This window comes from Talaromyces atroroseus (genome assembly GCF_001907595.1).
Source record: "Talaromyces atroroseus strain IBT 11181 chromosome Unknown scaffold_2, whole genome shotgun sequence".
Lineage (NCBI taxonomy): Eukaryota > Fungi > Ascomycota > Eurotiomycetes > Eurotiales > Trichocomaceae > Talaromyces > Talaromyces atroroseus.
In genome coordinates, this window is record NW_017971434.1 from 2116 (window position 1) to 123893 (window position 121778).

Genomic DNA, 121778 nt, shown 5'->3' on the forward strand with positions numbered 1-121778 from the left:
ATAAAAAAGGGAGAGTTTAAAAGAAATAAAATAAATTCTTATTAAAAATAAACTAAAGACAAGGATAAAGATATAATAATATAGTTAAATGTAATCTTATCTAAAGAAGAAAAAGATAAACTAAAAAAGAATAAAGCTTATTTTAATTATAAAAGATTAGATTATTTTGTAAATTAATACTGAAAGTTAAGAAAGAACTAGAAATCAGTTATTTTAGATTTAAAAAAATAAATTATAATAATAATTTTACTAGTTCTAGTTAATAATAGCAAAGCTAATAGAATAGTTAATAACAAAATCAATTCTAATAAAGATTTAAAGTAATCAGTTGAAGATAAAAAATAATAATTAGAATAGATAAAGAACTATAAATAAATCTAAACAGAATAGATATAATAAATTAAAAAGCAGAAAGCTCTAAAACAACTAAAAAAAATACTTAATAATCTAAATAAAAAAGATAAAGAATAAAGATAAAGAAGATTTAGTCTTAAAAAGAGTATTAAATAAGTAAAATAAATTAACACTAATATAAGAAAAAAATACTAATCTTATAATTTAGAGGAAAAATTAATTAGCTAAATATTTCTTACATATTACCTTAAAAATAAGAAAAACTTATTAAAAAGATATAGTAAAGATGCTAATTTAAAAGAAATTAATATAAAAGACTTTAATATAAGAGATACTTAAGCAAAATCCTTATTAGAAGAGTCATTTTATACTTAACTAATATTATAGGATAATAGGCTAATAATAATAACTTATAAAAATCTATATTAAGAACCAGATAAAAACCTTACTAAGAAAAAACTAAAAGAAATATAGAATAATATTATTTAGTCTTAAGAGAATAATTAATATAATTACATATTAGTAAATATAACTTGCTAGAAGAAGTCTTAAAAGAAATAAAAAGATTATATTAAAGAATATAAATATTATAAAGGATAAATATATTATATATATTAATAATATAAATGAATATATATACCTCTAGCAAATATATACAAACATATATTATATGAATGAGGATAACACTTTTATAATAGAATGACTAAACATATAAGGAATTACTCTTATTATCACTATTTAGCACTAGAAGGAAATTTATATTAGAAAATATATTAAATAATATATTATAATTTATTATATAAAATGCATCTTATGAAGAAAGAACAAACAAAATAGTTTCTAAGAATCTTAGAAGTGATTAAAGAATTAAGACTTAAATATTTATAGGAATAGATAGAATATTAGTATACTTATCAAGAACCCATATATCCTTATTATAATAATATTATAATTACTAAATGCAAAACAGAAAGACCATATAAATAGTATTACCACAATATTAAGGAATATTTCGAATATTAATAGAGATACTAAAAAAGACATATAATTATAATCAAACTTATTATAATCACTACAGAACAGAAAGCAGTCAGTTAAATAGTGATGATACTGGTAAAAATTAATAGAAAAAATACAAAAATCTTACTAGATTCAGAAACAGCCTATAACTATATTAGAGAAGAATTTATAAAGGAAGTAGAACTATCTATAATCTAAACTAATAAATAAATAATAATTATCTCTATTAGTAGAGAAACAATTAGTTAAGACTATAAAAGACAGGCACTAAATATTATTATAAAGTTAGGATAATATACCACAATAGTCACACTTAATATCGCACCAGTATCAAGAGAATACTATAATATCATATTTAGAATGACATGGTTACAAACATAGAACCTGATAATTGACTAGATAAATAGAATAGTAGTAGTCAATAATACAGTATTATAAATAAGGATTATTAAGAAAAGGATTAAAGAAATTACTTAGCTATATAAGAAATCAAAGTAAAACCTTAATATATTACTAGTTATTAAAGAATTAGAATAAAAAGCAAACAAGCAGAAATAGAAGATAATATTTACTAAAGATATTATATACATTAATAATAGAAATAAAATATAAAAAAAAAAGCTATAAAATAGTTAAAAGAATCTAAATAATAAAAGCAAGATAAGAATTAAAGATAATAAAATAAAAGAAATTAAGATAATCTAATAAGCATAAACAATCAAAAAATAAGAATTATAGAAAAAATATAGAAAATAAAACTAAAACTAAAAGAATTATATAAAAAGGAACTTATAAAAGTTTTAATAAAATTGTCTAAGAAATACTATAAATTTATTAAACTATTTATAAAGAAAGAATAGTAATTATTAATATATAATAAAGAATTTAAAGTATGAATTAAACTAAAAGAAGAATTTATATTATCTTTAGTCAAGTAATACTATAAATCAAGAGATAAGTTAAAATTTAAGAATAAATTTATTAATAAATTTTACAAAGTAATATATATACAACTAAGATATAGAAAAGCATCAGTATAATTAATATTTATTAATAAAAAAGATATAACTAAATAAATAATTATTAATTATAGAGTATTAAATAATAAAATAATAGATAATATAAATAAAATATCTTATCAAAAATAGAAAAGAGATCTCTTATAGAAAGTAAAAATTATAATAGTTTTTAATATTTAATAAGATTATTATAATCTATAAATAGCTAAAGATAATATTTAGAAAATAGTTTTTTTTATAAATAAGGGACTGTTTAAATAAATAGTTATATCTATAGATTTAAAGAATCTATTAGTATAATTTATATAATATATAATACACATTTTATGGAAATACTTAAATAAATTTGTTATAGTTTATTTTAATAATATTATTATATACTTATAATATCTAGAAGAATATAAAGAATATATATAACTAGTTATAATAATACTTATAAATAAAAGATTAATACTTAAGATTAAAAAATATAAATTTAATATTATAATTATTAATTACTTAGGAATAATTTATACACTAGAAGAATTAAAGATCTAATTAAAAAAGAAAAATGTAATACTTAACTGGTCTATCTTAATAAACGTTAACAAAATATAGTAGTTTTTAGGTGTAATAGGATATATTAGAAGATATTTAAAAAATTATATAGAAATAATATAATTAATTATAAAACTATTAAGAAAAGATTAAGAATTTAATTAGATAGAATGATAATAATAAGTATTTAAGAAAGTTAAGAAATTAATTAGAGAAGCACTAATTCTTATACTTTATAATTAAGAAAAACTAAATATAATTTAATTAGATATATTAGAATATATATTAGGAATTATTTTAAAATAATTAGAAGATAATAAAAAATTAAGATCTATCATCTTCTATTTTAGATAATTTATTATTATAGAAAGAAACTATAATATTTATAATAGAGAACTACTCATAGTAATTAAAATATTTAAGTAATAAAGACATTACTTATAAGAAGTTAAAGAAGAAATAGTTATAAAAAGTAATCACTATAATCTAAAATACTTTATGATAATAAAAGAGCTTATTAGTAGATAAGTTAGATGATTAGAGTATTTATTAAGATTCAAATTTCAGATTGAACACATCAAAGGAAAAGAAAATATTATTATTGATATATTAAGTAAAAGAGCTAATTATATAATTAAAATACAATAGCTATAAACAAATATATTAATAGAAAATAAAGATGGAATTCACTATAACAATAAGGCAATACTAGTGACAACAATTATAATAGAAAGTAAAGATTTTTATAAAAAAATGATAGAAGCTACTAGAAATAATAAAATATTATAGACAGCACTATATAACAACAAAGCAATAATTAAAAACAGATTAGCTATTTAGAGAGAATTAATATTAGTATTATTTTTAATAATTATAGAAGTCATTTAAATAAATTATGATTTATTAATTAAAAAATATTACAGAATCAATTAAATAATAAAAAAAATATAATAAACATATTACTTTCTAAGAATGAGGAAATTAGTTAAAGATTATATTAAGAAATATAACAATTATAATTATAATAAACCAATTAACTATTAATTATATGGAAAAATGTAAATTCTAGAAATACCAATAAAAATATAGTAGAAGATTATAATAGATTTTATATAAGACTTACTAGAGTTAAAAGATTCTATTTTAGGAATTATATATACTAAAGTTATTATTATTATAGATAAGCTTACAAAATATACTATCCTAAAACTAATATTAAAGAATTTAATAGCACAATAATATATAATACTGATATTATAAGAAATATTTATAATATTTAGATTACTAAGTAAAATTATATCTAATTAAGACAAGTTATTTACATTTAAATTTTAATAGATAATTATAAAGAATTATAAAATAGAATATAATCTATTAATTATATATTATTAATAGACTGATGGCCAGACTGAATAAATAATTTAAATAATTAAATAATATCTAAGACATTACTTGGATTAGAATTAAGATAATTAAATAGAGTTATTATTAATTGCTTAATTTATAATAAATAATATAATAAATATATTAATAAAATAAGTACTGCATTTTACTAATCTAGAAAAAATTCTAAGGATAAGTTAGGAAAATATCAAATAAGAAAAAGCATCAAATAAAGCAAATATCTAAGTAATATATATACAATTAATACATAATAATCTATTAAAAGATATTAAATAGACAGAAATAAGAATAAAGAAATATTATAATAAAAAGCATGAGGACATGTTAATATTTAAAAAAAAAGAAAGAATTTACCTTCTATAATAAATACTAGAATTAAAAAATTTTAATATTAAAAATATAAGACTAAATAATAAATTTAATATAGTTAAATTTAAGTTGTTTATTATTAAAGAAAAATTTATAAATAATAATTATAAATTCTAATTATTAGTAAAAATATGAATATATCTAGTATTTTATATCTTATTATTAAAACTAATAATTAATCTAATAAATAAAGATAAAGTAGTAGATAATAAAGAATATAAAGTTAAAAGAATATTATAGTATAAATTAGAAAAAAAATATATCTATTATCTTATAAGATAGAAAGAATATAGATCTAAAGAAGATATATAAGAACTTATTAGATATTTGAATTGTCCTAAGAAGATTTAGGAATAGAGATAGAAGTATAATTAAAAAAGATAGAAGGATTAAAGTTAGTATTAAGAATAAGATTATTATTTTATAAAATAATAGCTAGAAGCTCTTTAGCCTTTTATTATTTTTTTACTTATTTTATTTTTATCTTTTTTTCTATTTTCTCTAATCTTTCTAATTCTTTAACATCTTTAATATTAGATTAAATAAATTAACTAGTATACTTTTATAATAACTTTTATTATTTATTAAAATAAGTATATTTTACTAGAAGGATCTTAATTTTAGTATTTACTTTATTACTATTTTTTTCTAAATATTCTTAAGCATAAAGAAGCTTTTTCTATATAAGATCTAATAAAATTATTAAAATATACTTATAATAATTATTTTATATATATTTACTATAACGCAATAATATTTCTAATTTTATATAAATCTTATTTAATAAAAAATAATAAAAATAAGATAAAGATAGTTTTATGCTAGATTACTTAATTTATAATGTAAAATTATTCTTATTAATATTTTGCTTTAAAGATATAATTAGTGTGAAATTATAAGACTATATATTTAAAATATTTAGAAAGTTAGAATTAGTTATTTATATTTTAAGAAATATAAGCTATTTATTGAGCTATTAAGATGCCAGTCTTTAGAGAAAAAGATTATCAGAGAATTAAAATATTATAGTTAATAGATTAGATTAGTTAATATAAGACTAATACATACTAGAATAAAAGATTACCTATAAAGTCTTAGAGTTAGGATAATAAAACTAGCAGAGCTATTATTATATTGATTATATTAATTAGAATAAAGTAAATAGAGCTATTACTATATTGGCTATAATAGAGGAAAGCTATATAAGGATGTTTATTTATTATATATTTAGTTTTCTTCTATTATCTTGAATTAATTATAATAATTTAAATATATAATCTTTTATTAATCAGGATATTCATAGCCTTATTCTTATTTCTTTTATCTATCGAGATCTTTTAACCTTAGAAGCTTATTAACTTCGCCTATTAATAGCTATCCTAGCTATACTTGACGGTAATCTAACCGAAGTTTCTGACAAAGCACCAATTCTTATGCTTTATAATTTAGAGAAACTAAATATAATTTAATTAGATATATCAGGATATGCATTAGGGATTGTTTTAGAATAATTAAGAAATAATAGAAAATTAAGATTTATTGCTTTCTACTCCAGACAATTTACTACTATAGAAAGGAACTATAATATTTATAATAAAGAACTACTTATAATAATTAAAATATTTAAGCAATAAAGACATTATTTATAAGAAGTTAAAGAAGAAATAATTATAAAAAACAATCACTATAATCTGAAATACTTTATAATAATAAAAAAGTTTACTAGCAGATAAGTTAAATAGTTAGAATACCTATTAAAATTTAAGTTTCAAATTAAATATATTAAAGAAAAAGAAAATATTATTATTAATATATTAAACAGAAGAGTAGATTATATAATTAAAATATAATAGTTATAAATAAATATATTAATAGAAGATAAAGATAGAATTTATTATAATAATAAGATAATACTAGTAATAACAATTATAATAAAAAGTAAAGGTTTTTATAAAAAAATAATAGAAGCTATTAGAAATAGTAAAATATTATAAATAGCACTACATAATAATAAAGCAGTAATTGAGAATAGATTAACTATTTAAAAAAGATCAATATTAGTATTATTTTTAATAATTATAAAAGTCATTTAAATAAACTATGATTTATCAATTGAAGAATATCATAGAATTAATTAAATAGTAGAAAAGATATAATAAGCATATTACTTTCTAAAGATAAGAAAATTGATTAAAGATTATATTAAGAAATATAATAATTATAATTGTAATAAATCAATTAACTATTAATCATATAGAAAAATATAGATTCTAGAAATGCTAATAAAAGTATAGTAGAAGATTATAATAGATTTTATATAAGACTTACCAGAGTTAAAAGATTCTATTTTAAGAATTATATATACTAAAGCTATTATTATTATAAATAAGCTTATAAAATATATTATTCTAAAGCTAATATTAAAAAATTTAACAGTATAATAATTGTGACGGCCTAGTACAATTTGGCTTGGCGGCACGCGGTTACTGCAGAAGTACCCGCAGGCCGCCTCCTGTGGACGAATCACATGTAGGGAAGATGTAGGGTTAGATATGCCTTATAGAGATTATCTCATGTTTTAATTTACACTGTAGATTGCTAGAGGATCTTTATAATATTAAAAAGAGTAAATAACTTTTACTAACTAGTATTCTATATTATTAGAATCTTCTAGAAATCTAGATTACTAAGCACTAGCATATAATAGAGATAGTTTATAGATATCTAGAATAAAAGGAAGTATAAGTAGAAGAAAGATAGTTAATAGTTATTCTTTTTTTTTCTTCTTCTCTCTAATTTAGTCTCTTTATGTTTAGTAATCAAATAGATTTAATATTATATTATTATATTAGACTAAACTCCATTTACTTATTAATATTAATCCTTATAAATCTATAAATAGATTAATACTCTAACTCTAAATAACTTAATATACTTAATTTAAGATCATCCTTTTTCTTATCTTATTATTCTTAAACCAAGATCTAGATTCTAAATTCAAAAACTAAGATTATTTAATCACTTAAGCTAGCACTAAAGAAGTTAAATAAATACTATTTATTATATCTTTCTTTAGAAATGAAAGATAATAAAGAATAAAAATTTTAGAATATTAAATATAAAATATTTAAAAAATATATAAATAAGAATCTAGTTATACTATTTAATTAATTAATATAAGAACAGTATAAAAACCTATACTAAATTAATATATTAGAGAAGTAATAAAACACTTATAAAAAGACTATTACAAATTAGCATAAAATAATAAAGAAATTAATAAAAAAATAAGATCTTTTATAATACTAATTTATTAAACTAAGCCTTAAAGAACCTTCTTCTATTATTAGAGATAATAGTAAAAAAACTATCAAATTTTTTAATAAACTAGCTCTAATTAATAAAAAAAATTCCTTTTTAAATCCTAGCTTATTAGAGTTAAAGACAAACTAAAAGCTAATATTAACTACTATTTAGACTTTTTAATCTATATGGCATATATATAATATATATACTATAGAGAAATAATAAATTATATTTTTCTCTAATTCTAAGATAATGCTGCTAAATTATATAAAGATATTAAGAATATTTTTAAATATCTCAAGATTATCTATTATAATATAAACTAAATTATTAATATAAAGATTATATTTTGCTATCTAGTTATAAAGCTAAGTAACTAATTTTAGATCTTCCTATTAATATTTATATATTATACTTAAGAATTAGAGATTCTATATATATAATAAAAAAATAAATTATATAATAAACTAAGCTTTAAATTAATAAAGTTAATAATTAAAGAGATAAATAATAATAATATCTCTTACTCTAAATTTATAACTTAATATACTTAAACAGCTAATTACTTAAAGCAGATTTAGAAAATTAAAAAGTATATTTATTTATATAATAATAAAGGAGGTTAAACTGCAGGAATATTATATAATTAATTTAATACTAATATTGGTAATAGCTCTAATAATAATAGCAAGAGAGTGCAATAGAATTATTTAAGTAAAAAAGAATGTATTAAACTCTTTAAAGAAAGAAGATACTATTATTATAAGATTTAAGAATACTAAACTAGTAATTACCCTTTTAAGAATAGCTAATCTAGAAATAATATTATTAGATAACTTAAGATAATAGATAAAGATAAATAGACTACTATCTAGGAAGAAGATTTTAATTTAGAAAATAATAATACCTAGAAAAAATCTTTATTCTAAGTAAAGTTTATGCTGATCTATATAAATTAGATATTAGATAGTTAATAAGATTTAATAAAGAAAGTTTTATTATACTTATATAACTTATTTAAGGAATATACTTAATATCTATTAAAATATTAATTAATACTAAAGTAAATAGATTAACATTTATTAATACTTATTTAGCTATATTATTAATAAGATTTTTTAATCTTAAGATAATATCTTTGAAAGAGCTAGTAAGAGTGAAAGAATATAATAAAAAGAAATAAAATAAAATCTTTTATGCACTTAAGTTAATATTAATTATTAATAAGAGATATTATATTAAAATGCTATTTCTAATTCTTAATATTAGAACACACAATATAATACTAGGTAAGATATGGCTTGCTAAATATAATATCTTAGTAGATTACTAGAACTAATGATTAATTTAGCCTAAAGATATCTCCTTAAAAGATTAGGCCATAAAAACTAATTACTATATAATTTCTAGGGCTATTTTGCAATAGCTAAGAAATATTAATCTATAGTATTAAAAAAATATGATATACTATAATTATTTTATAGAAATAGAGAACTAAATAATAAAAAAACCTAATCTAAGCTACTCTTAGGCCTAGAACCCAGAAGCAAAGAATTTTATTAACTAATTAAAAGAGAAAGAAACCTAATTAGATATTCTTCTATCTCCACTCAGAAAGACTACTTCAATTATATAGGACTATATATATCAGCAAAATTATTAGAAATTATTTAGAAAAATAAGAAAAATCTTAATTAAAACTCTAAAAGAAAAAATAGAAGATAAGTTAAAGAAAGAATTTCTAGATATAAAGTAAGAATAAACATGTTAAGAGAAAGCCTAAGAAATATTGAAGAGAATAAATATAGTATTTATTAATATAATAAGATTTAATATAAGTGCTAGAATAAAGAATTTAATTTTATTAATAATAAGTCTTTATAAAATTAATAGTGCTATTAAAGTAAGGAAGAATCTACTAGAATTTATAATACTTAATATTAAAGAAATTTAGAAATAATTATCAAAAATATACAAAAATTATACAGATATATTCTTAAAGAATCTATTAGATTAGTTATTAATACTTAAATCTTATAACCATAAGATTAAACTAACTAAAAAGAATATATTAAAATATAATCCTTTCTATAAGATAATCTTAAAAGAATTGAAAGTAGTATATAAATATATCCTTAATAATCTTTATAAAAAATTTATTAAACCAAGCAATGCTCTCTTTACATCACTAATCTTAATAATTAATAAATCTAGAGAAAAAATACAATTCTATATTAACTACTAAAAATTAAATACTATAACTAAAAAGAACTAATATTCTCTGCTCTTAATTAATAAAGTCTTTAATCAAATTAATAAAGCATAGATTTTTATTAAACTAGACATTTAGCAAGATTTCTATTAAATAAAGATATATTCTAACTTAAAAAATTTAATTACCTTCTATATATAATATAATATATACAAATACAAAGTAATACCCTTTAGAGTGATAAATAAACCAATAATATTTTAATATATAATTAATAATATCTTTATAAATATACTTAATAGATTTATAATAACCTTTATAAATAACTTATTAATTTATAATAAAAATAAACTTAAGCATCAAGCATATATTAAGAAGATACTTTAATATCTCTAAAAAACAGGATTACAAGCAGCACTCTATAAGTGCAAATTCCATATTAAGTGAACCAAATTTCTTAGATTTATTATCACATTAAATAGCATTAAAGTTAACCCTAAAAAGATTAAAGCTATTTAAAGATAAAAATCTCTAATAAATATAAAAAGAGTATAATCATTTCTAAAATTTTATAATTTTTATTATATCTTTATTAAATACTATAGTAAGATATTATAACCACTTAATTAACTAACTTAAAAAGAAATAAACTTTATATAAAATAATACTTATAACACAGCGTTCTAGAAACTTAAGAAAAAATTAATATTAATTTTAATTCTTAAGTATTACTAGTATAATTTAGAAATATAATTAGAAACTAATATCTTAAGGAAAATTATTATAGCAGTATTATCCTAATAACATATTAATAACAAGTAGCACCTAATAGCCTATTTTTCTAAAATAATAGACTCTATATAAGCCAAATATAATATTTATAACCAAAAAATGCTAGTAATAATATAAGTCTTAAAGACATAACAAGCTGAGCTTTAAAGATTAATCAGAAATAAACCTATTTAGATTCTTACCAATCACCAAGCCTTAGAATATTTTATAACAACAAAAAAGTTTAATAATAGACAAGTATAATAATTAGAAATCCTTTTTAGATACAATTTTTATATTAAATATTAACCCAGACCCTTAAATAAAAGAGCTAATACTCTAATCTAATATATAGAAAATAACTAACAATCTAAAAAAAAGAACCCCCCATTATTACTCTCTAACTAACTTAACTTTTAGATTATAAAAGAACTCTAAGAATAAGATTATATATAAAAAGTAGAACCTAAATCAAAAATCTTAATTATTATAGATAACATGCTATATATTATTGCTAGAATTCTAAAGAGTAATTAAAAGAGTTAAAAGGCTATAGATTATTATAAGATAGCTAGAGATCCTAAATCTAATTAAGATTTAACTAATAATTAATTAATATTTAAAGAGAGACTTTATATACCAGATAAGAGAGATCTTAGAATATAATTACTAGACAAGATACACTAATAACCTACTACCACTCACCCTAGAAAGAATAAAATAAAAAAGCTATTAAGAGAATAATATTACTAAAAGATATAAAACTAGAATATTAAGTAATATATTAATAACTATTTTATATACAAAAGGATAAATATATATAAAGATTTACTACTAGGATTACTAAAGCTACTACTTATACCTGTTTAACCATAATAACATATATTAATAGACTTTATATCTTATCTAGAGGACAAATACAGTTTTAATATAGTCTTTATAATAATAGACCAACTAAATAAAAGATTAAGATCAATTTCTTATATTAAGAATATCATGGCCAGGGAGATAACTAGACTATAGATTAAATATATATTCCCTAAGACTAGCCTACTAGATTTAATAGTATCAGATTAAGAGGAATAATTTATATTAAAATTCTAGATAAAGATATACTATATTCTAAAGATCAAGCTAAAGCTATTAATAGTGCATCATATATCTATAAATAGATAAACCAAAATTACAAATTAATATCTTTTAGTCTATCTATAATCTTATATTAGTTTCTATTAAAATAATTAATCTAAATAATTACTAATAATAAACTTTACTACAGCATTTTTACCCTAAGAATTGACTAGACTATTACTATTTAAGATTAAGAGAGATTTTATATCAAGAATATCTTTTAATTAGTTATCACTAAATAACAAAAATCCTATATAAAATTAGGAATAAGCCTAAACCTAGATAAAACACTTATAATAAATATAAGATTATGTGAGACAGAATATAATATAAGCACAAGAATAACAGAAAATATAGATAAATAAGTATTGATGAGAAATAAATTTTGATATTAGAGATAAGATTATATTAATAACTGAGCACCTTAATAATAGATAATCTAGCCAGAAGCTTTCTTATTAGAACTTAGACCTATTTAAGATTATTATAAAAAAAGGAAATATATTTGAATTAAAGCTTTCTAAATATTTTTAAATATATCTAGTCTTCTTACTAGATAAATTTTAAAAGACATACTTAATAGAACTACTACTAAAATAGGTTGAGGACCCTCTATTATTAGTTAAGATTAATAATTATGATGAATAGAAAATCAAATAGATTCTTAATATATAAATATATTACCAGAAATTATAGTATTATATTCAATAGTAAGGCCATAATAATAATATAACATAGTATCCAGTAGAAAATTTTAAGAATGCATTAAATATTATAAAGGCATTCCACAATTCTTACCCAGAAAAATCTAGACCACCATTATATTTAAAAAATTAGCTATAAGCGGCTAAGAAGAATAAATTCTTATCTAACTATAATAAATATAATATACTATTATTAACTTAATATTCAAAGCAAATATTATTTAGAATAGGAGATAATATAATAGCCTAATATAATTTAGCTTAATAATATATAGTTATTATAAAAATACCTATAGACCGCTTTTTATAGATAAATTGTATATAGGGAAGATATAGAGCTAGATATACCTTATAGGAATTACTTTATATTTTAATTCACACTACAGATTACTAGAGGATCTTTATAATATTAAGAAAAGCAAATAGCCTTTACTAGCCAGTATTCTATATTATTAAAACCTTTTAGAAATCTAGATTACTAGACATCAATATATAATAAAGATAGCCCACAGATATCCAGAGTAGAAGGAAGTATAAGTAGAAGAAAGATAGCCGGTAGTTATTCTTTTCTCTTCTTCTTCTCTCCAGTTTAGTCTCTTCGTGTTTAGCGACCAAATAGATTTGGTATTGCATCGTCACAATAATACGTAATATTAATATTATAAGAAATATTTATAATATTTAGATTACCAAATAAAATTATATCTAATTAAGATAAATTATTTATATCTAAATTTTGGTAGACAATTATAAAAAATTGTGGAATAGAATATAATTTATTAACAGCATATTATTAATAGACTGATAGCTAGACTAAATAAATAATTTAAGTAGTTGAATAATATCTAAGATATTATTTAGATTGGAACTAAGATAATTAGATAGAGTTATTATTAATTACTTAGTTTATAATAAATAATATAATAAATATATTAATAGGATAAGTATTGTATTTTATTAATCTAGAAAGAATTCTAAGGATAAGTTAAAAAAATATTAAATGTAAAAAAGTATTAAATAAAATAAATATTTAAGCAATATATATATAATTAATATATAATAACCTATTAAAAGATATTGAATAGATAGAAATAAGAATAAAAAAATATTATAATAAAAAACGTAAGGATATATTAGCACTTAAAAAAGAAAAAAAAGTTTATCTTCTATAATAAATACTAAGATTAAAAAATTTTAATATTAAAGGCATAAGATTAAGTAATAAATTTAATATAATTAAATTTAAGTTATTTACTATTAAAGAAAAACTTATAAATAATAATTATAAACTTTAGCTATTAATAAGAATATAAATATATTTAATATTTTATATCTTATTATTAAAACTAATAATTAATTTAATAAATAAAGATAAAGTAATAGATAATAAAAAATATAAAATTAAGAAGATACTATAGTGCAAATTAGAAAAAAAATATATCTATTATCTTATAAGATAAAAAGAATATAGATCTAAAAAAAATATATAAGAATTTATTAGATATTTGAATTGCTCTAAGAAGATTTAGGAATAGAGATAGAAATATAATTAAGAAAAATAAAAGGATTAAAGTTGATATTAAAAATAAAATTATTATTTTATAAAATAATAATTAGAAATTTTTTAGTCTTTTATTATTTTTTTACTTATTTTATTTTTATTTTTTTTTTTTATTTTCTCTAATCTTTTTAATTCTTTAATATCTTTAATATTAGACTAAATAAATTAATTAGTATATTTTTATAATAATTTTTATTATTTATTAAGATGAGTATACTTTGCTAAGAGAGTTTTAATTTTAGTATTTACTTTATTACTATTCTTTTCTAAATACTCTTAAGCATAAAGAAGTTTTTTCTATATAAGATCTAATAAAACTATTAAAATATACTTATAATAATTATTCTATATATATTTATTATAATATAATAATATTTCTAATTTTATATAAATCTTATTTAATAAAAAGTAATAAAAATAAGATAAAGATAATTTTATATTAAATTGCTCAATTTATAGTGTAAGATTATATTTATTAATATTTTGTTTTAAAAATATAATTAATATAAAATTATAAGATTATATATTTAGAATATTTAAAAAGTTAAAATTAGTTATCTATATTTTAGAAAATATAGGTTATTTATTAAGCTATTAAGATGTCAGTCTTTAGAAAAAAAGATTATTAAAAAATTAGAATATTATAGTTAATAGATTAGATTAATTATTATAAGACTAATATATATTAAAATAAAAGATTATCCATAAAGTCTTAGGATTAGGGTAATAAAGCTAGTAGAGCTATTACTATATTAATTATATTAATTAGAATAGAGCAAACAGAGTTATTACTATATTAATTATAATAAAAAAAGGTTATAAAAAAACACTTATTTATTATATATTTAGTTTTCTTCTATCATCTTAAATTAATTATAATAACTTAAGTATATAATCTTCTATTAATTAGAATATTTATAGCCTTATTCTTATTTTTTTTGTCTACTGAGACCTTTTAATCTTAGAAGCCTATTAACTTTGCCCGTTAATAGCTATCCTAGCTATACTCGACGGTAATCCAACTGAAGTTTCCGATAAGTTATTATTCTAAGATAAATAGATTATTATTATTTATTATTTTAAATATTTAGGTAAAGACTTTATCTTTTGTATTAAAGATCTTAAATTATTAAAAACTTTAGTTTAATTACTATTAAGTATAGCTAAAATAACTATTAATAGATAAAGTTAATAGACTTTTAGTATATAAAAATTATAAAGAAATAAATAAAGTCTTAAAATAAAATAGAATATTCTAATTAATAGAAGATTATATATTTAAATTATCTTAGTTAATTTAAGATAATAAAAGAAAACTAAATATAGAATAAATAAGTATTCTTATATAATTTCTCTTTATTATAACTATTATAAAAATCCTTTAATTTCTCTAATCTATAGATTATAATTATTATAAAAATCCTCTGATTTCTCTGATCCATAGATTATAATTATTATAGAAATCCTCTAATTTTTCTGATGCCTTAACCCTAAGGCTTTATGGGTAATCCTTTGTTCCAATATACATTAGTCCCATAGTGACTAACCTGATCCATTGGCTGTGATGTTCTGATTCTCTGACAAATAGCTATAATAGAGGAAAGTTATATAAGGATACTCATTTACCCTATATTTAGTTTTTTTCTATTATCTTGAATTAACTAAGATAATTTGAATATACAATCTTCTATTAATCAGGATATTCTATCTTATTTAAAGACTTTATTTATTTCTTTACAACTTTTATATACTAGAAGCCTATTAACTTCGCCCATTAATAGCTATCCTAGCTATACTCGACGGTAATCCAACCGAAGTTTCCGACAATTAGAATATTAGAATTTAATATAAAAGACTAGTAGAAGTTGTTAGTATTAATAAAGATAATAATAAAGATTATTATAGAGTCCCTTATTATAATAATAATAATAATAATGATAGAGTTAATAATAATTAGACTATTAATTTACTCTTTTATTTAGATAAATATAACACTATTTAAGACTAAGATTATATTAATTAGAGTATTCTTAATTAAGAATACTATAGATATTATAAAAAAAATAATAATTATAATTATTAATATAATAACTATACTATTCTTTATAAAGACTATCTTAATAACTATTTAAATTATTATAATAGAAAAAAGAAGATCTATAATAAAAAAAGTTTCTCTACTATTTAATATAATAGTACTACTAAAGATAGTATATAATAAACTATTAATAATACCTACCTATAGTATATAGGAAGACTTAATAGATAGTAAATATAGAATAATAGGAAATATATCACTAAATAGAATAAGTATCACTAATAAAAGACTAAAGCTGTTAACTAGATTAAATATAGTAATTAGAATACTTAAGAAAAAGACTTTCCACTAAAAAAAACTAATCTATAAAATTATAGAGAATAGAATTACTATTTAACTTATAACTAAAATACCTCCCTTATAACTAATTAGTAGATATAGAGAAAAGTTAATAACTATAAGAGTAGTAAGAGAAGAGATAAGCTATATTATAATAAAAGAAGGGTAGCTGGCCACAGTTAAACTAGGCTTATTAAAGATAATTAAGTTAATATAGATAATATCTAAACTGTTATAGTTCTTATTACTATCCTCAGACTACAGGTCAACAGCCTAGTCTATCAAGCCAAGAAATATGAATAGCTTATATAGGGCGACATGCACCGTCTTATTCATATTATTCATATATCTAGCCCATTAGGTCTCATTAAAGACCAAGATGTTTCTGTACGAGTCGTCATCCCAATAAAGCTCCGCAGTAGGGTTCTCCGACATCACCAGCTCCAGCTCGTAGTTCGCAATATACCCGGCAGTATCTGGTAATTCAGAAGCATGGCAAGGAAGACGCACAGAAGAAGATTGATATATTAGTACAGCATGGAAAAACACTGGATTTTACGCCTGGAATGTGGGCATACATTGAGGAGCAATCCCAGCTTCTACCGGGGGTTGGATTTAAGGAGATGTTCTTACAGCTAGAAAAGAAGGATTGAGAGGTTATTATGCATGATTGATGGTCTATGGGCCATAATTGTGATGATATAAGATATACCAAGGTGTATATAATTGCAGCAAAACGAGTAAAAGAAAATACTCAGCTCTATGAAGAGAACGGGGACTAGAATCACATGGGCTTTCAAACCCTAAACAAACGCCAGCACAAACCAGGCATCCCCATTTGACAGCATTTATTGTTCCCTTTGTATAGCTATGTTAAATAACTTCCACCTCAATCCCATAAGGAGAAGACAAAACAGGAACCCTTAGGAGTAAATGAACACAATGTACTTTCTTATTGAAGAGAGAAAGTCGCCATATTCACAATTCAGAGACGTACCAGAGAAAGCACCTATAAACAGGAAAAGCAGAAATTTCAACAAATTATGTACAGGGATGCTTACAAAAGAGCTCAACTTCTGCAAGCCCAGAGACTTTTAGACCAGGAAACCCATACATCTGCTTCGCTTACAAGAGAGAATTTACACGACATATCTGGAGGTTGTGCGATAAAAATACCTACATAGGAGAGTAAATTAGAGCATACTATCAATTCTGCCAACATGGATGAGAGAGAGCCTCCCATACCACCAGGTCATCAGCGCATTCGATGGAAAAATGTAAGTGTCACTACCGTATTGCGCGATCTTTCGTTCCTGGAACCAACTTATGAGTTACGAAGGCACGCGGCAAATTGTTGCACGATGATTACACCGAGAGGAAGCCTGGTGCACTACAAGAACTTCAGGACTATTTGAATTCCACCAGTAAGTAATACTCATGAGCAGTGAATGGGAGAGATGGTCAAAGCCATGCATCTTCTCGTTTCTATGGACAGCTCTGAATGCCCTTATATGAACCAGTCAGCTATATAGGCAGAACTAATCAAAATTGTATGAAAGAAGAAGAAAACGAGGATGATCTTCCATTTCATAAGTTTTGTCTTTTGTGTATCTTATGAATCGGCAGACAAGAGGTGAAAGTCCACCAAGAGGATGATGCCACACGCAGAACAAAAATCACGAATGACCGGGAGCTTTTTTACACATTGCGGCGCTTCTATTACGACCAAAAAGGAATGTTTATGCATTAGTGGTCTCAAAACCAAAGCCTGCGATATTGAAATCCGGAAGGTATGGCTTTTCAGTATCTGTTGTCAATGAGGAAGAAAGAACCACTCTATCCGGGTAGAATACCACCGGAATCGACATTGGTACTAGACCAGCTTGTGAAGACAGACCGTAGAGAGGTCGAGTCGAAACCTTCAGAGGCCTCAGTAGTGGTAGAATTGCTCGGAGTTTATTACCAGGAGGAATGGAGCTCGATATTCAGTGGCTTACTATCATGAGGTTAAGTGTTCGTGGCTTGCTGTTCAAAAAACATATCCCGGATACATTCTAGTAGTGGACGGCGTCGGCCACACTTCTTGTGATCATGTTCGGTAAATTCTAGCACATAGATGATCGAGGTGAAATAGATTTCAGTCCATAGCATGGAAGTTGCATATTGTTGAACCCAAGGAGATGCAGTAGTTAAGAATGTTACGTTACTAAGGCTAAGCGGGGAGGCCGATAAGGCTTATCGCACACACACCGCCACACGGCAGAAAAAAAAATATGCGGCACCGAGATTGAAAATATACAAACTGCAACAGAACCTTTAAAATTCGACCTCAGAAACGAATAATGGGCAGGTGAAGTGAAAAATCGGCATACTACGAAAACACTTACAATATTCACCAAAATGCCCAAGGCTGCCACATCATCTCGCACTGCCGCGCGCAGACACAACCCCCTCGCAGACGATATCCTTTCCGCCGGCCATTTGCGAACAACATCCAAGTCCGGAAAGAGAAAGTCGCACAACGACGACGATGATGAAATAGACGGCCGGAAAGGCGGTAATGGCGAGGGATTTATCGATGCAAAGGCCTCGCGCAAGATCTTGCAGATTGGACAAGATCTTGCCGAGGAAGAGGCGGCAGAGCAGCGGGCAGCGCAAATTGCAAGCGGCGTGCAGCACAATAAGGCATTCGACTTTTCAACACGGTTCGGTGAAGATGATGAATATATCTCGGAAGATGAAGACAAATATGGAGAGGAGGAATGGGATGATGAGGATATCGACAAAGGGGTATGTTACTGCATTCGGTAAACATGCAATTCTGCTTCCATGCTGACAATTCGCGTAGGAGGTTGATCCGAATGATCTTGATATGTTCAATAAATTTATCCCTGCTGGCGAACAAGATCCGATTTTTGATCCCCGTCCAGCCGATGGAGCCCAAGAGGGCTCTGGAGTCAATCTTGCAGATCTCATTCTTGAAAAGATTGCCGCATATGAAGCGAAACAATCCGGTGACGGCCAACCGGTTATCCAGGGAGGAGGTATGCCGGAGGACGCTGTTCAGATACCAGCAAAGGCATTGGAAGTATATGAAAAGTATGCATCACTTGGTTCCTTTCTCTCAATGTCTTTTCGCATGCTAATATACAACAGAGTTGGCATGATTCTCTCCCGGTATAAATCAGGACCCCTCCCGAAGCCTTTCAAAATCCTACCTACGCTACCACAATGGCCTACGCTGCTTGATATCACGCGCCCTGAATCATGGACTCCGAACGCTGTCTATGCCGGAACTCGCATTTTCATATCCTCGAAACCCGCCATCGCGCAAGAATTCATTAATATTGTGTTGCTCGAACGAGTACGCGACGAAATCCGTGAGACCCGCAAACTCAACGTTCACGTTTACAACGCGATGAAAAAGGCGCTTTACAAGCCAGCATGTTTTTTCAAGGGCCTACTGTTTCCCCTGATTGCTTCAGGCACATGCACCCTACGAGAGGCGCACATTGTGTCCTCCGTTATCGCTCGCGTCTCGATTCCTGTGCTCCACTCAGCTGCAGCATTACTGCGCCTGTGCGAGATAGCAGCGGAAGAGACGTCTACATCACTCTCGTCTGAGGGTACGGGGGCAACTAATATGTTTATCCGTGTTTTCCTTGAGAAGAAATACGCCTTGCCGTACAAAGTTATCGACGCACTCGTCTTCCATTTCCTCCGATTCCGAGCCATGGCAACTCCCAATAATAACGACAGCATGATGATGGATGGAGCTGGAAGCCGTCAGTCTCAATCAGCGGCTGCTGCCATGAACTATAAATTGCCGGTATTATGGCACCAGTCCCTTCTTGTCTTTGCGCAGCGGTATCGAAACGATATCACCGAAGACCAGCGCGAAGCGTTGCTAGACTTGCTACTTGTGCGCGGACATAAAGAGATTGGACCGGAAGTGCGACGAGAGCTTCTTGCAGGGCGAGGACGGGGTGTGGTTGTTCCGAGTGCAGACTCTGTCGCTGCAGCGGCAGCTGGTGATGACACCATGGACGTGGAGATGTGATTTAGAATGCATGAAAGAGACATCTTATCTGACGAGTTTTCTTTGTTGTACGTAAATGTTTGTTAGTCTTCTGGCGTTGGTATCAATGATTATTGCGTGACCTGGGAATTTATTTCTGCAATTTGAGATTTAGATCTCCGTTCAATCCTTCCAGAATCTTCGTGCTTGGTAGATTATTCGCTAAAAACGTCCGCTAAGTTTTAACTGCCGTCAGATTGTTAGCCATCTTCCAGAACAATGCTACCCTGGGTCCAACGCATGTGCAGTAATCCATCCTCCGGTCCTACCCTAAGGCCCCTAACGCATAGATAGACAAGCAGTCTGACAGACATATCTACCGTCGTAGAGTCGCAGCACATGCAGGCACACAACACGTCGTTAAAAATAGCCGCTCCATTAACAAACCTTACTATAAGCATTAACGTTATGTTAGACTGTGGCATGTTGGCTAAATGACTCAGCTCTCCCCTATCCCTGCACTCCTCCGAAAGGGTTGTGCTACGTGCGGATCGGCTCATTGGCGCAAATATTGTGGGATATGCGACGCTGCTGAAACGCAATGTGGAATAGTGGATGCTAAGGGTCGCAATGGGGATGGAGCGGGGGTAGGCGCAGCCAGGGTTAGTTGCGTATTATCCTCCAGGAATGGCTGACTCGCGCTCGGAGTCAGCACGGCATGCATTCCAGCCAGGCTGACTGTCATCAAGGGATAGCATGGGTTTATGAGTGCTGAGCTGAGTGCTCTGTAAACATATCGAGATGTCGATATCTCCGCGAGTGTGTAGGCTCCCTGATCACGCATGCGATGGGCGACATGAATAATATCTGCGATGGTACCAGTCCAGCGCCACAGTGAGACTGGATGGAGACTCGAAGGCTGAAGAGAGAAGGAGATGTTGCAGTGTGGAGTCCTCAGGCAGGGGCCGAAGTCACGCCCCTGCAGCGCGCATGCTGACTGGGCGCCCATTGGCTGGCCCGCTGCCAGTCACGGGACCGGCGGAAAGGGGCCACGCTGGCCTTTAAAGAAGGCGCTGCCGCTCTCTGTCTCGCTCTCGCTCTGCCAGGCTGCGTCCTCGCCTTTCTCTCTCTCTTACTCTTAGCTTCTCTCAAAGCCAAAAGAACACCTGGCCTCTTCCCTCTTTCGGTCGTGGGAGTGCACTGCACACTCTGGATCTTCACTTCGATGCGTGCGTTGATGACAGCGTGACCTTTCCGTACGCCCGCCGTCATCGTCTAACCTGGGCCAACTACCCTCGAGTGGATTTCTATGATCTGCTGCTCCCTTTGACCCATCTTGCTACCATCACTCCCGCCATCACCTGCATACAAACAAACAAGCAAACTACCGAATCTCATATTATTCACCATGGAGAATTTAATATCGCCGATGGACATGCTCCAGGACTCCACATCGGTGGATGTCCCGCAGCTCACCATCTCCCCGGCGGACACTTCACTAGATAGCCCGGCTCCCGAGGAAGTCAAAGCCGAAAAAGGCACCTTGACAGAAGAGAAGAAGCCGGTGAAGAAGAGGAAATCATGGGGCCAGGAACTTCCCACCCCCAAGACCAACTTGCCTCCTCGGTAGGATCCACCGGATCAGAAGATTCTTTCCATCACTCTCATTACTAACACATACTATAGCAAGCGGGCAAAAACCGAAGATGAAAAAGAGCAGCGTCGTATTGAACGTGTTCTCCGCAATAGAGCCGCGGCACAGACCTCGAGAGAGCGGAAACGCCTCGAGGTAGAGAAGTTGGAAGGCGAGAAACAAAAGATGGAGCAACAGAATCAGTTCCTGCTACAGCGACTCGCGCAGATGGAGGCGGAAAATAACCGTCTGAATCGCCAAGTCGCGCAGCTGTCAGCTGAAATCCGCGGTTCTCGCGGTACCACGCCCAAATCTGTAGTCGACACCACCTCTCCAACACTCACTCCTACATTGTTCAAACAAGAAGGCGAAGACTTGACCATGGACAAGATTCCTTTCCCTACTCCCTCCATTTCCGACTACTCTCCCAGCATCAAACTTGAAGATCTGGCTGAATCCTCCGACTTGACACAACATCCTGCAGCGGTGTTGTGCGACCTGCAGTGTCAGTCGAAGGATTCGAAGGATCTTCAAGCTTTGGAGTCGGTTATGTCGAGTCCTCCCAGTCAGGCGTGGAACCCAGCGCTACGAATGGTGCTGCTACAGCTCCTCTTTCTGACGATGACTTCCGCCGCCTATTCAACAGTGATTCTCCCTCTGAGTCAGATTCTGAACTCCATCAAAGCGGGCTCCCCTTTGACTTTCTCGACGGAGGAGACGTATCGGCATTTGCCTTTGATTCATTGGTTGATTTCGACCCGGAGCCTGTCGTCGTCCTCGAAGACGACGTCGACTCGTCGACCGGTCCTTCGAATGAGAGTGCTCACCCGACTTCTGGCGTGCAGCCCAGCCTTGGCGCGTCCACTTCGAGATGCGACGGGCAAAGCATTGCAGCTAGCGGTTGAAGGAGCAACTCTTCGTCAGACCCGGTCAACGACCATCGACGGCGTAGTCGGGACTTCACAGAGCTGGGAGTCGTTATTGACCATGGCATGGGCCATTGATTGGATTAGTCGTACCAGCCGTCACCAGCGACGGGGGACCGGGCAACAGAAGAGGGCGCCTTTCACACCGCGGCGAAAATTACTCATGAAACGAAACCACGACACTGGAGCAAGCAAGCGGAGTTCACGGAGTTTTGGGTTGGATAAGTTCACGTCCATTCTTGGGAAGCCACCCTCAGATAGCTTTATGTAAAATACGGAATGATTATTATTTGACGTCCTTTCATCTTATGCATATAATATCCTCGTCGTAACTCTGTAGTTTTGTTAAACACTGCAAATTACAGCAAGATCTCTTCATTGTGCAAATAGCCATGGTGTTGAGTATTTTGCTGCAAAATGTGTTAGCCTGGCTATCCGGGATAAGTTGCCTCAGCCTGGCCGCCGCCGAACTGACCGCGTCACAGCCAGCCTTGTCTGTCCCGCCATCCAACGACATCTCAATCTACACCGAGCAACCAACCCACCAATCAGTCCAATATATACCTGATCTCGGTGGCCATACTCTATTAGACAGCAATACCTCATACGCCATAGAAAATGCCAGTCCGGGATCCCATTTTCGAAGCTCGCACCAATGTGAAGGTAGGTATCTATCTCCCCGACCCTCCTCCTCTTTCATACAAGCAATGAAACTGATGTGACTAACGGAAAAAAAATATTCTATACAGCTGCATTCCAACCGGCTCAAGAAAGAAGCCGCCCGCGCCGAAGCAACCTTCAAATCTGAAAAGGCTAAAGCCGACAAAGCCATGAAAAACCACGAATTCCAAATCGCCCGCATCCACGCTGGTTCCGCCGTGCGCGAAAAGAAGCGTCAAGTCAACCTCAAAGCCGAAGCGGCGCGTGCCGACGTGATAATCAATGAACTGAAAGCCGCCCAGTCGACGCGGGATACGTCGCGGACTCTGGCCCTTGCATCGCGCGGTCTAGATGCGGCGTCGAAGAGCGTCAATTTAGAGCACCTGCTAGCGCATGCGAATAATTTTATGGCTCGCTCGGAGGACTTTAAGATTGCGAGCAATGCTATCTCGGATGTGGCTCAGGGGGTCTCGCAGCAGGAGTATGGTGCGGAGGGGGAGTCGGAGGTGGATAAGATGATGGAGCAGTTGGCTGATAATGCCGGTGTGGATTTGAGGATGGCGCTGGACGCTGATGTTGCGGCAGCTCCCAAGGAAGATGTGAAAGAATCTGCTGCTGCCAGTAAGCATGCTGATGCTGACGTGGAGGATGCCCTTGGGGCGAGATTGAGGGCTTTGCGTGCCGAGGGTTGATCTTCTACACGCGCATTATGCGAGACTCTCTGTCTCTGCGACGGTCTTTTGTGTTGTGTTGTGTTTGCTCATTTTTGGAGTTATGAATGTTCTTTTCTGGCGCTGGTTTGTGAATGTATAGCGTACACACACTTTTTAAATGAGGATATAATCATGATTATGATGAGAATATGATATTAGGCCAACTTCAAGGCACGACGTATTCCTACTAAATCAGACGGATTACTCCTATTACATGCAACAAATCCTCATAGGATTGAGATTGCCATCCTGGAGTGTGTAATGGTTCTTCGAAGAGAACCGTGCGCCCTTACTGATGGCATTCGGATTTAGTCCCAAACAGGAAGTTGAGGCCGACTCGCCGTGTAAGCTCCTCCAGGCTCCCTCCCGCATCAAATTTGCTGCATAAAAGACTTTTATTCTTCCAAATCTAAGATAGACAATTCTTTACTCTCCAAGATTCTTTATTCTTGTCTTTCTAGAACATATGCACATATAACATTGTATATTCTCTCCCCCCCTAAGTACATAGTCACGACGCGTCGTGCGTAAACACCATGCTCCATCGCATCCTTCAAGAAGTCGGCCTGGTAGCCCTCTTCCACTCCCCCCTCGACTCCAAACTCCTCTGCGCCCAACGCTTCGTACGCCTGTTTGCTTATGGCGGCTCCACGCTGATCCTCGCCTCGTACCTATCCGCCCTGGACATTTCCGACGACAGGATCGGGCTATTCATGACTCTGACGCTCGTCGGCGACGTCGTTATCAGCTTCTTGCTGACCCTCTTTGCGGATGCGCTGGGTCGCAAAGCCGTGCTTCTGCTGGGCTCCGGCATGATGTGTGCGAGCGGTGTGGTGTTTGGGCTTTGTGGGAATTACTGGGCGTTGTTGGCCGCCGCCATTTTTGGGGTTATTAGTCCTAAGTGAGTCATCGGTGGTGGTTTGTTGTTTTTACTCTTCTACTGTCTAATCTAACAAATGTGTATAGTGGGAATGAAATTGGCCCTTTCCGGGCTGTCGAGGAGTCAACTATAGCGCATATCACTCCAAAGGAGAATATGAGTGATATCTTCGCTTGGTACTCTCTCATCGGCACTGCGGGCACAGCTCTGGGAATGATGGTATGCGGCTGGTTGATGTCGATCTTGCAAGAGACTCAAAACTGGGAGTTTGTGGCCGCATGTCGAGTTGTTTTCTTGCTGTATGCTGCTGTGGGCGCGGTCAAGTTTGCGTTGACGATGGGGTTGAGCTCAAATGTTGAGGCTGACAGTAAGAATAAGAAGCAGCAGCAGCAGAATGGCAATAATGGACCCAGCGAGACCGAGCCGCTGCTCGGATCCAATAATGGCCAAAACCAGGAACAAGAACAGCAACAGGATGAAGTTGAAATACCTAACCGGCGCAGCATACCCTTCCTGCCCGGGGTTGAGTCTCAATTCATCGGCCTGGTTACCAGTCTCTTCTTACTCTTTGCTCTGGACTCGTTTGGTTCGGCGCTGGCTTCATTGTAAGTCTGATTATTCGACAATAAATCTTGAACATGCCGACTGATATCCACAGGTCATGGATTACCTACTACTTCAGGAGAAAGTTTGACATGTCTGATGGCGAACTCGGATCTCTTTTCTCCGGCACCAGTATTATCCAAGCAATTTCCATGCTATTGGCATCTTCGATAGCGAAGAGATTCGGAAATGTCAAGGTATGTCCATACCCCTCCACACATACACGCACACAAGCATAGAATTTCCTCCCAAGAAACTAATTCATCATCTAGACAATGGTCTTCACCCACCTCCCCTCCAGCGTCTTCCTAGCTCTCATGCCCATCCCCTCCTCCTTCCCCATCGCCATGATATTCCTGGTCGGCCGCGCCTGTCTGCAGAATATGGACGTCGCCCCTCGCTCAGCCTTCCTGGCCAGCGCGCTCCCCGCCGAACAACGCACAGCTATCATGGGCACAATCAACGTCGTGAAGACGACCTCGTCCAGCCTGGCGCCTGTTTTGACGGGTATTTTGTCTTCCAGGGGTGCGTTGTGGGTCTCGTTTCTGGCTGCGGGTTGTCTGAAGATTGGCTATGATCTTGGGATGTTGATTACGTTTGGGGGCATGGATAAGGAGCAGCATAAGAAACAACAGGCTGCGGTGAGGGATGAGGAGGATCAAAATTAGATCAGATCAGAAGTGTGCCCGCACGCGGTTAGAGGAACAGTGTCTGCCATTGCAAATCAGAAACATGGAATCGTAGTGGTGGCAAGTCGACAATGCTTTGTATTGTGTGTCTCCAGCATTTGATTGCTTTCATAAATTTGTACTTATTCCGAATAAAAGTTCGGCACTCTCATTGGCTGCGGCCCGCGCATCGCCGGATGACATAATTCTGTAGGAACTCTCGCCACAGCCCTTTCTCGTGAGATGATGCAAGCGTTGATACTGATTTCTTTTCTGCCTAAAGCAGTATCGAATGGAAAAGATCTTGTTTCGAAACAATATCCAATCACCTCACGCAATCTCTGCACGACAGAAAAAGCCACCGCAGAGCTGAGTGAGCTAACATCGGCAGAACGCGTCATCGCCAGTCTTAGCACCTTTTGATAGCATAATTTTGCCCTGAATTTTATTCATTTTGTTTCTTGCAAATTGGATTACGTATCTAGGCCTTTGTACTAAGTTCGAAAAAGGCCTAGCTTAACTAGATTAGTTGTTTGGCAGGCTTCCTTCTTTTTTTTTTCCCCATCTCCTTCTGCTTCCTCGCTTGAGTCAAGAAGCATCAGCAAGGAACTAGGGGCTAGTGAAAGGCAGCATGAAAACAACTCTGCTTCTCTCCGCGGCCTCTCTGGCCACGGCGTTCGTGATCCCGGGGAATGATCAGCAACTTCTGTCTGCCTTCACTACGGATGAGGCCTCTACGACTGCCGTGCAGCGATTGCCATCGGAAGAGCAAGGCCATCACGGCGCCGAGGAACACCGTCACGGCGATGCAGACAAGGGGGAAAAAGTGAAGGCGATGTTCGCCGGTGATGTCCATGCTCACGACCAAGGTGACCATGTTTCCGGTAAATGGCACCGTGCCGCTGGCTTGGCAGATGGATTGCAGAGATTTGTTGCTCATTTCGAGCATTTGGAGAACCTGGAACACATGGACAGGCTGTCTCTGGATGGTGAGGATGATGGGCATTTTGGTCATGGAACGGAGCCGAAGGAGGGCAAGTTTGGTAAGGACAAGCATGGCAAGGACAAGCATGGCAAGAAGGGCGAGAAGGATCACAAGTTCAAGGGAAAACACCATGAAAAGGGCCACCACCATGAAGATGAGGAGTTCCACCACGGAGGTGAGCATCCTCCGTTCAAGGGAGAGCACCATGATGAGGAGCGTCACGAACATTTTGAACACTTTGAACAATTTGGACACCACGATCTTGATGTATTCGACTTCCCACCATGCCCTCATGCCCGACCAAGCCATCCGCCTGGATTCTTGGACAAGGTCATGGGACATGTGAAGCATATCTTCGGCTACTCTGCTCCTGAGCCCGAGAGGCCTATGCACCATGCCGGTCACCACCACGAAATCAACCAAACCATCTACGAACTCATCTCCGGCAGCAACCACACCCGCATCTTCACGCACATCGTCAACCAATACGACGATGTAGTCAGCTACCTCAACTCAACCCAAGCCAATTACACCGTCTTTGTGCCCGTAGACAAGGCATTTGAGCATATCCACGACCACAACCGCAACTTCAGCAAGGAAGCTGTTGTCAAATGGCTTGAATATCACATCTCGCCCGAAGTCTTCACTCTGCATGACCTTTTGGATGTCCAGACTCTGCCCACCTTCAGACTGGAAGAGAATGACAACAAATACCCCCAGCGTATCAGCACTTCGTTTGGTCCCAAGGGGTTGACCTTGAACTTCCACTCGCATGTCTTCCGTCCTGACATCGTATGTATCCGTCTCGCTTTACTATTACTGAAAATACTAACATCCGTTTAGCACGCTACAAACGGCGTCATCCACGCCATTGACAAGCTTCTAATCCCAGCCCTATCAGCCCAGACGACCATCGAACTAGTCCCCTCAATTTTCAGCACTTTGAATCTTGCTTTAATCAAAACGGGACTGATTGACAGTGTTGATCTCAAGGAACTTAGGGCTGGTGGTACCCTCTTTGCTCCCACAAACAAAGCCTTTGCCAAATTGCCACCGCAAGTCAATGCATTCCTTTTCAGCCGCGCTGGTGAGAAGTATCTCAAGGCTCTGCTGAAATACCACATTGTCCCGGGACACACTCTTTTCACGGATGCATACTACCAGCCCAAGACTGATGATGCTGTTAACGATGATGCCATCATTACTAAGGACCATGTAAGCTTCCCTCCTAACACTGTCCATATGAACAAGTCTTATGTTTTGTTGAATAGTTTGAGCTTCCCACTCTTCTCGATTCCAAACCAGTCAGCGTCGATGTCCGCCACTTCCATCGTCTAACCCTAATGACTGTCAACGAGCACATTCCAGTGTCCGTAGCTAATGTCCCTGTTAAGGAGGGGGTGATTCATCTTGTTTCTTCCGTTCTGATCCCACCTCATCCTGAGGATGCTGTTGCCCCTGCTGCCCTTGACGACAGAGAGCAAATGGAACGTGAACACGAACACGAGCATCGCCACAAGCATGGACTCAGTGTTCGTGAATTGATGCAGAGACTCGAGCCTCTTCTTGAGTAATGTCTTCTCTCATTCGATCTACATTTCCTTTTTTTCTTCCGCATGCATTCATTTCATTCCATATATTCCGTTTATACTGACCACACAGCTTAAATCTGTGTTTTCTTTTTCTTATTTACACCACCCAAGCCGGGGTTTCCTTTTCTCTTCTATTGTATGCTATTGTCTTTATTTTTTGTTTGGTTGACATTGACATGTATATGTCCTATGACTTACAAACTGCAGTTCTGGCACAGGTTCAGACTGAGTTCCTTTTTTCTTTAAGAAAATAGTAATTCTACGTTGACCGTTTGATATTTATTATTTGAAATAATCCAGAGTGCATTGCAGAGCAAGGTCCATATTTCCAGGATACACGCCATTTTCGAATAGAACGGGCAGATCCGTCATGCTGTCGTATGAAGCACATAGACCAATTCCTTGACAATTGACATGTCAAATTTCTTGACATTATCATTGATCAAGGCCATTGACCTATATTTAAGGTTCTCGTTACTGCTACAAATAGTTTGGTTGATCTGCGACGCTACCTCTCTAAGCCTCTTGACGCGTATTGAAAGTTTTCTTGGTATCAATGAATTATCAAGACGCGGCTTGGAAAAACCCCTTGGGTACAACTTTCTTTTTCTATAGATACTGCAGGAATCAAGGGATACATCTGAAGAAGAGAGAAGAACAAAAGGAAACAAGGAAGTACACCGACAGTGTGGCTTAGAGGGTTCATACGAGCATCCCCTCTTGGCAGACCTTTTACGGGGCTCAGATAATCCTGCGAAGCATCTACAGCATCGCAGGGCTAATGAGGCATGGACGTTCTGATCCGAGTAAAAATTGGCAGTCTTCGCTTATCGTGTCGCCAATATCGACTCATCATGCTGGACTCCGAACTCAATCAAGATCGCTGTATTTAAGTACAGATTGCCCCGGGAAGATTCAACTTCATATTACTTCAACATATACATTCTCATTCGTTGAGTCAAACAAGGGAAATAGTTCATTAGTTACCAAATAGGAAGCGAAGCATGCCCAATATGTTGCAATTCTCTTCACCACCAAGCCGACAAGACATGGCCGATTTGCCTTCCGACGAGGAAGCCAGTACGAGCAAGACCACAAAGTTTCAAGTTATCAATCAACATCTGCTCTCCGATATTGACACCAAGTGGACTGATATTATCCTCATCATTTGTGGCTTTGTCGGTGGCTTGGTTGATGGTACGTCATTCAATGCATGGGGTAGTTTTTCCAGCATGCAGACCGGTTTGTTATTCCAATTATTTACCTAGATATCGGGGCTTTTGCACTGTGTATGCATGCTAACCGAAGTAACTCTGAAGGGAACTGTGTCTTCATTGGCCTAGGAGCCTCTGGCCAACCCGAATACCCAGCATATCTGTGGGCAAAAGCCCTCGCTTCCGTATCGACCTTCATATTCGGCAACATATTCTTCAGTCGTCTCATGCGTTTCCTCGGCTCGAAGCGCCGCGGAACTTATATCATCTGCTTTACAATGCAAGCTAGCACTCTTCTCATAGCCTCGCTTGTAGTTCAATTCGATATTGTGTCTGAACGAGCAGAAGACCCACGAGCTCCCATAGCGTGGATACAGATACTCCCCATCAGCATGCTTGCTTTCCAAGCCGCGGGACAGATCGTGGCAAGCCGGACTCTGGAATACGATGAGCTGCCAACTGTCGTTCTGACAACGATGTTGAGTGATCTTCTGATTGACCCGAACTTGTTCGCGAAAGATAATTCCACGAGGAACAGGCGGGCAGCGTGCTTTGTCGCCTTGATTCTGGGGGCAATGACGGCCGGTGGTCTGTTCAGGCTCACAGGTATCAAGACAAGCTTGTGGTTTGCGTTTGCTTTGAAGGCGGCTATTACTCTTTCCTGGTGCTTTTGGAAGGCTTCTGATTGAGATTGGCCACGATTGTGGGTGCTCTGGATGGATTATGAAGAAATTTCAAAATGTAAACACAGTGTTCTGAGTACGTTATTGCAAGTGGTTAAAGGCCAAGCTAATCTCTGACAATCTACGTAGCAGCGGCACAAATATCATTGTTTGGTTTCTAATTCTTGAGATAATAGTATTTTCAAACCAGTCAGAATGTTATCTGAATCTTGATAGGAAAATATTGCATAAGGAAATACTAAACAGATGCACTTCCCCTCCGCAAGTGGTCTACATATTCTCCAGCTAACTAGCAGTAACCTTACACTATGTTGCGCATATCAGGTGTAGTACATTTCCTACATATAATTCTGGCTGTTCGAAGGTTCGTTCTACAGCTCTCACGTCCTTCACCGGATCCCGCCTGACAATGTTACGCAATTTACCTAGCTGCCTGCATTAAAACAGGCCTCGCCCTATATGAAAGAAAATCATAAATGTATATGGATGAAATAAACGCCTTCTATGCAACTCGCCGCATCCCCAATTCAACCTAGGCAATACAATTGTAGCCACAAAGCAAAGTACAAGACATGAAAAGGAGTGGCCCGAGTGGGAAGAAAAGGAATGACAGGTTAAAAATAGCAATAGAATGCCACATAAAACAAATAAAAGGATAAAAGTTGTTTATGGAACAACTGAGAGTGTATCCTACCGCCTAGTAGAGTCGTTTGTGAACAGGTTTGCCATCATTTCGGAACGTGCAGGGACACTTATTGTTATCTACTGCCCTCTTAGCAACGACAGCCATTTCCTCCGCTCCCACTTCTCCAGGTTCCACACGGAGGAGAGGGTATGCATTGTTGATTTGGAAATTTGGAAATATCCCTTCGGAAGTCCTCGTCCATTTGCCTGTGGCGTTGTCCTTGGTGTATTTTAAAGAAAGAGGAATCGGCACCATGCCATTCTCATAGATAAGGTGTTGATCCTTCCATGTGCCACAGATAGTTCTAGAGAAGATGTTATTTTCGGAGATTTTTGAAGTACTCAAGTAGAAGGAAGGAAGTGGGAGAGCACGGAGTAGATGTAGATAGTCGTGAAAGAAAGAAAAAGGAATCCAAATACAATATCACTTACTCGAATCGAGCCATCTCGGCGTCGGAGGCCTTTGGTGGGACATAGTTTGCTGTGGTAAACATTTTCAAAGGTCGACAATAGTATGATTCTGACTCGGATTTCAGATCAATCAATTTGAAGAGCTAGAATGTTTGTAGTTGATTTGCAAATCAAGAACAGGCCTTGAGGACGTAAGAGGGGGCTATTTATATTTTTTTATAGCTACTCTCTACGACAAAATTGTGACTGCAGATTGTATGAATAACTTCTACGAAATGAGTCTTCAATGACTCCTGGAGAATCTGGACCTCTCCAATACGATGTTCAAGTAGAGATATCTCGGAATCTGATCAGCGCCACTGGAGGTCTCTCGTACGCCGATCCTCTTACGGTATTACTGGAGCACGAAAGCGAATGTCTAGAACGAACCAGCCATTCTTTCGTCTGGTGCATAAGATGAATGAGAACGATGTTATAGCAGTCGACCAGACCATGACCTAAAAGGAGTCAAAAATAATGAAGTAGACAAAAAGATTCATTCGTTGAAATAGTCGATAATCTACTCGGACTGATGGAGATTCATATTCATGTGGGAAGGCAGTGAAACAGCAATGGTTACGGGCAGACAGAAAATCCTATCAGATATCTGTTCATTGAATCTAATATCCAAGTATAACTTGTGATGACTCTATTTGTTACATGCATCATTTCGTGAAACCTGACAGAGATGCTCTAGAACTAAGTTATGACTATTGTCCGTTTAAATGCGCCCATGAAATTACTCCTACATAATATGGACCTCATTAGACAAGGGGGATACAAGTATGTCACACAATAACATAGTAGAGCTTATCATAGCGAGATATTGCAACTTGGCAACTATTCTCACTTCTACAATGTCAGGGCATTCATTGATTATGACTCCAAAAGAGGCATTTATTCTTTGCCCTGCTGTATAGGAATTATGGGACCTTGAATACATTCATTATTATATGATCAAATCAATAAAAGAATAAACAATATAAACCAGCACAATGCAACAAAGCAGCAAAAAGAAAAGGACAAATAAAAGGAGGAGAAGAGACTGGCCTAGAAAATAAACCACGAGGTATAAAAGCCCAAGAAGGTAAAGAAGAAGATTAAAAAAAAAAAAAAGAGAGAACCTATGCTATCTAATTATATAGTATGCACCAGAGTTTCTTGTGAATACAGATACGTGGCAGAGTTACATCTCCACCAAATACCATCACCATCTTGTGAAATTCTACTAGCAGGAGTAGAATCCATTAAGCACTTGTCATCCTACTACCTACTCACAGCCAGTGATTGCTGATAGTTCATTGCCGTCGCTACTATCTTGAATGCTACTTGGAGTAACATTGATCCACGAAACCTGCATGGAAGTTGGCCTTGATATCCAGGATAAGTGAGAACTAGCAAGGATGTCCCTCCTCAAGCAACTTAGCAGTAAGATACAACCCACTGGGCAGCCCGCCAGACATGATCACTTCATACCAAGGAAGTCATGTCAAGAATTAAGAGCCAGGGAGTTTTGCGACCTCGCTTTAGAGACTTTGTCATGGATATCAGCCAAAAGCGGCAACTAGACTCTATGTATTTCCTACATAGGTTTAGCGCCTCTCGAGTCCAGCTTCAGCCTTAACTAGCCCGTTACCTATCACTGTTATCAACCCACAACTTGGTTCTTGTGGATATGCCCAGGAAGTTTAAAGAAGACCGCAAAGTTTAAGACGAAATCGGACTGCAATTAGGTACTCGAATTTGAATTCTTAGTAACTGATAAGATTTCCGCTTTTGCCGCTTCCCCGGGGATACATGCATTGACTTGGGCACTGGTAGCAGAGGAAGTAATAATAATAATTCAGGTATATATATAGCTGCTGGTTCCTCGCATCTGGATCCATACCTTCGATACTCAGGATCAATTGGAAGCCCCAATCATCATCATGCCCACCCTCCGCGCAGCAGTGTGCCATGTCGCACCGGTCTTCCTCTCAGCCAAAGCAACGACTGAGCGCGCCATCGCGCTCATCCAGGAAGCAGCGCGCCACAAAGCCAACCTGGTCGTCTTCCCCGAAAGCTATATCCCGGCATTTCCAATCTGGAGTTCCATCTTACCACCCACCGACAACCATGACTTCTTCAAACGCATGGCCCAAGAATCCGTGTATGCCGACGGCGAGGAGATCCGTGCTATCCAGGCTGTTGCACGCGCGACAAACACCATGGTGAGCATCGGCTTCTCTGAGAAGACGCGATTCAGTACAGCGACATTGTACAATTCCAACATTATTATTAGCGAAAAGGGAGAAGTGGTGGTGCATCATAGAAAGTTGATGCCGACGTTTTTCGAGAAGCTAACCTGGTCGCCCGGTGACGGGCATGGCCTGAGGGTCTACGAATCCGAGCAGGGATATGGCAAAATTGGGAACCTTATCTGTGGCGAAAATACCAATCCGCTGGCGAGATATACACTTATGGCGCAAGGGGAGCAGGTGCATATCTCTACCTGGCCGGCTATATGGCCTACTCGTGCGACGACAGCGGGCGACGTATCTCCCAAGAATTACGATAATGTCGCAGCAAATAGAACCCGAGCTGCGGCACATTGTTTTGAGGCCAAGGCCTTTGGAATTCTCAGTGCTGGGTTTTTGGATCAGCAGACAATCGAGCTGATTGCTTCTGGCTCTAAGAACCCAGAATTTGTGACTGAGGTGCTCAAGGCATCTCCGCAAGGTCCAACAATGTTTCTGGATCCTACAGGCAAGCAGATTGAGTCTGCTTGTATTGTAGATGGTGGAAAGCAGGTCGAGACAAGCCAGTTGACCGACCGTGAGGGAATTTTGTATGCGGATTTGGATCTGGATGAGACGATTGAGGGCAAACAGTATCACGATGTGGTCGGTGGATATCAGCGGCTTGACGTGTTTAATGTGAAAGTCGACCGTTCTCGACGGAACCCAATCTCTTTCGTGGAGGATCAAAACAGCAGGGAGGAGAGAAAGGAGACCGAAACTGTTGAATTGTGATTGAGATTTGTGACTAAAATTCGGGCCCTTGAACTATTCAATCTCATGTATATAACATGGTAGCTTAACCACTGGAAGACTATATCTATCGATTTAATTTATATCCCAACTATTTTTCCAATTTCGCAGTTCCTGTCCCCATGTATTGGTATCCATTGACATTTAATGGACAAATATCGAATATAATAACCATTCTTAGAACCAGGCTCGGCAATAGTGGAATTAGCACTAAGTGGACTCTCATTAAAGGCAAAACTTACCACTTGGAACTCTTATCTCAGAGGTCTGGGAAAAAAAGCACCTTCGGCTCTTGATTTAGAGCCGACAAGTAAACCCTAATCAGTCTTATCTCAGAGCTGTTAGCAAATTAGGTATCCCCCTATCGGCATTGCTTCTACGGGGGTTTGATAGCGATGCATATATAGGCTTTCTTTCTAGCTTCTAATGTTCATTGCACTACATGGAAATTTCCAAAACTGAATGAATTGACGCACCCCTACTTCTGCCCCCTCCCCCCCTTTTTCATCAGAAAGTGCTAAACAATGTCGCTTCCAAAAGACGACAAAGAAGACATCGACGTCGCCATCGCCGAGAAGCTGGGAGACTGCGAACCAGCAGCAAAATTGAGCGATGCCCGCGTCCTTCGAAAATTGGACATACGTCTGATTCCTATGCTCGCCGTCCTCTATCTGATGAGTTTCCTCGACCGAGGCAACATCGGAAACGCGAAGATCGAAGGACTGGCAGAGGATCTCCATATGAGCGGATCCCAATATGATTTGACACGTAATTATCTCCTGATTGATTTCTTTTCTCTCTCTATACTTGCGTCTTCTAAGCTAACGGCCTGTAGTGACGGTGTTCTTCCTCACTTATGCCTTTGCAGAAGTGCCGTCGAATATTATGCTGAAGCGTCTCAAACCATCAATCTGGCTGCCGTCCATTATGGTGATTTGGGGGACTATCACGGTGAGAAGCTTTTTTCCTTTCGTTCCTTTTTTACCCAGATACTGAGCCGAAACTAATGGACGAGAAAAAACAGACATTGATGGGGGTTGTGAAAAGTTTCAATGGTCTTCTTGTCGCTCGTGTTTTCCTGGGACTATCAGGTAACTATCCCATTTAGACATCTAAACCCGAGGACCCGTCTAATTCTTCACAACAGAGGGTGGTCTCTACCCCGGTGTCATCTATTACACAACCATCTGGTACTCTCGCAAACATGCCCTACTCCGAAACGCCCTTTTCTTCAGCGCCGCCAGTATCGCAGGCGCATTTTCGGGGTTGTTAGCATTTGCCATTGATGTATGTTTTCGTTCATCTTTTTGTTTCCTTCTTTTATGCTCTGCGGCTAAGAATAAAATAGAAAATGGACGGAGTCGGAAATCTCGCCGGCTGGCGCTGGATCTTTATCCTCGAGGGCATGGCCACCGTCGTTATTGCAGTGATTGCATATTTCTTGATCTATGACTCTCCAGATGAGGCATCTTTCTTGACGGATGACGAAAAGCGTTGGGTATATGAACAGCTGAATCGTGACGGGCCAAGGGCACAACAAAACGAGAAATTTCGGTGGAATTTTGTCACCGCGGCATTTACGGACTGGCAGGTTTTGGTGGCTATGTTTATGAACTTATCACTGATTAGCCCGATTTACGGTATGTTGTCTTCTCCCCACGATGGCTAGGTGTTGTATGAACCCCGCTGACTGGCTTTCAAAAGCAATCTCTCTGTTCCTCCCCACGATCATCAAGAATCTCGGGTTTACTTCTACCAATGCACAACTTATGACGGTATTTAGTGCTATTTCAAATTGCAGACAAAGTGTAATTTGAACTAATGGTGAAATAATAGATCCCTATATACGCCTGTGCAGCCTTCATGGCCATCGCTGTCGCCTGGTACTCTGACCGTCACCTCAGCCGGTCTCCCATCCTCTTCGTCTTTTATGGTGTCATTATAGCCGGCTACATCATCACTATGGCTGGAGCGGCCGCGTCTATCCCCGGTCTTACATATGCGGGAGTATTCATAGTTACTTGTGGTATGTTGTTTTCCTCTTTTGATGTTGGCAAACCTCCTTGGCATTCGAAGATTAATTTTTCCTTTGCTTGTTTAATAAGGCCTCTATACCGCATTCCCATGCAACGTCACTTGGATTTCAAACAACCTTGCAGGGAGCTACAAACGTGCCGTCGGCCTGGCAATTCACGTCGGTTTCGGAAATTTAGGCGGCGCCATGGTGTCAAATTTCTATCGGTCGCAGGATTCACCCAAATTCCTTCTGGGACATGGTCTATCTCTCATGCTTGTCCTTATCGGACTGGTGGCAGTGGTGATTCTGAGGTTTGGATATGACCATTGCAATAAGAAGAGGGATGCGCTCGGTTATACGGAGGGGACGTTGAGTCCAGAAGAGATCGAATCGCTGGGCGACAAGGCACCAACCTACAGATATATCTTATAAACGTGTATTACTGTTATGAAAAGGCCGCGGGTGACACTGGACTGAGGTCCCAGCTATTTACTATGTAATTTTGTTTTCATAGAGGAATTCTAGCTCCGTATAACGCTTAATAATAGATCATAAAAGTTTTCAACCTTCACATCTACGACTGTAAATCCATTCTTCAGGCCTTTGAATCAAATATCATTTATCCAAGGTACCAAAGATTCAACAAAGGTACCAAAAAGTGATTGGCTTTATAATTGCATGCTCACTACCTTAGGGCAAAAAGGTCACGTGTGCATCTTGCCGGCTTTCTCTGACAAATACTGTGATCGTGTTCGCGATTCATTCGCAGCCAATGGAGATGCAAGCAAGCCGAGATAAATTTTTGCACCAGCAGGTGGAATGTCTCTGGTCAAATCCACCCATGCCTCATAGTTCAGTGCAGGGCGAGAACAATTCGGGTGGTTGTAGATTTGCACCCACAGATATTCAAAGATAGATAGGTGTCTGAACGATTTCCTGCATTTTTTCTGTATATCTAAGCCTCCTTATGGCCTATAAACACTAACACCCAATAATAGTCTGGTGCAATCGGCATCTATGGAGTCTTTCTTGATCTTGACCGTTTCCAAGAATTGCAGAGGGGATGCCAAATAAGGACTCGGAGAGCAGCGAAGAAAAAGTTACCTGCCAGATCATCTTCTTCATGGTGTGACATCTCGAAGATGTCGTAGTACGTGAGCGGGCTTTTCTTCCACTGTTCCGCGAACCATACAAACTGCCGATCAATGAGTACCCAGAGAATCAGTAGCCTAGTGAGCTGTTAGCTTCGATCTAAATCAAATAGGCACCCATCCATAGTAGCTCAGCGTTCTAAGGATGATTCATTACGGCAAACTCACGGCTGTAATCCGGCAAGAACCACGGCTGCTAGTCCCACGGAACGGAATCGCTTCAAGAGTGGCGATCGAACAACCCAAAGCAAGACTCCCATATGTATCAACCAGACTACCATTCTGAAAATGCTGGTCATGATTGTTCTCTTCTGGAGCACATTGATATTACGATACGCCCACTGTATAGGGATCAAAAACAGCGACACGATGACGGGCAGGAACGTCAAAGCCACTGCAACTTGCTGAAGAGTATACCCTGCAAGCGCGTGATCGATACATGCAAGCAGTCCAAGCTCTGTAAAGCACAACATCAGCCTCACCAGGGAGATCTTTTCCTCCATTGACATCACAGCTGAAAAGACCGTGAAGAACTTGTTGATGGTGTTCAATGCCGCTGCTGGTTGTGGCCGCTCTGAGAGCTGACTTTCCAATTCTTGCACTCCTTGCCCGCCGCCGCTGGCTTGTTGTGCACAATCATTGTGCGATCGGTGCGTTTTCCGGCGAAGCCACCGCTCGAACCGGTACTGCCATGATTGAGCCGCCCGTAATTCCGGATCGAGGAATAACGCGGACCATTCCTCGTGTGTTCTCGTGTCAGGTTCGTAGTTAATCCGGGTGCTGGTTCGGACTGATATGGTCCATAGGAAGAATGCCAGAATAAACACAATGAGGACAGCAGATACGCCTACTTTGACGCCGACGCTGGCCTTCGTCACCGAATCGCTATTGAGTAGACCGAGGCCAACAGAGAGGCTGAGAAAGATGATGATGACAGCCGTTATTTTGAGCTTCAATATTCGATCGTGAAGATCAGCCGTCTGCTCGCGAGTCAACGAGGAAACCAATGCTTCGGGAGATGCCCAATTTTGCATATCTTTTATTCCTTGTTATTGGTGTTGTGTATTCGGAATAGCGTGCAGAGCGGAACTTACCACATTCAACATATAACAATTCAGCTGTCAGCTCCCTAGCATTTATCGTTGTCACGTTCGTGGACACTCTTGGTGCAACGGTGACTTTGGCGGTCATATCCCATGTTACCAAGGCATTCTTCGTATATCTTTGATACATGGCTCCGTCAAAGCTTTCTTCTACTTCTTTTTCAATATGCATCTTCTGGATTGTGGCACAAAAAGCAATAGATGCGGTTGTGGCCAGATATCCATCGATCATAAAATCTGCTGGAAGTACCAGACACCATTGCTGGTCCGTCTGATTCGGCCTGGCATGCGATAGCTCAACCCTAAGATGGAGCTGCTCCTGAGCTACAGCTCGAGAGGTAATTGACGAGCTAGAGCATACACAACTTTCGGTCGCTAAATCAAACTCTCCTAAAGCCGTTGCAGGAAAGACCAGCGCCCGAAATGCCGAGGTGTAAAGTGGCCCTACCATACGCCCTTCCTGGTAAGTTCTCACGCTGGGCTTGTCAGATAGGGGGCGACCACCATGTATCTGGGAGGGCACCCATTTGTTTTTGGGCTCATGGTCATATTTTGGTCCATCGTTAAAGAGTAGTGAGGCTGGAATCTCAGAGAATGTGTTGATGATAGCTTTGAGGCGCTGCGAGTAGTCCAGCTGAATAATGTCTCGAATTGAGATGGAATTAGCTACTGCTAGGATTCCCGGTACGTCCTGAAGCTTGGTAGTTGACCGGTACAACAAAGTGTTCCATGCCGTGACAAAACTGGGTTTACCCTCTTTCGCAAGATCCAGAACATTGAAGCATGCCATCAAATCATGCCTAATCTCACGTGAAAGGACTGATTTATACTCCGAGCCCCATGATAGCACAGCTTCTGAGAAACCTTGCAGATACTGTTCGTATCGAACAATTTCTAACGTTGTTGAATTAGACTCTAGTCGAATGGGGTCATCATAGCCGACTGGAGTTGGCATGAGTACTCTTGGTTTCTGAGATTCAAAGTTTTCGAGATGTGCTCGCAACTCGGTGAGGTTGTAGGCTCGGTCAGCAAATTCTAAGTAGATTTTCCAGGAAGCAATGCCCTCGACAAGCGTCCAGCATCGTGTGAGCCATTTGAGACAGCGCATATGAACAGCAAGCTTCAACAACGGCATGTCAACAAGTGGTAGATGGCGAATACTGCGTTCACGCACTAGTACCGCCTTGGCTGCGGCAAAAGTCCAATCAATACGTCCGATAGCAATTTGCCGCGCTTTTTTGTCCAGAGGAATACACAACGTATCGAGCCAGAAGTATGCAGGATGGTGGCTATTGGAGGCGTCGAGAAAAGGTAAACGTCCTTCAACCAAGGAAGCTTGCGAACCACTGGGGCCATTGTCGAGCATATCCTGAAGCCGCCGCACTTGCTGGACAACGTCAGTCAGTTGGCATTCATGGAGCGCGTTGGCTGTGTCATTTCCTAGCCCATCAGACCAAACGTGGGAGATCGCAGTGAAAGATCTACAGTTGTGGCTGGCGAGTACACCAACGCTGATACCACCTGTGTAGCTGTCTATGGTGCAGGAAAGCACCGGCACGTCCCCGTCTCGATAGATGGCTGCGATTTTGTCAACGGGGACTTCGACGAGCGGACAGTTATGGCACAAGCAGGTTTGAGTGTGCTGCGCCGGATAGCTCGGAAGGTTGTCTAACCTGCATACTTGCTTCGTACAGTCTTCGTGGTCGGAACCAATGAAATCAGAGGCTTTGCACGCTGTTAGGGGGTACAGTGCTTGGGTTGGGAGCTCACGGCTGATGCTAGCCAGTCGGCATGGGCACCATCGCTGCTCGACGAGGTAAGCGAGCAAGAAGGTGGAAGTTTCAGGCTTCGTCACAATTGCAAAAGGGTCTACAAATGCTTTCACTATAGGCTCGACAGTCACGGCCAAAGTATCAATAAGCAGTTTGATCGAGAAAACAATCAGCTGTGCTTCGTGGCATTTTTGTGATTCGCTATATTTATCGAGGCGACTGCTCAGTCTTGCCGCGAAGCTGATATTGTTCCACAACCTCTGCAGGTCGCTTTGGGGCAGATGGGAAGATCGTTGCAGCCAACCTTGGCAGTATCGTGGCAGTTGTGTGGTGGATATTAGTTCCCTTGACTCCTTAATAATTATGAAGTCTGATATAACAAGATATGTACCGAAAACTTCGCGGAGCAAGCCAAAATAAAGCCATCGTTGCAATAAGCCCACAAAAGAATTTGGATCCTGTTCGTGAAGCTGAAACAACTCGCGAATACTTTGATAGCCCAGACGCGAACCGAACTCTGTGAATTCACCGAGGTCGTAGTCACTTGAAATGTAGGGGATTTCGAAAGTCACCAATCTGTCGGTGGCGTCAAGAATGGACTCGAGGTGTTCCATGGCACCGACAACATAAAGCGCTTATCGAAGACACCGAGCGTCGTTCATTTATATCTGGTAAATGGAGCACTTCCCAATGTCTATATTTACGCTCAGAATCTGTTGAATGTCGGGCATCCGAATCAGCGGTTGGGTATGCATTCAATGAAACAACAATGGTCAGACAGGACAAATCAGCCGACAATGTGTGACGACCAACCCGGTTAACTACGAAGTATCTTGGCTTTAGAGATATAAATTTGTTCACAGTAGCCCCGGCCCTATTTCCAATTGAAGGAAGGCTAAACTATAGTATTTGAACTATAGTATCAGAGCGTTAGTCACATTGTGCTGCCGCTTAATGTACCTAGTTCACAGGTCAATGCGCCACAGTCACTTGCACCTTGTAATCACATACAAAATAGCCATTTATAACATATCAAGATTCCCACAATGAAGCTGTATTTTTACTTGATATTTTAGATATGATAACGAATTTTGTTTGTGTGCCTCATCGGGGAATCGGGCCTCATGGCACGTAGCTGCTGAGACGGGGGTGGCGCACCTAATCATAATAGTTATTAACATTGACCATTCAAGTACCTTACTTAGGGAGTCGAGTCAGCTTGCGATGACTGACTACTTCATGGTGGTTCATGCCTTTTTCTCTTCTCTCTAGATCTTTCATCGTCAGAGCCGCGTGTAAGCACTACTGGGACAATTACAGCTTGGCCGTGGGATCGTACTGAACCATGCACGTACATTGTGCCGTCCACAGTCATGCTCGTCTATACTACAAGCATCCTAGGGGAAAGCCCTCAAACGACAACAGTGACGAGGTCGACTGGGGCCTACGTGAATGCATACGGCGTGCAGGTTAGATTCCAGGCGACCGATCTTTTCATCGAGACCAGCTGAGGCGAGATGCTGCTTCAATCGATTTTGGAAAATGGTACCCCCGATTGCAACGCCGAAAGGATCATAAACGCCCAGCCAGACCAAAGAGCCCATCGAACGTGGGTGATGGCCAATGATACACTGACACTGAGGGGCATCAGGATGCTGCAAGAGAACGGTTGCCAAACCCTATGTTGTCCTAAATTGGGAAAGCTTGCTTCGGTTTTTCTTACTGTTTTCCCGTCACAAACGGACATTAACTATATATTTCTATACAGCAATTTGTGTTTATAGTGCATCCTATACGATTTGGTATGTAACTAGCTATAAGAAACAGTAACCGGTATAGTGAAGCTAAACCATTTACGGCCTAGAATGATTCAGGTCTAGGGTTTGGGAACGGATATCTACATCTCTCCTCCAGCAGGAGCGCGCGTTCCGCGAAGACTTGTGCAGCGGCGCGGCCGAGCTTTTGCAGGCAATGTTTGCACGCACTGTCCAAACCTGCGTATCTTGCTCCACCTCGCTACAAAGCGAGGCGTGTCCCGAGGTAGTTGGGATGCAACATGGAGGAAAGGACACATTCGGATACAATTACGTGAGCCACAGGTCATAAGTGGAATCCAGGACCTGATATGCTGGACTGAGACTGAAAACATCTTGGACCGGCCTTAAATGGGGTTCTTTTTGGAACAACTTCACCAGGCACAGATTTGGCAGATTCCGTCGAAACGTAGTGTTCATCTTTTTAGCGAAGGGTAGATTCATTAAATAATGGTTTCATTTCAATCGTTGGTTGCGGAGTGTCTGATATTTACACATAGTTTCTGCTCTATTGAACATGGCCATAGTACGTGTAAAATTCATCCAACTGTTAATCATAAACAACAGGAGGGGAATTAAAACATCCAGTTGAGCAAAAGTAAGCGCGTGTAAGCCGAAATTGACGGCCCTAATGAATTTCAGGGGAAAATGTTGGTGCGTTCATCTGGGCAAAATTGACCACGAGAACTTTCTACTGCAGTTTTCACCTGAGCAGGTATTTCTGATAAAAATAAACGCATGTTCTTGCCTAGAGGGGGGTTTCAGGGTCTACTTACTAGGCCGTGCATTAGTGAAGTCCAGGTCTAGGTGCATGTCTAGTACTGTCAATCACCTTCACGCTCTCAAAAGTCTTATCAATCAGTATAAGTACTTCAACCCAGTGTAGAAGGTGCTCTAGGAGGAACAAGTGTGTCTTACTCCTGCAGACAAATGAGCATTACCACACTGGAGGTGTCCAACCCTATAGCATTAGGCGTATCGCAGCTCCGTCGATATGTGCTGATTTTCCCGAGAGGTATCTATGTCATTCTTGTAGTGCGCAAATGTCCCACTTTAATTTCTCGCTCATCAAATCTAGACTTGAATCAGCTAGAAAATTCTACATTTATGTAAAATCGTTCATCGAGACCATACTCTATTAAGCCATGATATCCTTCTTGCTGGAAGGTCTGTCCAGTCCGAAGAAAGTCACGTAATAGAGGGTGATGGAGGCGAATGAAACTATTCGAGTCTTTGGGAATGTCTATAATCGAGTGTGAATTACCCAGCTTGGACTCTATGTCTGAGCTTTTTATGAAATTTCTCAAAGCAGTCACCGAGAGAGGAGCTTGTAGGAGGAATACATCTCGGGGAGAGTCATAATGTTCGTCCTGCTCAATATGGCTCCATTCCGTTCGAATTGACTCTGTCAAAACTCTAGTATAAATTTGACCAAGCGATAGTTGAGGCGTCGACTCCGCGCAATTGCCTTGGACAGTTTGTTTTAGACGAAGACGCGATGTTTTTCCGTCCTGCCAAGTTCAACGTATCAACAGCGCTGCCCAGGTGAACAGACTGGCTGCACCATCAACAAGACTATCGATGGCATTTTTCCCAGGCCATTCACGTCCAGCCTGGACCTTGATGGACATACTCTTGAACTCCTTTGTAATATAGTTTGTAATATAGAGGATTATATCGCCATTCGTGACATTCTTAATGATAAATTGCAGCTTGAATTCTTTATGCTCAACCTTAAAGAGCTCTGGACGAATGCAATAGTCCGGTCTACTTGTCATAAACACAAGCAGTCGTTTCCCGCAGTCCTGAGGGATTTGAGCCAAAAGATCAACAATAAGAGCAATGTTAGCTTCACCTGCACACTCATCCAGAGCATCAATGATAATCAACAAGGGCTTCTTGTCGGTCTGTACAAAGATGTAGTCAACCTTATTAATCCGAAGAATTTCTAGTGCTTGTGTAACGATTGGGTAGGTAAAAGACAGTTACTGACTGGAATCAATGGCAATCAAGTCTCAACAAGCGAATGGATGAAATTAACTCTTCGGCAAATGATTTACTTAGACGTTAGGAAATCGAAACAAACCTGTATATTTATTCAGCTATAAAGTCAAGTGAAGAACAAATTGTGCGAAGGGTAATGGTTATAGGACAACAACAGCTTATTATGTCGACTTAGGGCTGCCGGACAAAGACAGCCCTAGCCCTATTAACTCATTACCAAATATGAAGATAATGATCACACCCGAAAGGAATCAATTTTGATTATCATAAATTAGGTTCCCATTGAATTCTTGAGTATACAATCAAGAGCGCAGAGGTGTACGAAGCAAAGACACCTTAACTGCTCTAAGGTCAGACCTCAGACTATAATTGGCCACGTTAAATGTTCCAAGTATCATATCAATCGTTTAATCTGATCTGTAGATAAATCTATGAAACAAACTCAAGCTCATGATACCCTCTGCCTCTTCGCACTATCAAAGACATTATTAGTAGAAGGCATCCTTTTATTATTATTATTTTTTCGCTCCATGGCCTCCATTTCCCTCTTCATAATCATCTCTTGCTGCGAGACTTTCTGCTGCTGCGGCACAAATGTTGATTTCTTGGTGCCTGCCAAGGGATTTGCTAGTGGGTTTTTCACTGTATTATTCGTTTTAGGAGCAAAAGAGGAGGAAAATACGTTTTTCGGTTTGGAGGTTGTCGAAGCGGACGAGGACGAAAATGATATAGCGGGTTTTGATGCTGATGCTGATTTCGGTTCTTCTGCTTTCTCTTCGGTCTGACCAGATGCAGTCATCGTCGTCGTCGTCGTCGTGGTAGTAGCTGCAGCTTTAGGCGCCCCAAAGCTGAGCTTAACTTTATCACCTTCCTTCCTCTCCAACAACAAATTCGACTTTTCTGCAGCCCGCTCCTTATCCTCCTCACTACCACTCTTCTCAGCTGCGGCAGCAGCTTTTGCCAGCTCCGCCTTCCTCATCCTCTCAATCTGTGCCTGAATCTGTTTCTGCTCCCTCTCCTCGTCACCCTTGTCCTGCCTCTCCTTCTTCATAACCGCCTCTTTGCGCCTCAAGGTCTCAGGGCTATTATCAATCCAGCTGATAAAAAGCCCCTTCTCTGTTTCTTCGACCCTGCAAATTCCTTCCCTGCCCAGATATTTGCAAAACTCCGTTAAACTCGACCATTTCGTCGCGTTCATATGAATATGGTCTTTTTTCGAAATCACTTGCTGATAGAAATGATTTATATTCACTTTTTTCTCCTGGTGAGTCGTCTTTAATAGACTGATAAATTCGCGCAAAAATTCGGCTGAGTATTGGTCAATGGTCGCTTTGGAGTTTTCTCCAATCAAGAGCATCTGCCGGACATGTGACTCGCTCTGGACGTGGCATTTAAACCCGTTGGCGTCGCGACATGCCTAGAATCACTTCCAGTTAGTAACAGCTTCTACAAGGTGGAATCAGAATTCGGGAGAGGGGAAAAAAAAACCTTTTCGCACGGCTGGCAGTACCATTTCAGTCTTGTCAGCCCACGTTGCTTGATTTTATTGCTGATTGCTTTGGTGCTGCCTGCTTCAGCACGAGGCATTGTGCTAATTCGTTGTCCGTACGGAGGATGGAAGGCGGAGACGGCGGACGGAGAATCGATATGAGCGACCGATGTTGATTAGTCGAATATGAAATCAAATGCGATGAAGCGATGATAAGCTAGCGACTATGGGATCGAGTGTAGAGAGTTGAATATGGAAGCTGAGAAGAGTAGTAGTAGTTGCGATATTCCTCAGCGGTGGCGCTATTCTATCGATTGGCACTAGGTCACGTGGGATACTGCGCCACACCAGCGATGATTGGTCCAACGTACTGCGGCTTTCCCTATCAGGAGCCACTCTACCGTCAAGGTACGGACTACATAAAAAAAAGGAAACATTGATTGGACTGCAAATATACAAATACAAATTTGATTTATTTGAAAAGACAGAAACAGTAAATAAATAGACCGCCTCGCCAATCAATCAACCAAAGATCAAGCCGGACTCCCTTCTCCCGTATCAAGCCAGCAAAACAAAATAAGCCGAATCTAGTTCCAGGTAATAAAAAGACTCGAATTTGGAAACAAAACTCCTGTATACAGACGAGATCATGTCTGTCAAATACTTTTTCCCCTTCCTCCTTCTTTCAACTTCAAGCATATCATTGAGTATATGCGAACAATTGAGAAAAAAAAAAAAAAAAACCTTGAAATTAGATCACAGCAGCGCAAACTCATGAATAGCCGACGGTCCATTCTCATTGTACTCGGCCCTTGGTAGATAGCCCTTGTACTGGCCCTGGGTATCATTAATGAAGACCATCTTGGCCGCTATTTGCGCCCCCAAGAACACGCCTTCTTCCATTCCGGGACGGGGTGCGCCCGATGGGTTGGATGTTGTATTCGTACCACCGGCTCCGGTAGTTCCAGGCGCATTGCTGCTGTTACCGCCGCCGCCTTGGTCCTTCCATTCTGGGAAATAGTCTGGTGGTTTGACGGTTTTCACTGATGTTGGGGTCTGTGAGTGGCCTGTGGAGCGGTAATGCATAGATGACATGTATAATGCTGGGTTTTCATGCATGCCCGGTGTAATTGGCGGCATTGGTGGTGCGTTGGCATGTGTGGCGGCGACGAGTAAGGGGTTGACTCCATGCGCAGCTGGATGAAGAAGAGGTCCTGGCGTTTGACTTCCCGGATTGGCCGGGGTGGTTGTGCCAGTGGCCATTGGAGTAGATATATTCGAAGGAATCTCCGAAGTGAACATACCTGCTGACGGGGATAAGATGTACCTTTGGGTAATTATTGAGAGTAGAGCAGGGACAAAACCTTGGTGATTGCGAATAGTCAGATAAACGCTGTTACTCGACAATTTAGGACTTCCAGCACATACCTCGAACACGGCTTCCGTTTCCAATAATAATCAGATTGTCCCAGAGTTCACTCCGTTTCGTGGCATCCGGGACTGCCAAAATAGTATGGTGAATCTGAGCCGCCAAATCTTCCAAGACACCATTACTTCCACGCTCTTCCCTCTCCTTCCCGGGCGTGGTAAGAAGAAAACGCTCAAGACCAACCTCGACATCACGTCGCTGGCGGATATACTGAGCCGAGTCGTTGATACGGGCAAACTCCTCAAACTGGAAAGTAGTCGTTTCACGCTTCGAATTTGGTAAACGAGCTGCCCTATTAGCCTGCTCAGCGGCGCCCTTCTTGCTCGTAGCCTTTTCTTTCTCGCGTTTAGCGAGGAACTCGTTGGTATTGCCACTCGTGACAATAGCAGCAACGTCGAGAATACCTTCGTCGTCCTCGCCGTTTTCATTGTTCTCAGTTTGGGTCCCTCGACCAGGACCGCGGGGGATCTTGGATGAATTGATTCCCTCGCTTGTGCCTGTTGACGCAGCGGCAGCTGGATTGCCGGCTCCTTGACCGTTCTTACCAGCAGCGTCAGTAGATCCCGGTAACGGGGTTCCCAGGGGAAGGATTTCCGTGACATTGCTGCGTTTCAACTGCTCGCACATTTCCCTCGTGAATCCCTTTGATTTCAACAGCTCTTCCAATCGATCCGTCATTGTCTCACCTCCACATCCCTCCAAAGCAATTCCTCGACCATTTTCTTGCACAACCGAGTCGATAACAGCGGTCACATTCGCCTTACCATAGCCAATATCAACCACAGTACCATTAATTGTGCCGTAGGCATAGCAAGCTGCGAGCGCAGAGTCCATCAAACAGAACGCCGGGGGTTTGAACTTCTCAAAAACGAACTGTGTTAGGATTTCGCGATCGCGCGCCGTCCACGCTGGTTCGGATAAGATCAAAATCGGCGTGTGGAACGGCGGACTCAGAGTGTTGTATACATGTTCTAGCAGAGATAGGAAACACGGCCAGTCGACGATATGTCCATTGCGAATGGGGTATACAGCGCCCTCGTCGGAAATTATATCTTCTTCAAGAAAGAATTCCTCCTTGGGTTCTGCCTCTTGATCTTCTTGGCCTTGCTGTTCCGCTGTGCCATTGCCAATGCCATTGGCAGCTGTCTCGCCGTTGTTGGCGTTGCTTGTTTCTTCCAGTTTCTTTTCTGTTTCTTCCTGTTTCGGCGCCTCTGTCATGTCAACATCGGGTTTCTCATTGTCATTATTTTTGTTGTTATCGGTATTATTGTTTGTCGTCGTAGCATTGACCTCGCGTCTCTTTTCCCGGATTTTAAACGGCTCAAACTCGCCTTTCTTTTCTGCGGGGAACATGCGCGTGGGAAACCGGTGACTGGCAGGAGTGAAGGATTCAGGCAGTCCCAACTGCGCGAGGGTCGTTTGGGAGCCTGGCGCGATGAGCTGTGACGTACAAGCTATTAGCGATGGTCTATCTTCCTTTTCTTTGCTTTACAAAAGCTAGGGCGTGGAGAGACTCACCAGGACATGTTCGTCCTTGAATTGAGGCATGTCGCTCTGCTCAGTCGGCGTGTCTGCCTGGACTGGGATGAGATATCCCGCTTAAGCAGTTAGACAATTAAGCAGTGGTAATATAATTGTGACAGAGAAGAGGCGGGGGATTCTGGCGATGTGACTTTGAGGTGTTCAAATGCTCGACTTGCGGCGACGCGCTTTGCATTCGGCCCAGCCACTCTTGGCCAATCAGGACGCAGCATGTCCGTATAGCATAAGACCGACCTATACGAACGTCAAGGCCACATTAATTTGTAGAGCAAAACAAGGATAATTTATACTGGACAACTAATCAATGCAACGAGATTTTATTCTCAGCTTCTAGCCATGCGAGTCCGGCTCTATCGAATCTATCCTGCTTTGTATGCATGTAAAGTACGCCCATCTAACTTAACCATGCCTCCTATCTATAACGCCCATGCAAATGAAAATGAAATCTTGGAAAATCGAAAGAAAACCGAGACGATCCTATGGTGCAAACATCCCAGCCAGCACGCCAGCCCCAATAATAACCCCATCCGTAGCCTCGCGAAGGAAAACACTCTTTCCGCCCTCCTGCGGGCCGCCTTGCATTAGCAAGCGATCAATATAGCGCTGGCAGTTCTCCTTATAGTTCGGATAGTGCTGAATAATCCCTCCAATGTATGCCACCACCAGCTCCTCCGGACCGCCGAACCAATCCTGCAGGCCGCGAGGAGGAGCCGCAGAACCGCCACCACCGGCACGAAAACTCATCTCGTGGAAGCTCTTTGACGGCGAGCTGCTCAACTCTAGAGACGTCGGAAAAGTAGCTGCCGGAATCTTAGGATCTCGGAGAGAGACTTCGTGGTTGGACGCTAAAAGGCCGACGGTGGCTGCGGCTACCAGTGCAGCCGATCTCGTTTGCACGGCCTGCGCCACGTCGCGGAGTGCGCTGGCGGTCTCGGGGGTCCATGACCAGCCATTGGGAGGAGGATTGTGGTGATGATGAGAAAGCTCGCACTCGTTGAGGGTCTTGACAAGTTCGTGGAGAGGCAATTGTGCCGATATGAGGTTGATGATGGATTCTGTGCGGAGGGCGTATGGCGTGACGAGGCAGTTGGGAAGAAGTCGCTCTGGGATGCCCAGAATATGTGCAAAGTAGTCGTTAAGGATGATGCGCACCAATTCCCCGATGTAGCGGCCACCAGTCATGTACTCCAGGGGCTGGAAGCCCGGTCGAGCCGAGCGTGAATCCAGCTGCAGGTCCCATTTGGTCATGACGCCGTGATCGCGCAACGGAGAGGCGGCACTGTGCAGGGTCCATTCCGTGCTGACCAGAGTCTGCGCGGCATTAGGCTCGTGTGCCTGTATGTGCCGGCCTTTGGAGGGGTGCAGGTCAGACAGCGTCATGGGAATGGTGGCGTTGCAGCCTTCGTCCAGCACGATGCCCATGGCGACGCGGCTGTTGGGGAATGACTTGATAGAGTACGAGAGCGAGAGCAGCGTCGCGACCGCATCGTTTGTGAGGGCGATGATTTTCAGTTGCGGCAGCACATAGTGTCTCTGGCGTTTGGCCGCTCGCTCCTCGTCCCCTTCGTCTGCTGTGCGGCGAGTGTGGCGCTCATAGCCCTGCAAGATGGACTGGCGGAGGTCCAAGTCCGTGCCAATGGTGAAGCCTTTCCCGGTCTGCATCAAGGTGGCTGCTTCGAGGGAATCTTGCCTGAGCAAGTCAGTTCCTGTCTGTCAGGAGGAGAAGAAGAAGAAGAAGAAGAAGAAGAAGAGACTTACTTGATTGGAAGGCCAAATGCAATGCCCGTTTCGATATGCGCCGGCGGATCCCGCGAGGAGGCATTCGAGAGCAAATCGTCCTTGACCACCTCCGCGATGCAGTTGCCAATCCACAAAAACAGCTCGTGCGGCTGGTCCTGCTTGAGCCGGTCCTCGATCCTCCACGCCTTCTCGAGGGTGCGCCGCACTCGCGAATGGCGCACCTGGCGAATCACGTTGCTGATGGAGCGCGACCTGGCAGCGCTCTCGCCCAGCAACTCGATAAACGCGACCCTCAGCGTGGTAATGCCCACGTCGACGGCGAGATAGCGACCGCGCTCCTGGCCGCCAGGCAGGCGGGCGACGGGCACGGGGCTGAAGGAGTCGTTGTCACTGCTGGACGCCAGATCGCGAAAGACGCTGGAAAAGGAGCAGGCCATGTTGTACAGCTGCGAGTCGGTGGTCCGCAGCGGGCTCAGGAACTCGCGCAGCGTCGTCCTGGCGCCACCGCCAGACATGTTATTGTTGTTATTGTGGAATTGGAAGTGGAAGTGGTGGCTTGGAGTCGTCTTGTTATTATTGGAGTAGTGGTGGTTGGAATTACGACGGTGATTGCAATCGTTATGCTCCTTGGGCCAGGGCCAGGGCAGAGGGCAGACCTGGCTGTGGGCGCGCATGTTGGCGGCGCGGTATACTATAGTATAGGTATAGCCATGTGATAGCCAGCTTAATCCGTTAAGTTAATATACGAGCAATTCCTCAATATTGCAAAGGCCCATGAATGAAGGAATAGGGCTCGCTGGCTGTTATATACGCGGCGAAGCGATGTAACGGTGCCGCGGTGGATGCTGGACCATTGATATTTTGTCTCGCACAATCATACAGTCTACGCTCTACAGATGGGTATATCCTGGCAGCGCGCCTCCTGGAGCTGGAGAACAATACGCGCGCCCAGTGGCCAGTGGGCTACCTAGAGGCTCCTAGGGTATGTGGACAACGGAGAAACGAAGCTGCTGAGGTCGCAGAGAAAACTCTGCCCGACGGTTGCAATCTCCTGTTGCGTTCTGCTGGCGGTCCACCCAATATGAATAGTTTATATGCAGAATGTAACTTGGCAGATCAGCCACGCGTTCATAAAATTTAGTCGTTCATTTATTATTTCATTACTTAGAAGTTATTACCCAATATCCATTCAGCTAGTGGCGCTTGAAGTTTGTTTCGAGGCTGCCCTTCTAGTCCGCTTCTAGGCGCGCTGGCTAGCTCTGGCAGGGTCCTCGTAATTGTGTGAATATCCATGGATGCTTGGGTATAATGGAGAAAAGTGCCTCCCAATGCAACTGGAATGCAACTGGGCGGAGGCGAATTCAGGAACGAAAGGAGAGCAAATGCTACTCGGTACCCTAGGTACTGCGCCTCTAGGCAGATGCTACTGCTACTACTGCCCTGCGACCAGTCGATGTCAATAACATTGCATGATCAGGGATATAAAATATAAACGAGTAAATAGTAACCGGAAACAAACAGAAATAAGCCACCGCGTGTCCGCAAGCTTCAAAGTGCCATCCATTTTCTAATAATCCCAGCCCAGCCCATGTATGATTCTCCCAATGAACAAACGCCCAACTCCAACTCCACATGCTATGGTCGTAACGGCTGATCGAAGCGCGCAAAAAAGGGGGGGGGAAAAACGTAATGAGACAAAAACTGTCGACATGGTCTCATTCAGATCCTGCATTGAATTTCTGCCCGGCGGAAGCAAATAGCTCTTGTTGCTGGCGCAGGAGTTCTTCCGGTGTCAACCCACTCTGTTCCATTTTGCTGGCCTTTTTCTCTCGCGTCTATCGTTTTATTAGCTCTTGTCTGTGGCTAGTCATGTTGGCTCGGAATATTTCTCGAGACATACCTTCAACGCCTCCTTATGCTCCTCCGCACACGCCAGCACGTCCTGCACATAGTCGCCAAACCCGAGATCCGTCAGCGCCCTCTCCACGTGCTCGCAGGCAATCGTCTTCTTGGCTTCCTTCTCGCTAATGTCGTTGGCCTCGGAGGAGATGAGAGTGATGAACTCGACGCAGCACTCCATAAGCAGGTCGCGCGCATCTTTGGTGAAGGTCTGGCCGGAGGAAGGGGGGAGGATTTCGGTGATGATTTTTTGGACGGTCGCTTTGACAGTCAGTATACACCGGTGAACGTAGCTAGAAGCAAAGGCATGGCATGGCATGGTATACCTTTGGGTAGCGATAGATCGTCATTTGCTGTCAGGCGCGTCAGTATGGTTGCTCGGTTGTTGCGTGTGGAAACCCAACACTCACAGCTAAACTCGCGGTCGGACATGATGTGTAGATGGTGTGAACTCTAGATATTCAGGCGCGGAACCGACAAATATGTCTGACAGTATTGAGCGAAGCAAGAGCGTTCAAATCGGAGTCTTTGACTCTTCGCTCTCGTCGCTTTTGCCGCGGACGACGTGAGCTTGCGCTATGCCAGATCAGGAATGGCGCCACTCCACTTTAAATCAACAACAGCTCAGGGTTTTTTTTCTTCCTTCATTTTTTTCTTTTTCTCTTTCGTCTTCCTTCCATCTCTTCAGTTTTCTTCTCACCATTTCCCAACACTTCTCATACTAACCAACGGATGCTTCTTCTATTGCATTTCTATTGTAATTGGTACGTATCCATCTTTTCCTCACTTCTTCCGTCATTCGCAGGATGAACTTTCGTGTCGCCCCTATCTTACAAAACCGTGGTGATTACCTGTCCCGCCAAAGGACTTACTGAAGAATGCACATATTTTCTGAAAAATACCCCGTTGCAATTCTTGTGGCAAGCTTGCTAACTCTGCCATAGTCCTTGTGTAGGTACCGCGTCTTGATGAGAGTACTTGATTTTCTTCAATGATGTTTGAGAATTCTTATGTACTATCAAATTCGGATTGAATATGACCGAGTCAAAATTTTTCTGCTGATTGTACTATTTCTTTCTATAATAAAAGGAAAGATGGCGTCGGGTTGGATAGTCGTTGACTGGTGTTTGTTAGGATTGGCAGAAATACACCCACGAATTTCACACTTCGTAAACAAAGTGAGTAACTTTTGTTCTTTTAATTCCTCCCCGACGCGTGATGATGCCATACATTTCCATGCTAAGTATGAAGATGCTCTGCGTCTAATGCTTATATTATGTATCTGCTTTTCATCTTTCGGCTGATGTCATGTTCCTTTGCGAGAATATCTATTCTATTTCTCTGACAAGCACATGCTGACTGTACATGAAGGAACCCACTGTCTTATTCTTGGAATGCGGCGAGATCCTTGTCGTTCCATCTATAGCATAGAGTTAGACATCACCCTTTAGATATATAGGACTGAATGTAACGAAAAACTGAGAAACTCACGTTATAAATCTCCCACTCAACTCCCGTGGCGCATCCAGCACCAACTTAGCCATAACATGCCCCGGCTGCTCAGGCCTCAGCAACTTCCCATTCTTGTAAGCTTCGTCGTACCGATCAAACGCGCCTGCGGGCACATTGTCCTTGTGATCCTCGCGGATCTCACGCTGCATCTCCGTATCAACCATGCCCGGCCGCACAGACACCGACGTCACCTCGGGCTCTTCTTGGGCGAGCGCGAGCGCAAAGTAGTTGACCGCAGCCTTCGTGGCGCCGTATAATGTCCATCCGGTTGTGACCGAGGTCGCGGCGCCGGAGGACGTGAAGATGATTTTCCCGTTGGAGGCGCGCAGCGCGGGGAGAGCGAGTTTTGTCTGTTTTCATGTTCAGTTTCTAGTCATCATCTCAACTATGAACAAAGATGGAACAATAAATTGAAGGGGAGGGAAAGAAGGAACTTACAAATCCCACAAAACTAACAAAATTAATATCCAGCCCGTTCTTCCACTGCTCCAAATCCGCATTCGCGACCACAGACACCTGGCCCAACGTACCATGATTCAGGACCAGGCCATCGAGTCGACCGCCGAACCTAGACAGGGCCAGATTGACTGCTTTCTCGCCAGTTGAGTAGTCCGTCAGATCGCCCGCGACGTAGTCAACATGGTCCGGGTATTGGGCTTTGAGTTGCTGGAGGGGTTCGGCGGTGCGGGCCACAAGGATCACGTTGTTGGGCGGGGTGGTGGTGAGCAGGTACTTGGATATTGCGAGACCGAGGCCTGTCTTTTCCTTTAGTATATTTATTCCACTGTTGGGGTCTTCGTCCTCTGAGGAGAGGATGTTGGTGTTGGGAAGAAGGAATGGCACCTCGCGATGCGCCGGTGACGATGATTGTCTTGGGCGCCATGCTTATATCTGCGTTGTTGCTCGTATTCTTTGCTTGCATATAAACAATTGATTTTCTGGCAGCACGCACAGCGAGAGAGAGTCGGGTTCTAGGAAGAGACTAGAGAAGAGAAGAGAGAGAATGCGGGGCTCCATCGCCGACATCCGCCGCCATGATGTATATCCATGGATGTATATAGTTACTATGGATGCTGTGCACAACTCCGAGATACTGTTCATTCAGTCTATATAGTATTTTTTTTCTCAACGCATAGCATTCATTCTCAATTACTCCAGTGTTAGCACATAATGGCCGTCGGTGCTTGACTTCGTCTACCCCGCTGCGGAGACGCCCTATGATTATTGATATAGACTATATCTTGACCCTACCAACAAACCAGCTACCTAGATACACCACACAGAACATAATATAGAAGAGGATGTCGACAGTAATCATCGGCGGTGGCATCATCGGCGCCTCTATCGCCTTCTACCTAAGCAACGACTCCGCCTCCAACGAACAACAGCCAATCCACGTCATAGAATCATCCTCGCACCCCTTCACTGGCGCATCAGGCTACGCAGCTGGTTTCCTTGCCAAAGACTGGTTTGCGCCTGCCCTCGCGCCGCTGGGAGCATACTCGTTCGAGTTGCATAAACAACTGGCCGCCGAGTTTGATGGGAATAGGAAATGGGGGTACATGCCGGGCACCGCGTTAAGTCTGGATGTTACTGCTGCGAGTATAGCGGACAATGCGAGCACTGGCTACGACTGGTTGCGCGATGGAGGTAGTCGCGCGCTAGCATCGACTGTCAGTCAGCAGAGAGGTCAGGACGGGGAGTCGAATCCCTTGTGGTTGACGAAGCAGAGAGGCGGTCGTGTGGAGGTGATCAGTGGTGAAGAGACCGTGGCTCAGGTGTGAGTTCTCCTTTTTTTTTTTTTTGCTTTTTTTGTCTTTTTCACCCAGACTTGTGCTATACTGAGCAGACGCACGCCCAGAGATCCATCTCGACTATGCCACTTCCTACACGAAACCACTCTCGCGCGAGACGTGCAATGGCATCATCCAGCACAAGTAGTCTCCGTCACCACCGATGCCAGCACCCACGCCGTCAGCAGCGTCACGGTGCTCAACTCCTCGACGCAGACCGAATACACTCTACCCTGCCGAAACCTGGTTATGTGTGCCGGCCCGTGGACGACGCTGGTATACAAAAGCCTCTTCCCCTCGGCATCCGTCCAGCCTCACATATCTCCCCTGGCCGGCTACTCGCTGCTTGTGCGCTCGCCGCGTCACACCTTACTCCATGAGCATGACAAGTACAAAGGACGCAGCCATGCCGTGTTCACGACGCTACCCGAAGGAGAAGGAGGGGAAGAAAATGGCGAGAACGGCTTCAGTCCGGAAATCTTTTCGCGCGAAGGCGCCGAAATCTACATTGCAGGCCTGAATTTCAGCAACCTCCCCTTACCGACGCGAGCCGAAGGGTCCAAGGCGGTAATGGATGCGCAGAAAATGGCACAATTGAAGAAAGTAGCTGTGCAGTTTCTGGGGAAACTGGCTGAAGACGACAACAACGATGGTGTTAGTACCAACGTAGATGACCTCGAGATCCTCCGCGAAGCACTCTGTTTCCGCCCGGTCTCGGACACAGGCCTGCCCATCGTCTCGCGAGTCAAGGAGGAGTATCTTGGCCATCAGCACCAGGCTGGCAGTCGCTCGGCGGTGGGCAGGAACATTGGCGGCGTGTTCGTTGCGACGGGGCATGGGCCTTGGGGCATTTCGCAGTCGTTGGGGACGGGCAAGGTGGTTGCGGACATGGTGGACGGGATTGAGCCGGCGGTGGACGTGAGCGGGCTGTCTTTTTAGTGTATATAATTCAAGGAATTGAGATTATCTTCATCCGTGGGTGTCGTTGCTACTGTTGTTGTACCTCAGATTGACTGCAAGGCTTAAGCGTGCGGAGAGTCACGCGTCTCCCCCGCATTCCTGGACTTTTCCTGTCGCAACTCCGAGAGGAATCAGCCATCGCTGAAACACAATATACCATTTGCCTCACAACCCACCATGGCGAATACAATGTACGAAGGCGGCTACAATGACAGCAACCGCGCATTTCTGCAAGCCTTCATGGCGCGGTCTACCATGACCTTTGAAGACGCAAGGCCCGTGCTGGCCGCGATATTCACAGCGCAGGGTAAGACCGACCTTCACACCGCGAATACAACTTGGACTATCAACTAACAATCCTAATAATCCTACAGAAGGACGCGAAGTCCTCGCCGAAGACATTACCCAAGCCGATCTCAACTCCTACATCGCCGCCGCCAACAGCGCCATCTCGCCCTTCGACCTCGAAATCCGCAGCACAAAGCCCCAAATCGCAGTCTCCCTCCCCAACGGCGCGCAAACAGTCTCGTCATCAAACAACCCGCCGCTGGTATACGCGCTCGTCAACACGACCAGCGACCCGCTCACGCAGCTCGCGACAACCTATTCCGTTGACGAGATCGCGTTTGTGAAGCGGCTGCTCGACGCCATGTTCGAGACGTATAATACAAGACGCCTCGAGGCGATGGTCGTATCGAGCATGCAGGCAATACAGCTTGCAAAGGCGTCTTCCGAGAATAATGCGAACCGCCGCGAATCTACGAATAATGCCGCTACAAACCAAGGCGGTGCTGCGCAGTCGCTGACCATGACGCAGGCGGAATCAATGCTGGGTAGGCTCGTAGAAGAAGGGTGGTTTGAGAAGAGCAGCAAGGGCTTTTACAGTCTCAGTCCGCGAGGGCTGATGGAACTACGTGGTTGGCTGGTGGAGACGTATAACGACGAAGATGAGCATGGTCATCGGGCTAGGCGCATCAAGTTTTGCGCGGCTTGCAAGGATATTATCACTGCTGTGAGTATACAACGATACATTTTATGGCTGGACATCTCTGACAAAATCTCTCAGGGCCAACGATGCTCCAACCGCGAGTGTCTGGGTCGGCTCCACGACACATGCGTGCGCAACTTTTTCCGCATGCAGCAAGCCGAGCGCTGTCCCGTGTGCAAGATTGAGTGGCCGGGCGACAAGTTCGTTGGTGAGAGAGCCATCACCACCTCGGAGCGGTATATGCAGGGCAGAAGACGGAGTCAGAGTCAGAATACGCAGGCTGCCAATCAGCAGAATGATTCCGAGGACGAGGATGGCGATAGCTGAGCGGCAAGAAAAAGATGAACGATGAAATTGAAGCTATTGCATATAGATCCCTCGAGGATATCCGCCTGCGAATGCCAGGGCTAGATAGAACCAGACCGGATAGTATGGCGCCAGCCAGCAGTCACAGCGTTCAGTCCGTGACGACAATGCAGACAGTCCGTCGTAGTCTGCATACACCGAGTCGATATTGAGGGGCGGCTGAATGATTCCAGTAGACAAACAGCCATGTACTATATTCTATTCTATTGCTACAAGTCAAGATATGCTCGTAATGCTTGTATCCATAGATTAAAGTATGTAGTTTGCCGTGAGCAGGCGTGTTATGCGCACACCACAATGATTTTTTTTTACTTATTTATTTTTTTTTCCCTTAAATCCGAGGACGAACATTTCATCAGCAGTTATTTAAGATTCGTTGATAAGTACAACTCTATCGCAGCTGTTTTCCAGGCTTTCCATACTATCTCGCCGAGTGGAGAGACATGCGGCTGCGCATTATCCGCGATAACAGCAGATAACTCCAGACTGTGCTGAATATCGTTCCAGAAAAGAAGGGGGGAAAAAAAAAATTAAGCCTGCCTCGAGCTCGGTTCTCTATTATCCTATCTTGCTCAGCCATGGAGATAGCTCATGGATATCAAAGTAGCTGTATAAAGACCTCCACTCTACGCCTTCTCTTCCTCGCAACTCAACTTGGCCCAGTCGTAACAACTTTGATACTCCTTTCAACATGAGCGAAAAGATCGTGGACGAAACAGAGACTAAAAGTGTCGTCGTGTCTCAGACAGCTGAAAGCGACGAGACTGCCTGGCAGGCAATCCGAGCCCAGCCAAAAGTCTTTGCGTGGTGCGTGTATGCCATTTTCGTGACGTTTCTCAACAGCTTCGACTACAATGCTGCGGGATCGGTCATTTCGATTCCAGAATTTCGAAAGGACTTTGGCTATCTGTATGAAGGAGAATGGACTTTGGAGGCAGACTGGCAATCGGCTTTCTCTGGTGGTGCTTTGGCAACGTGAGTATAGATATCATTTCCTCGGCCAACAACCAGTTTTGCTCGTTTCTGACACACACTTACACCTACACTCTCGCCTTTTCAGGTCTATCATCGCTTCCATGCTCATAGGCTCTGTCGCTGACAGAATCGGACGACGGCCTTCGTTCATTGGGGCATTCGCGTTCATCTTCGCCGCCATTACCTGCGAATTTGTCGCCACCTCCAACGCGGTTTTTTGCGTCGGCAAGCTTCTCTCCGGCGTTGGCCTTGGAATCTGTGCCACCATCACCATGACTTACGTCGGTGAAATTGCGCCTTTTCGGTTGCGAGGCATGCTCACAGCTGCGTGTGCCGTGGCCTTCAACGTTGCACCGCTTATCTCCAGCGTGATCATCAAAGGTACGGGCAATTATACGAATCGATGGGCCTATCGAGCTGTTTTCACGGCCCAGTACGGCTTCACCGGAATCGGGTTCTTGCTGGTCCCATTTATCCCTGAATCGCCATGGTATTACATGAATCTGGGCAAGACCGAACACGCAAGGAAAACTCTGGCCCGGCTGGGGTATTCTCCTGCGGATACTGAGAAGAAGATCTCCGATTTGGCTGTCTCGATTGAAGAAAGTCGAAGACTGGCCGATGGAGCAACCTATTTTGAATGTCTTCGAAAGACGAATCTGCTCCGAACCCTCTCTGCAGCGGCCCCAATGATCTTTCAATCTCTGTGTGGAATCCTTTTCGTCAATGGCTACCTCACTTACTACGCCGAACTCTCGGGCTTCTCGACCAGTCTAAGCTACGACATCAGCATTATCTACGCCGTCCTCTCCATCCTGGGCAACTTCATTGCTATCGGTTGTATCGACAAGGTTGGACGTCGGAACTTGACAGTCTACGGCATCATGTCTTTAACCGCTCTGCTCTTCGTCACTGGAGGCATTGCCTGCATCGGAAGCGTCCCGGCTATCAAAGCCACGGTCATTCTTTTCCTCGTGTATAGTCTGATTTACAATGCAAGCCTTGGTACAACCGGCTACGCGGTCCTGACAGAACTTCCAACCGCTCGCCTCCGTTCCAAGACAGTGTCACTTGGATTTTCATTCCAGTATTGTCTCTATGTAAGTTTTGTTTTCCCCTGTCAATAAGCAGAATGGAGTCTATACTGACTGACCACAGACCATGTGGGCCTTTGTCCTTCCATATCTATTCAACCCGAACGAGGCAAACCTGAAGGCCAAGGTCGCGTTCATCTTTGGTGCTTTCTCTCTTCTTGGATGCATCTGGACTTGGTTTTTCCTGCCTGAGATCGCAGGTCGGACGTATTACGACATCGACCAAATGTATCACCTGAAAGTCTCTCCGAGAGCTTTCAAGTCCTACGAGTTCGAGCCAGAAGGCCAACCTGTCTCTCCATAAAGAAAGCATAGGAGCTAGTTTATGCTCAAGTTCTGTCTTTCATCAATTAGTTAATAATTTATCAATGAATATTTCAATGGATATATATAATTAGTGCTTGAATTCCATAGTTGCTCTTCTCGCCAGAGGCAGTTTCCCATCTAGCAACTCTGCAACAAAATCATCTAATAGCCATGACGAGATAGGTAACTTGCAAGTTAGATTACAATGCAGCAATAACTATTACGTAGTAAGAAGAATTGATCGCATTTCAAGAATCTACATTGAATTCACAAACGAGCTAATTACACACAAGACTATCTATCCCCGGGCACCTAGGAACTATTTAGTAGCTACACCAGTCTTCTCAAATTCGGCGATCGTTTCACCCAGAGGCTTGAATGCCTCGATCAGAGTGGCCGGGGCTTTTCCATCTGCCCGTTCCTCATAATGCTTGGGCACGTCGTCCACTACCAGGCGCAACAAGTCGGGGCGAGAGTAATGACCAACGGGGTCTGCCAGAGTTTTGGCTTTGTCGATTTCATCCAGATCGATATCGCAGTATACAAGTCCATCAAAGGTTGGGTCTGAATCTGGGGTGATCTTTTTCCCATCAGGAGCAAAAACACCTGCAAGACCACCACCTCCGCCTCCGACAGCAAATGACTTGCCGGTAGCAGAATGTCCCTCAGTGTTCTTCTTCAGACCCTCGGCCGAGATACACTGGTTTGTCACTAGAACGAACGCGCCGCCCTCAATGGCATACATCCGGCTGGCGGTGATCTCGTTTGCTTCGCTGCACACTGACCATGGCTCTTCGCCCGTAGCCTCGCCGTTATATGGCCACGCGGCGATGTGGACTTGTTCATTCTGTGCATAGGTGTGGTATTTCAAAAGCGGCTGAAGATGCTCCCAGCAGTTCAGCATGCCAATCTTCCCCAGCTTCGTGTCGACAACGGTTTTCAGGGAGTCGCCAGTCGAGTCGCCAAACAGGGTCCGCTCGCAATGGGTCGGCTTAGTTTTCCGACGGTGAAGTAGCACGTCTCCCTTGTCGTCAATCAGCACCTGGGACAGATACAGACTGCTCGCCACACGCTCGCTGAAACCAAGGACAACGTGTATCTTGTTGGCAGCAGCGGCTTTGCGAATCCGGAGCATCTCAGGACCATGCGCCGTCATGCTGTTCTTCATGTATTTTTGGACCAGAGGGATGTTTTCGCTGTAGGTGCCACCCCAAAGAAAGTTGGGGTATCCTGGAATCCATACTTCTGAGAAGGCAATCAGAAGCGCGCCGTTGTTGGCTGCTTCTTCAATGAGTTCAATGGTGCGCTTGACTGCTCCCTCCAGGTCGAACCACACCGGTTCGGCCTGAGAGGTTGCAATCTTGTATTGGCGAATAGACATTGCTTTTACCTTGAGATGGGCGCAAAGGAAAAAAAAAAACAAACGTTGGTGATTGTTGATCTGAACTTACTTCACGTCGGAACAAGGGTTCTTAAAACTCTCCAGCCTCCTTCACTCGCTTGAACATTATCCGTCAATCAGCCGTACGAAACGAGATAATGACAAATAGCTTGATCCATCTGTTTATGGCGAACACGGATGTCCATTATCCTATCGAGAGAATTCCTCAGTTGTACGTAGGTAGCTGGCCGAGAAACTTCCCCTTCGGGTAGCCATTATCCTATCGAGCTAATCCAGCATAATCGCGGGCCCACCATGTTAAATCGACAAGCGATACTTCATAATAACTAAATAAAGAGGAGTAACCTATTGTAGCTTCAAAGGCATACTGTGAGCCCAGTGATCGTCGCGATAACCATGCATGGAAGTAGATTTTCTGCACAAACCTCTGCAATGTGTGGGGATAAAGTCTAAAAGCTTGTTGGGCTGGTAGATAAAAGGATACATAATGAATTTGAATCTTCAACATTAATACATATCGACTTTACAGCATTTGTAGAACTGCAGCGACTTGACTTCTCCGGCATCACAACAGCAATAGCTGAAACCAAGTCCCCTGGAAGACGCCTTACAACTTTTTATTTTCAATGTCCTGGTATGTCAACCTCGAGGTTAGGATGCTAAATTTGCTACAATCTTGCATAGATTAGTCTCTTTGCTACCATGGGCAGTCTTACCTACGGCTACTGTACTAGCATCATTACTACTACGCTTGGACAATCTAGCTTCTTGTCCTATATCGGTCTTGACACTGCACCGAATGCTACACAGCTCATCGGTGCGATCAATGGATTATACCAAGCTGGCAGTCTCCCTGGGGCCATCTTTGTTGGCGTGTTGGGTGACTGGCTAGGCCGTAAATATGCCATGTTTTCTGGCGCCTGCTTGTGTCTATAGTCGGCGGAGCAATCGAGACAGGATCCGTACATATTGCCATATTCATAGTGACTTGATTATTAACAAGGGTTCAGTATTGGCAAGTATCTTGTTTTAACTGAATAATAAAAACATCTGCTGACTGAATTCCTCCTAGGAGCTCTTGTGACGTTGACAACCTTGTGGCAGAGTGAGATGGCACCTCCAGAAACCCGCGGACTGTTAGTCGGGCTGCATGGTTCGGTTTGTTCCTGCTATCCCTTCGGAATTCTATGTTTCCTAACCATTCTCCTATACGTGTTTTCATTCTTATCGGCCACACAATCGCCCAGCCGGGTCGGAGTTGGGTTCTACCATGTCAACGCTAATAGAGCCCTTTCTTTGTGATTGAAAGATCTCGCTATCGTGACGAAGATTCATAGCGAAAAGCTTGCGGAAAAGAAATTCAGGCTGATGTCTCAGCAGATCGAGCTTGAGAAGACTCTTCCTAGCTCTTGGGCTAGTATATTCACCATCCCATCCTACCGGAAAAGAGCCCTTATTGGATTCACTTGCATGCTTTTTTTTTTGGCCAGGGGTACCGGAATTCAGGTCATTAATGGTTATTTCTTCAAATCGGGGAGTCAGGAATGATACTGTCTCGGTATATTAGGTAGTGAATAGATGAAGTTGGAGATGTATCTATTCAGTTGAAGCAAAACTAATAAATCAGTCTCGCTCCAGAGAACCATTATCATGTATTAGCGCGCAAAGATGGACACTATAATGCAAATCCAGATGTCAAATATTTAGCGGCGAACTAGTGGCGATGGCTCCCCGGCACTCTCCGGTTCGGGATACGCACATCATGCGCACATACGAGACTCCTAGTCTCCGAGTGCATTGGTACTAGTGTCAGATTTCAACTTAGATTCAATGATTATATAGCACATGGCATTGGTGATGTATATCTAGTATTCAGTTGGAGAACGTCGAAGCAAAAGCAGCTCTTGCCGGCTTTCCTGTAAAGTGGTTTTTGCAAGATCGCAGGCGCAAAAACTGTTGCATACAGTATCAGCTGCCATGCAACAGCAAAAACAGCAACAACCTCCTAGGCAGCGTGTCTCTCTAGCTTGCACGACATGTCGAGCAAAAAGAACCAGAGTAAGCGTTCTCCAAGTCGATCCCCCATTTGTCTACCTGGGCACTGAACTCTGTCAAAGTGCGATGGTCAGCTTCCAGAATGCGGTACCTGTCTCCGAACAGGAAGACAATGCGAGTATGTGCATGATGCGGAACGCAGAAAGTAAGTGCAGATCGTCAGACTTTAGGAAAGTTGGTTTGGTCCTGATCGCGAATGTAGGCCACCAAGTAAACGATATATAGAAGCCCTCCATTCACGCATTGAAACCCTAGAACGCCAGCTGCAGCAATATCATCAAGCAACTGTCGATGGGAAAATGAAAATTATCAATCCTTCGACGCTGGCTTCTCCAATTTCATCACTCAACCGACCAAAGTACGATGCTGAATTAATTCCCGATGACGATGAACCTGGCGTCAGTCCAGAGAACCAAAGGGACCCAGTTGACGACTTGACTGACATCTATGGCCGCCTCGACGTTGCAGAAGATGGCCATTTGCGTTACTTTGGTGCCTCAAGCTACTTCAACATGTTGAAACGCCCCCAATACGACGGTAGCACGGCAAAGCCCCATGTTCCTTCTCTCAGTTCTACAGCGTTCCAAGCACATATGCCTACGAGAATCGACCTTCCACACGAGGTGCAGAATCATCTGCTGGACCTCTACTGGAAATGGCAGAATCCATGGCAATATATCGTCCACAAAGACGCTTTTTGCCGAGCCTTGGAACAAGGCCATCATGACGAGTACTGTACTCCGCTGCTACTTCACTCGGTTCTTGCTTTGGCGGCTCGATACTCAGACGACATTTCTCTTCGGACAGATCCTTTGGATGCAAACACGGCGGGAGATGCGCTACAACGGACGGCAAAATTCATATTACAGTCGGAAGTCGAGCACCCGACAGTATCGACGGTTGTATCTTTGGCCATTTTGGCCCTACGCGAGATGTCCACTAATAAAGAAGCAATCGGCTGGACGTATATAGGTGAGATGACAATTCGAAGCTAATGCGGAAAGTACTTCTTCTAACGATGCTTGAATAAAAGGAATCGCAGTTCGCATCGCATACAATCTCGGACTCAATCTCGATTGCACACCATGGCTTAATAAGAATCTAATTAGCGAGGAGGAAGCAGAGATACGCAAAATAGCCTGGTGGGGTTGTTATCTGCTTGACAAGTATGTACTGGCCGTCCCCCTTACCCAACAGACGTCTGGCTGACAATCTCTCGCAGACTTTTCAACATAGGTCTTGGAAGACCGGGCATGATTAAAGAATGGGATATTACTGCCCTGAGGCCGTCGCTCCTTCGAAGTGTAGAGTTCTCTCCTTGGGAAATCCATGAAGAGGGGCTGAACATCTCCATACCAATGTCGAGGAGTATAAGCAATATGCACTACATGTGCGAAATCTTTCGGATTGTTTCCAACGCTCTAGATCAAATGTCAGCTCTGAACCTAGACTTTTATCGATGAAAGCCCGCTAATGGCCTGTCTAGCTACGCTCCCAATAGTCATCTCAGCCTCGTTGAGAAGGAAAATCTAGCCAGCAAAACTCACCTCGAATTGACGACTCTTTATAATAATCTTCCCAGTTTCTTGAAACTACCAAGCTCAGCCAAAACGCCTCGTCCAGCTCATAGCTATTCACTTCAGTGTGTTTCCCTTTCACCGAATAACTAAGATTGTATCTGCTAATCATCACCATTCCGTAGTCTTCAATACCATACAGTTACAATTCTGCTACATCGTCCATTCTTACGCAGACGTGAACAATCTACCCTTTCTGACCTAGTGTCATTGACCGATCTAACGCATAACCAAATCTGTACAGCTTCTGCGGAAGCTATCTCCTCGGTATTGAGGGCCTACAGAACCCACTACACGCTTGTAAGCCAATCTTATAATCCTCTGCAACAACCGATCGATAAAGCTTGCTAATTAGAACGTAGAGACGAATTCCCATCTCCACAGTCCACGCTGTCGGTACCGGGTCCGTGGTGCACCTCTTAGATGCCACTTCTCAAGACCCCATTATGAGCCGGACTGCAATCAGACTGTTGAAGTTCAACCTGACTTGTCTCAAGGAAATGAGCACAGCATGGACATGGGGTCTTCGAGCAATCAGATCACTACAGATTCTGGCGGAAGGATGGGCGGTGAATGAGCTTCTTCACGCACAGGGTGACAGGCCATCTGCAACGCAGAATACTTTAGACTCGAACCTGGCTAGAGGAAGTAATCAGTCGAACAGTGCGGCGAGCCCTTTGGACAGTCACCTTCAGAATATCGACTGGTTACTAGATTTTGACAGCGGGCTTGACCACGAGCCTACGGACATATATGACTCCAATAATGGGTTTTGGGCTATGATCCCTTAGACGTGTGAAGCTATTCTTATAATAACGAGTGCTTTATTTACAATGCCAGCAACTAGCAGAACAATTGTCGAGAATAACCTTGTTAGGGCTGAGCAGCAAGGAGAGAGAAGTAAACCTAAAGCTATTATAAAAACCATCTTAATTGCTATGCTAAGATAGGACTAAATTATGTCAATATAGCCATTATATCAGTCAGCAAGCAATACTCAGCCGGTTAGTTTATCACAGTCCATATAAACTGAGTCAACTGCTCCGAGTATAATCTATGATACATTTCATTCCATTCTGTTCCATTTAATTTGCCGTGTGGAAATCTGTATCCATAACTAGGTATTCCGCAGGTCTAAGCGAGATCCTAGATAATCCGTACTATGCTATACTCTGATCAGTATCCACACGCTGCAGTGCTGCCCAAGTCGCAGGCGTTAACGGCACCATGTTTTTCACTGAGTGACGTCTGTGGAATAGGTGCTCAGACCAAACTGACCTTCCTCTTAGGGCAAAGAACGCAATTGATCGCCGAGCTTTGACAGCGCTGGCTTACGCGGTGGTGCTAGAATTTTCCGGATTCGGCGTTTTGTGGCGTCCCCCGCAAAATGCACGCTGCACGTTTTGTGTTTATTTACTATATTGTCTTGCCGTTTGCGGTTGCGCTGTTGAGGAGAAGATAAAAAAAGATTCTAAAGCCATATAAGTATGAATATTTCATACTCACCATTTGCTATTCAATCAATTGATTCATGTAGCTCAGTGTCAAGAATTCCAGTCGCATTGATATCCGGGGCTGTGGAGTTGTGGGGAAGCTCTTAGACTAGTGTGTACAACTGTGTAGAGCTAGCACGAAGCCTAGCGAGACCAAGATTTCGTCCGGCTTTTAGTATTTATATTCCTGATTTGCAGCTTCATCTGGCAATCTGCTGGTCTTCGGTGGTTGGCTGCACGCGTTACAGATCTGACGTCTTGGCCTGCATATAGTATATCGGTTCTTATTCTGCTGGGCGATCAATGTATAGCTCCAAGGTATGTTATCTTCGTTTTCTAAGATGGAAAAAGAAAGAAAAAAGAAAAAAGAAAAAAAAAAACACAAGGCTCATACATGTACAGTCGCTCCAAGGCCTGTTGTGCTTTCTGCCTCTTGCCTCGGGCCTCCCTCTCCAAGACAGAGTCGATCAAGTACTCAGAGCCTATGGTGTGAACAGCGCCCTAGAAGCAGGCGACACTCACCACAACAAATACATCTACCAAACCCGATTCTCTGGCGTCACCTGGGACCAGCAAAACTGGCGTCTGCAAAGCAACGTGCTGGATCAGGGCCACTATGCCTCTCGCGGCTCTATAGCGAATGGGTACATTGGCCTCAACGTTGCCGGAGCCGGACCATTTTTCGAGCTCGATACGCCTGTGAATGGTGACGTGATTAGCGGCTGGCCCTTGTTCTCGCGGAGACAGACCTTTGCCGGATTGTCCGGTTTCTATGACGTGCAGGCCACCACGAATGGGTCCAATTACCCCTGGTTGGGAGAGTATGGTTACGATAGTGTGATCAGTGGTGTTCCGCACTGGGGTGGCTTGGTCCTTGATCTTGGAAATGGCGAGTATCTTGATGCGACTGTTGATAACTTAACAATCTCAGACTACATGACAACATTCGACTACAAGGCTGGTGTTTTGTCCTGGGACTATACATGGACACCCAAGAGCAAAAACAGCTCCTTCGGGGTCAACTACAAGATCTTTGCCAATAAACTCGACATCAACCAGGCCGTGGTCCAGCTGAGTATTACTCCGTCCGCAAATGGCACCGCCACTGTCACCAACGTTATCGACGGATATGCTGCTGTTCGCACGGATTTTGTCACCTCTGGCAATGATAGCGATGCCATCTTCACCGCCGTCAAGCCAATCGGTGTCAACAACGTGACTGCCTGGATCTACGCAGTACTAGGTGGAGACGAGGCTTTTGACTTCTCTTCGGCAGCGCTTGTCAGCAACAAGCCTTACATTAACCAGAACGAGTCATCTATTGCGCAAGCAGTGAACGTAAAGTTTACTGCCGGCACCACAGTCACCATCACCAAGTTTGTCGGTGCTGCGTCCACGGATGCGTTTCCTGATCCTCAGAAAACCGCCAAAGATGCTGCTTTAAATGCCCGAATCAGGGGCTTCGATGATCTCCTGCATTCTCATATTTCCGAATGGGCTCAGATTATGCCAGACGATTCCGTGGATGACTTTACTTGTGCTGATGGAACTCTGCCTGATGAGATTTTCATAATTGAAACTGCAGTCATGGCAGTAGTAAACCCGTACTATCTTCTACAAAATACTGTGGGTGAAAATGCTCTCCGCCGTGTGAACGACGCGCCGGTGAACATCTGGAGTATTCCCGTTGGCGGCCTTACTTCGGACTCCTACGCTGGTCAGATATTCTGGGATGCAGATCTCTGGATGCAGCCTGGCCTGGTAGCTGCGTTCCCCGAGTCAGCTAAACGTATAAGCAACTACCGAGTGGCAAAATATCCACAGGCCCTTTCCAATATTGAGACCTCATTTGCAGGATCTCAAAATAGAACTACCTTCTCTTCAGACGCTGCAATTTACTCCTGGACTGCCGGACGGTATGGTAACTGCACTGCTACAGGCCCATGCTGGGACTACGAGTATCACCTGAATGGCGATATTGGCATTTCACTGGTCAACCAATGGGTTGCCAGCGGCGATACTGAGGATTTTCGGAATACCCTTTTCCCAATTTACAATTCGGTTGCTACATTGTATGCTGATCTGTTGAAAAAGAACGGAAGCCACTGGACTTTGACAAACATGACTGATCCTGACGAGTATGCCAATAACGTCAATGCTGGTGGATATACCATGACTCTGATTGCTCAGACGTTGTTGAATGCCAACGCATTCCGGAACCAGTTCGGATTAGACCAGAATTCTACATGGACTGAGATGGCCGACAACGTTCTCGTCATTCGGGAGAATGACGTGACTTTGGAGTATACTACCATGAACAACAGCGTAGCTGTCAAGCAGGCTGATGTGGTCTTGTCAACGTTTCCGTTGGACTATACGCGGAACTACACTAGCAACGAGGCGCTCAATGACCTGGACTATGTTGAATTCCTCTCTAATCTATCACCTGGCTTGAATTGACTAACAAAAATTTTAGTACGCCCTCAAACAATCCCCCGACGGACCTGGCATGACCTACGCCATCTTCTCAATTGTCGCCGGCGAAATCTCAACATCCGGCTGCTCCGCGTATACCTACGCGCAGTACTCGTACGATCCATACATTCGAGCCCCCTTCTTCCAGTTCTCCGAGCAGTTAGATGACGACTACAGCACCAATGGTGGCACACACCCGGCCTTCCCTTTCCTCACCGGCCATGGAGGCGCCAACCAAGTCGTTCTATATGGCTACCTCGGTCTCCGCCTCTTGCCAGACAACATCCTTCACATCGATCCTAGTCTGCCCCCTCAAATCCCCAACCTAAAGTACCGCACTTTCTACTGGCGTGGATGGCCCATCCAAGCAGGCTCAAACTACACGCACACCACCATCCGTCGCGCAACCACCGTCGCACCACTATCCACAGCCGACCAGACATATACCAATACCAGCATAACCCTGCAAGTTGGCCAGAGCAATAACGGAAGCACCTACTCCTTGCGCGCCGACGGATCACAGCTGGTAATCACCAATCGCCAAATCGGGTCCGTGAAGACTATTGCTGGAAACATCGCCCAATGCCAACCCGTGCAGTCCCCCGACAGATACCAGCCAGGCCAATATCCACTTTCAGTAGTTGACGGCGCAGCGTCGACGAAATGGCAGCCAAAGTTTGCTGCTAATGTCAGCTCTGTAACTGTCGCACTGGATCCATCTTCTCCTTTAACATACAAATCTGGAGATAGTCGCAACGCTACCGCCATATCAGGATTCTACTTCAACTGGGCACAAGCTCCTCCAACCAATATCACAGTTGTCCTACACAATACCCCCATCGCAAATCTGAATGCATCGTCCTTATCTAACACGACAACGGAGACAATGACAACAACGGCCTTGGATATAGCAATATCAAAGCCCTACTCTGCCGCAAGCAACAACGATGACATCATCGCCCTGTCCTCCGGTAACACGACGAATTACACGTTTCCGTCTCCTGTGCCCGTACCGAGGTTCGCCACATTGTTTATCCAGGGGAATCAGGGCTTGAATAAGACGGATCTCAAGTATGGGAATGGTACGGGTGCAACGGTGGCAGAGTGGGCGATTCTGACTGTTTAGTTTTACCTGGCCTAGGTATGTGTGCTGGTGTGGGTGTCTGTAATGAGTAAGATGAACATCTTGATAAATGGAATTCCAATAAGTAATAGCTTGTACTTTTCGGATATGGTAGATGTAATAGATGGCCTTGAACATCTATGAGGCATGACTAGCTGTAGCTATAGTTACGCGTCGATGAGAAAATTGCCTAATGTGGACATAGTTACCCATTTAGGCAAGTTATGGGTTGATATGGGTAGTTGTTTGTCAAACGATCAGCGACTGTCACTTCCTAAATCACTTTTTGAAGGGCTACTACTCGGACAAATTAACAGCGATGGCTGATATGTATGCATTTACCCCGCACCTTACATATGATTTGTGATAATTCGATATGTGCAGACTGGGGATTGATTGTATTCGTGGATAAATACTGACTGCATATCCAAGTGGCTCCACTGAGTCAGGAAATATGCATTATAAAAGAGATCTTGATTCCGTATTCCGCTATCACAATGAATGTTCAATCGCACATATACCGTCAAAATGAAGTTTCTCATGCACGTCTTTGTTGCTTCGTTAGCAACAGTATTATTGACACTAGCATGCACGACCGATGATGATTGCAGTCTCAATGGTACCTGTCAGCAAGGTACATGCCTCTGTGATCCAGGCTGGGTTGCATCTGACTGCGGCCGTCTTGATCTCCGACCTGCAACCCGGTATACCGGCTACAATCGCACTGCCGAGGGTATTTCCTCCTGGGGAGCAACGGTTGTGCAAGATCCCAGTGACTCTAGAATATTTCACTTGTTCATGGCACAGATCGCCCATAACTGTTCGCTGAATTACTGGACTCCCTATAGCACAGTCGTACGGGCAACGTCAACATCTGGTCCTGAGGGCCCCTATCAGTTCGCTGGAGAGGTTGTGGGAACATTTGCTCATAACCCCACTGTTATTTACAGCGAGGCAGATGGGCTGTACATTTTGATCCATATTGGATGTCCGGTCACAGTGTCAGCTGGTTGCGGATCATCAGAGGCTTTTAGTTGCGGCCCAGGCAATACAAATAATGGAGAAAGCGGGATAAGCGCGTGGTCATCGCCAGATCTGGAAAACTGGGATTTTCGTGGGCAAGTAATGCCTGGGAATGTTAACGGTACCTGGGATTCTGACACCACCAACCCGTCGGTGTTCCCTCTGTGGTCTGCCAACGATCGTACGCATGAGATACTCATGGCATATCGTGGCTGCATCTGGAATTGTGGCGATGGTCTCGAGCAGATTGGTGTAGCAGTGGCTGCTAGCTTCCCTGGCCCCTATATTCGCGCGCATGATCACCCAATTTTCCCAGATAATACCGAAGATCCCTTTGTCTGGAGCGACAAACGAGGAAACTTCCATATGCTCGTGCACTCACTCGACTCTGCTGTCAATGGAGATGGCTCTGGGCCTAATGTTGGACGTCATGCGTACGCACGCAGTTGGGATGGACAATGGACTTATAATAATGAGACGCTGGCGTACGGCACGTATGTCACGTTCAGTGATGGCCTGTCGACTAATTACTCGCGGAGGGAGCGGCCACAGTTGTATTTTAGCGACGACGGACAGATGACGCCGCTGTTTTTGAGCAATGGCGTGCAGGAGGTGAATACGTCGCAAAGCTATACGCTTGTTCAGCCTGTTGGAGACGGAGCGAGATTGTATGTTGAGTCTTTAGGATTGTAGAGTAGAATTTTAGTGAACGAATGAATCGGGGCTCAGAGAGAAGGCGCACCTCCCCTTTTCGGCGCACCTTCCTCTTCCTTCCTCCTTCCGGTTTTCCTTCCCATTTATCCTTCAGTCAAACCTCACTCTTCTCTTTCACCATGCCCGTTTCTTGTCTCCAAGCAATAATCCATCCACCTCTCTGGTCTACCAGAATTTCTCCCTTGACAGTTGGAATCACTCACATCTTGCTCAGAATGTCCCTCGACCCACGAGTTTCACGTTTCTCCGCTGATTCGGGGTCCTCCTACGAAAAACCCCAGCAGCGAATCCTCCCCACGCAGCAGGAGAATCCCCAGCCAAATTCGTCCAATCTGCGCAAGATACTTCATTCTATGGCAAGACCAGCGCCTCATACTGAGTCAGATATTCCAGATCCAAGCGACGAGAACGATGTTCGTGCCATGGGATGCTACGCTGACTACATCTGTGCATACAATGAGTGGAAAGATTGGTTAGCGAAACTCTCTGATTCAGAAGACAAGTTAGAGAGCATTTCCCTTCAGCTCGAGCATTTCGCTGGCGATGGCATGATGCAACAGAGCGTACTTATGCAATGGCGCTCTGAGCGCCTCCGCTGGCATGACCTGACACGGCTGACGTATATTGCGCTTCACAAGTGCGCGTTTCATATGACCGAATATCACAATCTCCTGACTGAGTTGTATAACCAAGCAGACGCTGAATCTGGAAGGCTAGCTCAAGAGCTCAGAGAAGCAAACAATACGGTCCAAGAGTTATCAATCAGACTACAAGCAACTGCTGGGCATGCGCATTTAAATGTTGGGGGAGTTCGTCCAGGAAGTCACGGCGATGGTGAAGTCTCAGGATTGCAAGACCATTCCAATGCATGGTCACCGAAGTAACTTATCTGGATTAGATGTGCAGTTGCCAGGGGTGGTCGACGGGCGTCAGATTCTTGGCTCTTTTGACTTAGCGTCTCAATAATATTGACTTCCTTGGCTAGTCATGGAGTTTTAGAGACGGCATTTGATTAGGAAGTGAGCTTGTTGTCGTTACTGGTTTTAAACGAGGATATTCATTTATTATTACTGATTGTATTTCACGATCGTGTGGGCTTGCTGGGACTTTGACCTACAAGAGTCCTATTTGACGACAACATATATGTCACGGAACTCGTTGTAGCCTGAGGCTCTGACACGTTCTTTGTTTGCCTTCACAAGTTAGTTCGCACGTGATGTGAAGCCTATCAGTGAAAAATTTCCCAACATCTGGTTTTTGGTCGTGTCACTGATCCATATTGCTTTCTCTGCCAGCTCTATCACTCCACTCTGCTGATTCACAATATACTAAACTTCACAAAGAGATATGTTTTGGACCAAGCTGAAGTAAGCAGTTTCAACTTCCTACCATTGATTAAGACTTACGTGGAATGAAAGATAGGTCTTCTAGTTCCTGGACCGAAAGTCACAGCAGAGCCTGCCATAGAGCCGGTACAATATATTGGACTGTGCTCGTCCATATCCTTCACCTTGACACGTTGCATTATTTGGCAATTTCAACTACTTCTGGAACATACTAATGAGGGAATCACCAGAGAGTTATTGAACGTGATATTAACCCTCACATACTTAGCCGGAATATATCCTCTATCACACATATCTAAGGTTCATGAGCAAGACCACAGACCAGAATATAGATCATTAATCAAAATGACTCCGTCATTGATCCTGATGTAAGCTGCTCATAGAATACTTTATGGAAGTCGATACATGAATAGCATACAAACTTGATATGTATGTCTTCGTATTCTTCGCTCATTGTCATATGTTCTATAGCTATGTACAAACAACCTTCTTTATACCAAAGATCTAAATATTCTATGTATGCAAGATTTCCTCCGTCGTACTGACCAAAATATCAAATGCGCGCAATAGATGCGATTCATCCGCCAATGCGCTTCCACTCACAACTCTAATAACATATATACCAGCAATAACTGAAGAAGTCAGATATACCTCTCCGCGAGAATTGATTAATTCATAGACCTGTTTGGTGAGTTCATTCGCTTTTTCGTCGACCTGTGCAATGGCATGTTTAGATCCACCTTTCTCGCCATTCGTGCCGTTGGTGACTGCCGTAGTGCTGGGGCTACTTCGTACTCGAAGCACCGTCAATCCAAAAGCAGGCTTGGTAACAATTTCGAATAGATCCGGTCGACTCCGGATTTTGTCCACGAACAAATCCCCCAGCGCGATGCCTTTGCGGATATGCGCTTTCATTCCATTGAGCCCATAGCTGCGCATGACAAACCAAATTTTCAGACTGCGGAATCGTCGGCCCAGCGAGATCTGCCAGTTGCGGTAGTCGATGACTGTGCCTTGTTCCGAGTAGGGGTTACGCAGGTAGATTGGTGTGATGTCGAGGGCGTCAGTTAGGTCGACGCGGTTGCGGACAAAGAGACAGCTTTAGAAAAGAAGTTAGCAATTAATCCCACAAAGCGCAATATAGAAAAATGAAAGACATGCCTGGCGTCAAAATTGACTAGTAGCCACTTGTGCATGTTCATATTGAAACTGTCCACTCCCTCGGCAAAATGCTGCGCAAAATGTTGATATTCATCCGCAACCAAAGCTGCGCCGGCATACGCAGCATCGATATGCACCCATATACGCCGCCAGGACTCCTTCTCATTCAAAACGGCCTTGAGCTCCGCGAACCGATCCACGGCGCACGAGCTGGTCGTGCCCATAGTAAATGTAATAAAGAAAGGAACGAGTCCATCTCGTTCCTCGATCTGTGTCAACACAGCCCGTAGTGATTCCCCCGTCATTTCTAGGTTATCCTCCAGCTTGGCAGGGACACTGCGGAACCTTGTGCCTGCAACCAAGGCAGCCTTTGCAATACTGCTGTGCGCTTGATCGCTGCTGAGAGCAACTAGCTTAACCCGGTGGGCACATATTCTGTCTTCGTATTCGGCCGAGCCATCTTTCACGCCATCAGCGAGGGTCAATTCGCGTGCGCGCCGCTCGCGCGCCGCTATTAACATGGTTGCGACTGACTCGCTTGCGGTGCCTTGAATAACACCACCACCACGATTCGCGGAGGTGCTCTGGAAACACTCAGGTAATCCCAACGCCTTGCCAACCCAGTCCATTACAACAGTCTCAAGCTCAGTACATGCCGGCGAACAGATCCAATTGAAGGCAGGCGCGGTGAAGGCCGCGGAGTACATCTCCCCTAGTATACTGGGATATGTGACGGACGCGGGGAAAAAAGCCATGAAGTTGGGCGATTGCCAGTGTGTCAGTCCCGGCTGAATTTTGGATTCAATGTCTGCTTGGATTTCAGACCATGCTTGTGGCTCGAGCGGTGGGCTGTCGGGGATTTGGGGACGCAGATACCCCGGTTCGATGGTGGGGAGGACGCGGCGATCTGGAAGGGAGTCGAAGTGATTTATAACTTGGAGGCACAAGAAGATTAGTCCAGTGGGATATTTGGCTGACTGCAGTGCATAGTAGAGAGTACTTACTGTCGTCAATGGCTGCATGGGCCGCTGCTCTGAACTGCTCTCGATCCATTGTGCCGAAACAATGTGGGCTGATTATATATATATATATATAAGAAGAAGGACGTATAAAAGAAAGAGTGTATTCTATAGAGTCGAATGTAAGAAGGATTAGACAGGTCAATGGCCGGATATAAACATATATAGTTGAGTGCGATGCGACAAAAGATGAGCAGGGAAATAAATCCAATCAGATAAGCGCGGAATCCAGAATTGCACTCGGAAATTTCCGGTGGGGTAAATAAACTCTTGCAGCCGGAAGGGCGCGCCGCTAGTCCTTTCAGGGCATATACATGCAGTTGGTAGCCCTAATTACGAAAGGTTGCATACAGCTGAACGAAGTCGAATCAAGAAGAACAATTGTCATCGTCTAGTTATCTCGAGTTATATTCTACCTAGTCGTGAGACCCCTCTTGTTCCCTTCTATCCTGCTCATCCCTGCTATCATACCGCTCTTGGTACCACTCCTCTTCCATCTTCTTCCCACCGATGATCAGCTGCTGCATAGGCATAAACACAAACAACAGCCGACACCATTTCGTATCACTGCGATTCCTGAACGAATGCGCCGTTCCACGCTGAATGCTAACGTCTCCTTGCCGGAGCGTCCGTTTCTGGCCGCTATCCAAGACTAGATCCACCTCTCCCTCTAACACTACGCTGTAATCGACTGTCACCGTGCGATGCATGGGCGTCTCCTTGAGCGGCTGCATGTCAATCACTCGAAGCATGGTCCCGTGTCCGGGCGTCATGCCTGGCGGTGTGTGTAGGTAAGAATCGTAGACAGCGACATCGACTTCGTTGTGGCATTCCACGGGAAACGTGTCGGTTGCATATAACAAAGCGATCTCGCCGTCTTCGCCGCATGAGCGAAAAGGCGCACATTCAGGAACTTGGCTGCCCGAGAGGAATATTGCCTCGCCCTCTCGATTGTGTGTGGTGATGTAGCGGTGGACTCGAGGGTAGCCCTTGCGAAGTTGATCAACGGGCATGATGTTCTGCTATTTCCGCGCTTTTTATTGCTTAGATCAAAGTTCGTCCACGAAATTCCATATCCATAGGCCCGAAAATACATGGAGGAAAAAAAAGTTCTGGGAGAGATGTATGAATATTGCCTCTGGCCTGATGATCTCATTTCCCGCATCTGATGTTGCCTTCGAGTTATGCTTCCCGAACTCAAATCAACGGTTCGGTTTCATCATCAGCGGCGATGGATTTTTAAAACAAAGAATGAAAATCAACAACGTTAACAGAATGTAGAATCCATCCCTGCCATAGTAGGAGCAATGTCATTAAGATCGGATAATAAGTCCATCAACGCACTCGGACTACCCGCCATCATGGCACCGTTATCCAAAAATTCGGACCATAAATTCTCCAAATCACCAGTGTCACCAGCGGCGTTTGTAGAAGACACCACGTCGGTTCCTGCATCTAATGCATTATAAAGCGCAGGCGTAGCCGAAGGAACATCACCAGGTTTCTTCCGTTCACTAGTGGACTCTATCACACGCGCTGAATCTAAAATTGAACCCTGTTGCTGTAGGGCATAATGTTGCTGCTGCTGTTGATGTGAAGGGGGAGGCGATGGTGGCGGTGATTGATCGCTCGAAATTGGCACCCAGTGGCCCCGTAAGACGTCCATCATAGCATTGATCCCTTCACGCACGACCTTGGAGCTCCTCTGTGCCCTGTCAAGCATCTGACAAGCCTCTATGACCTCTTCTTTCCGCTTCTCGGCCAAGATATCATCCCAATTAAAACAGACATCCATCAATAAGATAACTGCTGCCATAAAATCGTGGTGAATAACGGTCCAGGCCAACGAAACACTTGGCGTATTTGGAAACTCTTTATCCATGATTCGTTTGATTTCTATCACACGACGCGCGCCACTCAAACACATAATATGTGAATAAGAGTACTTGGGATCGCGCGCTCCCCGGATGAAGTAACTGCGATGCAATCGACACAAACGAGAATGATATCCTTGTTGAATCATAAGACGTTGCCACGCGATTTGAGGTGAGTCCTTATAGAGTTGTGCGTATTTACGACGGTTGATACTGTCCATCCGAAAAAAATCCGGCACCTCTTTGTAGTATTGGTTCCATTTCTGATCCAAAGCCATGATTTTGCTGTATGGAACATCGATCCCTTCTAAACGCTCACGGCACGTGTAGTCAGTTATTTGCCGGCAGCACTCTGATAATTTGAGTCTGAATATAAAGTATGACATCGTGGTAGGTACATGGTCTGGCAGGGATGGTTTGCCAATTTCCTCGTCTGGAATGTTTGCAGGATAATCAACGGCCATATGAGAAGGCTGGATGAGATAACTTCCCTCTTGAGGACCACCCATGTATGATAAAAGCCTGAGATCCAAAGTCAGATCGTATATTTCTTTCTGATAGAAACGAGATATTCGACGTACCAATCGGTAGAGACGACCGACCACACCAACCTACGCTTTATCTCCAACTCTACAGGATCAAACCCGTGTTTCTTCCTGAAATCTTTGTTTTGTGCGGAATCAAGCTGAAGAAGTCCCATAATTCTACATTGATGGGCCAAAGCGCCCACGTGGAACATGGCACGGACAGAAGTATCTTGCCCATTATTGGGAAGAAACTGAGAGACTATTATAGCGGCCTGGAGGCCCTCAACGGTAGGGTAATTCATGTAATCACTCTGAGTCAAAGCCGCTGCCACAAGGGTGGTGTACTCCCGATACCCCTTCTCATCGGCCGACGTGCATTCTGATTCTCCCATATCCTGGAAATATGTAGCAGTGGCTAAGATACTGAAAAGAAGAGCGAGATGATTCAAATCTACTGCTCCTGCTCTTGTTGATGGTGATCTCTGTCCATTGTGCACGCTTTGATAGATGGCATTGATCTGGGCTTGGACCTGACTTGGAATGATTACATAGTATAGATAGCTGACATAATCCACATAGTACTTGAAGAGCATAAGCGCTTCTGTTTCGCGTGGTAAATATGCTGTCAGATTCGTCGATAAGAATGCAGAATGGGTTGTTGTTTTAAGCTTGTTCTTGACGGATGTCGGCATGGCATCGGGAATGCGCGGTCCCATCATGATCTTCTCTAGCCAATCGGCAGTCCTCTCGTGCTCAATATCTTCTTGAGAACGTAGTTGGCTTTTTTCTAGACCGTCAACCCTGGGTATCTCAAATGCTGTCACCGGCTTTGCAGTAATATTGCGGAGCGCTGACGACGAAGCAACAATTCTGTTCTCTGCCGTCGTCGGAAACGCATTCGCAACCGGCAGAGGAACATTTTGATCACTAGCTGAATTAGCATCATGATTAGCATTGGCATATAAGCATGGTATTCTTCTTGAACGACAATTGAAGCATGGCTGCTGGCGGTCGCATTTCAGTTTCTTTTTCCGACAAGTTTGGCATGAGACAGGTTCCTGTCTGGGAGCTTGCTTTCTAGCGCCCTCAGATGAGAGCCCTCTGTTCGGAGCCTTCCGTTTGGCAGACATTGCAGACGTACAACAGGTCAAGATCGCTTTTGAAAAACAGCATCGTAATCCTGCACCGGAGTATCAAGGTCCGGGAGCATAGAGAGAGGTGCTCCGAGACTATTCCGCTTGCGGGTTAGCTCTTCAGAATTCGGACAGTCCGTGGAGCATCCGTGGAGGCTTTTGATATCTCCCTGCGCGGGCTCCCCGTTCATGCTTCAGCAGCAATAGCATAGTCGAACTAAGGAAATTTTAAATTTTTAAATTTAAGATGAGTCATTTGCTATTGGCACATATAAAGCATGGAAGCTGCTGTCGAGGAAAAGAAAGGCCCGCAGTCTTCAGCTTTCTTGCTTTTCGAATAAGGTCTATTATTATACGGTCCAAGCGCAACGTGACTTTGGGCATAGACCATCATGGATGAAACGCCGTTGAAAGAAGTCTCTGAAGCACTGCCTTCAAATCTATCGGACAGCGAGCATGGCACTCTGGGGGATCCCCCGAGCGAGTTTACGTATGGCACAGACCTATCTCGACCTTGATCAACGGCATAGAAGACGTTCTTGGATTCCACTAACGCGATGGCTCTCTCACAGCACTCGGTCGACTATGGCCTTGCTTGGCTGCATGGGTGCTGTATTCTGTACTGTTGGGTTTTTAAATGCCTTTGGAGTTTTTGAAACATACTACGCTACGAATATCCTGTCGAACGAGAGCGACTCGAATATCGGATGGATTGGAGCACTTAATATTTTCCTCTTGTTCGCGGGCTCTCTCATTACAGGACGTATCTTGGACCTCTTCGGACCTGCCGTAAGTTTGCAGAGCCTGATTATGACTGTATATGAAAGAATGAAACTTTGCTGATGTGCCAAATCACATCCTAGGTCATGTTCTGGGTCGGCTCTATAATAACGGTCTTTGCCATTATGATGGTCTCACTGTGCAAGACCTTCTGGGAATTTATCCTCGCCCAGGGTATAGTTCTTGGAGTTGGAGAAACTTTGCTGTTATGCCCAGCTGTTGCGCTAGTTGGTCAGCACTTCAAGAAAAGACTTTCCATCGCTCTTGGAATAACAATCGCTGGCTCATCATTGGGAGGGGTGGTTTGGCCTGTCGTTATGCATTCCCTCCTGGATTCACCTAGCATTGGCTTTGGATGGTCCATGAGAATCGCTGGTTTCATCATGCTTCCTATCTTAGCCGTTTCGTCTATGATCGCTCGGCCCCCGATTGAAGCGAAGAATTCGACTACAGCGGCGAAACCATCAAAGCCTGCATGGGACTGGTCACTGGTCACAAAACCGGCGATGGCATTGACTGCAAGTGCATTTTTCTTCGTCTACTTCGGCATGTTCATGCCATTTTTTTACACCACGGATTACGCCCTCGCGCAAGGATTCTCGTCGAACCTGTCATTCTATACTATCTCTTTGGTCAATGGCGCTTCCCTATTCGGGCGTATACTTCCTGGGTTTGTCGCAGACAAATACGGGAGATTTAACTTGTGTATCATAATGATAACGTTCTCCGGAATTATTGCCATGTGCATGACGACTGTCACCACGGTTGCCGGCCTTGTGTTCTTTTCACTTGCTTACGGGTTTAGTTCTGGGGTTAGTATACGCAGTCTAGTTACCTGACAAGACTATATCTAACCAGCGAACTTTCGTGCAGGGCATCCTCTCTTTACAGCAAGGCTGCGCTGCAAAATTAGCCACGCCAACCACTGTCGGTACCGCAATTGGTTTCGTCATGGCCTCAACGTCACTTTCGTGAGTTACAGATCAGGCCTATAAATATTCTTTACGTATCACTCATAACTTGTCTAGAGCATTATCGTCCACACCCATAGGGGGCGCACTGATTGAGAAGTACGGATATTTGTCGTTGTCCATCTACTCTGGAGTCAGCCTGCTTCTTGGCGCTGCCATACTTACGTTGGCGAAATTGTCACAAAATCGCCAATTTTTTGCAGTAGTCTAGGCTTTGTTTTTGGTGATTTGAAGGGTATATTGATTCTTTAACTCATGGGACAAGAGTTTTCTTGCGTCTTGTCATTTTATTCGTTCCCATTGACCGATGTGTACTGATGTTTTAACTAGCGTGCATTTCAAAGGCACATAGAGATTTTATAAGGCCAGATAGTGTCACTAATACCATTTACAATCCCTACTCAGAAGGTCACTAAACCCAGAGACTTGCTTATCTCCAAATTTGCGTCGTAGATATGCTAGTATTTGTACACCTTCCCATGAATAGCTACAGCGAACGATTTTGCAGTATATGATGCAACCAAAAAATCCCAAACACCGCTAATGCAAGTAATGCCAGCAATGCGAAGAAAAATGCAACGAAGTAAAGATGCAAAGAAACGAGAAAAGCACAGAAGTCTAACATCAAAATGATCAAGCAATCCATGATCTACGTGCCTTGCCTTGCCAACACGGTAACCATTCATTCAAGGCGCTCTTAAACAGATTCCTCGAAACCTCCCCCTCATCAAATTGAGTATCAAAATCAAAACAATGCATGGCATTCTTCATCACGTACCCAAATATCTCCCTTTCCGCCGTCTCACGATTGCATTGTGGAATATCGGACCTGAACGTGACGAAGTCCGGCGCAAAGCTTTCCGTAGACAAAGGTGATAAGGTGCGCCAGGGATCGAATTCGCCACCTGACCAGTACGTATTTGAAGGCCGGATTGTCCAGCCTCCAGTTTCAACATTTGTTTCCTCTGTGGCTGGAGATGCCGGCAGTAAGCCATTATCGACAGCGTCCGGGAATTGGCGATTGCAGACCTCTTGGTTATAGGCCAGTGTCTGATAGGTAGATAGAAGGCCGTGGGTAGGATCTAGAAACATGTTGTCGGATTGGAAAAATCCCCATTGAGAACAATATTGCCACGTCCAGCTGATAGAGGCTGCATCGGTGAGTCTGCCACCCAGAGCACAAGAGTCGGAACCGGTCTCGGTATTGCATTCCGTGTCAGCATAGGAGTTTATTAACGGAATCAATTGAGGCCATGATGCTAGCCTTTCGGCCACAGCTCGATTTCCGATATAAGGAGCCCAACCGCTCGTTGGGGTCGGTGTAGCTTGCATCGGTATTGGTTTATCCATCAGGTCTTCCACTTGATTTTCTGGGACAAAGACTCTGTGTCTACCGAGAATTCTGGAGATAGGCTTCTCGGCACTTCTTTTTGTAGTAGTTGCTGTCGTCGTTGCTATACTTGCAGCCCTTGTTGAGGTTGGCTGGGCTTCCATCCAGTCACATAACGAGCCCAGGCCGATGTCTCCTCCGTCCATCCCGTACGACTGGAAGGTGCCATATATATAGGCTAAAGCGGAGGTAAAATCACCATCAGAGTTGACCTCTCCTCCCTCTCCGAGAAACAACTTCTTCACGTCATCGCTTGCGGAGCCGTTCAGTGCCAATTGCGAATCAACATAGCCCATAGCTACATGCAAATCATTTGCACAACCTTCATACCCGTTGGCAACCATTCCGCGATATACCTGCTCGAAATAGATACTCATATCAACATGCGCTTGCACGGGTGCCGAGGATGCATAAGCTGCGTAGATAGTATCAGGGTACTCATTGCGTGTGAATGCAGCTCTCATGCCAGAATACGACCCACCGATCATGATCCATGGTGTCGCCTTGGGAGATAAATCCTCGGAGGGGAACTCTGATCGACTGAAATTTGTGGCAAAGTATGGGATATCGGCTATCGCTTGGGCATGAGTCAAGTATTGGAAATTTTCCGCTGGTGTATCTGCATTTATAGAGCCCATTGGTAGAGAATCTCCATAGTACCTGTAGCCAGAGAGTTAGTCAAGTTCAAAATTAATGGATATAATTAAGAGGAGACAAACCTATGTTCCCAAACAATACCAATGCCTCCAAACTCTTCCAAAAAGCTCCTAAAAAACGACGACTGACCTAACATACCCTGCGCTGAGCTATATGCTGAAGACTCGCCGACATCATAAACAAAAACGGGGCCACCGGAGCGATAATAATTGGTTGACACCCAATACCTATTACGATATGTGCCCAGGGTGTGATTGTTATGATCGATTGGGATCTATGATTGTTAGAAAACTTTGCACTCTACACGGAGAAAAATAGCACATATATCATACATCAACATATTCAGTTGGTATAGACCTTGAAGAAGATGTATCAACCATTTTGCGAAAATTCACAGGGTCCAATAGCACGGCGTCGGCACTTAGCCCTAACGAAGCCGCTAAATGTAGGTCGCGGGTTGTGGGAGTGTTGACGAAGCCAATGCATGATGCTTGTGGCACCAGAAGACTCGTTAGATATGTATAAGAGAGAAATGTATTGCGAAGTGATAGCTTCATTGTGAATGGTCTGATAAATATATCTAGGTACACCTATGTATCATTGGTGCGTAGATACTACGGTGCAGACCCGGGGGAAACGAGCAAGAATTTCATCTATCATAACATTGTAAGTGAGAAATGAAACTGATATTTATTTACTCCTGATAACAAGACTTGTATCTAAGGTATACACATAGTGCTGTATGCGGAAATCAAGATATCACAACATGTGTGACAATATTGATCGATATTACCGTGAACGTCCAACCTTCCGGATTAGGTAAAAACCCTAAGCCCCGGCCCTATCTCTAGATCTAGATAACCCTTTAGACAGCGTGAACATAATATATCGATAAGCCACTGCTGTCTTCTGAATAGTTTGTCCACTATGTCTAGTTTGCTCGCTTTGTTTGATTTGCTTTTTTGTGGAATGTCGGCGAAGTTGATTGGAATGTTCCTAGGTAAGGGGTAGTATGTGTGGCTAATATGTGGCTCCCACGGCTGTCTTGACTACTCAGATATACAGTATCAGAGTCCGGATATCATACAGAGTGATTGAAAATACCATTTGCAAGCGTACAGAGCTCAAGCCAATGCGGATGGCATAGTCTACAAACCGTCTACTACGTGCGTACACCAGCCACCTATTTTATGTATATTAACAATATACCGTATGGCTGGTGAAAATGTGCTTCGATGGTTAATAGGGAGGTGAATGGCTTTTGCTGATAGATACAAGGGTTGTGTGTAGCAAACATATACAGTTATGTCAACACTAGTAGAATTCGATGCTATTGTCCTATTTTATACCTATGTCATTATAGACGCCTGACATCTATTAATGTGTGTTAGGCAGGTAAAAGTAAAACCCCGTAAGTTTAACTATCTCTTGAATATTTAGTCAGGGTACGACAACAATATATACCAGAAATCTGCTACACCTTAGGACTACCTTGTTATCTCCCTCCGTAATGCTCAGAGTTCCCACGTTCTAAAAGAATTCCAGGCCCTGATATATAACGATCCTGTTGATTTGGCATTCTCACGTAGGGTTGGGGAGACCTGCCACTGTACCCAGGAATGTGAATACATATGGAAGGCTGGTCTATTGGATGGTAGCTCATCCGGAATGTGCATCAAGCTCCGAAACGAGGGACATAGGTAGATACGAGATGATAGACAGAAAACTAACATAAACACAATACAAAACTTTCTATTTCAACATAATTGGTTATCTATATTCCCCGTTTATGCACTAACCTCCCACTGACCCAAACCGCCTTGACATTGCGATCATCTCCATTCCACACCCACTTCGCAATCTTCTCTTCCCAATTCTCCCACCCAAATACATCAATATTTCCTGTATCCCCCTGGCCATCGTCTAGAGATACTTCACTATCCTCAGATAATGTCTCAACAGGGGCCCCAAGATCAATCAATTGCGCATCAAAATACATCCCCTTGTCAAATCCACCAATTTGATCCGCCATATCGACTACCTGCGCGCCTCCCCTCGTTGCCAGATACAGCGCCTCTTCAACACTAAGACTTTCATAACCCGTAGTCTCAGAAGCAGCTGATTGTGAGGAAACCAATCGTGAGACGAGACAGGCCTGACGCGCTGTCTCGAGGATACTGGGTGAATAACCACCGCTAACATCCGTTCCTAGTCCGACGGTAATTCCTTCGTCGAGAAACTTGCGCACCTCGCAGTGCCCAGATCCCAAAGCACTATTAGATGCCGGACAATGTGCCACCTTCGCATCTCGCGCCTTGACAAGCGCGCGCTCTTCGGGAGTCAGATGCACGGCATGCGCTAGAATCGTGCGAGGGGTCAATAACCCCGTGTCATCGTAAACCTGCGCGTAACTTTCCGACTCTTCGAACAATTCCTTAACGAGAATAACCTCGTTCTTATTCTCCGAAATATGCGTCTGGATATGCAATGGCGGGTTATACGACTTGGCCAACTGGCCCAATTCGCCTAGCACCTTATGAGAGCAGGTAGGCGCAAATCTTGGCGTGACTATGGGCGCCACGAGTTTGCCCTGTGGATCTAATTTGTGTATGTAGTCAATAACTTCCTGTGTTGCAGTTACGGATTCCTCGCCTGACGCATCGTGGTAATCTTCCGGGCAGAAGACGAGGTTATCCATGCATACTCTGCCAACGAAAGCGCGCTGGCCACGTCGATGACACAGCGTCGCTAGAAGATTTGTTGCTGGTACGTGGATGGTAGCAAAGTAAGACGCAGTCGTTGTTCCGTGTGAAAGGGTGCGAGAAATAACTTTGTTATAGACAGTGTATGCCTGCGGGGGGGCTTTTTCTTTACCCTCAAATGACCTTTCCATGGGGAACGTGTACTTTTTCAGCCACTCCAGTAGGGTCGAAGAGCCAAAAATGCCTGCATTAGGATATTGTGAGGCATGGATATGTGTATCTATCATTTGTTAGGTCAGTCACCCAATGGACAGGAAACGAGAAGAGCGACAAACCGATAAACCCCGGGAAAAAGAACGAATTCCCTCCTTTCCGACATCCCTTGAGAATGATCACTGTGTCCTTCTGCACAGATCCTTCATCGCTGCCGTTCTCCACGACCGTCCACCCCTTTCCCTGCACAAATGCACTCAGAGCCTCGTCCTGTCCCTTAGCATCATCGTGTTCATTCATTGGAACACTCCAATCAAATCCTTGAATTATCCCATCTGCATTCAAGACCCACAGGACACCAGTGTTTATCTCCAAACTGGGCTTGATTCCTGGTTGACTATGTTGTTGTCGCGGCAATTGAATGAATCGGCCATAGTAGAGGGTGTATGTTGGTGCCATTTCTTTTTGTCAAGCCTGTTGGCTCAAGGGTCTAGGCAGGTCTTATATTCCCCGGGTTTGAATAACCTCGAAAACTCTGCCGTTGTCTGGATGAAACCGTTTATACGTCCATGCATGCATGCACTACTTTCAAGGTTGGAAATGCATCCTCCAGCCCAACTCAGTCCAAAAGGCAATAGTAGACTTCAGGATTCACACGAAAATGGCAGCAATGCTTTAAATACTGGGGCAGTCTGAGAGCTGGAGTCAAAGCCGAAATCCAAAGAATCGCAACGACGGTATCGGCCGCCTCCGATATTACATATCCGTGGCGGGGTGGATTGGTTCCTGAGGCATCAATAAGTTATAATTCATGCTATAGTTAGATCTAAACTATTAACAAGGTCTTTATTGCTATACATAATTCTCTCTCATTCAGCATTGCTAATCAAATTTTATAACTAGTCTATGTTGAAGAATTAATACTCAGTCAGTAGACCTATAACTGTCTATCTGTCAACAGGAAAGATGTTGAAATGCACGTCCTCAAAGAAGACATGACGAATAAAAATATCTATACAATAAGAAATGAACAATATTCTTCTCAAAACGTCCCAAAAAAAAGAAAAGAAACGCCTGCTTTTTGCAAGAATAACAAGGCCAGAGGGTGAAATAAGAAATAATTAATCACTTGGGTATCTTTATTTTTTTTTCAAGCTGTATAATCTTCAACCGGACCGCAGGTGCAGAAAAGGTTTTGGTCACCGAACGCTATAACATATCTGAGTTAGCTTCGTGCATGCAAAGTACTAAAAAAAAGAGAGAGAAAGCAAGATACTTACCATCATCAACTCGTGTGACCGTTGGCCAGAACTTCTTTTCTAACAACCAGGGCAATGGGTAAGCGGCCTTCTCCCGGGAATATGGTCTTTCCCACTCGCTGACCAACAGATCGCGTTGGGTATGGGGCGCGTTCTTAAGAACATTACCCTCACGCGGCTGCTCGCCTTTCTCAACGGCCGCGATCTCCTGGCGAATTGAGATTAGAGCATCACAGAATCGGTCTAGTTCGGCCTTGTTCTCGGATTCTGTGGGCTCGATCATGAGGGTGTTGGCAACAGGCCACGACATGGTGGGTGCGTGGAAGCCGTAGTCCTGTAGTCGCTTAGCGATGTCAATCGCTTCAATGCCGCTTGTTTCCTTGAAGTGGCGGACGTCTAGAATAAATTCGTGAGCGCAGCGACCGTTTTCGTTCGTGTATAGGATTGGGTAGTAGTCCTTGAGGCGTGCGAGGATGTAGTTGGCATTGAGTAAGGTAATCTTGGTGGCATGAGTAAGACCCTTGCCGCCCATCATATTGATGTAGTTGAAAGTGATTGGTAGAAGGCTGGCGCTGCCCCAAGGAGCAGCGCTGATGGGGGACGATGCAGTAGTCTCGACTCGCTTGGATTGCAAATACTCGCTGGATGGATGTGACGGGAGGAATGGACGCAGATGCTCCGCAACACCAATGGGGCCGACACCAGGACCACCACCTCCGTGGGGAATACAAAAGGTCTTGTGCAAGTTCAAATGGCATACATCTGCACCGATTTCGCCGGGAGAACACAATCCGATCTGCGCGTTCATGTTCGCACCATCCATGTACACTTGACCGCCATGCTTGTGCACGATATCGCAAACCTCTTTGACACCAGGCTCAAATACACCAAATGTACTTGGGTAGGTGATCATAATTGCAGCAAGATCATCCTTGTGCTTCTCACACTTCACTTTCAGATCTTCAATGTCAAGATTTCCGGTCTTCGTATCACACTTGATAGGAACAACTTTCATGCCAGCCATGGCTGCACTAGCAGGGTTCGTGCCGTGTGCTGATACAGGAATCAAACAAATGTTACGGTGGCCTCCAGAGACTGACTCTTGATACAACTTGATAAGGCGCAAGCCGGCAAACTCTCCTTGGGCACCCGAGTTTGGCTGGACAGTCACTTCTGCCATACCAGTAATGTCGGCGAGTTGCTGCTCAACGTCATCAATTAGTTGAGTATATCCTGCCACGGCATCGGAAGGCATGAAGGGATGGATTTGCGAGAACTCAGGCCAAGAGACGGGAATCATCTCAGTAGTGGCGTTAAGTTTCATGGTGCAAGACCCGAGAGGAATCATAGAGTGAGCAAGTGAAAGATCCTTGGATTCGAGATGGTGAATGTAACGCAACATATCGGTTTCAGAGTGGTATGAGTTGAAGACGGGATGTGTCAAATATGCGGATGTGCGTTCCAGGTTTGCCGGGATGCTGATTGGCGAAATAGCAGTATCGACTGAAATATCAGCAGTATTTGAGGTCTGAGACTGGGAGGCAAAGACCTGCAAGATATCGCTTAGTTCGCTCTTGCCAACAGTCTCATCAAGAGACAGGGCAACTTTGTTAGGTGTAACCTGACGGAAGTAGATCTTCGATGATCTGCCTGCTGCCAGAAGGGCGTTTGCTGAATGGTTGTCTGGTAGCTCAACAGTGATAGTGTCGAACAAAATGCCCTGCTCAGAAGTGTTGCTGGGGACAGGGATACTATAACCCAAGCCCACAAGCTTCTCACGGAGTAACGCTGTCATGGCCATAATACGTTGGGCAATGACTTTAAGACCCTGAGGACCATGATAAATAGCGTACATGGCACTCATATTAGCGAGCAATGCCTGGGCAGTGCAAATATTACTTGTGGCTTTCTCGCGACGAATGTGTTGTTCACGAGTTTGCAGAGCCAATCTGAGCGCGCGGTTGCCCAGTCGGTCCTTCGACACACCCACAAGACGGCCGGGGATCTTGCGCTTATACTTTTCCGCACAAGCAAAGAAAGCAGCATGGGGTCCACCAAAGCCCATTGGAACACCGAGGCGCTGGGCACTACCAAAAGCAATATCAGCACCGAACTCGCCGGGAGCTTTAAGGAGCGTCAATGCCAGGAGATCAGTGGCAACAGAGAATGTTCCTCCCAGTCCGTGCACAGTCTCTCCCAGTGCGCTGAAATCGAGGACGCCGCCCTGAGTGTCCGGGTACTGTGCGAGAACACCAATCAGGTTATCGCCTTGTTCCTTGACAAGCTTGCTGTCATCGGCAATGATGTCTCCGACAACCAAGTTGATTCCGAATCCTTCGGCACGAGACCGCATCACGGCAATAGTCTGTTCATGGCAAAGATGCGAAACAACGAAAGACTTGCTCGCTTTCTTCTGCTTAGCCAATGGTGCAGTAGCCAGAGACATGGTCATGGCTTCAGCGGCAGCTGTAGCTTCATCGAGCACCGAGGCATTTGCAATCGGCAGACCAGTGAGATCGGTCGTGAGAGTCTGGAAATTTAGCAAAGACTCCAAACGGCCCTGGCTGATTTCAGGCTGATAAGGAGTATAACTAGTATACCAAGCAGGGTTTTCCAATATGTTTCTCAGAATGACTGGCGGTACAACAGTTGGGTAGTAACCACCACCAATAAATGACTTGCCGGCAGTGCTAATCGATTTACGATACTCCCCTAACAATTTGAGCATATCACTTTCTCCGAGACCGCCGTCAATGGGGTCGCGGTACAGCTGCTCGGACACTCCGCCAATCTTCGGAGGACTAACAACAAGATTCTTCTTTGACAGGATGTCTGCGGGGAGCACCTGCTTGACGAATTCATCTAGCGACGCAGCTGGAGGGTTCAAGGTAGCCAGCATTTCTTTGGCAGCATCGGGAGAAGGCCCGATATGGCGACGGGGAAATGTGTCTATAGGCTGAAACAAATCACGCGGCTTGGGGTCTCCGTGTTCATCGAGGGAAGATGTGTATACTGTTCGGTGGGATGAAGGAGTACTTGTTTGGCTGCTACCAGCCAGCGGTTGAAGACGCGCGCTACATGTCGAGAAGCAGGACGCAGGGGGCTGTCTTCGCCGCAACGCTACAGGGGCTACTTTCCCGCGTAGATGCGCTGAACCTGTGATTTGGAGCTGGCGACGAGCAGCTCCGACAGCCAGGGAGAGAGCCATGGTGAGTGGGTTGAGGACGTTGAGAAGGAAGAGAGGAGAGAGGGGAGAAGGAAAGAGCTGTACAACAGCTCAATTGCCACTCAATTGGGCTCAGCACGACAGCACGCGAAGCATAAAAGCGATTGAAGTCAACGGAAGAATAAAAGGAAGAGAAAAAAAGAGAAGCAGAACTGCGTGGTTCTTGGATCGTACATTTTTCCTTTCCTGATAAGAAACAAAGCTCCGCGGCCGGACAGGCGCAGGCTGGATGTACTGTAACGCGCCGTAACACGGTGTGACAGCCCGTGCGGCCGTTGCGGCCAGAGCTTGGAGAGGGCCAATCACAGGCCGGTGTGATCTTATTTCTTGGCAGCGGCGTATCTGTATTACCATCGCGGAAAATTGGCGGTCGTTGATAAGATAAGCATTCTCCGCGGGAAACGGCGAGGGGCACAGCGGGAAAGCTTTTCGGAGTCCGATTTTCCTATAGCTGTTTCGCTATATGGGCTTTGGGAAGGTGTATACTCATTCATGACGGCGATGGAGGCCTGTTGAGAGAGTGCGAGATGTTGCCTAGTATCTAGGAGTTGTCATTCTCTAATAGCGGCTTCAAGCCGGACTGTACGATATGTTTCTCTCATATAGCCGAGGATAAGACCAAAGCGTGGTGCATCACCCAGTGATATCAAGATTTACATTTCAGGCAAGCAGAAGCCAGTGCTATTCCTCGTTCTCTGACTGCTCTTCCGCCTCAGAAATTAATCGCTGCCTTTCGGCTTCAGCTTCCACGTGCAGCAACCGCCGACTTTCCAGGTGGACAAACACAACAAGAACCGCCCCAACTACAAAACTGGATATCGCCAGAACAATATTTATTGGAATTGGATTCCCTTCCAAGGAGCTCTGGGTTAGAGCGTCGAGCGCAGTTTGCGAAAAGTTGATAACACCAGAAATGCAAATGATCGCACCGTAGACCCGTCCAAAAGTAGCGAAGCCAAAGACTTTGGTAGCGTAGTCACTAGAGACCATATCTGGTCAATATGCCATGCTTGTACTTGAGCCTGCAGCTGATGCACAGGAGGCAGAAGGTGATATGTCGTGGATGGACAGAAGTGACGAGGCCAGGCAGGAAACAAAAGGAGAGGGGGTTGTTGGCAGCTGCCGAACCTTCTCGACCTGCACGCCGCTCCACATGTTTCTACGTCAACAAGGCCGCCTGCTGTCATGTCATATTATTTCTCGCATTGCACTGCGAAGGAATCATGCCTGCATACCGAGGTCTGCATGCGAGCAGTTCAAAGCTGGAGCCTGGGGCCGTTGCCAAAAAGCTTCGACTTGTCCACTCTCCGCAGCGGCCCCGCACGCAGTGAAACGCTCAGCAGTTGGGAATGAATCCGTGCAGTTTCAGGAGAGATGGTGTAACACTGTGCTTCGCAAATGATTCACTGCAAAAACAAACCAAAAAAGGGGGGAAGCCAAAAAAAAGCACTGCCACCAACCGCAGCTGGAATGAGCTTGAGAGAGGAACTCAGCCTCGAAACTGTCGAGCTAGTATCACACGTGATTTCCTTAGGCATCCAGATTCTGCTTCTAGTGATAAACGGGCTATCGACGCATGCGAGTCGCAAGAGTCTTTTGATAGCCCTCGGGTGCACTTCTTCACGCTCGCCGCCATGTCGACCGTGCCGAAAGCGCGTCGAAGCAATGTCGTGGACGTGACTGTAACCCCAGCCGGGTGGGACGCTCACCCGGAAATATCGCGTTCCAACATCACCAACTGCACTTTTAAAGACTTGAGCTCTGCAACCAACATCGAGCGCTCGGAACTCTCCCGGTCGACAATACAGCCCAGCTCGACTAAGAAGGGATCTCGTATAGACCGTTCGAAAGTTCACGACAGCCAGGTCTTTTCGGCCCGTATCCTTCGCTCTGAACTCGATCACTGCAGTGTCACGGGTTCCACGGTGGAGAGAAGCAAGCTACAGAATTGTAGCGTGGCGGCGCCGAACAATATAGCCCGCACCGAGGCACGCGCAACCAAGTTTATAAGCTCGAAGCTTGTTGAAAGGTCACAGCTAAATGATAGCGTGGTACTGGGCGACAGCACTCTTGAGCGATGCATTGTCCGAGATACGATTGTTGCAGACAAGAGTACCTGTGAACGCTCGGAGCTAGACAGTTCAGTCATTACTAGAAGTAAAATCGAGAGATCCAAGGTTTCGGACTGCGATGTTATGGACTGTGTCATGGAGAGGACGGATTTCAAGGGGATGATTTTAAAGTATGGTATTTGGAAACGTGGCGATTTGATCGGACGCACATCGGATCAGCACGAGGTGGTCATCAGGCCGAGACAACAACCGCTATCAACTGCTGAGCCGTCGTCTCCTTTGCCGACGCCATCTTTCCAGACATCGGGACCCGGATGGAAAGCCGCAGAGGCTGTAAGTCTATTATCACTCTCGCTGCGAGACTACACTCTGACAAAATGCTAGGAGCGAGATCGATTACCAGTGGAAGATGAGGATGAAGAAGATGAGAATTCACTAGGTGACTTGGAAGATTCGAGCGATGATGAGACAGTTGATCCACTGCCTGATGCCACAAAACGAGCCAAGACACATAAAAAGAGCAATCGCGCGTCAATGGCAGATACTAGCGACCCACCACCTCCTTATGAGCAATGATGCCCCTGCTTATGCTATTTTTTGTTCTCGGGCTCGTAATGACCCGGTTTCTTTTCTGCTTGTTCTATCTTCGCGTCATTATAACAGATATATACCAGATACGCTAAATATCATTATTCGTAAATAGAGACCGAAGTTCCTTTTCGTTTCTATCTCTATAAATGATACGCGAGCCACACTATTCATACAGATGATATGTAGAGTGGATGCAGCCGGTGTCAGGAACCAGGGTATTTCGGACCCATGTAAGTTTCCGAAGCTTAAAGCATAAGCAAGTTCATTGTTCATCGCACCAGCTTAGTTTCGACGTTGGTCTGATTGGAAGAAATGCAAGATAGTAAGAAGTTCTTTATAGACCGAAAAGTGGACTTTAAGCCGTTTTCGGGCTAGCCGCATAGCTCGCGCGGCAACTAGTCCCTTTCAGGGCAAGCGTGCAAACCACGTGCCAATAGTCAGACTGCGCCAACCTCCAACTGCGCCGCCAGCGATTCGCTCAACCCGACCATCCGACCTCCTCGCAGCGTGCGCATCGTAATCTGTTCCTCTTTGTTTGCGCCGCCTGTGTGGAACCTCAGTGCTAGCTTGGGCATTGTTACACCAATCTCACTGTCTTCCCTTTAATTCCGTGGCTCCCCGAATCGCAAGAGCTTCGATGTCGTCGAGTGGGACTAGTCTCCGCAGATCGTGTCAGGGCTGCGTCAAAGTCAAACGCCGATGTGATCTAATCTTCCCTGAGTGCAGCAGGTGTCTGAAAAAAGGAGTGCGTTGTCACTATACTAACATTCCTTTGTCGAGCCGAACGAGTCCTGTCGACGATGGACGAGTCACTAAACCCGTGCGCACGCGGCCGCAACAACACCACCACCCTCATCCTGTTGCTGCAACAAAAGCAAAAGGACACGGAGTTGCGGTCGTTACGAAAAATGCTATAACGGACTTCACCCAGTCCAGTGATTCTAGTGATGACAATGACGTTGATAACAACAACGAAAATGTTTTCTGGATACGACCTGCATTGGATATGGAGATTCGCAAACATCACTCCCCGTACATAGTCGACTTCGTATCACAAGTGGTGCGTGGAGCTCCAAGGTCGTTCGTCCAGGGAGAATCATTTTTCATCCATCCTTGCGTCTACGAAAAAGCCTTACCGCGCCCTGTAAGAGATATACGTGTCTTGTGCGATATATACGAGAGCGACAGTGACAGTGACAACCATCTATCGTCCCCAAAGCTAGGGATGCTTCTTCAACGGCAAATCGTTTCATTGCTGCAACAATCCAAGGGATTAAGCGATTTTGAAGACCTTGTCGCTTGCGTGCAAGCACTAACTTTGGCACAATGTATACAACTGTCAACTGGAAATATCAACGGCCCCGGCGTCGAGAAATCGCTTGATGCGCTCGCTTCTCTGGCGCGTAGGATGTGGTCAGTAGTCCCACATCAACTGCCGAGTAGTATGTCACCATGGCGTGCATGGATATTTGCCGAAACTGTGCGTCGCACTATAGTCTTTTCGCATCTCGTTATTGCTGCATTCAGCTTTTTGACTCGTGGCTATGCATCTCGCACACCATTTATTGATGCACTGCCGTTTGACGGCCGCACATACCTATGGGACGCCAGATCGGAAGACGAGTGGGAAAAGAAAAATTCCGGAACAGTCCTTCCCATGGTATCTGTAATCGAGTATGCGGATCTTTTGCAGTTAGGCCGCACAGTATGCTTTTCTCCATTTGAAGTGTTGATCATAGCTACCTGTCGAGGCGTGGAGCTGCCTATTCACGATCCCTCAAGCTTCATACAAATGTGATTAGCCAAACCTCCTTCTTTATCGCTGCTCTTCTTTTGTCCGTGTCTTTCATCCTCGAGGCGGATATGTGTCATTCTGTATATATGTTCGATACCGTGGCCTCTTTATATATTACAACGTCATCGATGTCTATGCATGACATACCTTATGTATCAATTGGATGAAATAGAATATATTTTCAACCAGCTCATCGTCGACTTCACTTATTGTCTACCGTATCGCTGTAAATAATGAATGGCCCTCCTGTTAGCGAGAGTCCAGTACGAGGCGAACTAGCCGGAACCATGTCATAGGTAGAGCATAGAATGTATGTCTTCGTATACCCTAATGATTACCAACACGTGGCCATAATATGGGATTTTATCTAAATGTCTAGGTACCGCCGGAAGTGAAGTCCGAAGGCCAAACGTATGGTTACCTACACAGACGAAGAGCAGAAGATGGCCTATACCAGCCCATTTAGGCTATCATTTACACAGAATATACCAATTTGTTGACTCAGATCACTTTTATACGAAAAGAAATGCCATCTGCCACGAGTCCTCTGCCTCCAACCGCTTCACCTACATGGAACGGACCACACTCACCGTGCGATTTTCTAATGTATCTTTCCCTAAAAGTCATGCTCGCATTTGTTATTCTAATGATAGACTCAAAAATGGCAGTTTTGGCGACAAAATTAACCCTCTCCACGAAAGCACAGCCCACCGAATCCAACACCTCCAACAAATCTACTCTTCCCTACAGCCCGATCACGCCTACCGCGAAACAATCCCGGCAAGAATCGAGGCATACCAATGCGATACTCTCACAGTTGAGTCCGGACAATTGACCTTCTGGACCCATGATTACTAGCTGGGGCCAGTGCGGAAATTCGCAACGGTGGTCCGCACTGAGGAAGAGAGAGTGGAGCAGCAAGAGGTTGTTATGGCGATGCTGGATGATGCGCTCAAAGTGCAAAATCAAGGTTCTTTGTTGTGGATTGAGAATGTACGTTCCTGTTCCTATCATATGAAACGAGTTACTGCTGCTCATGAGAGCAAAACTGAGATGAGGTTGCTCTTAGCTACTGCGTTTGGAAGAGAATTTCTGCCGTATCAAACGAAACGAATTCGTGAGGAGACTCTACAGAGTTTGGTGCTGTTAGCAGATAAGAAAATGGAAATTTTACATTACTAGGATATATATGATGCATGATCCTGCATCCACCGCATTCATGTGCTACCTAGGCAGATGTACCTAGGTGGCTGCTCACATGCAGCAAGACTCCAAATGCAGTTTGACTAATTGGTTTGTATGTAACCTCAGAAGGACACACATCATATGCAGGCATTCTAGTGTCCTTTCCACATCTCAGGTTTTGGCCGATTAAGCCTCAGTCTGTAGGCTCTTAAGCTAAACATCAAGCTTTCGTTCATGAAACAAAGAATCAGAGTAGAACTCAAAATGCTATCCGTGCTTTGGGCTAATGTCCTTTATTTATCTGTTTCTTAACCTATATCGTTCTGGCTTCTATTTCTGACCCTAAATTACCTGAATCTCTCGCGGAATGTCGGCATCTCATTTAGCCAGAAGCGAGCCCGAGCACTCCGCCAGTCATCCAGTGGATATGCATTACCCCAGACTTTCTGGCAGTCAAATTATTTCCGACTCCGCAATTTCTCAGTTAAGCCTAAATCTGACCTGCAAGCTATTCGTCTTGATTGGTTGTCATCTCGCATCTCGGTCTCACTCCTAGTCGAGTGTCATGTAGTCGACTTGGTTTTAAGCCGCTTGGCAAGCAATAGTAGACAAAATCTAATTACCCATTAGCCAATTAAACTGCTAGCTAAGAAGCCATTCCTTTGGCGAACACTTAGTTGGCTGGTTTGCCTCGTGTCACGACAGACGCCAACGCGGAGAGTGCTAACGGTTTGGACCAGTTGGGCTCCAAGGCACGGACAATAAGTCCTGAAAGAGTCTCATGAAATGTTGGGAGTAATTTGGATTGACAGAATACCTCTAACAGACCTTGTATGGTGCTCAGCAGCTCCTTGCTTACTGACGGTCATGGATATACATGCAGTCTACCTAACCGATATTCCCTGTTGCTTCGAGGCTAAGAGACGCCACATGCCAGTTAATATAGACATCCCAGAATAAATGAGAATTTTCTTGCGGTGACTAGGGATGTGGCTGCAGAAGCACGCAGAGGAACGGATTTATTGGAGCGGAGAACAAAAAGTGTTGCTCTCACGGATGAGGTATAAATTCTGCATGCTTCCCCTTACGTGGAGGTGAGATGTTCCTGGCTCCCTTGTCTTCCATTATCTATTATCAATACAATCAATCTAGGTTAACTTGGATCCACAATGTCTGACAACAAACCACCAGCTGCTACTACAATAGAAAATGTTCAAGTCAAGGGCGTTAGCAACGCAGCTCTCGCCGATGCCACCTATAGACAGAAACCAAAGCTTCTCACGAAGCGCATGTTCAAGGTACATTATAAATACAGTTTCTCGTTTTCCAAAGGGAAAGAAATGCTAAATCAAACACAAGCTATACTGGTGCATCGCAGTCGCAACCCTGAACTCGTGCATCAACGGCTATGATGGCTCCTTGATGGGTTCTATCAATCAGTATCCGCAGTATCGATCGTATTTCGGCTTTGATCCCACCGCTGGAACCCCAACTACTGGAATTGTGTATGCTATATATACGATTGGAAACATTGTGGGATCTTTTTTTGCGGGACCCTTTACCGATTTTCGAGGTGTGATTCTCTCTTATCTCCCACCTCTATAAGCCATATATCTGATAGGAAATGGACAGGCCGTCGTGTCGGAATGTTCCTTGGTTGTCTATTTATCGTCATTGGTACCATCGTACAAGCTACTTGCCACAACCTGGGAGGTTTCATGGCCGGTAGATTCCTTCTGGGTTTCGGCGTTGCAGTTGCAGCTACCGCTGGGCCTTCCTATGTCTCTGAGATAGCTCATCCGGCTTATCGCGGCGCAATGACCGGGTTGTATAACGTGCTGTGGTATGGCGGTGGAATTCCCGGGACGTTTATTCCCTGGAGGACCTCGAGCATTCAGTCGGATATGAGCTGGCGAATTCCCGTTTGGTTACAGATGATTTTCTCTGGGTTGGTGATGCTGTTTTGTTTTACGTTGCCGGAGGTATGTCCTTCCTCGGTCCTCTATTGCTGTCAGATGTGCACTATCTAATACAGTGCTAGTCCCCCCGTTGGCTCATATCTCGAGATAAACATGAAGAAGCCCTGAAAGTCTTGACCGAGTACCACGGTGAAGGAGATCGAAACTCGCCAATCGTTCAGCTGGAATACCAGGAGATGGTGGAGGATATCTCCAAGACAGGTTCTGACAAGCGATGGTGGGATTACCGCGAGCTCTTCAATTCACGAGAGGCTCGTTATCGGTCAATGCTGGTGATTTTTATGGGTATGTCTAAGCTTTTCCCATTGCGCTCATTTTTGAATCTCTCTCAATTGTAACAAACAAACTAATGGATTGCATACCGTCTAGCATTCTTCGGCCAATGGACTGGCAACGGACCCGTGTCGTACTACTACCCCCAAATGCTCGCAGGGGCCGGCATCACCAGCTTAAATACACAACTTCTTCTACAGGGCATGCAGAATGTGTGCTCACTAATAGGTGCCGTCACCGGCGCCCTGTTCACAGACAGAATCGGTCGTCGCACGCAACTTCTAACTTCCACCAGCATAGTCGTCTGCCTATTTGTGATCGTGTTAGTACTGAATGCGGTCAATGTTATTGATACTCCTTCGGGCGAAGAAGCCAAAAGCAGCTCCACGGCTATAGCGGAGATTGCGATGATTTTCATTTTTGGCTTTGTCTACTCGGCTGGTTGGACGCCTAACCAGGCTATGTATCCAGTCGAGTGTTTGCGATATGAATCTCGGGCGAAGGGAATGGGGATGTATAACGTGAGTTTCCCTTGTCTTTTCTCTTATATGTGGCTATTTTGACCATGATTTTGAATATTCTCCCCGCAATTTCTAACACATCCAACACAAAAGTTCTTCGTCAACATCGCCGGATTTTACAACACCTTCGTAACTGGCATCGCCTTCACCGGCGCCGGTTGGAAATATTACTTCCTTTTCATATTCTGGGACACCTTGGAATGCCTGGTTATCTACTTCTTGTTTGTAGAAACACGGCACCGCACTTTGGAGGAACTGACGGAGATATTCAGAGCTCCTAATCCAGTCAAGTATTCACTGCAAAAGACGGAGATTGCGGTTCAGGATGGGAAAGTCACTGAGATTTTGGATAAGGAGGCTGCTTAATTCGCTCTTCGCCGTACGCCCGTGGTCATAATTCGTGTTTGTTTTTTTTTTTTTTTTTTTTCCTTTTTTTTTTCCCCCTTGACATTGGGGTTACTCGTCAGCTAGCTTCCAAATGGGGAAATATTTGCGGGTTTATTTAATTTCCTATTATGGATGGACGCATTGATCTCGGGCCACGATATGGACGAGATTATCTTATCAGAGCTGAATTTAATTTTTTTATATGTTCTACTAGAACGTATTAACTATTTGTCGATTAGGTCTATTCACAGTTTGGTAGCTAAAAGTTGGGTGGCCAACAGTCACGACAACATGACATCACATCAGTCCACGAGAGATATACAACAATATAACTCCTGAAACTCACAGAGCCATTCTCTTTATCTTTATCCCTCTTATTTTACAATATCAATACATATACACAATCAAGAAGATGCCCTTCTCAACAGACATCACCAATACCCTAAACGCTGAAGATGTTATCCCAGACATCCTGCCTACAGGCACCATAATACGCCACAATCTGAAGGTCTCATTTCCGAAAGCTAAACTCGACAGACCCGGACAGATGATTGCTGTCAATGATACACAACCGAAGCCCACTGTCTTTGTGGATCCACCTGTTCGTCGGCCTGCGTTCGGTGATCCTGATGCGTGGCATGAAATAGGTTGATAGTAACTATATCCATAGATCGAAGCGGATACATTGCAGGATATCTATACGCTTATGATGGTTGACCCGGTGTGTCTTCTTATTCTCTCCTCCTTTCTTCTCTACTAACAATCATGGAGGATCTCACCCACCGGCATGACACTCGGTTCGGACAAGTTAGGCACTGGCTTGTAACCAATTGCTCGGTGAGCAGTGCTGGGGAAATAATCGATCTAAAAGCCAGAACTCTCTCGCCCTGGATTGGACCGGCGCCTATACCGGCGCATCATATAGCTGAGTAGGTATGTTGATTCACGTATAAAAACAAAAATTACTAACCCAAGACTATAAACTCGAAATAGAAAACCGCATCCATCGCGCTACACCTTCATTCTATGCAAAACTAAATCCGCTCCCTCCGAAAAGGATACTAGGAGAGCCAAATTAGATGACAGCATACTGCAAGATCAATACGAGGGACTAGCCAGTGAGCTTGGAAGCCCATCCCAGGACCTCTTTGACCGGAGTAAATTCAATGCGCAGCAATTTATCCAGGCAAATAATTTGGAGGTTGTCGCTGCAACGTTCATGCTCGTTGAAGGGGATATTACAAGCGGTGTGAGGAGCGCCGGGTTAGTGGCAAATGCTGCTGGAAATAAAATTGTGGGTATGGGACGAGATAGCTGTCCTGTTGGAAGCAGTTATTGAATCTCGCAGGCTTTTTTAAGGGTCGGATATGTTGTGAACTGGACGGGAGATATTATTTTGAGATTGACCCTAGTTACATAGTACAGGTCTAGATAAACAGAGTACTACTACTTTATTGCCTGTGTCATGATCTATATAGGCTAAGTATAGGAAGTCTTGACAGACTTATAGACCACTACGACGGTACCGTCCTTCAAGTGTTCATGCTGCGGCTCCAAGGTATACTTCCCAATAGCCGGCAGGGCCACCCACCAGATCGCCCAATAAACGACAGATGCAGCCAAAACTGCAATTCCAACAACAGAAGAGAGCCAGTATGGAAGTGACGTATCTCCTTTGCCACCAGGAGGGCGCAAAAAGGGAGCCACGAGTTGAAAAGCCTGCGCAACCATAAAGAAACCTGCTATAGGCCACCAGCATTTGAACGGACGATGAATTTCCGGGTGTCTCCATCTAAACCAGAACAGCCCTATCACGACGAGAAAGTTGATGATGCTGCCCGGGTATCCTTCCAAATCCAGAATGAAGTCATAGGCGTCTCCGAAGGGGATGGCGACGATGACAATGAATGAAGGGATAAAATGGAGCAGCAAACCAGCTGAAGGGGAGCCAAACGGCCAGCTGGAAGCCCAGAATTTGGGGAATGGGATGACGCCTTCTTTGGCGAGTTCCTGGTTGACTCGGGATTGCGCGAAAGTGATGGTGAGGACATTTCCAAATGCAGATAGAGCCAGAAGAACACTATAGGCTCGATGTTAGTTTTTGTCAAGCAGTGAATATGTAAGTTAAATCGGTTGCAAGGAGACATGCCTCAAAGCGCGCTCAGCTGATTCGCCAAATACCTTGCCCATGAAATAGCCAGCAACCGTGACCCCGGATGCTGCAATTTCATCCGGGGTAGCTGCTGCGTAGTACGAGATATTTGCCAGAACATATAGAACACCGCAGATAAGGAGACCGAGAGGGCCGGCGATTTTCATCGTTCGTACGGGGTTTTTGACTTCGTTCAACACGTACATGGCATTACTCCATCTGTTTTACCCATTAGCTCGTTTCCCGTTACTTTTCTCCAATGATTGAAGACTTACCCAGCGTATGAATTCAATACCTTGTACAACGCCGAGGCATACAAGTTGCTGGACGAAGTCGATCCAGCAAAGGCATTTTTGAAACTCGCATGTGGATCAGGTATGCTGCTCACACCACCGGCGAGAACGACCCATCCGGTGACGACGATGAATAACAGCAGTACGATCTTCATAATGGTAAGCAAGTTCATACCCCGGACACCCCACTTGGGCAAGAAAGTGTGGAACAACGTGATGAAGACAATAACGCCAATTGCAATGCCACGTTTGGCCCACTCGGTGACGGCGGCGTTGGCTGCTTCGAGGATGTATTCAGCGAAGACGACGCATCCAGAGGCTATATATCATACGTTTAGTTCAGGCATAATCAGATGCGGGAGGATGCAAGACGCACCTGTAAATCCCAGTGCAATAGCCTGCACCGCGAAAACTATTGATATCAATAGCTTCGGTTTCTTGTAGACTGCTTCCAGGTAGTTCTTCTCGCCACCGCTGCGCGGAATCATGCAGGCAAATTCAAGCCAGACGCAGAGACCCGCGGCACACAAAACGAGACCCAACACCCAGAACATGAGCGACGCGCCTACACTGCCCAGCTCTTCGGTAACGGAGGATGGCGTCGAGAAGATACCGACACCGATGATACGGCCGACCCTGCACGCATTTAGTCAGCATGTGGTATAACTATGATAGTGGTGATAACAGTGGACGCACACTAAGAACGTTGTCGAGATGATACCCAGGTGTCGCCCGAGACCACCCTTGGAGTATTCCTCGTACTTGAGCTCGGTGCCGACCTCATTTTTGGGTGCGTTGGGATCACCGTCAGGTTCACCAAAGTCAGGATCAACTGAATGCCCGATGTCTTTGACGTCTTCATACGGCGACGCCATGGTAATTTTTTCTTTTTTTTTTTTTTCCTATTTTCTTTTTCTTTTATTTCTCTTCCCCGTTTATATAGAAGTTCTTCCCCCCAAGTTCTGCCGGTTGGCGTTTTTTCTAGAAAACAAGAAGCAAAAAGCGAAGACGTGGAAATATATATCAAGCAAGTTCAGCAATCAGTAGCATCCCATAGGTCGCACAGCAGTGATAACACTGCGGACTCTGATTGCGTGCTTCTATAGAAGCCGGCCGGCGATGCACTAACCGGCGAAGGATCTGCGCGACAATCTATTGCCCGCCGTGTGATTTGCGCGCTATTGCTCGTGATGGGGCTGAATGGTGTCTTGTGTCTTTCGTGCCTCAATTGGCGAGAGATCCCACGCGTCTTATAGCTTTTTCCATTCCTTATGCAACATCAATCTGCCTGGTTTTTCTGCTACCCTCGGGCATCTCCGTGCTTTAGCCCATCATGCGGGCTTAGGTAGTATGCGGCGGAGCCCTCGCGTGCTCCCAACACTGCATGATGCGAGTAAAGGCGAAATATAGGTATTGAAAATATCTGCAACATGAGGCGAACGGTTGAAAGAAATTTTCCTTCCTCTCAAACGGGCGAAAGGGCTCTTCTGGGTCTTGGACCTTCGCATCTCCTCTCTCTATCTAAACACTAGGCGTGCATATACTGCTTGGCATGCATGATAGGGGAAAGAGGAATGCATTCTTATCAGCTGTAGCACACTATATATCAGTGAGCAGGTAAACTCATTCTGTTCACGTTGAATGTTGCTGATTAGAAACTTTGAGCATGAGCGATGGATGCTATATTTCCAATTCCGGCGATTTTGCACTCCACGTTCCAAGGTTGATGGATGACGTCTTCGACTCGGAGGACCTGGAAGAGCCGTGTCTATAAATATTCATGGTAATTTGTACAAATTTTATCAAGCATTACTTTTTATTTAAATGGTGAATTTTGAAGTAACGTCCAAGTGCGAATGGAATATTACGCCTCTCGGGCTTAACATACCACAGAGATATATAATTACATCTCACCGATATCGAATTCCCGATCCACCAAGGTCTGTGACGAATGCACTAGAATTATCGCTATAACCTACAAGCCTCAAGAAATCAGCAGCAGAAAAATGGGTCTCTGCTTCAGCACCCCCAGAAGCCACATGTTCATGAGCCCAGCACCCCGCATCCGCCCTGTACCCATGTATCCGATGTCGGGCGGTATGCGTATGCATCATAGCTACGGAGGTTACGGGGGATATGGAGGATACGGCGGAGGGAGAATGGGAATGGGGGGATATGGCGGGCCGCCGCGAATGGGAGCGCGTTATGGCGGTGGTGGAGGTGGTGGTGGATTTGGAGGTCGCGGTGGGTTTGGCGGCCGTGGAGGGAGGAGGTTTTGAAACATGAAGCAAATATCGAGATTTGACGATCTAGTGGCGTTTGAACTGTGTATTTTCTACGGGGTTTCAAAGTGCTTGGCACTGTAGATGGCTTGTTTAGATTGGTGTAGGGATAATCAAAACGTCCTGGTTGGAGTTTAAGATGGCTTTGGTCGGACAAAATGCTTCTAGTGAGATTACTGCGAAGATTTATAAGTAAGGGATCATATGTTTACTGCATTAAAAGCATGCCAATTGAGCACTCTGGTGGTGGAAAATCGTTCACTTCATGAAATGATCATGCTAGGGCAAGATAGATCATCTGACCCCTGCGCAGGGAAGCGCCCAACGGCCAATGCTCTAAGTAACGCATTCAATCAACATCCACTGAGAAATATGCTGAAACACTTAATTTGCTCAAGGTTATTTGCTTTTCCCTGGTCATCATGTATTATACTGACATTGCCTCAGCATCATTCGGCGCCGCTGCTAGAGCAGTTGACCGGACCAAGCTCATTGAGTGAAATCGAAGAGTGGATTAGATTGCAACGCTGTTAGATTCTTAAATATAATCAAAACCAACGGTTAACTCTCAACCTATCGTTACTAGCTGCGTATCCTTTATTGAAACATGATCTAGTTTTAGGGGCACACTAAGCACTCCTTACAACGCATATCTTGCCGCCAGCTAATTTCCCTAGCCGGGGTCACAATTGACCATCCAATAAGATACAGGAGGAAATGCTATACGACAACTCAGGTTGACAAGTTTTATTATTCTTTGTGTTCCTGGCGTCAGGTACTACATGGAATTACAGTGATGTGATTATGGCTCCACTACATGCACTTTAATGCCTGAGTAGATCTATAAGAGCCGTATACTCCATGTGCTCTAGATGTATGATTAGAGTGCAAAGGTCTGTCTACTTGGGTCATTCAGCTGCACTGGCCGGCCACTGATCTGTGCTTCATACTTATGCTGGCATAAGGGTACTAGGTTGGTACTTTTTCTTGCCTTTCCTTCTATCACAAAGCGCCGTTCATTCTGGTTATTGGGTTAAGGTAATTTCTATCCTTTTAAGTATATCAATTCAGCAAAGATCCTTCGAAAAGAAAAAGAGGCCGGATGCTATCAGCCATCATCGCCGCTCTCGCGGGCAATGTCGCCATAATCCATGGCCATACTCATAGTCATCCCCACGATCATATCCATAGCCATACCGTCTACAAACGTGCTACAGCTCCAGCAGCTTATTGCTCCAACTCAGATGGAACCTATAACCTCTCCTCTATCACTGCGCCGGTCGAAGGTGCTGGATCCACTGGTGCCCAAATAAAATGGGATCTTACAATTGATGATACATCCTCCGGATACAAGCAGACTATCACTGGATTTGGTGCTGCAGTAACTGATGCTACTGTCAGCTCCTTCAACAGTCTGTCAAGCGATACCCTTAGCGAGCTCCTCAATCTCTTGATGACCCCCGAGGGTGCCAACTTCAGTCTCATGCGGCACAGCATTGGTGCATCTGACTTGTCCGCCGACCCTGCGTACACGTACGACGACAATGAAGGGAAAATAGATAGGCATCTGGCAAACTTCAACCTCGGGGATCGGGGTAATGCGATGGCCGAGATGCTGGCGCGGATGAAGAAACTACAACCGGGCTTGACAGTGCTTGGTACACCGTGGAGTGCTCCTGGATGGATGAAACTCAACGGAGTGATCACTGACAGCGCAAAGGATAATAACTTGAACGACGGCTTTCTTATAGATGATCCCGGATACCCCAGTGAGTTTGCGCGGTACTTTGTGAAGTACATCCAGGCATACGAAGCCTTGGGTGCTACTATTGATGCCATTACTATCCAGAACGAGCCCCTTAATAGTCAAGCTGGTTATCCTACTATGTATATGTACGATTCTGAGGCAGCAAATTTGATTCAGTACTACGTGGGACCTGCTCTCGCTGCAGCCGGCTTAGATACGGCCATTTGGGCCTATGACCATAACACAGGTACGTCTAGCATTCATTGACTTTGCAGAATCACTGATTACAAAATTTTAACATTCTTTCCTAAATGTAGATGTCACTACTTTCCCTCAAACTGTTTTGGAGTTTGCTAGCGAATACGTGGACACTGTGGCGTGGCATTGCTACGCCGACCCTCTGGATTGGTCTGTTTTGACAGATTTCAAGAATTGCAACCCAAACGTCACCCAATACATGACTGAATGCTGGACCCCATCATTTGGAGAATGGTACCAAGCTTCCAGCTTCGTCGTCGGACCACTCAATAACTGGGCTTCGGGAGCTATGGCATGGACACTTGCTACAAACAGTTCCGATGGCCCCTCCTTTACGACCGGTGGGTGTAGTGAATGTACTGGATTAGTTGTCATCAACGATGATGGCACTTATACTTTGCAAACTGCATATTATATGCTTGCTCAGTATAGCGCGTTCATCCCCTCCGGCGCTACCATTTTGCATGGTTCAGGAAGTTATACATATGCCGACGGTGGTATAGAATCTGTTGCCTCGTTGAATCCGGATGGTACTCGCACCGTGGTTATCCAAAATACTCTCGCCCATGATGTCTATGTTACTCTGACTACAGCTAGTGGCGAGAAATGGGGTGGTGATGTCCCAAAAGAATCCGTTGTAACGTGGGTATTGCCCGAGGCAAACTAAGTCGATTTGTGCATTGAAAAGCAATTAGTTGAGCGTATATACTAGTCTGAACAATTTTAAATCGTACATAATCTTGAATGACACGTATACACAGCTTTTCTTATTGTCTTTTTTCACGCTTTCATTGCTCTGTTTTCGACGATTGCATTGTACTGACGGAAGACACGGACCCATGGGTTTCAGTTTCGATTTGATGGAATAAGTAACAGTAAATAAGTGCCTGAATTATATAGACAAACTCAAAAGTACAAAGTCAACTCATCTTCATTTGATCAGTCATCGTCTACTAATTGTGAGACACAACATGATTTGAGTTGATCACCTGACCCGGTGTGCCCTATCTCGTCGGTGGGCAAAGCAGACGACGCAGAAACTCAACTTCGATTCAATCGTCAATATATTCGGACTAGTGTTTTTAATTCAACTGTCCAGCGTTTTAGCATAGGAATTTACAAGCCTAGTGTTATATTCTTCCTAACGCTCTCTCACAAAAGCCTAGGGCTTACGGATACAACAATAAGCGCTCGGTCAAATAAGGAAAATACTATTATTCTATTAACTCAAGCTTGATTATTTAATATATATGAAATGAACTAACTAATCAACAAAAAGTTTTATTTGAAGTCACTCAACTGGTAACATTAGAATCCGGAAATTTCGAACGACGATCCCTGTTTCCCCACGCTTGAGGGATGATCTATCAATAAATCCAATGGATCTGCCACTTCCCATCAGAATGTCAAAGTAATAAATAGCGTTACTGGAGCTTAGTGCGGGGTTAGTACTTAGTTCGGGTTCCGGTTTTCCTTCTGAACGAGCGTACTTGCATGCAGAACTGACCTGATGGCGGAACTGGCGCGGCTTGTGCTCAGGACCGGATCACAGAGGATGTTACCTTAAGCCAGCCACCGACATAGTTATCGTCCTCGTCACACTTTTGACCGTGTATCCCGGTGTTCTGTTAGTTATCAACCTATATTATTTGCTTTCTTGCGTATGATTTTGTTGGATAGAGTTGCAACAAATGGAGTGGCTGAAGAATAATATGATTACTACTTCTGAATATGAAGAGTACATAGATTGGACATAGTATACGAAAGTTACTCGAGTAAATGTACGCAAAACATGATAAACTAGGTATTCATGCATTCAGAAGAGGGGGAAAAGTACTACCTGCCTAGTTAGCCAGGCAAACAGCTAACAACTTACTAGGGCATAATAGCAGTACAGAAGCCCCACCTGATATCATCAGGGATCTTCTGCACTATTTGCGAACAAGCACAGGAGAAGGCATAACGCTCCGAAAAACAAGCATTGAAATTTCCTTGGCCTGCGCTGTGCCGTCGTCATGGCTCACATCTTACTGGCCACGGCAACCACTTATATGCTCGGATGAGTCTAGTTGAATGACCTGCACAATTTCTCCAAGGATAATCACAACTATCCAAGGATTAGCAACAATGGAAACGTGACAGACTATCTAGTGAAATTGTGTCCCGAAATGATCGAGCAGGACGTCACCCCAAGGGCTCTAGAGTGCGGGGTTTTTCAGTCCTCTCCACGCCAGCGTTGTATTATTTCACAACAGTTCGGGTTTGATATCTGATGCTACATATGATGCTTATCAGTGCAGTATGCTGGAATAGGCATTGATCTGTTGACATGTATTCAAAATACTGCTAACGGCATTAGCGAGGTACCAGGAACAAACAAGTAGTATAAATAGATCCTTTTTACCCGTGATACCATCACCTTTCCTTGAAGTTCGGTCCTAGAACGAGGCCTTCTTACATTGACTGCTGATTGTGAGCAAAAATGTACTACCTCAGATTTTATAGCCTTGGATTCCTGCTCCTGGCAGCGAACCCTGCCACTGTAACTGCATTTACTGCAACTGGCAGTGCCGCAAATGTAGCAGCCGCTACAGACCCGGCGGTTGCGTACCCTGGGCCAAAACAGTCTGGCGCTGCTGAAGGATCCCATCCATCCTACATCTGGCCACTGGCATCCTCCTCAACTGCTACTCCTAATTGCAACAAAGTCCAGTACAATTTCCCTAGCGGGACGAATTCAAACACCTCGCGGGCTGATGCCGTTAAGAACCTCTATCGCCGATCATGGGACCAGTATGCTGAGTACTGTTTTGGTTCCGACCAAATCCTGACTCTGACCAATACTTGCGCCGATGACATTTTTGGATGGGGTGCAACCATTGTGGATGGCATTGATACTGCGATTCTGATGAATTTGACCGATATCGTGGAGCAGCAGTTGGCTCATATTGCTGCCACTGATTACACGTAAGATTGTCTTCCAATACAACAATCTTCAGACTGTAGGTAGAGGTTAATATAAAGTGGAAATAATAGAACTGCAAACTCTTTGGTCGATGGATTCGATGCTATCATTCGTTACTTAGGAGGGTACGAAATTCTCAAAACATCCAGTCTGCATACACAGAGGCTAACAGTTACACGATATAGACTACTTTCTGCTTATGACATTCTCAAGAGCGGTTATGTGCCCGAAGGGACTTATAACCAGACCAATGTCGATGCCCTCTTAACCCAGGCAAAAATTCTAGGTGATAAATTGAAAGTCCAATTCGATACGCCGAGTGGATTACCAACGTCTGAAATAAACTTCACGACTAATGAGCCTATAAATTCTCAGTATACCAGCTCTTTGAACAATGTCACTTATAATGCTACCAATGCTGCCGTAGCTGGAACTATTGTTTTGGAGTTTGCCAGGTTGTCCGATTTGACCGGAGACGAGTCTTTCTTGGAGCTTGTGAGTCTACCGTAGAAATTTCTGTTACACATTCTCTAATCTCTTTGCTTCTCGCATATTTCGTGATGTGCAATCACTAATAACATCAGGCCTTGAAAGCAGAAGGAAACTTAATCTTTCCCAACCCGGCGCCTGTCTGGCCTGGTCTAGTGGGAAGTGAACTTGATATCGAGACTGGAAACTACCTGACATTTGACTTTGGATGGCATTCCCAGATTGATAGTTTCTTAGAGGTTTGTTATATCTTATTTGGACCTATTATTGCTTAGTAAGGTCTTCAAATTCCATGACTAACCCCCTTCCAGTACCTCATCAAAACATATTACTACAAGCCAGAGTCAGCTGCTTTCTCTGTTATGAAAGATTTCTGGGTTTCTACGGCAGAATCTACCATCAAACATATCGCCTTGCACCCATACAATCACCCTGAATTGACATTCATTAGCGCAGGTGATGTAGAAGGAAACATTGAATGGTCGGGAGATGACTACGTTAGTATCCCATGCTTCTGAACAAATGTATGATCCGACCGTGCTAAAGCATGTCAATACTGGTAGTCCTGCTTTGCTGGAGGCAATCTTTTGCTCGGGGGTGTCTTTCTAGGTAGACAAGATATTACGGACCTTGGAGTCGCCTTCACAGATGCTTGCCACTTATTTTACAACACTACCGTTACCGGTCTTGGGCCTCTTGGTAAGCAAGACCTATGCCTTTTTCTTCCCCAGAGTTCACTAATTTGTTGCTCCATTATTCAGGATTCGCTTGGTACAACGCCTCAAACGACGCCTACGAAGAATCCTGGAACACGAACGAAACATATCGTGAAATGGCCGAAGAATTCGGTTACTTCATCCCCGAGGGTAATGAACAATGGGACTCCTTCCCCGAGTCCATCGAGAGCATTTTCTACGCGTACCGAATTACCGGAGACAGCAAATGGCAAGGTTACAACTGGGAGATTTTCGAAAGTGTTGCAAAGCAAAGCGAAGCCGGAGTTCCAGCTGCACCTATTTCTAACGTCGAAGTCAACTATAGCTTCATTTCTGAGTTGCCCAGGTGGGTGGCCTTTCCCGTCTTGTGATCATTTAATAAGATAATTTATAACTAATACGTTTCTTTACGTCTAGCTACTACTTCGCTGAAGTACTGAAGTACCTTTTCCTGTCCTTCGTGGATCCGGAAATTATCAACCTTGACGACTGGGTCTTCAATACTGAGTGCCACCCTATAATTCGTAATGCTGGCTCTTGTGGTACAGACTGAGCGGCATTTCTCGACTGGTTACATACAGCTATCTGTACATATAGCTACACTAACTACTAGTTAGTCATAGAATTCCCAAGTACATGTCTTTGCCACCAGGGGCACCAGGAAGTTGACGGAATGTAGATGGGTCTAAAGACATTATCTAGATCTATTCTAACTTGGTTTTAGCCAATTCAAGAGTGGTTAGATACATGATTAATTGAGCTGTTTAACCCCCACTGGTACAGCCCGACGTCGTGTGTCTAGAGAAAGTTCGGGGCCTTAAACCCCCGAAGTTATCGCCGGGAAGGAAAGCGTTGATCTCCGTATTGATGGCATAGAGGCAGGTCATCTGAGATCTTTACCCCCCTAGTAGTAGAGCCTGACGCTTGATGCAGCATCGTCTTGCTGGCGGTTAGGGCTGGCTATTCACGTGGTCAACCGTAGCCCTAAATATGAACTTGGCATATAGCCAACGCTGAATCACAGCGTTAGATATGATAATAATACCACAAGGGCTGTCATATAGAATTTGTCTGATAATAACCAGCAATATAAAATATACATTCACGGATCTATGAAACTCATGGGAGTCCTAACTCCTCGAGTTGTATCTAGAAAGGGAACTCTACCTTCACATTCCTCTAGTCGCCTTCGATTTGCGCTTTGTGAGAAGAAACATAAATATCGAATACTCAGTAGATACTGCCCTTTATTCCTCTCATTATTCGCAGTGATGTCAACAGCGTGAGATGGAATCAGGCGTTATCATCTAGCCATATCGCGCTTATCTTATCGGAGTATCTTATCTTATCTCTGTCGATGTTCGACTCACGAAAAAAGACCCCGCAGCAGCCGCGCGACTTTTCTCCTTCACTCGGACAATCATCCCTGGAATCACACTCTCACCCACGACTGAAAAGACACATCCACATGGCGGACGCAATAACCGAGGCTGCAGCTAAGCTGCAACTCGACGAGGAGACCGGCGAAATGGTCTCGAAGAACGAGTTGAAGAAGCGGCTTGCGAAACGCGCGAAGAAGGCCAGTAAAGCAGCCGCAGCTTCAGATCCTTCGAAGAAGGGGAACGAGAACAACAAAGCCGCTGCCCCGAAGAAGCCTAAACCGGAGGAAACTCAGCTCGACCCCGACGCTATGTTTAAAGGGGGCTTTTTGGCGCGTGTTTATGATGAACGTCCCGTGGGCAAGGATGTTATGACTCGTTTCCCTCCTGAACCAAATGGATTGTAAGCTTTCTTTTGCCATCTACTTTGTTTACTTCGGAGAAAAATTTGAGAAACATCAATATTGTCTAACTTTCTTGCGCGATAGTTTGCATTTAGGTACAGCATTTTGCTCCCCTCTATTAGGTGCCCTCCTTGTTCCCGCTAATCGATCATAAGGACATGCTAAGGCCATTGCCATCAATTTTGGTTTTGCTCGTTACCATGGCGGTAAAACGGTGAGTTTGCTCTTGTTGCAACATGCACAGAATGACGCGAGCTAATATCCGTTCGTAGAATCTTAGGTAGAATTCTCAACCCGACGTGATTCAAGTTCCGCTGCTAATTTTCTAGGTTTGACGATACAAATCCTGAGGCTGAGGAGGAGATCTACTTTACTTCCATAATTCAGACCATTGAGTGGCTCGGTATGTGAATCGTGTGACCCCGCAGGATACGTGAAAAAACTAAGTACGGGTAAATAAACTTAGGCTTCACGCCTCACGCTATCACATATTCGAGCGATAATTTTCAAAGACTTTACGATCTAGCCGAAAAGCTTATCGGCCTGGAGAAAGCATACGTTTGCCATTGTAACGAGGCAGAAATCAAACTTCAGCGCGGAGGAGAAAAGGGCACTTCGCCACGCTATCGATGCAAACACGCCGAACAGGACATCGAGACGAATTTGCAGAAGTTCCGGGACATGCGAGACGGCAAATACGCACCACAGACGGCGTTCCTTCGCATGAAACAGGACATTACAAACCCGAATCCACAACATTGGTTCGCAAATACAATCTTGCTGATAACTACGCTGGAGCTGATTCATGCTTAACAGGGATCTCGCCGCTTATCGAGTACTTTCCAAACCACATCACCGAACAGGCGATAAATGGGTCATTTACCCAACGTATGACTTTACGCATTGCATTGTAGATAGGTATGCGGAATTTACAATGGTCACACGCGGAGATACAGAAGATGAGCACTTTCTAACAGACAATATAGCATTGAGGGCATAACCCACAGCCTGTGTACCACGGAGTTTCAGCTGTCACGTGAAAGTTACGAGTGGCTTAACTCGACGTTGTCTCTATATGAGCCTATGCAGCGCGAGTACGGTAGGTGCAAAGTATATCAATTAGATTTACATTTGAAAATAAACTGACAAATATACAGGTCGCTTGAACATTTCTGGGACCATTATGTCCAAGCGTGGACTTAAGAAATTGATTGACGGCAACTATGTGCGCGGCTGGGATGATCCTAGATTATACACATTGATTGCACTGAGGAGGAGAGGAATACCACCTGGCGCGATCCTTTCCTTTATCAACGAACTCGGTGTGACCACTGCAAATACCGTTATTCAGTTGGTGAGATTCGAGCAGAGCGTGCGTCGCTACCTTGAATTCACCGTTCCTCGTCTCATGATGGTTTTGGAGCCTCTGCGCATAGTCATTGAGGACGCGGACTCTCTGGAATCGAGCGAGCGAGATCTTACAATCCCATTCTCACCTAAAAAGCCCGAACTCGGGACACACCAGCTCCGACTAACAAACACAGTGTTTATCGACCGCTCCGATTTCCGTGAAGTAGACAGCAAAGACTATTTCCGCCTTGCTCCTGGGAAGACAGTGGGACTGCTAAACATGCCATACCCCATCACGGCAACAACATTTTCCAAGGATGCAGATGGCAAAATCACCGAAGTGCGTGCTGTCTTCAACAAAGACGGCAAAAAGCCCAAGACCTATGTACAGTGGGTTCCCGAAGAATCGCGCAAAGTGGAAGTCCGTATCCACGCCGCACTTTTCAAATCGGACGATCCCGCAGGTGTCGAGGGTGGGTTTTTGAACGATATCAATCCCAACAGCGAGACGATTTATGTCGATGCCTTGATTGAGCCGGGCTTCGATGAGGTGCGTCGCAGAGCGCCGTGGCCGGCTTCAGAAGGAGAAAAGGCGAAGCACGGACCTGAGAGTGTGCGTTTTCAGGGATTGCGGATTGCGTATTTCGTAAGTTCACATTTTATTTCTTTTTCATTTTCCAATGACGGATATTTTATTGACAAGTCTTAATTTAGTGCGTGGATTCGGATTCAACGGACGACAAGGTGGTCCTCAATCGCATCGTGTCTCTCAAGGAAGATTCAGGAAAGAGCTAGTTTGTTTGCATGTGTATTTTCAGTCAGTCATAGCAATTGAATTACTTGATAAGAGTCGTAGTGTATTCATTTAATATAGTCTTAAACCCAAGATATACAATGCCTAAGCATAGACTAGTCTGCAGTTAGATTCTGATAGTAGCTGCGCTTACCACGACCACCCGTCGCAATCACAGTGACAATCACAACCACACTATCAGAAGTTGGCACTAGCCCGACCCCCCCTTCGCTAGCTTTTCAGTGGGATGAGAGTCTGACTGATGCTAGAGCCTAGCGGTATATTTCATACTCCACTAGTAGCTGGATTGGGAGGGGCTCGAAACCTCTAATCGGTTGCATAACATTATGACATATAGATCCGTATAATTGTCAGTTTTGATGCGACTTATTTGAATTTTCCAAATACTTTCAAGGCTAGCTTTCACTTGATCACAGATATCAAGATAAAATTAAGGGCCAGCTGCCCGGATAGTTCGGCTTCTCAGCATGGCTGCCCTGCAGGAAACCGACAATTCCAAGAAGAGCAAAGGCTCCCTTCTGTGGAATCTCCCGACCGAGATCGTGATCAAAATCATGAGGAACTCCCAAAATTTCTCATGTCTCTGGAGCCTCATCAACGCCTCGTCACGTTTTGAGTCGATCTTTAGGGCGGTTGCTTGGGAAACTGTTGAAGAAGTCATGACAAAGACAACACCTGTCTGCACTCAGGCTCTCATGAGAATAGTAGTAAACACACGGACAGCACCCGACTTATTTACTGGCGTTAGTGATGTTGTCAGCTACATGTCTAGGAAAAAGCCCATTGGGCCGTTGCTCCAGGGACTGTCGCCACAGGTGTTGCATGATTTTGTGGAATTAGCACATACCATTCATGGTGTAGCACATGTCTGTTTGGAATTCTACTTGGAGAAATTGATGACTATGAAGCCGCAACGCATCGATGACTGTGACCTTGAAGACAATGACAAAATCCAGAATATGCTGTATTCAGAGCGTCAGTCACCAGGGCGGCCGTTCCAACCAAAGGAATCTGGACCTCCCACATATTTAGAAGAACAGATAGTTGTCCGAGTACTGTGGCGACTGCAAACATTCCTCAACATAAAAGCTGCGTCCAGGACAGGCAGGCTTGCCCATTGGTCAGAAAAGGAATACAATCAACTAGAGATGATCGATATTCCTGAAATGCCACGCCTGTTTCATGAATCAACATGCAGGTGGAAATGGCAGTGTGAGATGGAGCAAATCCTAAGCGTGCTCGACTTCATAAACGAGGTTGCAGGAGATCAATACGGTCAGATGGAGAATGTACTGGCACATTTCTTAAAATGTCCTCCTGCAGTTGTGTATGACAGGGGCTTTCGTCTGCCTTCCTTTTCTCAATCTGATCCAATGTTGGAAAAAGTCAATGGCTTGGAAAAGCTCTCTGATATTGACAACCAAATTGAAAGGAGGCCAATGGGTTGGATATTTTACTACGTGATGACCACGAACAAATATCGTCCAATCAACCATGCTTCCTTCAAGCCATATCGCAAATTTGGATTTGCACTTTGGCATACTGGGCGAATGGAGGAATTAGGTTTTATAGCGCCTAAAAGCGAGTTGCATGGGCTGTTGGGCTCCCATGAACACTGGTTTATATGGCGGAGTATTCTTACACCAGAAGAGGATGCTGAAAGACGAGGTATGGCTATATACTGGCATATGCAAGAACGTAAAGAGAGAACAATACCATTCTAGTAGAATATTTGCATTTCTTTTGAACATCTATTATCTACTATCAGACAGATATCTCGACTTTATCTATCTACTGCTGTTTGCTTTTATTCTATGCCGCAGAGACAGAACATATTGAGCTAGAGACTAATTCGCTGAAACCAACGCTCCCATCTGGGGGCCAGACGTACTTTTTGCCTCATACTTGCGTCTTGATGATCACTCACCCACCAAACCAAGATTGATGCTGTGCCTACACTGTATCAAGAACACAAAAGACCTTCCTCGGGGCATTAATCTCAAGTTTTGCTCCCGGCTATGTAGGGACCATGGCATTTAGACATATGGTTAATTTCTTGGTGGTACCATTCGGGATAATGGCTCTGAAGATCAAGGATAAATTAGCCCTGCTGGAAGCGTGTTTTGTTTATCACCTACGCTCGTTCTGTTCCGTCGGATGACTTCAAGTCTTGAAGTTGTGCATGACCTTGATTGATCTTCACTGGCATTAATGGCAATATCATTCACTGTAAGCAGCCAAGGAGATTTCCTGGTATTGGCAAAAATTTCGGCCTCCGACTGACTCGAAACCTTGGCCATCAATCGTGCTGTTGCCTGATCTCCAACCACTATATCTTTTTGCTTGAAATTAGTCTTAGATTTGCATCTGTCAGTAGGTATGCTTAGGAAAATAACGTCGAGAATGCAAATGTATCAGAGGACATCAATTTATGGTCTGCTACAGTTGGCTGAATTGATTATTCTACACTTATCTTCCTATAGTTTATTCCTATGGATAGCTCTGCTGGAGTTATTCACAGTAATATTAAAACATAATATGCTAATTCTAATGATGTACATGTACATCTGACTATCTAGTAGGTTATAGCATGCAGTAAACAAACACAGGCAAAGTGATATCAAAAACTAAACAGACCGCTTCTTCGCTTGCCAGTGGGATAAACAACTAACGCAGCCATAAACAATCCAACTGTAATGCCAATAGCAACCTGCACCATACCAAATCCAAGGATGAATACTGATGTCCCCGATATGCCAGTGCCTGCTTGACCACCGGCACCAGTTCCTGCTCCTGTATTAGTCCCATTTTTTGGTGATGTGACATTTCTTCGGATCTCGTCCGCTGATTGAACGCCTGAAATCAACGAGCCCGAGGATGCAAGACCAGAAGGCACAAGAACAAAGATTGCGGGCAGAATGGCCGTTGCTGCGTGGCCATGCCATAGCCTACTGTAGAGATTCCCCATGACTCCAATTACAAAAGCCCCGAGAGTATTTGCGACTTGCGAGTTGCTGCCAACACGCTTAGTGCTGAAGTAGTTGACCACGTAGCCAATGAACGCAATGATCATCATAACCGGAGCCTGCTTGAATTTCCCCTGGTTGAGGACGACTATCCATATTGTCATCGCGACAACAAAGGGAAATCGTTGAACATAAGGGTTGTTGATAGGCCACGAGGGACAAGTGGTGTTGGAGTTCGCGTTGCCGTCGATCAACCCATATATGGTGACGCCGACAGTGATTCCATAACCAAGGAATAGCGAATAGATAATAGCGTAGACCATTCGGATTGAGCCCGCTATCATTTGATGGGATTGTAACTCCAAACTACTGCAGAGAACCAAGAATCCTGGCAAAATAAGAGCAATGCCGGCTTGGGCAATACCAGCGAAGCAAAATAGATATTCTTGTTTGCCATTGACAACTCCCCATCGAATGCTTCCAAATGCACGCGCCAAGAACGAAATCAGCACCGCTGCACATACTTCAAACACGTTAGAGTACAAAGATGACTTTTTCGCAAGAACGAGCTGCATGAATCCAAGCATGGCACCAAGTATAAATGAGACAGGCATGTCAATGGGACGAGCTCCAAATGCATACGGCCCAACAGTCGCACTAGCTAAGCCGTACATGAAAATCAAGAACCAGATCGGAAATCTGGGCTTGCGGTTCATGATCTCATCTAATTGGTGTATCGCTTCTTCGACTCCAATCATATCATGTACCACGTTCTTGTACACGCTGTGAGTGTCGGCCAGTCGGCTAAGATCCACCCCCTGTCCGATTCGAACTAACTTGAATTCTGTGGTGCGTGTTGTCGTATCATCAAAGGCCATGATCATGCAACCTGGCAAGTACAGAAATTGAGCATCAACTTCTAGGACACGGGCAGTCATCTGCATGTATTCTTCCAGCCTGTGAGTTGGAGCGCCAAACTTCATCAGGGCACGGCATAGTTGCATCAGGAAGCGCTGTCGAGTAATAATTTCTGCAATATGAACAGTTACACGGATTTCGTCTTCCAGTCGGGGCTTTCCTGACTGTTTGCGTTTCTTTGCAGCTGCCGACATCATGCGGTTGGAGTGGCTTGGTGCTCCTGCGGCGCTCAAATGCGATGCAGCACCGATTAGCGAAGTTGTGGATTTGTTCTTGTCTTTGTTGTACCATTTCACCTTGTCTTTCTTCGGAGTCGTCGCTCCAGACGACGGGGTGGACCATCCGGGAGACGGCGAGACATCCGAATCTGTGGTACTAGTGCTCCCAGCACGGCTGTCATGCCCTCCTCCTCCTTGTGCGCCTGCACCATAGAGCTTCAACAGGTTACCTAGAACGCCTCCACCGCCCATTCGGGCCATGGAATCTGGGTCCTCTCCCGGTGCGCCGGCCTGTGCAGACTCTAATGGCTGTCGCTCCCTATCATGAGGACGAGATCGAGGCTCTGTGTGGTGCTGTGTCATTTCTCGGACCAACCGATGAGCCTCTGACGTGGGATGACCTTGGTCCTTTCGACGATCTTCATCAGTCTTCCTGTGGTTATCCGTGATATCTGAGTAAGGGACACCTCCGTCGCCTGCCCAAGTAGCGTCCGGTATCGACGACGTCAGGCCATCTCCCTGTGTTGGTTCACGGCCCAGCTTTTCAGCAAACAATCTTGCCTTTTCCATACTCCAGAATTTCTTTGCTTTCCCCAAACTAAACCATTTTTTCTCCTTCTTTGCCTCTTTTTCTTCTTTCTCTTCGTCCACCTGCTTGCCCTCTTTCTTGGTATGATCTTGGCTTTTAAGGTCATTGATATCCGGTTGAGCACGCTCAGCATCCGTCACGTCTTCGGACTTCCTTGATTCGTCCTGCTTTTCTGCCTCCGGTGGTATATGGAATGGCTGGCGAGGATGGTCGGGGTTATCCAAACGTTCATTGACCAAGGTACGCGCATCATCGCCGTTGTTTAGCGAACGGAATCGCACACGATGCTCGTGAGGCCGGCCCTCAGGGCGCGTCTCGTGTTCTTCTTCTCGCAAGGTCTCGTCGCTATGTATAGACGGCGCGGTCTGGCGGTCCTCGGGGTATTCGTGGTGCTCTTCCGCAGCAGACATCTTAAATACGTGTAAATACCGCTCTGCGTCTGATACGATTCCGCGAGGTAGAGATACTAATAACCAGTGTGAATGCCAGAGCCCAGCCTGAAGGAGCAAAAAGCTGGAGGAGAAATTGGGAAATGGAAAGTCTGTCGCAGGCAGGAGCTGGCTGGCTTGAGCGGCTGCCCCGAGGGTGGTGGCGGCAAAGCGAAGCTTATTCGCTTTTTATTCCAGGCCAATAAATGCCTTTACGCAACTGTCCTTGCCGCACAGATCTATCCATTGCCTGTCGACTGGCTGCCTATAGTCGCTCGGTGCACCCTGGGTCGCGATGCTTGTTGCACTGTCCTCGTCCTTGCGAGCTCTAGATTGCGTATTCCGATCGGAGAAGTGTCCTGTATGCGAGGGATGGCATTCTTTATTTGTTTGACTTTATTCTCCGGGAACCAAGCGCTCCATGGATTACGTGGAAGCAGGCATAGGGATGAGTATGGGCGTGGTCATACCTTGTCGCCGCTGCCACCGACCATCAAGTTAGGGTTTGCCGTTCACGGGTTCCGCGCGGATACAGTAGCAATGGAGAACTGGATCGACTTATCGCGCGATAGGAGATGATGATGATACCGTCCCCTGCATAGATCTGACGTGTTCATTGACATTTAACTTTCCATCTCTATATTAGGATTCCCTGTTGCGAGGGGTGATCAGCCGGTGATCGTCGACCAAATCTATCATCTATCCCATCGCCAACGTCAACCGGAGAATGGCGTCGTCTTTAGCCGGATCTGTGCACATACGAGAGGCTGTGTAGTGTTCCCTTCTTGCTAGAGAATTCATGATAAGCAAGTATTCGGTGAAAATGTCATGCCGTCAATTACCAGTTTATCTTAACCCTGCTTCAAGAATCGGTTTTTTAGTTTTGTTTTGTTTTTTTGTTATTTTTTTTGGGGGGGTTTTCTTCGATATCAAAACAAAAATGAATGCCCTACAGCATAATCAACCAGTGTCTATGGGAGAATATGCGAGAAGTATTCGCAATATGATGCTCGCCTATGTAAACACATAACAACTTCAAATAACCGGCACCTTCACGATGATTCTATCTGATTTAGAAGTACCTAGGTATACCAAACTGAAATAGGTATGGAATTTCTATATTTATTTGTATGTCACCTACCTAGGTACCTCACAAAGGTAGATCCTAGGCAGTGGTACGCAAGACATTAACGAGGATACTATTTAGTTAGGATAGTCGACCATCAGTATTTCGATAATCCCCCGGTATGAGTTAATCTGAAAACATGTTATTGTGTATCGTTCTTGCAACATTTCGACTACAAGTAGAATAGAGAACTGTAATATATGAGTTGTAATTTTATACCTGGGTAGCTAGGTATCAAATATATCATTGTATATTAATAAAAATATTACTGTGAAATTCAATACAGAAAACATAAATACTGAAA

General features: G+C 43.4%; 37 protein-coding genes across 37 annotated transcripts, besides 8 other annotated features; 21 read left to right on the plus strand and 16 right to left on the minus strand.

Annotated features, from left to right (window-relative positions):
• Positions 1–6122: part of a repeat region (Identified by RepeatMasker using a combination of RepBase library and repeat library created with RepeatScout) that runs on past the window's edge.
• Positions 6122–7148: a repeat region (Identified by RepeatMasker using a combination of RepBase library and repeat library created with RepeatScout).
• Positions 7044–9583: a repeat region (Identified by RepeatMasker using a combination of RepBase library and repeat library created with RepeatScout).
• Positions 9569–13466: a repeat region (Identified by RepeatMasker using a combination of RepBase library and repeat library created with RepeatScout).
• Positions 13467–15684: a repeat region (Identified by RepeatMasker using a combination of RepBase library and repeat library created with RepeatScout).
• Positions 15492–15975: a repeat region (Identified by RepeatMasker using a combination of RepBase library and repeat library created with RepeatScout).
• Positions 15974–16217: a repeat region (Identified by RepeatMasker using a combination of RepBase library and repeat library created with RepeatScout).
• Positions 16218–17985: 1768 nt separating this feature from the next.
• On the plus strand, positions 17986–18402 carry UA08_02131 (hypothetical protein; the record flags this gene model as incomplete). The annotated part of the gene is made up of 3 exons (XM_020264360.1): positions 17986–18042; positions 18105–18189; positions 18392–18402. The coding sequence occupies 3 exons, from the start codon at positions 17986–17988 to the stop codon at positions 18400–18402; spliced, it is 153 nt and encodes a 50-aa protein (XP_020122686.1).
• A 763-nt stretch (positions 18403–19165) lies between these two features.
• Positions 19166–20825, plus strand: UA08_02132 (hypothetical protein; the record flags this gene model as incomplete). Its single annotated transcript, XM_020264471.1, has 3 exons — positions 19166–19555; positions 19614–19864; positions 19922–20825. 3 exons carry the CDS (start codon positions 19166–19168, stop codon positions 20823–20825), a joined length of 1545 nt encoding a protein of 514 aa, XP_020122685.1.
• Positions 20826–22191: 1366 nt separating this feature from the next.
• UA08_02133 (hypothetical protein) lies at positions 22192–24694 on the plus strand (the record flags this gene model as incomplete). The annotated part of the gene is made up of 5 exons (XM_020264582.1): positions 22192–22409; positions 22470–23609; positions 23769–23835; positions 23958–24005; positions 24092–24694. The coding sequence occupies 5 exons, from the start codon at positions 22192–22194 to the stop codon at positions 24692–24694; spliced, it is 2076 nt and encodes a 691-aa protein (XP_020122684.1).
• A 557-nt stretch (positions 24695–25251) lies between these two features.
• UA08_02134 (hypothetical protein) lies at positions 25252–26866 on the plus strand (the record flags this gene model as incomplete). Its single annotated transcript, XM_020264693.1, has 4 exons — positions 25252–25616; positions 25682–26200; positions 26254–26395; positions 26471–26866. 4 exons carry the CDS (start codon positions 25252–25254, stop codon positions 26864–26866), a joined length of 1422 nt encoding a protein of 473 aa, XP_020122683.1.
• A 631-nt stretch (positions 26867–27497) lies between these two features.
• Positions 27498–29425, plus strand: UA08_02135 (hypothetical protein; the record flags this gene model as incomplete). Its single annotated transcript, XM_020264804.1, has 3 exons — positions 27498–28643; positions 28695–29066; positions 29123–29425. The coding sequence occupies 3 exons, from the start codon at positions 27498–27500 to the stop codon at positions 29423–29425; spliced, it is 1821 nt and encodes a 606-aa protein (XP_020122552.1).
• A 1031-nt stretch (positions 29426–30456) lies between these two features.
• On the plus strand, positions 30457–31346 carry UA08_02136 (hypothetical protein; the record flags this gene model as incomplete). The annotated part of the gene is made up of 2 exons (XM_020264915.1): positions 30457–30640; positions 30763–31346. 2 exons carry the CDS (start codon positions 30457–30459, stop codon positions 31344–31346), a joined length of 768 nt encoding a protein of 255 aa, XP_020122689.1.
• A 691-nt stretch (positions 31347–32037) lies between these two features.
• UA08_02137 (hypothetical protein) lies at positions 32038–32518 on the minus strand (the record flags this gene model as incomplete). The annotated part of the gene is made up of 2 exons (XM_020265026.1): positions 32038–32329; positions 32457–32518. The coding sequence occupies 2 exons, from the start codon at positions 32516–32518 to the stop codon at positions 32038–32040; spliced, it is 354 nt and encodes a 117-aa protein (XP_020122688.1).
• Positions 32519–34402: 1884 nt separating this feature from the next.
• Positions 34403–35485, plus strand: UA08_02138 (hypothetical protein; the record flags this gene model as incomplete). The annotated part of the gene is made up of 1 exon (XM_020265137.1): positions 34403–35485. The coding sequence occupies one exon, from the start codon at positions 34403–34405 to the stop codon at positions 35483–35485; it is 1083 nt and encodes a 360-aa protein (XP_020122687.1).
• Positions 35486–36027: 542 nt separating this feature from the next.
• On the plus strand, positions 36028–37952 carry UA08_02139 (hypothetical protein; the record flags this gene model as incomplete). Its single annotated transcript, XM_020265192.1, has 8 exons — positions 36028–36271; positions 36339–36454; positions 36528–36594; positions 36651–36790; positions 36852–37143; positions 37208–37278; positions 37340–37529; positions 37663–37952. 8 exons carry the CDS (start codon positions 36028–36030, stop codon positions 37950–37952), a joined length of 1410 nt encoding a protein of 469 aa, XP_020122691.1.
• A 583-nt stretch (positions 37953–38535) lies between these two features.
• On the minus strand, positions 38536–42160 carry UA08_02140 (hypothetical protein; the record flags this gene model as incomplete). Its single annotated transcript, XM_020264260.1, has 3 exons — positions 38536–38749; positions 38840–39707; positions 39766–42160. 3 exons carry the CDS (start codon positions 42158–42160, stop codon positions 38536–38538), a joined length of 3477 nt encoding a protein of 1158 aa, XP_020122690.1.
• A 568-nt stretch (positions 42161–42728) lies between these two features.
• Positions 42729–42784: a repeat region (Identified by RepeatMasker using a combination of RepBase library and repeat library created with RepeatScout).
• Positions 42785–44880: 2096 nt separating this feature from the next.
• UA08_02141 (hypothetical protein) lies at positions 44881–46951 on the minus strand (the record flags this gene model as incomplete). Its single annotated transcript, XM_020264271.1, has 3 exons — positions 44881–45267; positions 45822–46781; positions 46853–46951. 3 exons carry the CDS (start codon positions 46949–46951, stop codon positions 44881–44883), a joined length of 1446 nt encoding a protein of 481 aa, XP_020122223.1.
• A 658-nt stretch (positions 46952–47609) lies between these two features.
• UA08_02142 (hypothetical protein) lies at positions 47610–49830 on the minus strand (the record flags this gene model as incomplete). The annotated part of the gene is made up of 3 exons (XM_020264282.1): positions 47610–48157; positions 48282–49722; positions 49801–49830. 3 exons carry the CDS (start codon positions 49828–49830, stop codon positions 47610–47612), a joined length of 2019 nt encoding a protein of 672 aa, XP_020122224.1.
• A 471-nt stretch (positions 49831–50301) lies between these two features.
• On the minus strand, positions 50302–52238 carry UA08_02143 (hypothetical protein; the record flags this gene model as incomplete). Its single annotated transcript, XM_020264293.1, has 2 exons — positions 50302–51514; positions 51583–52238. The coding sequence occupies 2 exons, from the start codon at positions 52236–52238 to the stop codon at positions 50302–50304; spliced, it is 1869 nt and encodes a 622-aa protein (XP_020122222.1).
• Positions 52239–53279: 1041 nt separating this feature from the next.
• UA08_02144 (Negative cofactor 2 complex subunit beta) lies at positions 53280–53895 on the minus strand (the record flags this gene model as incomplete). Its single annotated transcript, XM_020264304.1, has 4 exons — positions 53280–53399; positions 53465–53724; positions 53790–53816; positions 53874–53895. The coding sequence occupies 4 exons, from the start codon at positions 53893–53895 to the stop codon at positions 53280–53282; spliced, it is 429 nt and encodes a 142-aa protein (XP_020122176.1).
• Positions 53896–54846: 951 nt separating this feature from the next.
• On the minus strand, positions 54847–55858 carry UA08_02145 (hypothetical protein; the record flags this gene model as incomplete). Its single annotated transcript, XM_020264315.1, has 4 exons — positions 54847–54883; positions 54955–55325; positions 55414–55730; positions 55819–55858. 4 exons carry the CDS (start codon positions 55856–55858, stop codon positions 54847–54849), a joined length of 765 nt encoding a protein of 254 aa, XP_020122220.1.
• A 418-nt stretch (positions 55859–56276) lies between these two features.
• On the plus strand, positions 56277–59043 carry UA08_02146 (hypothetical protein; the record flags this gene model as incomplete). The annotated part of the gene is made up of 5 exons (XM_020264326.1): positions 56277–56755; positions 56825–57686; positions 57864–58035; positions 58103–58740; positions 58795–59043. The coding sequence occupies 5 exons, from the start codon at positions 56277–56279 to the stop codon at positions 59041–59043; spliced, it is 2400 nt and encodes a 799-aa protein (XP_020122226.1).
• Positions 59044–59773: 730 nt separating this feature from the next.
• Positions 59774–61455, plus strand: UA08_02147 (hypothetical protein; the record flags this gene model as incomplete). Its single annotated transcript, XM_020264337.1, has 3 exons — positions 59774–60057; positions 60143–61157; positions 61216–61455. The coding sequence occupies 3 exons, from the start codon at positions 59774–59776 to the stop codon at positions 61453–61455; spliced, it is 1539 nt and encodes a 512-aa protein (XP_020122177.1).
• Positions 61456–61776: 321 nt separating this feature from the next.
• Positions 61777–62838, minus strand: UA08_02148 (hypothetical protein; the record flags this gene model as incomplete). The annotated part of the gene is made up of 1 exon (XM_020264348.1): positions 61777–62838. The coding sequence occupies one exon, from the start codon at positions 62836–62838 to the stop codon at positions 61777–61779; it is 1062 nt and encodes a 353-aa protein (XP_020122225.1).
• A 723-nt stretch (positions 62839–63561) lies between these two features.
• Positions 63562–67282, plus strand: UA08_02149 (hypothetical protein; the record flags this gene model as incomplete). Its single annotated transcript, XM_020264359.1, has 11 exons — positions 63562–63754; positions 63932–63995; positions 64552–64659; positions 64729–64777; positions 64846–65059; positions 65140–65886; positions 65948–66080; positions 66137–66346; positions 66497–66556; positions 66617–66791; positions 66854–67282. The coding sequence occupies 11 exons, from the start codon at positions 63562–63564 to the stop codon at positions 67280–67282; spliced, it is 2382 nt and encodes a 793-aa protein (XP_020122174.1).
• Positions 67283–68287: 1005 nt separating this feature from the next.
• UA08_02150 (Acid trehalase) lies at positions 68288–71585 on the plus strand (the record flags this gene model as incomplete). The annotated part of the gene is made up of 3 exons (XM_020264371.1): positions 68288–68302; positions 68387–70405; positions 70461–71585. 3 exons carry the CDS (start codon positions 68288–68290, stop codon positions 71583–71585), a joined length of 3159 nt encoding a protein of 1052 aa, XP_020122175.1.
• A 525-nt stretch (positions 71586–72110) lies between these two features.
• On the plus strand, positions 72111–74203 carry UA08_02151 (hypothetical protein; the record flags this gene model as incomplete). Its single annotated transcript, XM_020264382.1, has 2 exons — positions 72111–73273; positions 73534–74203. 2 exons carry the CDS (start codon positions 72111–72113, stop codon positions 74201–74203), a joined length of 1833 nt encoding a protein of 610 aa, XP_020122345.1.
• Positions 74204–75178: 975 nt separating this feature from the next.
• UA08_02152 (hypothetical protein) lies at positions 75179–76879 on the minus strand (the record flags this gene model as incomplete). Its single annotated transcript, XM_020264393.1, has 3 exons — positions 75179–75764; positions 75854–76733; positions 76831–76879. 3 exons carry the CDS (start codon positions 76877–76879, stop codon positions 75179–75181), a joined length of 1515 nt encoding a protein of 504 aa, XP_020122657.1.
• A 382-nt stretch (positions 76880–77261) lies between these two features.
• UA08_02153 (hypothetical protein) lies at positions 77262–77858 on the minus strand (the record flags this gene model as incomplete). Its single annotated transcript, XM_020264404.1, has 1 exon — positions 77262–77858. The coding sequence occupies one exon, from the start codon at positions 77856–77858 to the stop codon at positions 77262–77264; it is 597 nt and encodes a 198-aa protein (XP_020122659.1).
• A 254-nt stretch (positions 77859–78112) lies between these two features.
• Positions 78113–80419, minus strand: UA08_02154 (hypothetical protein; the record flags this gene model as incomplete). The annotated part of the gene is made up of 3 exons (XM_020264415.1): positions 78113–79241; positions 79301–80173; positions 80388–80419. The coding sequence occupies 3 exons, from the start codon at positions 80417–80419 to the stop codon at positions 78113–78115; spliced, it is 2034 nt and encodes a 677-aa protein (XP_020122658.1).
• A 352-nt stretch (positions 80420–80771) lies between these two features.
• On the plus strand, positions 80772–82134 carry UA08_02155 (hypothetical protein; the record flags this gene model as incomplete). Its single annotated transcript, XM_020264426.1, has 4 exons — positions 80772–80869; positions 80952–81168; positions 81243–81971; positions 82018–82134. The coding sequence occupies 4 exons, from the start codon at positions 80772–80774 to the stop codon at positions 82132–82134; spliced, it is 1161 nt and encodes a 386-aa protein (XP_020122660.1).
• Positions 82135–82508: 374 nt separating this feature from the next.
• Positions 82509–84734, minus strand: UA08_02156 (hypothetical protein; the record flags this gene model as incomplete). The annotated part of the gene is made up of 4 exons (XM_020264437.1): positions 82509–82617; positions 82909–84180; positions 84240–84451; positions 84510–84734. 4 exons carry the CDS (start codon positions 84732–84734, stop codon positions 82509–82511), a joined length of 1818 nt encoding a protein of 605 aa, XP_020122349.1.
• A 1102-nt stretch (positions 84735–85836) lies between these two features.
• UA08_02157 (hypothetical protein) lies at positions 85837–87551 on the minus strand (the record flags this gene model as incomplete). Its single annotated transcript, XM_020264448.1, has 3 exons — positions 85837–85903; positions 85977–87159; positions 87215–87551. 3 exons carry the CDS (start codon positions 87549–87551, stop codon positions 85837–85839), a joined length of 1587 nt encoding a protein of 528 aa, XP_020122352.1.
• Positions 87552–88242: 691 nt separating this feature from the next.
• UA08_02158 (putative glycine dehydrogenase (decarboxylating), mitochondrial) lies at positions 88243–91559 on the minus strand (the record flags this gene model as incomplete). Its single annotated transcript, XM_020264459.1, has 2 exons — positions 88243–88301; positions 88373–91559. The coding sequence occupies 2 exons, from the start codon at positions 91557–91559 to the stop codon at positions 88243–88245; spliced, it is 3246 nt and encodes a 1081-aa protein (XP_020122351.1).
• A 1652-nt stretch (positions 91560–93211) lies between these two features.
• UA08_02159 (hypothetical protein) lies at positions 93212–94225 on the plus strand (the record flags this gene model as incomplete). The annotated part of the gene is made up of 2 exons (XM_020264470.1): positions 93212–93982; positions 94034–94225. 2 exons carry the CDS (start codon positions 93212–93214, stop codon positions 94223–94225), a joined length of 963 nt encoding a protein of 320 aa, XP_020122656.1.
• Positions 94226–98389: 4164 nt separating this feature from the next.
• Positions 98390–100359, plus strand: UA08_02160 (hypothetical protein; the record flags this gene model as incomplete). The annotated part of the gene is made up of 6 exons (XM_020264482.1): positions 98390–98518; positions 98580–98725; positions 98842–99202; positions 99262–99484; positions 99569–99993; positions 100087–100359. The coding sequence occupies 6 exons, from the start codon at positions 98390–98392 to the stop codon at positions 100357–100359; spliced, it is 1557 nt and encodes a 518-aa protein (XP_020122655.1).
• Positions 100360–100792: 433 nt separating this feature from the next.
• On the plus strand, positions 100793–101719 carry UA08_02161 (hypothetical protein; the record flags this gene model as incomplete). Its single annotated transcript, XM_020264493.1, has 4 exons — positions 100793–100981; positions 101051–101101; positions 101152–101309; positions 101374–101719. The coding sequence occupies 4 exons, from the start codon at positions 100793–100795 to the stop codon at positions 101717–101719; spliced, it is 744 nt and encodes a 247-aa protein (XP_020122284.1).
• Positions 101720–101859: 140 nt separating this feature from the next.
• Positions 101860–103700, minus strand: UA08_02162 (hypothetical protein; the record flags this gene model as incomplete). Its single annotated transcript, XM_020264504.1, has 5 exons — positions 101860–102390; positions 102562–102751; positions 102808–103144; positions 103202–103461; positions 103522–103700. The coding sequence occupies 5 exons, from the start codon at positions 103698–103700 to the stop codon at positions 101860–101862; spliced, it is 1497 nt and encodes a 498-aa protein (XP_020122285.1).
• Positions 103701–104831: 1131 nt separating this feature from the next.
• On the plus strand, positions 104832–107779 carry UA08_02163 (Endo-1,6-beta-D-glucanase; the record flags this gene model as incomplete). The annotated part of the gene is made up of 5 exons (XM_020264515.1): positions 104832–105069; positions 105215–105299; positions 105980–106000; positions 106179–107101; positions 107172–107779. 5 exons carry the CDS (start codon positions 104832–104834, stop codon positions 107777–107779), a joined length of 1875 nt encoding a protein of 624 aa, XP_020122286.1.
• Positions 107780–109594: 1815 nt separating this feature from the next.
• UA08_02164 (hypothetical protein) lies at positions 109595–111835 on the plus strand (the record flags this gene model as incomplete). The annotated part of the gene is made up of 8 exons (XM_020264526.1): positions 109595–110079; positions 110149–110202; positions 110263–110572; positions 110662–110805; positions 110878–111063; positions 111130–111265; positions 111328–111628; positions 111700–111835. 8 exons carry the CDS (start codon positions 109595–109597, stop codon positions 111833–111835), a joined length of 1752 nt encoding a protein of 583 aa, XP_020122287.1.
• A 915-nt stretch (positions 111836–112750) lies between these two features.
• Positions 112751–115210, plus strand: UA08_02165 (putative glutamine--tRNA ligase; the record flags this gene model as incomplete). Its single annotated transcript, XM_020264537.1, has 7 exons — positions 112751–113064; positions 113395–113468; positions 113532–113826; positions 113882–113983; positions 114052–114164; positions 114223–115061; positions 115130–115210. 7 exons carry the CDS (start codon positions 112751–112753, stop codon positions 115208–115210), a joined length of 1818 nt encoding a protein of 605 aa, XP_020122288.1.
• A 486-nt stretch (positions 115211–115696) lies between these two features.
• Positions 115697–116953, plus strand: UA08_02166 (hypothetical protein; the record flags this gene model as incomplete). Its single annotated transcript, XM_020264548.1, has 1 exon — positions 115697–116953. The coding sequence occupies one exon, from the start codon at positions 115697–115699 to the stop codon at positions 116951–116953; it is 1257 nt and encodes a 418-aa protein (XP_020121902.1).
• Positions 116954–117849: 896 nt separating this feature from the next.
• Positions 117850–120330, minus strand: UA08_02167 (hypothetical protein; the record flags this gene model as incomplete). The annotated part of the gene is made up of 1 exon (XM_020264559.1): positions 117850–120330. One exon carries the CDS (start codon positions 120328–120330, stop codon positions 117850–117852), a length of 2481 nt encoding a protein of 826 aa, XP_020122290.1.
• Between the last annotated feature and the right edge of the window lie 1448 nt (positions 120331–121778).